Below are 144,179 nucleotides of genomic sequence, written 5' to 3' on the forward strand. Positions count from 1 at the left end.
ATGCCTTCACATCCATCCTAAAGTGTGGCACCCAAACTGGATGCAATACTCCAGCTGAGGATGAATAAGTGTCTTATATAAGTTCAACATAATCTCGTTGCTCTTGTACTCTTGCCCCCATTAGTAAAGCCTATGCACATATACGCACAAGTTTCACTGTTCTTGCCCCCCATTTGAGTTGCATTCTGTGTTTTACATTGTCTCCCCATGTTCTTCAACCAAAATGAATAACTTCACATCTCTGCATTGAACTTCATCTGCCATGTGTCCGCCCATTCTATCAACTTGTCTATGTCCTCTTGAAGTTCTACACTATCCTTCTCACAGTTCATAATGCTCCCAAATTTAGAATCATCCACAATTTTTAAAATTGCAGCCTTTACACCAAGGTCTCAGTCAGAAATATATATCAGGAAGAGCAAGGATCCCAGCACTGACCCTGGAAAACTCTACTACATACCTTTCCCAGCGTGAAAAATATCCATTAACCACGGCTCTGTTTCCTGTCATTGAGCCAATTTAGTATCCATGTTGCTGCCTTCCCTTTTATTCCATGAGCTATAACTTTACTCACAAGTTTGTTGTGCGGCACTATATCAAATGTCTTTTTCGAAGTCCATGTACACCACATCAACAGCATTACCCTCATCAACCCTCTCCATTACCTCATCAAAAAACTCAAGGAAGTTAGTTGGACACAATTTTCCCTCAACAAATCCATGCTGGCTTTCTTAATTAATCTGCATTTATTCATGTCAATTTAATTTAGTCCCAAATTATTGTTTTTGGAGATTCCCCACCACAGAAGTTAAACTGACTGGTCTGTAGTTGCTATGCATATTTTTATACCTTTTTTTGAACAAGGATGTAACATTTGTAATTCTGAAGTCTGATGAAACACCCAAGTCTAAGGAAGACTGAAAAATTCCCACCCTTACTTCCCTCAGTATCCTTGGAGCCTATTACTACTCTTTGCTGTTCTAGAAAATGTGAACAAATATTTTACAGGAGGTATGTAGAGGTCTAAAGGAGCTGGAATATAATGTCACATTTCTCTGGGCGATCTCACTTTTTAGCCTTCTACCATATGTAACACAAAAAGTTGATGTAAAGGTGTTTTGAGGCCAACTCTGTGCCTTTAGTACTTTATTTGAACATCCCACGCATTTCAAGTATAGCTTCTCACTAATGCCGGAATTGCTTCTGGGAATGCATATCAGGGGCTGAGACCTCGCAGAACAGAACTTTTCTCCAGTTTGCTCTGCCCGATGCTCTAGAATTTTTGTTTCCATATTGTTCAGTTGGAAATTCTATCACTTGGATTTGAAAGATTAATCAGTCCTAAACAACAATTTTTTGTCTATTGTTAAAGTTAAAGTTTATTTATTAGTCGCAAGTAAGGCTAATATTCACACTGCAATGAAGTTACTGTGAAATTCTCCTGCTATACATGTCATCAAATTTCAGAGTAGTATGAAATAAATTCTCTTTGACCCATCCTAATCTTGCTTATCTGTTTCCGCATATCCATCTTTCCATAAAGTTTTACACACCAAGGAAATTATAACTACAGGTTAGAATTTAGTTGATGTTTCTGTGCTTTGTTTCATTTTAGCAGTTGATGGATCAGAAATAGATATTAGAGTATACACTTTGTCCCATGTTAATGAGAAGGCACTGGTTTGGTTCAGCAGATTTTTATCATTTTATTTACTTGCTGATAAGGATATGATGGGGACTCAATTAGCTTCATTAGTTAGATGGCTAGTGTGCAGTACAGAATAACGTCAACAGTGTTGATTTGATTCCTGTTCTTACTGAGGTAGACTTGGGACCTGCCTCCTCACAATGCCCCTGAAAAGCAATGGCAAACCACTACCAACAAAAAACTGCCAAGGAAACAGCTCAGGATGAAACATCAGTAGATGACAAACCAAGGTTCTGCCTTTGGGCAGAGCTCACATAGAATGGAACAATGATAATACAACTTAATGCATAATACAGGAAGCAAGGAGAAAGCCTTTTAGGTAGATGAAATTTATCAGTTAGCACTCCAGGTCAGAAATGATGATATCATCTACTTTGATTTTGCTTTAACATGAAGCAATCAATGCTTTCACTACAGATTCCAGTGATAGTAGTAGAAATTATGGAGTGGAATTCATGGTTCAAACATATTGTAATACACAAATAAAAGGAAATAACAAAGAATATGTGTTTTTAAATCATTCAAAAAGGTAGCATTAAAATGATCATTACACAAATGCCTTAATATGATCAGAGAGTCCTGGATTCTTCGGGGGCAATTCTGCTGGTGAAAGAAGCAGAACCTTTAGCTCCCCACATGTTTGATCCTAAACTTGTCAGGTGCTGTGGAGCTGGGTCATTTACATGGACGCGGCAAACAAGGGCACTTCACTGGAGCCCATCCTATCCTCATTTTCTAAAGCAGAGCAGCAAATGCTGAATCTTCAGTGCCCCAGGGAGGAAAAGAAAAATTAATTTTGCAAGTCTAAATGGAGTCCTTTTGCCTCAGGCATGAGGTAATCAATCCTCTCTGGGTCATTAGTGGAGCTCCACAGAGATCTGTATTGAGGTTGCTCTTCTCTATCTTTATTAATGATCTGGACCAAGGCATTCACATGAACAATCCCCATCTTTTCTAGTGACACAAACATATGTGTGGGAGTTAGGAACGTTGATAAAAAAAATAGTTTGCAGGTGGATCAAGACACTATGGGTGAATGGGTCAGTGTCTAGCAGATGTCTTTTATTATAGATGAGTGCAGCACGATACATTTAGGCAAACACACTTCCAGTCATCTTGTGAACTCAAAGCTGCCGAGTGGGGAAGCACTTGTGATTATAATTCATGAATTATTGAAGGACTATGACCAATGGCACAAGGCAGTTTGCAATGGTGAATAGATTATTAGGATATGGGCAATTAAATATAAAATGAGTCCAACTCTTTCCTGGTGCAAGTCTTTGGCCAGCCAATCTCAAATACGATTCCCGTTTGGATCTTTCACATCTTGGGGGCTAGAGACTGCTGAAGGTTCAGAAGAGGGTAACTTACATTTAAGGACTTTTCATCATCAGGCTAAGGCTTTGTATTTTGGAAAAGTGTAGATTTCAAGGATATTTATTGAGGTCTAGAAAAGCATCATGGGATTAGTTTCTTTCCCTGAGAATTATCCATTTGAGCTGCATTGGCAGTGGAGAACCAGGGGCATTAACATCTCTGATCACAGAGACAGAATCACACAAGTTTGTGCAATGTACTCAGGCAGCTGTTTTGGTGCATCTATCTTGTAAACCGCAACAACCTGTCTAGTATTCAACTCTTCAACAATTCGACAGAGTGGCTGCTGGGAGATATGGGATATCCATACTTTGTGACCCATGACATCTCTGTGCAACAATCACAACTGAGTTATACACATATAATCCGTGCTATGGGAACACCCAGATGATTATTGAGTTGTCGAAGCAAAGACTGAGGAGTCTGGAACAACTTTCAGGAAGGGATGGTGGAGGGCTGGGGGGAAATGGCCTCCCTACAATATGCCCCATAAAGAGTCTCCTGCCTGTTCTCCACCCTACACAAGCTTGCCATGCAGAGCCACTTCTCTTTGGGAGGGGCAGAAAACTAGCAGTGATTCTCATTGGATGTGGAAGTTCATTAGGAGACAACAAAACACAGGTGAAGGGAGGTCACTCCAAAACCTGCAGCAAGATGTAAGAAGGATGACTTAATTTCTCAGCAGTTTCAATGCCCTGTTCATTCTTCTGTCCTGAAAAAATTCCACAAAGCCCCTCTGTGTTGTGTTTATGCTCCATTCTTTGCAATTCCCTTAATTCTGCATCAAAGACCACTGAAATCATTCTACCATATCAATGACATAGCGATTTTTATAGCAGACTCTGCTATAAAACAAATACAAGGATGTCTGAAAGCCAGACTTGAAGTTGATTGGGATTAGAGTTGACGCATGGGGAGAGCTCACTGCTGATCGGAGTACCTGGAGAAAAGCAGCCAGGAAGCAGAGGACAAAACTAATGATCTGATGTTAGAGAAGGAAAAATCATCAGTCGATCTTGGACCAGTGTTATTCTTCTGAGCTAGTTGCAGAAGGGGCTGCCACTCATCAGCTGGCCTCTCTATATTGGATCCACTCACTGATACAGGATCCCCTCACTGTTACAGGATCCCTATACTGATACTGGATTCCAATACTAATACAGGATCCCTATACTGATAGGGGATCTCTATATTGATACAGGATCTGTTTACTGATACATGATCCCTATGCTACTACAGGATCTCTATACCGAGACTTAATTTATATACTGATACTGTACCTCTATACAGATGCAGGATCTTGTTTCTGATACTGGATCCAAATACTAATACAGGTTCCCAAATCAGATGCAGGATCTCTATTGAGATCTCTTCTTTACATTGATACAGTGTCTGTATACTGCTACCAGATCCCTATAAGGATACTTGATCTCAATACTGATACAGGATTTCTATACTGATATAGGATCCCTATATTTATACTGGATCTCAATATTGATGCAGGATCCCTATACCAATAGCTATCATTCCTTAGTTTATGAAATGGTAAAAACTACATCTATAGAGCTAAATTGTAATATTGGTTTTTAGAGGTATTTGTAAAAAGATAGTTCAAAAGGCCAATAAAGTTGTTAAAAGATGGACAAAAAAGTTAGTTGAAATTAATAAAGCATTGATCAAACCCTAAACTTCAAAATATTCAATATTAATTACTGCTTCATTTTTAAAGCTTCTTCAAGTTTCATAATGTATCCCATTTAATTAGTCCAATAGATAGGAAATAAGGAAATCAGGAACAGATTTTTGAAGAAATTATTATAGTTTTAGTTCACAATCCGAGGGGTGAATTAATTTACCCACTCATTTATGTTTTCTAACTACATATTGAATATCAGTGTAACATCTCAAAGATAATGTACTATTTCTGAATTATTACTATCTGATTATAAAGACAGAAAACCTAGAACCTAGACACGTAGAAAACTCACAATGTATTTTGTTTGTAAAGTAGTGGATCACAACCAGTAAAGAACATATTATGGAATAGGGAAATTGTAAAAATAATTTCTCAGATTACTTCTCTCTTCAATATAAAATGAAGACAGTAATACTTGCAGACTTAGAAGAAACACGGCTTCAATTAAGACAGTATAATATGATGGAGATAAAGATAAAAACTGTGAATATTGGAAATCTGAAATTGACTTGTTGATCATCATGGTCCGACATTTATTGCTTTGTTATTTCTTCAGCTGCCAGGATCTCAGGTCTTCCTGTTCTCCTAAACTATTGTAAGTACTTCAGTTACAATCAATGTTATTTGAAGATAATATTCAACCATATTTGGTTCAATTGTTCTTACTCGAGTTGGGCATTTTGTAACTCACATGCAAATTTCTGCGATTTTTTAAAAAAGCCAAAATAATTGCTTGTATTCAAGATATATGCCTTCTGAATACAAATGGAGATAAACCTTCAGGCACCCCACACAATGTGTTGTACTAGATTTTCCAGAACGCGTTTGATAATGTTCCCCTGGAAAAGGTGCAGAGTAGATTCACCAGAGTGTTGATAGGACTGGAATATTTCAGCTATATAGAGAGGTTGGTTAAGCTGGGGTTATATTACTTTGAGCAGAGAAAGCTGAGGAGGGACCTGATTCATGTGTACACAATTATGTGGGACATTAAAAAGATAGATAGAAAGAAATTTGTTCCCCTTAGTAGACGGGTCAATAACCCAGAGGCAAAGATTTAAGGTAAAAAACAGGAGATTTAGAGGGAACTTAAGGTAAAATGTTTTCACCCAGAGGGTGGTGGGAATTTGGAACTCACTGCCTGAAAGAGTGGTAGAGGCTGGAAACCTCACAACATTTAAGAAGCATTTAGATGAGCACTTGAAATGCCATATCATACAAGGCTACAGACCAAGTGCTGGAAAATGGGATTAGAATAGATAGATGGTGATGGTCAGCGCAGACACAATGGCATTTTACCGGCACGCCCACTGAGGCTCGTAAGATTGCGCCCGAGGCCAACAAAGAATGCCATTCTGTGAGCTTCGCCTGCCCCGAAATCGGGGCAGGCGTGTCGGTAAAATCAGGGTCAATGGACCGAAGGACCTCTTGTTGTGCTGCAAAATTCTATGACTCTATAAAATAACTGGGTAATCTTGAAGTTACTAGGATTCAGGAATTGGCTGAATGGTAGAAAGCAACTGATGCCTGCGAGAGGAGTTGCTAGAGGTGGAAGGAAGTATTAAGTGGGACCTCTTAAATATTGTTGTTGGGACCAGTACTGTATCTAATTTGCATCAATAACTTAGATGCAGAAAATCAGAGTAAACTGTTCTTATTTTCAAATTATACCAAACTAGGAGGAGCAATAACTCAAAGGAACTGACTCTGAAATGATAGATGAGCTAGACAAAATATGAACTGGGTAGAATAATAGCTTGTTCTCAATGAATGGTATTGAAGTAGCTAAAGATCTTAAGAGTCTTAACAGACTGAACCCTCAAAATATAGACCCAAAGCAAAGCAGCAATCAATAAAGTTGATTGAATATTGAACAATATATTTGAAATATCAGAATACAAATCAGAGGATATTGTGTTCAAACAGTACTGTGTTATGGTCAGACAACACCTTGAACACTGTGCCCATTCCTAGTCACCGAGATGCAGAGAGATATTTAGTTGTTGAAAGCTGCATAAAGATAAGGAACGAGGACGATCCCGAGTCATAAGCCTCAGTTATGAGTAAAGATTGGAGAAACTCAGGAATCTGAGAGGTGATATCAGGGAGACATGTACAATGTAAATGGTATGGAAAAGATCCATCTGGAAAATGATTTAACATAAACAGAAGGAATAGAAAAAAGGTCACACACTCAATCTTGTAAAAGGGAAATTTAGCCAAGACATGACGAAGTTTTTACTCAAACAAAGAATAATTAACACTTGGAATGGAATCCCAGATCATGTAGCAGATATGGAAATCCTGGAATTAATAATAACCAGCTGTCTAGTTCAATGATGGGACTTTAGGTTTATTCTGGATAGACAAGGAGTTGAGGTGATCTGAACAACAACATGCATTTATTGATTATCTATAATTAACTTGCAATCATATGATGTAAGTCACTTGTGGGAATGGTTTATAGGTCCCTAACAGTAACTACAGAATTGGATGGGGAAGAAACAATTAATTAATAGGAGTTTTTGAAAACGATATGGTGATACGGGCGTCATGGTGGCACAGAGGTGAGCACTGCTGCCTCACAGTACCAGGGACCCATGTTCAATTCCAGCCTTGGGTGACTCTGGCCGGAATTTTACCGGAACGCCCGCCTTGATTCCGGGAGCGGGTGAGGCTCAGAGAACGGCATTTTCCGCTGGCCTTGGGCAGGATCATACGACCCTCCGGTGGACGTGCCAGTAAAATTCTGCCCTCTATGTGGAGATTGCACATTCTCCCCATGTCTGCATGGGTTTCCTCCCACAGTCCAAAGATGTGCCGATTAGATGGATTGGCCATGCTAAATTGCCCCTTAGTGGAGGAGGTGCTTGCTGCCTTGAGGCCAATCAGTGTGGTTAAATTCCCAGGAATTTAACGCAGACAAGTGTGAGATATTGCACTTTGGAAAGACAAACCAAAGTAGAACGTACAGGGTAAATGGTAGGACTCTGAAGAGTGCAGTTGAACAGAGGGATCTGGGAATACAGCTACAGAATTCCCTAAAAATGATGTCACAGGTGGATAGGGTCGTAAAGAGTGCCTTTGGTACATTGGCCTTTATAAATCGGAGTATCGAGTATAAAAGTTGGAGTATTATGGTAAGGTTATATAAGGCATTGGTGAGGCCGAATTTAGAGTATTGTGTACAGTTTTGGTCACCTAGTTACAGGAAGGATGTAAATAAGGTTGAAAGAGTGCAGAGAAGGTTCACAAGGATGTTGCTGGGACTTGGGAAGCTGAGATACAGAGAGAGATTGAATAGGTTGGGACTTTATTCCCTGGAGCGTAGAAGAATGAGGGGAGATTTGATAGAGGTGTATAAGATTTTGATGGGTATAGATAGAGTGAATGCAAGCAGGCTTTTTCCACTGAGGCGAGGGGAGAAAAAAACCAGAGGGCATGGGTTAAGGGTGAAAGGGGAAAAGTTTAAAGGGAATATTAGCAGGGGCTTCTTCACGCAGAGAGTGGTGGGAGTGTGGAATGAGCTGCTGGATAAAGTGGTAAACTTTTAACATTTAAGAAAAACTTGGACGGGTTCATGGATGAGAGGGGCGTGGAGGGATATGGTCCAAGTGCAGGTCAGTGGGACTAGGCAAAAAATGGTTCGGCACAGACAAGAAGGGCCAAAAGGCCTGTTTCTGAGCTGTAATTTTCTATGGTTCTATGGTAATTATAATTGATGAAACAGTGTCCCAAGATGTGTAGGTTAGGGGGATTAGCTGGATAAATATGTGGGGTTATGGGGGTAGGGCCTGGCAGAGTCAGTGCAGACTTGATGAGCCAAGTGGCCTCCTTCTGCATTGTAGGGATTCTATGATAGCCACAGATGATTTAAATCTATATATTGATTTGATGAATCAGATTGACAAAGGTAGTCTGGAAGATTACTTCATAGATCATTTTTACTGCAGTTTTTTTTAGAGGAGCATAATGTGGAGTCAACCAGAGAGCAGGCTATTCTAGACCTGGTAATGTGCAATGAGACATGATTAATTAATGATCTCATTGAAAAGAAGCCCCAGGTAGCAGTGATTATAACATGATTGTATTTCTCATTCAGTTTGAGGGAGAGAAGAGTGGGTCTAACACCATTGTCCTAAACTAAAACAAGGGTATTAGGACAGAGCTGGCTAAAGTGAACTGTGAAATTAGGCTAAAGATAAGGTCAGTAGAGATGCAATAGGAGGTGTCTATGGAGATATTTAATAGCATATTTAATTGCAGCAAGAAAGAAAGACTCTATGAAAAGAATGCATCATTCATGGCTAACTAAAGAAGTTAAAGATGGTATCAAGTTGAGATAAAAGGTATATAACTATGCAAAGATTAGTGGTAGGTCAGAAGACAGACAAAATATAAAAAATAGTAAAGATGACTAAAAAAATGAGGGAGAACTTAGAGCATGAGAGAAAGCTAACGTGAAATATAAAAACAGACAGTAAGAGTTTCTCCAGGTATTTGAAAAGGAAACGAGTAACCAGAGTGAGCATTTGTCATTTAGAGAGAGTCTGGGGAATGAATAATAGAAAATAAGAAAATGACAGATGCATTAAACAGATATTTTGTGTCTGTCTTCACTGTAGAAGCACACTGGATAGCTGGTAAGTGATACAGAGCAATGTCAATAGCGTGGGTTCAATTCCCATACCAACTGAGGCTATTCATGAAGGCCCATCTTCTCAATCTTGCCCCTTGCCTGAGGTGTGGTGATCCTCAGGTTAAATCACCACCAGTCAGCTCTCCCTCTCAAAAGGGGAGAACAACCTTTTGTCCTTTGGGACAATGGCGATCTTACCTTTACCTTAGAAGACATAAATAACATCTCAGAAATAATTGTAAATCAAGAGGTGAAAAGAAAGGATCAACTTAAAACATTTACTATCACCAAGAAAAGGGTACTGAGAAAATTATTAAAAATAAAGACTGACTAATTCCCAAATCCTGATGGACTTCAAGCTAGCATTTTAAAAGACGTGGCTGCTGAGATAGTAGATGCATTGGTTTTAATTTTCCAAAATTCCCCATGTCTGGAAAGGGTCCATCAGATTGGAAAATAGCAAATGTAATTCCTTCATTCAAGAAATAGAGACAAAGAACAAGGAACAGTACAACACAGGATCAGGCCTTCAGCCCACCAAGCCTGCGCCGATCATATTGTCCGACCTAGATCAACCGTCTGTATCCATCTATTCCCCACCAGTTCGTGTGTCTTTCCAGATAAGTCTTAAATGTTGCTAACAACCACCTCACTTGGCAGTGCATTTCAGGCACCCACCACCTTCTGTGTAAAAAACTTCCCCCGCACATCTCTACTGAACCTTTCCCCCCTTACCTTGAACTTATGCCCCCTTATAATTGTAATTTCTGCCCTGTGAAAAAGCTTCCAATTGTTCATCTTATCAATGCCCCTCATAATTTTATAAACTTCTATCAGGCCACCCTTCAGCCTCCATCTTTCCAGGGAGAACAATTCTAATTTATTCAATCTCTCCTCATTGCTAATAACCTCCATACCAGGCAACACCCTGGTAAACCTTTTCTGTACTCCCTTCAAAGCCTTCTGGTAGTGTGGCGACCAGAATTGGACACAGGTGGCCTAACCAACGTTTTATATAACTGTAACATAATTTGCCAACTTTTATACTCAATGCACCGGCCAATGAAGGCAAGCATGCCATATGCTTTCTTTATCATCTTTTCCACCTGTGCTGCCACTTTTAAGGATCTGTGGACCTGTACTCCCAGATCTCTGTGTGTCTATGCTCCTGATGGCTCGGCCATTTATTTTATAGCTCCCACCTGAATTGGATCTACCAAAATACATCACCTCGCATTCGTCTGGATTAAATTCCATCTGCCATTTCTCTGCCCAATTTTGCAGCCTATCTATATCCTGCTATATTCTCTGACAATGTTCATCACTATCCATAATTCCAGCAATCTTAGTATCATCCGCAAACTTGCTAATCAGACCATTTTCTTCCAAGTCATTTATATATATTACAAACAGCAGAGGTCCCAGCACTAATCCCTGTGCAATACCACTCGTAAGAAGTATCTGCTTTCTTGTATCTTTGTAGAAACTTGATGTCTGTGTTGATATGCACGATCTTCTTGGAGATCCTCTCCCCTTGGAGCCAGCAGTTTGCGGTATCGATGGTAGCCATGATGCGGATGATACCATGAGTTACAGACCTCCATTCAGAAAAACACCCTTCCATCGCTACCCTCTGTCTTCTTGGAGCTCTGCATGACAACGTTCCGATGAGACAGGGGGGTGTTGGTAGGGTACGGGAACCGTGGTGCACGAAGGTTGTGATGAACCTGGTAAATAAGAAAAGAGAGGCGTACAGAAGGTTCAGAGAGCTAGGAGGTGTTAAGGATTTAGAGGAGTATACGCGATGTAGGAAGGAGCTTAAGAAGGAAATTAGGAGAGCGAGAAGGGGTCATGAGAAGACCTTGGCGGGTAAGATTAAGGAGAATCCCAAGGCTTTCTACAAATATGTCAAGAGTAAAAGGATGAGATGTGAAGGCATAGGACCCTTAAAAGGTGAAGGGGGAAAAGTTTGTGCGGAACCGTTAGAAATGGCGGAGGTGCTTAATGAATACTTTACCTCGGTATTCACGGTGGAAAGGGATCTGGGTGGTTGTACTGCTGGATTGCGGAGGACAGAAAGGATCGAGCATGTGGACATAAAGAAAGAGGATGTGTTGGAACTATTGAATGGCATCAAGGTTGGTAAGTCGCCGGGACCGGATGGGATGTACCCCAGGTTACTGTGGGAGGCGAGGGAGGAGATTGCGGAGCCTTTGGCGATGATCTTTGCATCGTCGATGGAGACGGGAGAGGTTCCGGAGGATTGGAGGATTGCGGATGTGGTCCCTATATTCAAGAAAGGGAACAGGGACAGCCCGGGAAATTACCGACCGGTGAGTCTAACCTCAGTGGTTGGTAAGTTGATGGAGAGGATCCTGAGAGACAGGATTTATGATCATCTAGAGAAGTTTAGTATGATCAAAAGTAGTCAGCACGGCTTTGTCAGGGGCAGGTCGTGCCTTACGAGCCTGGTTGAGTTCTTTGAAAATGTGACCAAGCACATTGACGAAGGAAGAGCGGTGGATGTGGTCTATATGGACTTCAGCAAAGCGTTCGATAAGGTCCCCCATGCAAGACTTCTTGAGAAAGTGAGAGGGCATGGGATCCAAGGGGCTGTTGCCTTGTGGATCCAGAACTGGCTTGCCTGCAGAAGGCAGAGAGTGGCTGTGGAGGGGTCTTTCTCTGCATGGAGGTCAGTGACCAGTGGAGTGCCCCAGGGATCTGTTCTGGGACCCTTGCTGTTTGTCATTTTCATAAATGACCTGGATGAGGAAGTGGAGGGATGGGTTGGTAAGTTTGCTGACGACACCAAGGTAGGTGGTGTTGTGGATAGTTTGGAGGGATGTCAGAAGTTGCAGCGAGACATAGATAGAATGCAAGACTGGGCGGAGAAGTGGCAGATGGACTTCAACCCGGATAAGTGTGTAGTGATCCATTTTGGCAGATCCAATGGGATGGAGCAGCAGTATAAAATGAAGGGTACCATTCTTAGCAGTGTAGAGGATCAGAAGGACCTTGGGGTCCGGGTCCATAGGACTCTTAAATCGGCCTCGCAGGTGGAGGATGCGGTCAAGAAGGCGTATGGCGTACTAGCCTTCATTAATCGAGGGATTGAGTTTAGGAGTCGGGAGATAATGCTGCAGCTTTATAGGACCCTGGTTAGACCCCACTTGGAGTACTGCGCGCAGTTCTGGTCACCTCATTACAGGAAAGATGTTGAAGCCATTGAAAGGGTGCAGAGGAGATTTACAAGGATGTTGCCTGGATTGGGGGGCATGCCTTATGAGGATAGGTTGAGGGAGCTTGGTCTCTTCTCCCTGGAGAGACGAAGGATGAGAGGTGACCTGATAGAGGTTTACAAGATGTTGAGAGGTCTGGATAGGGTGGACTCTCAGAGGCTATTTCCAAGGGCTGAAATGGTTGCTACGAGAGGACACAGGTTTAAGGTGCTGGGGGGTAGGTACAGGGGGGATGTCAGGGGTAAGTTTTTCACTCAGAGGGTGGTGGGTGAGTGGAATCGGCTGACGTCGGTGGTGGTGGAGGCAAACTCGTTGGGGTCTTTTAAGAGACTTCTGGATGAGTACATGGGATTTAATGGGATTGAGGGCTATAGATAGGCCTAGAGGTGGGGATGTGATCGGCGCAACTTGTGGGCCGAAGGGCCTGTTTGTGCTGTGACTTTCTATGTTCTATGTTCTATGTTCTATGGCCAAGCCAGTTCTGAATCCATCTAGCTAGTTCACTCTTGATCCCGTATGATTTAACATTTTGCACCAGCCTGCTATGAGGGACATTGTTAAATGCTTTACTAAAAAGTCCACGTAGACAACATCCACAGCCCTTCTTTCGTCAAGCATTTTTGTCACCTCCTCAAAAAACTCAATCAAATTAGTAAGACATGACCTCCCTCACACAAAACCATGCTGTAGGGAAAAAGACATTGAAGTGGGGGATCAACCATGATCATATTGAATGGCAGTGCAGGCTCAGTGGGCGGAATGGTCACTTCATGCTCTTCTTTTCCGATGTTCTGATATTCCTATTAGCATGTACAAATCTGTTGATATGAAAAATTGTTTAGGGTTAAGATTGAATGAATTCAGAATCATAGAAGAATCATAGAATCCCTACAGTGCAGAAGGGGACCATTTGGCCCATCGAGTCTGCACCAACTACAATCCAACCCAGGCCCTATTCCTGTAACCCCACATATTTACCCTGTTAATCCTTTGACACTAGAGTCAATTTAGCATGGCCAATCAACCTAACCCACACATCTTTGGGAGGAAATTAGAGCACCCAGAGGAAACCCATGCAGACACGAGGAGAATGTGCAAACTCCACACAGACAGTGACCCGAGGCTGGAATTGAACCCGGGTCCCTGGCGCTGTGAGGCAGCAGTGCTAACTATTGTGCCACCAAGCTGCCCAATTTGATGAGAGGTTGTAATTTTTAGAAGAGGTAGGCCAAACCTGAATGTACATGATGATGAGAACTGCTCCAATTTATTCTCATTTAGACAAGTTTAATTAGAAACTAGGAAAGAGGTTTCTAAGAGAAGCATGAAGTTGAAATTAGGAAAAGTTCCAATCAAAGAGTCAGCATGTGAGGTGTTAAGAAATAAAGAAGGAAAGCTAATGAACAAAAATGGTAAGATCACAATAATATTAATAATATTAGGTGTCACATAAGGATCATAAAAAGGTACATATTATGGATTGGATAATGGGCACTTGGCTAAAGACTGAAAACTAATGTGTATTGTATTGGGCAGCATGGTAACACAGTAGTTAGCATTGCTGCCTCACACCACCAGTAACCTGGGTTCAATTCCCAGCTTTGGTCACTGACTGTGCAGAGTCTGCACGTTCTCCCCGTGTCTGCATGGGTTTCCTCCGGGTGCTCCAGTTTCTTCCCACAGTCCAAAAGACATGCTGGCTAGGTGCTAAATTCTTCCTCCATGTACCCGAAAAGACGCCAGAGTGTGGCAACTAGGGGATTTTCACAGTAACTTAAATGTAAGTCTACTTGTGATATGAATAAATAAACTTTATTGTTGACTTTTTAGAAGCAATTAGAGATTAGTAGCATTGGTCATGGTGATCTAGCATTAAACAAAATTGATTACTTAACTTAAAATTAAAATACAAATAAGTATTTTTGATGGCAAACCTGAGATCAAGATAAATAGTTAATATAGCGTACAACAAACAGAAGCATCATAAGAAAAGGTTGCTTGAGTAGAACTGAATGTGACATGTAGAGCATCTTTGAAGACACTATCTAATTCTCGGGCGGCACGGTAGCATACTGGTTAGCACTGCTGCTTCACAGCTCCAGGGACCTGGGTTCGATTCCCGGCTTGGGTCACTGTCTGTGTGGAGTTTGCACATTCTCCTCGTGTCTGCGTGGGTTTCCTCCGGGTGCCCCGGTTTCCTCCCACAGTCCAAAGATGTGCAGGTTAGGTTGATTGGCCATGCTAAAAATTGCCCTTAGGGTCCCGAGATGTGTAGGTTAGAGGGATTAGTGGGTAAATATGTAGGGATATGGGGGTAGGGCCTGGGTGGAATTGTGGTCGGTGCAGACTCGATGGGCCGAATGGCCTCTTTCTGTACTGTAGGGTTTCTATGGAATTAACCTCTCCTGGGCAGACTGCCAATTAAGGTTGGCAAACCCTACAAACTTTGACCAATTAGGAGCAGGGTTAAAAAGAAAATCTGATATTTCAATATCTTACAATTGAACTGTTTATTAAACATTTTAAAATATTTCTGAAATTTAATCCAATTTTACAGCTATAGTTTATTACAATACATCAGTTAAACACTACTGTCCAGACAGTGCAATATTAGTTGTAAAATACAAAAAATACCATTCTGATTAATAAGAATTCTGTATAGCAAAGAAGCCAAATATATGGGAGGTAAAATTATTAATGCAGAAACTGATTTGTAATTATTATTACAATGTAGCTCAATGGCAAAAATAAAACTAATAATCATTTAGCTGTTTTCATAAATACAGAAAGAAAAGTTTAAAGTTTATTTATTAGTGTCACAAGTAGGCACTGCAATGAAGTTACTGTGAAAATCTCCTAGTCGCCACACTCTAGCGCCTGTACAGATACACTGAGGGAGAATTTTAACATGGCCAATGCACCTACAATGAGTGTGGACAAATAATTTAAACCATCCTTTGTCCAAATTCATAACATACATCCACACCTAGATAAATGATTCCTTTTTGTCCAAAATCTTAAAAGAAACATTGACCTGAATTCTTGTGTTTAGAATGCAAATTGTTTCCTCTGGTGGGTTAGTCCAGAACAAGGGGGCATAACCTTAAATTAGAACTTCAGACAAAGAGTAGTGGAAACCTGAAACTGTCTGCTCCCAAAAGTAGTTGAGGTCTGTGAATTGAAAACTTCAAACTAAGATTGATAGATTTTAATTGAGCAAGCATATTAAGGGTCACAGAGCTTAGACACAAGAATGAAGTTAAGATACAGATCAGCCATGATCTAATTGAATGGTGGAACTGTTCAAGGGGCTGAATGGCCTACTTCTTTCCTGATTTTCCTAAACTGTAGGGTTCACCACTGGGAATCTTATCCGATTGGTTGTGCATATGAAGAGAATTAATTGCCAGAATCTTACTGGCATTCACACCGGTGGGAATTTCTGGTCCCGCTGCAGTGAACTGAGCTTTGGCTAGGCACCAAACTCTTCATCCTTGCTGCAGCGGGGCATGAATGGCTGGTACCATCTCACCCAATATCTACATTATTCCTTTGGACCAATCAATGTTCTGTGGAAGAATGATAGTCATCTTCCCACCTTTTTTGATTTTAAGTTTTGGGACTGATTGAATGGACTTGAATGGGTGGCACGATGGCACAGTGGTTAGCACTGCTGCTTCATAACGCCAGGGACCCGGGTTCGATTCCCAGCTTGGATCACTGTGTGTGTGGAGTTTGCACATTCTCCCTGTGTCTGTGTGGGTTTCCTCCGGGTGCTCCGATTTCCTCCCACAGTCCAAAGATGTGCGGGTTAGGTGGATTGGCCATGCTAAATTGCCCCTTAGTGTCAGGGGGACTAGCTAGAGTAGCTAGAGGGGACTAGCATGAGATTATGGGATAGGGCCTGGGTGGGATTGTGGTTGGTGCAGACTTGATGGGCCGAATGGCCTCCTTTTGCACTGTAGGGATTCTATGTCTATCTATGCAAAAGTGGAATAGACAAGTCAAGTTACCACATAAATATTAAAACCAAAAACCAAATCTCAAATAGCTGGAAAATAGAAACAGAGGGGAAAAAAACTGAAAATGCTGCAAACTTTCAGCTGGTCAGGCAGCATCTGTGAAGGGAAGACCAGTAAAGACTTTGAAGGGAAGACCAGTAAACACTTAGCTATCAAGCTGAAATGTTAACTTTGTACCTCTCTCTGCAGATGCTGGTTGGCCTGCTGAGAATTTCCAGTTTTATACCACATTAAATATATTAGGTTCCAGCATAATCTGAATAAATTTACAGTTACATTGGTGCTTTTACATAGAATCCCTACACTGCAGCCCATCCAGTCTTCACCGATTCTCTGACAGAGTATCTTACCCAGGCCCATCCCCCTCCCCCTGTCCCAAGGCTAATCCCCCAACCTACCTATCTTGGAACACTAAGGGACAATTTCGCATGGCCAATCCACCTAAACTGCACATCTTTAGTCTGTGGGAGTAAACCGGAGCACCTTGGAGGAAACCCATGCAGACATGGGGAGTAAGAAGTTTAACAACACCAGGTTAAAGTCCAACAGGTTTATTTGGTAGCAAAAGCCACACAAGCTTTCGGAGCTCTAAGCCCCTTCTTCAGGTGAGTGGGAATTCTGTTCACAAACAGAGCTTATAAAGACACAAACTCAATTTACATGAATAATGGTTGGAATGCGAATACTTACAACTAATCAAGTCTTTAAGAAACAAAACAATGTGAATGGAGAGAGCATCAAGACAGGCTAAAAAGATGTGTATTGTCTCCAGACAAGACAGCCAGTGAAACTCTGCAGGTCCACGCAACTGTGGGAGTTACAAATAGTGTGACATGAACCCAATATCCCGGTTGAGGCCGTCCTCGTGTGTGCGGAACTTGGCTATCAGTTTCTGCTCAGCGACTCTGCGCTGTCGTGTGTCGCGAAGGCCGCCTTGGAGAACGCTTACCCGAATATCAGAGGCCGAATGCCCGTGACCGCTGACGTGCTCCCCAACAGGAAGAGAACAGTCTTGCCTGGTGATTGTCGAGCGGTGTTCATTCATCTGTTGTCGCAGCGTCTGCATAGTTTCCCCAATGTACCATGCCTCGGGACATCCTTTCTTGCAGCGTATCAGGTAGACAACATTGGCCGAATTGCAAGAGTATGTACCGTGTACCTGGTGGATGGTGTTCTCACGTCAGATGATGGCATCTGTGTCGATGATCCGGCACGTCTTGCAGAGGTTGCTGTGGCAGGGTTGTGTGGTGTCATGGTCACTGTTTTATATGCTCTGTTTGTGAACAGAATTCCCACTCACCTGAAGAAGGGGCTTAGAGCTCCGAAAGCTTGTGTGGCTTTTGCTACCAAATAAACCTGTTGGACTTTAACCTGGTGTTGTTAAACTTCCTACTGTGTTTACCCCAGTCCAACGCCGGCATCTCCACATCATGACATGGGGAGAACATGCAAACTCCAGACAGTCACCCAAGGTCGGAATTGAATCAGGTTCCTGGCACTGTGAGACAGCAATGTTAACCACTGTGCCACTGTACCGCTGTATTAAAAGGATTCTCCTTTATGACTAGTTGAAGTTGTGCAGCCACTGGCAATGAGCAATAATGAGCAATGAAAAGCAAAATACTGCAGGTGCTGGAAATCTGAAATAAAAACAGACCTGGCAACATCTGTGGACAGAGAAATCGGGTTAACATCCTCAGTCTAATTACCTTTCCTCAATAATGACAATTACATCCCAGGCTGCATTTACTTCAATAGGGACAGCGCTGGAGTAAATTATCTTACTGCGTGCAAGGCTCTGGTTCTACCACTTCTCAAGCAGGTTTCATTTGCGTTCTGCAAGCTGCACAAACTCATTATCCATTATAAATTTTCAGACAGTTTGAGTGATTCCGCTGTTTTGTATTGTTTTGCCGTTACTGCTATCAAGTACTGATTTCATGAATCCCGCTTTACCCTTTTAACCAGCAGACACTCAGATTTAGGAAAAGGACCCCAAAAAAAGGTCTTCTTTGAAAATATAACCTTCAAAACCCGGGGGAAGGAGGGGTGGGGAGCGATAATTTGCATTGAAAGCACCACCCACAGTATTGCCGATTTGAATGGGATTACTCCGGCTTCCTTACTGTTGAATGATCAACTGTTCCCTGGATATCCCTGTTCAGTATTGCTATTTCACTAAAAAAGAAAATCCTTTGCACTGGGTAAAACATCCTTCCCCAAAATGGGACGGCTTCTCTTTACAGTGACCTTAACCAGAGTGCAGTGTTTGCTTCAATTGTTGCTCCTATCTGTTGCAATGAAAGCTTGTGAATTGGAACACCCCAGTAGTGCGAATGAAGCAGCTCTGTTGGTCGTATCGCACGCATGGAATACGGGTTAAACTGATTTAAATGCAATTGGAATCGAACGAAAAAAAACATGTACAATAACCTCGGTGAGGCAGCGGGCTCCGTTAACTGTCTCCGGAAAATTTGGCGTTTTTGCTCTGTTGGAAAACTTAAATAAATCCGCACAGGAACGCCTTCCCGCAGAAGGGGCGAGGCCAAGCCATATTTATTGAGAAAAAGACAAGTATATTAGACAGAGCCTTTCGCTGCCTTGTCGAGATTCTCTGCGGCAGCTCACGTCATATGATCTGCTCGGTGCTGCTGTTGGCTTCAGTCATATCGCCCTCAAGAGTGAGAACGACATCAGCGCTGGAACTGGGAGAAATCTCAGCGTTCGACTGCTTTACACCGCCCTCAGACACATCACACCTCCACCACGAGAGCCTGCAACTCTGGTCAATAACCTGCAGATATCACACAGCTCGGGAACAATGACTTGCGAAGCGCCGAGGATGTTTAACACAACATCGTGAAGCTGCCACGACTGGGAATCGCCAGCAGAAGGAAGATATTGGCCAGCAATCCGCAGTCATAATACTGGAGAGAGTTTTTGGATTGCAATAAGCACCGAGGGGGAAAAGTCTGAAGATATTTCATTTTGCCTTTTTTTCCGCTTAAAAGTCTAAAGGGAAATGGCACAAAACCAAATCTGAAAGATATATATATATATATAAATGAAAGGCCTATTTACTTTTTAAAATGTTCTTTCAGTTAGACTGCCGATCTAACATTTTCCCCCTGTGATTTAAGGATCTAGATGAACTGCAATCAGATAGCTAGGAAATTATTCCAGAAAGGCTTACCCACATTTTTTGAGGGGAAAACATTGGCGTTTGTTCAGATTGTTGAGAAGTGGATGGCTGTGAAGGTGTTAAATGTGACAGTTTTTGAGTGGAGTCGGCAGAGCAGATGTTGACGGGACCTGGTCTGGGGCTGTCCAAGGCGTTTCTTTTTAAAGAGGTGAGACCCCGGCACTCCGACTTCTATGAGGAGGCTTCCAAAACACTTGGCTGCAGGATGTTACTCACAGCTCGGGCCAGTGATTCCGGGGCCCTACATCAGATCTGTCGGCACGTTGTAGCACTATAGATCTGGGGAGGCTGCCTTCACTACTTTCCGCTGGCTGCATTTGCGTCGATAGCCAGAACTTAATTTTACGACCGAGGATATCCCGGAGATTCCCCCCACCCCACCCCACCCCCCCACAAAGTGAGCTTCGAGTCACTGCAGTAGCTGCTATTAGGAGTCATCACCCGCAGGTTACTATGCAATTTCGACTGCTTTCTGTGGTTCTAATTTTATTAAACTGTATGGAATACATTGGCAGCCAAAACGCCTCCAGAGGAAGGCGACACAGACGAAGTAAGTTTGATTTTTTTAAAAATTACGATTACACCTGTTTAAATTTCCAAAACACCGGTACTTTTTCCCTCCCTTGCATTTTAATATCCCTTTCACGTTTTGTCATCTAAATTCAGAACAGCGTCCTGGCAGAGACATTTGGTTGGGTATTTTGGGGGGTGGTTTGGTGGGTGGGCGAGTGGGCTTCAGATAACTTTCCTGCCAATGAGCACTTCAATCCGTTGATTGGAAGAGTGTTGAAGCAGTATTAATCTTTGCGGGATGCAGTGATCTACAAAATCAGTTAGTTCCCGGGTGTCGTTCTCTAATCTGCAATTCACTGGGTTAGTGGAAAGTTAGGATGATGAGAAACTTTGGCACGGAGGGAGGGCAGTCCAAAAAACGGCATCTATCCCTTTGGCAATGAGCAGCTTGACAATTCCAACTCCGTCTTCACGCTGGAGAGAGTCAGCGAACCAGTCAGTCGGGGTCGATGTGAAAACAGGGTCAGAATAAGTTATTTGCCGCTTTTAATGATTTAGATTGAAAAGATATTGCGCTCAGAATGGCAGAAATTCAGCCACTGAAGGGGGCGGTGTGCTGTGTGTTTTTTGTTTGTGAGGAGCGTTTTATTAAATAAAAATAACAGGATATATTATGGATCTCCTCCCCTCTGTGAGAGCTCTGTGGAGGGGTAGCGTTCCCGGTTGGATAGGGCAGTACACATTACCAGCAAGCGTTCAGCATTCAATCTCGCCCGTGAGTGTTTAGAAAAACTTGTAGGTCAAGGGTACGGGTAATCAGGTCACCGAAGCGGGGTCAATAAGTGCATATTCCTTCATCGGATAGAGCTCTGCGGCTGAGAGTGCTTTTGTACTTGACACTTAGCTTATCGCCCTGAGATCACGGAGCTAATGTGCTTCTTCTGTTTGACTGCAGAAGTATTTCAGTACTTCGCTTCTTTGGTCAACTACATGTAACATGAAACTTACTGGCAGCCACTACTCGCAGCTCCTTCTCCTTAGCGCTTTGTAGGGACTGAAATAGACTATCTCATATTTGTTGCTATAAAGTTCGGGTATTAGGAAGTGCTCGGTATGTTTATTTTCTTCGGATAAAATAACCCACACACGACCTTTTAACGTCAGTATTTCACTCCCGCACCATGCTGGCTGAATACAAGATAAATTTGTTTGTGGAGCGTCCCAAAGCAAAACGTAGTAAACTGACAGATTTTGGAGGTGAATTTCCTGGACTATTTTTGAAAAAGCTTCTACAATAGCAACTCTATAAATAACGGGTGTGTACGGTTTGTTTTTACGGGTCCTTGATCTCTGCACAATGTCCATGAAGCGTCCAAGTGTTAGGGTCTCAGTTAGGATCTTATCAAGGAAGCAAGGAAACCACTTCACGATTCAAGTCGTCAAAGCCTGTCTGAAATCTTCCCTATTCATATATTCTTGTGATCATCTGTGACTATACCTCCTCCCCCCACCCCCCAAACCCCACTTCCTCACTCACTTTGGGGGGAAAACCCTAAGCGACCTTCTCATGTTAAGTCTGAAGGAAAGACACTTGTAAAACGAGCGGAGCTCAAAGGATGCGGCTCCCTCATGAGTTTCAGCCCTCCCCCCATAGCTTACAGAAAGACAATCCGTCTGCTACATCCCCTATGATTGAATTCCATATGACGATTTTTTTGTTTGTTTCTTTACACATCTGTGCTTTGAATATCACAGAAACAATAAGCTGTGCCGCAAAGGAAACCAAATCTCAGCAACCAGGCGAATGTCTCTGTTCTTAGAGTAAGAAGTCTCACAACACCAGGTTAAAGTCCAACAGGTTTATTTGGTAGCAAAAGCCACTAGCTTTCGGAACGCTGTTCCTTCGTCAGGTGGGTGGGAGTTCTGATCACAAACAGGGCACAAAGACACAAACTTTGTCCCCTGTTTTGTGTCTTTGTCTTTGTTAAGTCTGAAGGAAAGCTAGTGGCTTTTGCTACCAAATAAACCTGTTGGATTTTAACCTGGTGTTGTGATACTTCTTACTGTGTTTACCCCAGTCCAACGCCGGCATCTCCACATCATGACTACCATCTGTTCTTAGAGACAGGCGCTCAAGTGGAATCTTTGCTTCTAAGTGATTCCCCGGACTTCTCTGTGTTTGAGGGGTTGACCCATTGTCACCTGGAGTTCTGATACAGAGAAACCAAACCGCCCCATTTGTACAGGAACCCGCGGAGAGGAGAGGGAGATGCAATTGGTGACACAGTTCCAACCTTGGAGTTTAAAAGCAGGAGGAAAAAAAGTCACTCTACAATTCTCGAGTCTGGGGGACAGGATTCGCGCGAAAACAGGAAAGGGCGAAGTCAACTTTGATCTGGACGGATGGGGTTGTGTAGGGGAAAGTGACAGTGCCTCACAGAGCGGTATTTGGAGCTCTGAAAGGCGAGAGAGAAAAAAGTTGTGACTAGAATGAGTTAAAAAGGATGAGATTGGACTCAGCGAACAACAAGACCTTTCTCCGGTTACTACAGATAGCAGCCTGGCCAAGAATGTTTCTAGCTTCCACGCGTCTGGGAATGTATCTAGCTTTTCTGTTTTTTGGACTTTTTTTCACATTTTATGAAAGCCCAAATGAAACTTTTAGTTGGGACCATGGAGAAAGGACACGTTTTGCTTCCTTTAGTCGGCTCTGAAATGTCATGCACGTGAAACGCTTAACTCTCCCCTATTGTGCAATCATTGTCACAACCATAGCTGCAACTGGTGGTACCGGGCCAGTCTCTCGTGTCCCATTTAACATTCATTACTGAGTTAGAGGTTTTTCCCGCCCACATGTGTTCCGATACTACTGCTTATAGTGGCGAGTCTCCGGGGAAATTCCGAGGGGAAGATCAGCCTCTCCAGTTACAGCGTGCCAGCCCCCTAGATTAGTTGCGCTAAAACACCGCTCAAAGACCTCCCCCTTTTGATCAAAGCCGATTCTCCTTTTTTCCCATATCCTTTCAAACGAACACCTACTGCGACATCTTGTGTCGTAAAATATTATTTCTAAACCTTTTGTCTGATGCATGTGCTTTTTTAACAACACTTTACTTCAGCCACAAAATAACTGGTTTATATCTAAACGTGTAAATGTTGTGAAAGTCGGTGTGACGAGTACCGGATTTTGCTTAAATCACTCTATAATCACTCGATATGAGTATAATCGTATCTCACACAGCATTACAATTCTCGAGACCGTTAACATACTGCAGATGCGAGAGAAAACAAATACCTATCTCTCACATAGTTAATATCGATCGTATTAAGTGTTTATCCGCAATGCCAACATTTTAAAGTAATTTTAACATGTAAAGGTAACTCGGTAACAAATCAGTGACCAATCTCATTCTGCTGCTTTCCCAATGTGACGCGTAGACAGATCACTTTAGAAATCGAATATAAATGTATGATTAAACTACAAGATTTGGGGGTCAGATGATGGATTCAATCCGATTGACCTATCCCTATCCCTTGTTTCCCTGTTGCTAGACTCGCTGGTTTTATACGCGGTGGTGTAATATAATGTAGTAAAACAAGTTAATATAAAGTTGTTTTTTCAAAGCCTGACTTCTTTATCTGTTCGGGTTAACATTACAGGAGAGGGCGCAGCCTACTTTAAATTGGGTTCGTTTTCTAAACCAAATCAAAACAGGATTTGAAAAGCGGCGGGTAATTATTTTACTGCAGTCAGCTCCAGGCATTTACCCCCCTTTGTTATACCTGCAGCCGGAGAGGGCGGGCGGGCGAGGACTACCCCCATTACAATCTGTGCCCCCAAATCTCTGAAGCTAATCATGTGTGTGTTTACCGTGGGAGACACCCAGAAACAGGTCTGCGCGCAGGATATGTTTCCGCTGGAGAGCCAGGGCGTTTGCAGGTTTCTTTGAGAAAACAATTAATTTTGAAATCAATCCCCAAAAATCTCCGCTAAACGGACCAGGACTGTGCTTCCAGTTTTGATGTTAACGTGGCTAATTAATGACTCGAGCACCATTGAATTGGACTGTCAGTCCTTAGCAATAAAAAGTAACAATGAATTTGATAGCTACGTTTTGGCCGAAGGTTTGATCATTGTGAATATAATGAAGGTGCGGGCGTTTGAATTACGGCACTTAACAGAAAGAGATTAGCTTGTGAGTTTTAAAAAAATCCCAAGTGACTGCAAATCTGGATGAGAGGAAATCGCCTCCAGTCCCTCTGGATTTGTCTGACACTGAGATGATGAGGAGACATTAACGCCACAGCTGAGATTCAATTGTCTGCAAAGCACTGGAGTTACAGTGGGATCTTACACCGTGAACGCTTGCTCCACTAGTAAAAGAAAAAAAAACTTGGTAAAAATCGGAGATTTGTCTAAACTACCAGATTAGTATACACAGATTTATAATGTGTGTGGACTGTCTGATCGTAAATGTTGAGGAAGTGAAATATGACATATCTTTTAACTGAAAAGTGAGAATGGAAGTCAGTCCGAGGGGGAATAAAACCTTTCAGTTTAATTTTGTGCACTTGAAACTAGAACATTGTCAGGATGTGTGGTACAGTCGGCGAGATGGATAGGTAAAGATGTCTGGGACGGAAATACTGGCGTTCTTTCGGTGAGTGTTGTGAGGAAGCGTGTGAGAGACTCAATTTAAGCAGCTCACATAGTCGCTAATGTAAACGCCCCATTGTATAAACTCAGGACGATAGAGATTTCTTTAAAAAATAAAAAAAAACATTTCTGCAGAGGGTGCGCTGGTTTCTGCGCCGACCGAACCCATCTCCACATTAACACCAGTGCTCTAGTGCCAGTGACGAACAGTTCAATGCTCGGGAATCAGTCCCAATATATAAAAAAATGCTCGTGGTATTGGCAGCGTCTTTGGCACAAGAAGCTTGGAAATGTGTAACAAAAATATATGGAATCATTGTTAGTTGATTCTGCAAGCTTCAATCCACAGTTATTCAACAATAATCAGCCCAAACCTAACAAGAGCTTTGTTTGACATCAGCATCCAATGAATTTGTGACTTCATAAACAAGTCGCATGCTGACAATGTCGAAAGCTCAGGTCGCTGTCCCACAGAAGTGCACTTCATAATTCGCGCACATCTGGTTTAGTTATTTTAGAGAAGCATTAGAATTTTAGAAGACAGTTTGACCTATTCATTTAAAGGCCTGCTGCTTTTATTTCCCAATGTCAGCACGCAGTGAAAATAGTTGATATTCGTGTCCTTCTTTAACCGTTTGAATGCTTTTATTAAAATTAAAATATTATTACAATCCGGATTGTTTTAGGTGGATTGAGGTAAAGATGCTGACACCCCCCGAAGATATTTCCGCGTGGGAAATATTGGCTTTTTCAAAATCCAACAGTTGTATCACATTGTGGTATTTCTTGTTTGTACAGCGTTCTGATCCGCTTATTGCTTCCACTGACAGTCTGAACGATAAAAGTGATTCATAGCGTTCCTCTTTGAGCCCCAGGAATGGCCGGCTCCAAACACAACAACAGTTCCTGTTACAAAAACAACATTGACTTTTTTTTCACACAAACAGGACAGCCAGTGTCGGTCCTCTTGTGGGCGACGAGTCTAGAGTTTACATTGACATGGAGGGTGAAATATCAAAACTCCCTTGATTAAAAATGGCTTTAACCTTCAGGAATCAATATTTGAATTTTGAGAGTGCGAGAGACGCATACAAGTTCCATTTTCGTACTTACGAGTTCGTTGTGACACCATTAATCTTGATGCTAGATAAATATTTGCATTCATTAATGATCCAATTATGGTTAGTGACTCCGGACGCTTCAGGATTCATACTTGATGGGTTTGGGTTGGAGCCTCAGACTGAACCCTGTTTAAAAAAAAACTGCAACTCGTTTCACCAACTGCACCGAGAAGTGGGATATGGGTATCAGACTGTCACAGATTTAAAAAGGGCGTCCTTACTGCACCAATCTCGACTCCTCACCACCCGCCCGCCCCCCCCCCCCGCCTTTTATATTGTTACCGGATTACTTGAATCGTGTTCATGCTTCTAGCCAAGGCGAAAGGTGAACCCCAGACATCTGCAGATATTCTCTTATAGCTCCGGTATGCGAAAGGCATTGCCTTCAATCCAGTGTCATTCTCCGATGGTACCACAGTGGAAAAGTCAAATGTTCAGAGTTTCCACCAGTCGTTTCGAGTTTATGGGTGGCTCGAAATTGCGGCTGTTTAAAAATGTGGCTTTTGTGCTGACGTTTGGTCCCGGTAATAAATACATGTGCTTTGTATGGTGTTAACAGTACTGCTGCTTTTTAAACGGATGGAACTCGGCGATATGTATTTCATGTATCCGGACAGCCACAACATTGTCTGATATCGCGACTCAATGAGATTTCCCGAACAGCCGGCACCATCTAAATCCCTGCACTGGGAATAATGCCGCCTCTGCGCTCTCACTCATACCAATGGAAAGGATGAACATGGCAGAACCACATTCTGCTATATATTGCAGGGCAATGTCTTGTGATGGGTACTGTCACCGTGCAGTCACAGTGTTATATCTGGAGTAATACAGATCCGAGGAGCAGAGACTGCTGTCTGCAGCAGGCAAGCTTATTTCCATTTGTTGGAAGTACATTCTGCATTATTAAACTCCACCAAAGGCAAAAACTCTCTGCTGCTCCCGAGACCTGTTTAAGTCCCAGGAAGAAACACCGAGCGTAATTCAGTACCTATCTTTCGCTATGTTCAGCTAAACTGTCGTCTAATTGTCATTTTTCACGCCGCAACAGAATGGCCTTTCGCAACTGAAGTCGGATTCAAAACTGATTCTGGAGCTCAGGGAAGCTAAGCAGCGTGAGACCTCTGCAGGAGGCCTGTGCATATTGCTGGAGTTCAGCACTGGCGGAGTCGAACTCCAATGTTGTGTAAACTTAGCTGGACCTAGTCAGTGGAAAGATTCGCACTCACATAGTTAAATGGCTTGAGTCTCTTTAATGCTCGAGGTAGCGGATATCTGTGATGTCTTCTTCACATTAAAAAGCAGCCCAGAGAGCAAAGTTTTGTGTGGTAGATAACTCCTGACAGGCATAGTGTAAGGCTTGATCTTCTTGCCAGTTTTATCTCTTTCACAGTCCGCAGCTATCTGCACTGCTCTTCAGAATACAGCACATTGGATATCCATTAACCTCTTCACAGTGGAATGTTATGCCCAGCCATTCCAACAAGATCTGAAGTGAATTTTCTTAATTTACCTTCCATTCCCACTGCTAGTTATCTTGCCCTCACTCCTTGTTGCCCCGTCACCACTTTACTGAGATTGACACAGGGAGGCTAAGGACTGGATTTTGCCGCATGTTTTGTTACCCCCCCCCCCCCCCCCCATTAGCTGAGACCGGCTTCGCAATCTCCTCTGAGTGGCTGCCTCCACGTTTGCTGGTCTACTCACAGAGCAGCAGCTCTGGAGCCTCGGCAGCCTCCAGGTGGGCACTGCTGAGTGACCCACAAAGAGAGCCTCATATTGGAGGGAGCCTCACATGACTACTGAACAATGCAACAATAAACAACATCCAAGGTGGCGTCTAGATAGAGGGGATGAATCCTCCAGCCCCGATGACCCAGTGCGGAACTGTTTATTCTTCTTAATCAGTTCCCCAGGGTGATCACTGACTGGAACACAGATCGGAAATCCCATTTGATTTGGCTTCCTCCTGTGGCCTAGATTTATAGGTTACTGAACTGGTAAACACAAAGCTGGAGCAATGTTATGTGGTTACAGGTTCGAATCTCAGCACGGTAGATGGTTAAATTTGAATTCTGAAATAAGCCTCCAGCTTGCCACAAGGGAGGGTGACCTACATTGAACACGCCGGGGAGGCCATAGTGTCTCTCCCATACTTATCTTGTACCCTGGCTTCCAAAGCCACCAACAATGGGGCCGCACCAGGTGAATTCAACCCTAAAATGTCAATCAGTGTACACTGGTGATGATCTGATTTACGGTGTATGCAGTCATGTGCTACAGTGATATTAAATATCCAATTACTGTGGTTTTTGTTCTAATTTGGTCGTTAAACTGTGGATTTCCATGATTTATGTTAAAATAGGAATATTGAATCATTTGCAAATCAAGTTGAGAATTAGTTGTACAATATTAGGAAGTTGATGTTCCTAAGGCACTGTCAAAAGAACCATCAAGCCATTGTGATACTCATTTGTTTATAAGTTTCTGGGGAGAAACATTTATTTTGGTTTTAACTTCCACGTCACCTTTGGGGCATCTCTATATTTTTTCGTTCAATTCAAAGTAAAATTCTAGACCGTTATCTTAAAAATATTTATTAAAACACTAAAGGCTACAAAATACAATATTTTGGCATCTTCAATAAACTAAATCAATTTTATCACCGTATAAAAGAGATGGAATATCTTACACGGCACCTACAACCACAAACTGGTCTGAAATATTTAGATAGTTAAAGATAGTTGATGGTGTTGCCACTGGGATTTCTATAAACCATCGTGGTTGATATCTCATATTTTCAAAATTTTTACTAAAAGCTTTTTCTTTTGGATTAGGATTGCTGTATTAAATGTGTTAGTTATCTAGAGGCCTAAATGGGGCAACATTTCTCAACACAGATAAATAATTTTCTTCAGGATATAAATATTTAATATTTAGCAAGTGACTTATGTCAATAGTGAACTAATCATCATTGTTATATTGATTTGGACAACTTGAATCTTTTCTCTGATGTGTAAACTTCTGATGCCTCCCCATCACCAAGAATGCCTACTTCCACCTCCGTAATACTGCCCATCTCTGCCCTGTCTCAGCTCTCATCTGTTACTCAACCCATCATCCATTTTGTTGTTACCCCGAGACTGGACTGTTCCAATACTCACCTGGCAAGCCCCTCACCTTGCACCCTCCATAAGAACATAAGATCTAGGAGCAGGAGTAGGCCATCTAGCCCCTCGAGCCTGCCCCACCATTCAATAAGATTATGGCTGATCTGAAGTGGATCAGTTCTACTTACCCGCCTGATCCCTATAACCCCTAATTCCCTTACCGATAAACTTGACTTCATCAAAAAATTTGCTGCCCAAATCCTACTCGCCTATCACCCTGGTGTTTGCTGATCTCAGTTCAGCAAAGCCTCAATCTTAAAATTCTTATTTCCAAATTACTCCATAGCCTCACTCCTCTATATCTCTGCAATCTCCTGCTACAACCCTCTGGGATCACTGCACTTCTCCAATTCTGGTCACTTGCATATCTTGGTGGTTATGTTTACTGGTTCCTATAACTTAAAAATAATCACACTTTAGATTCAAATTGCTGGAGCTGCATCGAGTATATTTCTTGCACCTCCCCATGTGGCTGATGCATTGTTATTTGGCACATGTCTGCAGAGCAGCATAAAATATGGCATCCTGGATGTACATTCTCATAACAATTAGTTCCTATTCTTTTCTGAGTACTATAACAGTGGCTGGGTTTTCAACTGCCACGGTGCTAAGGTCTAGAAATCCTTTCCTCCTCTTTAATGTCTCTCTCCTTCTTTAGGATGTCCTGCAAAACTTACTTTTTGACCAAATATTTGGTTACCTCTCCTAATATCTTATGTGGTGGGTGTCAATATTTGTTTGATAATGCTCTTTTTAGGCACTTTGGTGCATTTTACTACATTAAAGGTGCTATATGAATTCAACTTGCTGTTGCTGCTGATGTCACTGATTGGATGCTTGGAAATGATGATTTGTTACAAAAGCGAGACTGCATTTTGGAAGGAAAGTGTAGTACTTAATTAAAGGTGTTGAAATTGCAAAGGAAAAGTTTTGGAAGAGATCGGGAAATCTTAGACGCAGTGGTAAACAGGGCCAAACCCTAATGCCGAGCAGTAAGCAACAACACAACGGAATGTTGAACTTTGTAGCCAATTCAGCAGAATTAAAGCCAGGATCATATTGTACAGAGCTTAGGTCAGATTGTACTTTTTGAACAGAGCTTAGTGATCCCACAACCAATGCAATATGTTAAAGAACTGCCATCTTGCTACATCTAGTTGTGAATGGTAGTGGCAGTTAAACAACTAACAGGAAGAGCAGGCCCCGTGAACATCTTCATTCTTAATGATAGTAGAGTTCAGCATATGCTTGCAAAAGATAAGGGTAATCTGCTTGCAAACCATCTTCGGCCAGAATGCAAATTTGGATGCTCTATCGCAGCCTGTTCCTGGAATTTCCACTATCATAAATGGCATTCTTCTGCCAATTCAATTAGTTGCATGGAACATCTTGAAGTGGCAGAATGTATTGGCTGCAACAAAGGCTATGGGCCCTAACAACATCCCAGCAATAGTGCTAAAGATATGTCCTCCAGACCAGCTGCATCTTGAGCCAAGCTGTTCCACCACAACTACAACATTGGCATCAATCTGATAAAGTGGAGAATTGCCCAGGTATGTCCTGTTCACAAAGAGTCAATCTGGTGAAATACAGTCCCGTCAATACGCTGAATCTTGAATAAAGTCGACTGTGCTAACAAGTAGCACTTACCAATTTCTTAACAATGCTCAGTATGTGCTTTGCCAGGATCATCTTCCTCCAAACATGGACAAAAAAGCTGATTTCCAGAGGTAAGAGTAACTCCCCTTGACATCAGGCCAGCATTTAACCATTTGTGGCTTCAAGGAGGCCCCAGTGAAATTTAAATCATTGGGAATGAAGGAGTTTGGTAGGGGGCAGAGGGTGTATTTGAGGATGTGGTGTGTAGAAGGGAGGGGTGAAATTCTCCAATGGCTGAAGTCATACCTGGCACAAGAAAGCTGGTTGTGGTTGTTGGAGGCAATTTTTCACAGCCTTAAGATATCACTGCAGGAATTCCTCAGGGTAGTGTCCTCAGCCCAGTCATTTTCAGCTGATTCATCAACAACCTTCCCTCCATTGTAAGGTCAGAAATTGAACTGTTCATCGGAACAGTGTTGAGTTCTGATTGCAACTCCTCAGATAATGTAGCAGTCTGTGTCCACGTGCAACAAATCCCGGACAACCCAGCTTGGGCTGATAAGTGGCAAGTAACACACAAGTGTCACACAATGACCATCTCCGACAAGAGAGTGCCTAACCACCTTTTCTTGACATTCTATAGAATTGCCATCACTTAATCCTCCACTATGAACATGTGGGTGTCAGTGTGAACCAGAAACTTAACTGAGCATGCCATGTAAACCTTGTGGCTACAAGAGCAATCAAGATGCTGGAAATTCATTATTAAGTAACTCACTTCCTAACTCCCCTGTGTTTTTCCACCATCGACCAAGGTACAGATTAGGTGTTGATTGAATACTCTCCACTTGCTTGAATTGCAGATCCAACAACACTCAAGAAGTTTGACACCATATAGGATAAAGGAGCTCCGTTGATTGATGCCCCATCCACCTCTTAAACATTCATTCCTTTCACTATCATCACATCTTGACTGCAGTGTGTATAACCTATAAGAAGCACCGCAGCAGCTCAGCAAGGTTTTTTCAACAGAACTGTCCGCAAACTGCAACGTCTACCACCTAGCAGAAGAAGGACAGCAGACTCTGAGAATATTAGCATCTGGAAGCTCCCACCATGTCACACACCATCTTGGCTTGGAACTACATGGCCGTTTTTACAACATTGCTGTGTCAAAATCTTGGAACTCCTTTGCTAACAGCACTCAGGATATACCTACAACAGATAGACTTCAGAAGTTCAGGAAGGTGGTTCACCATTATCATCTCAAGGGCAATTAGAGATAGACAGTAAACACTGACCTTGCCAGCACTGCCCAAATCCCATGAATTAATTTTTAAATAAATCAATTCTGTTCAGAAAGACAAAGGAAAATGTTCAAGTACTGGAGGCAATGTAGAAAGAAGCAATGATGCTGATATCCAGTGTTAGATGTGTTATGAGGAAAAACTGAGTCATTTGGACTTTTCAGCAGGCAAAGAAGCATCAGAAGGGTTATTCGATAAAGCTTTTTAAAAAAGTTTTTTATTTATTAGTCATAGGTAGGCTTACATTAACACTGCAATGAAGTTACTGTGAAAATCCCTTTGTTGTCACACTCTGGCGCCTGTTCGGATACACTGAGGGAGAATTTAGCATGGCCAATGCACCTAACCAGCACATCTTTGGATTGTGGGAGGAAACCAGAGCACCCGGAGGAAACCCACACAGACACAGAGAAAACATGTAGACTCCGCACAGACAGTGACCCAAGCCAGGAATTGAACTCGGGTCCCTGGCACTGTGAGGCAGCAGTGCTAACCATTGTGCCACCATGCTGCCCGAATATGCAAGATTTTACGGACATGTTAGAGAGTGGATGAGAGGAAGGTCCTGAGAAAGGCAGTCAGTCCAGTTCAGTCCAATGTGTGGACCAACCACATTCTGAGAAAAATAGAGTGAGATGTCACAGGAAAACAAGTGGTTGGGCCCGATTTTACCAAAACTTCGCGCCCGATCGCGGTAAAGTTGGGCGTCGGGCCTATACCGCGACCTGCACGCGGTTCCGAGCCGATCGCGGTTTTACCGACACCTGATTCGGGCACGGGTCCAGCCTGCACCCGAATTGGGTGGCCCGACAATGTAAATGCATTTGCATGCATTTAAATCAACTTAATGAACCGCGCGCCCAACTCTACCGCCAAATCCCACTTTACCGTCTTCTGGTCCATTCCGCATCCGCGCTGGAAGCGACCTGCAAAATAAAAGTCTGAAGTTGTCGCTGCAGCTTCCGAAGGAGCGGGGTCAGAGCCTCCAACGGCTCCCTGACCCAGGTCATCCTCTGGCCGGGGGGGGGGGGGGGGGGGGTGGGGGGGGCGGTGGGAGTAGGAGGGGGGCGGGACCCAGATCATCCTCTGGTCGGGTGGGGGGGGGAGGGGTGTCTGCTGCCAGTCTGCGGCTGATCCCTCCTCCTGGGAGTGGACGTGCGGCCATGCCATCCCACAAAACCTTCAGGATGAAGCGATTCCTCACCAAGAAGATGAAGCAGAACCGGCTGATTCCACCGTGGATCCGCATGAAAAACCGGCTACAAGATCTGTACAAGTCCAAGAGGAGACACTGGAGAAGGACCAAGCTGGGCCTGTAAGGGATACACCATCACTGGGACACTACCAGCCACAGCCATCTCTCCCCGCTCTCTTGCCCCTGCAGGGAAGAGTAATCTGTGGCTGGTAGTGTACCAGTGATGGTGTATCCCTTTACACTGGGGAATCGGCTGGTTCTGCTTCATCTCCTTAGCAAGGAATCGCTTCATCCTGAAGGTTTTGTGGGATGGCATGGCCGCACGCCCACTCCGGGAGGAGGGATCAGCCGCAGACTGGCAGCGGACCCCTCCCCCCCCCCCCCCCCCCCCCGACCAGAGGGATGATCTGGGTCCCGCCCCCCCTCCTCCTCCCACCCCCCTCCTCCTCCCACCCCACCCCCTCCCCACCCCCGACCAGAGGATGACCTGGGTCCCGCCACCGCCCCCCCCCCCCCTCCACCCCACCCCCCCTCCCCCGACCAGAGGATGATCGTCAGAGAGCCGCTCTCTCCGCTTTCTGCTTTTTTTCTTCTTTCGCGCCCGGGCACGCTCTGTCAGATTTTTTTCGAACTGCGCATGCGCAGTTCAGAGCTCCGATTGGTCCGCCAGCGCTAAGCCCCGCCCACAGTGCGAATTGGACCGGAGCCGGCAAAACACGTATGGGTGCGCTGGAAAGAGGATTCCAGGCGCGGATCTATTTGACGCCCAGATTCGACACTTAGATTCAAAATGGTAAAATGGTAAAATCAGGCCCGTTGATTGATTCAGGGTTCTTGCGGCATGTATGGACAAAAGAAGGGATTTATCTCGGAGTCGGAGAGGCGCCAGACCTGCAAGGAACTAGTCCAGGGCAGGAGGCGATAAACTGAGCCAAGGCTGAAGCCCTATACTTACCTGGGAGTCAGAGAAGTAGACCGGTCAACTGCTTGGATCAACATGTACTGAGAGTAAAAAAAGAGTGACATAACAGCAAACTGTGGTCAGTGAGTATTTACTGTAGATGTCTCTGGCGAATAGCTGGGTTAATTCACTAATTTTAGGAAAGGTGTATAAATAGTTGGATTCTTGAAAAACATAAAATTTTTATATAACCCTTAGGTACATAACTTATAGGTAAGGAGAAGGAGCTGACTGGTGAGTAAGGGCGAGTAAGGGTGAGTAATTCTACTTTCTAGCCGGAGTTTATAGTAAATAGTCCAAAGGTAAGTTTAAGGAGTGGCAGGGCAGCTCAGCCATGTGGAATGTGCATGTGCCTCCAATGGCATATGAGGAGTTGTGGAAGCTTTATGTGGTCTAGACAAGCACATTTACTGGAAGTATCACCAGATGCAGAAACTTGAGCTCTAGGTTTCAGAACTCAAGCAACGGCTGAAGTCACTGTAATACATCTGCAGAGCTGAGAATTACATGGATAGCACATTTAAAGAGGTGACCATGTGGCAGGTTGGGGCCATGCAGATAGAGAGGGAGTGGGTGACCACCACAGTAGTCTAAAAGCATCAGGAAGGTAATGCAGGATATCCAGTGTTAGATGCTTGAGTTATGAGGAAAAACTGAGTCTATCTCATTTGCCAACCAATTTTCCACTTTGGATAAAGTAGCAAGAACCAAGTTCATGGCACCATCGGTACCTTAGCTGCACAGGTGGGGGAGGAAGAGGTGTGGAAGAACAATAGTAGTCAGAGATTCAATAATTAGGAGAACAGGTAGGAGTGACTCCACAACGGTGTGTTGCCTCCCTGTGCCAGGGTCAAGGATGTCACTGAGCGCCTGCATGATATTCTTCTATGGGAGAATGAACAACCAGAGTTTGTGGTTCACATTGGTAGGTACCAATGACAAAGGTGTAGAAACAGAGAAGAGGTCCTGAAAGTAAATTTTAGTGAGCTAGGAAAGCAATTGAAAAGCAGGATCTCTAAGGTAGTAGAAATCATAGAAACCCTACAGTGCAGAAAGAGGCCATTTGGCCCATCGAGTCTGCACCGACCACAATCCCACCCAGGCCCTACCCCCATATCCCTACATATTTACCCGCTAATCCCTCTAACCTACCTAGGACTCTAAGGGGCAATTTTAGCATGGCCGATCAACCTAACCCGCACATCTTTGGACTGTGGGAGGAAACTGGAGCACCCGGAGGAAACCCACGCAGACACGAGGAGAATGTGCAAACTCCACACAGACAGTGACCCAAGCCGGGAATCGAACCCAGGTACCTGGAGCTGTGAAGCAGCAGTGCTAACCATTGTGCTACCGTGTCGCCCACTGTGCTACCGTGTCACCCAGTAGTAATCTCAGGGTTGCTCTCAGTCTCACATCCTAGTGAATATAGAAATAATAGGATTGAACAAATTAACACGTGGCTGGAGAAATGGTACAGGCGGGAGAGCTTTTGATTTCTGGTGCATTGGGACTGGTTCTGGGGCTTGTGGGACCTGTACAAGGAGGGCGGGTTACACCTTATCAGGTGAGGTTGGGGAGGTTTTAAATTAGCTTGTCAGGTGGATAGGAACCTGAGAGGAAATTCAGACAGGAGAAAAATAAAGCAGGCAACGGGAATTAGAAAAGTACTCAACAAAAGTGGATGGCAAAAGAAACAAGTGCAATCATCAAATAAAGTGAAGTTATGGAACAATTTTAAAAAGGTAGAATTAAAGGCACTCTAATGCACACAGCATTCACAACAAAGTAGATGAATTGATGGCACAGTAGAAATAAGTATGATCGAATTGCCATTGCAGAGATTGGGCTGCGGGGTGACCAAGGCTGGGAACTGAATATTTAAGAATATTTGACATTTAGGAAGAGCAGGCAAAAAAGAAAATAATACAGTGATAATAAGGGATGAGATCAGTACATTAGTGAGAGAGGACATTAGATTGAAAAATACAAGATGTAGAATAAGTTTGGAAGGAGCTAAAGAACAGCAAAGAGCATGAGTTGTTTATAGGTCACTAAACAAAAGTGGTGATGTAGTTATGGCGTAAATCAGGAAATTGGGGTATACAACAAGGGTAATCATGTGTGACTTCTATCTACATAGAGCCTGGATAAATTTGAATACTAATGCAGTGGAGGATAAATTCCTGGAATGTGTACAAAATTAGTTTCTTGAGCAACATGTTGAGGAACCATCTAGGGAGTAGACTATTTTAGATCTTGTATTATGCAATGAGAAAGGGCTAATTAATAAAAGAACCTTTAGGAAAAGGTGACCATAATATGATGGAATTTTCCACTAAGTTTGACGTAATGTAGTTCAATCTGAAACTAGAGTCTTTAATCCAAACAAATGGAACTATACAATAGTTATTATAGATTGGGAAAATAAATTAAAAGGAATAACGCTAGACAGGCAGTGACTAATATTGAAGAAATTAATACATGGTTTACAACAAATATACATTCCTTTAAAGCAGAAAACCCCAACAGGAAAAACGTGTGAACTGTGGCTACTAAAGTAAGTTAAAGATTATATTAGATCAAATGAAGAGGCTTATAAAGTTGCCAAACAGATGTAGTAAACCTAAGGATTGGGAACACTTTAGAAACCAGCAAAGGAGGACCAAGAAACTGATGAAGAAAGGGAGAATAGTATATGAATGTAAACTAGTAAGAAACATAAAAACACACTGTAAAAGTTGCCAGAGGCATGTAAAACAGAAAGGCTGACCAGATACAAATGTGGGTCCATTACAGGAAGTGACAGGAGAATTTGTAATGGGAATAGGGAGATGGCAGAGAAGCTAAATAATTATTTTGTGCATGTGTCTTCATAGTGGAAGATAGAAAAAAAAACCCTTCCAAATTTAAAAGAGAACCAAGGGGCTAATGGGAATGAGAAACTGAAAGAAATTAGTACAGCAAAAAAGTAGCACTGGAGAAATGAATAGAACTGAAATTTGATACATTCCCAGAACCTGATGATCTGCATCACAGAGGGTTGAAAGAGGTGGCTATATAGATAGTGGATACATTGTGGTCATCTTTCAAAATTCTATAGATTCTGGGATCATAGTAGATGCAGAAAGAGGCCATCTGGTCCATGAAGTCTGCACCAAATCTCCAAAACAGCATCCCACCCAGGTCCTCCCCGCCACAGGGAGAATGTGCGAACACCACACAGACAAGGCCAAAATTGATCCCAGGTCCCTGAAGAAGGTCTGTGAAGCAGCAGTGCTGACCATTGCACCACCAAGCCGGAATGGTGCCTGCAGATTGGAACATTGCAAATGTAACCTCACCATTTAAGAAAGAAGGGAGAGAGAAAACAGAGAACTACAGATCTGTTAACTTGATGTCAGTATTAGGGAAAATACTAGAATCTATTATAAAGGATGTGATAACTGGAGACTTAGAAAATAATGATCTGATTGGGCACAGTCACCATGAATATATGAAGTGGAAATCACATTTGACAAACCTGTTGAAGCTTCTTGATGATATTACTAGCAGAATAGATAAGGGGGACCAGTGGATGCCATGTATTTGGATTTTTAGAAGGCTTTTGATAAGGTCCCAGATGGAAGATTAGTGAACAAAATTAGAGCATATGGGATAGGGCATAAGATGCTGGCATGAATTGAGGATTGTTTAACAGACAGAAAACAGACTAGGAATAAACAGTAATTCTCAGATTGGCAGGTTGTGAGGTACCTTAGGGTCAGTACTTGAGCCCTAACTGTTCACAATACACATCAATGATTTGAATGTGGAGACCAAATGTAATATTTCCAAGTCTGCAGATGACACAAAGCTAGGTGGGAATGTATGTTGTAAGGATAATGCAAAGAGGCTTCAAAGGGCATATTGGACAGGCTGAATGACTGGGCAAGAATAGGGGAATAGAATGTGGATCAGTGTGAGATTATCCACTTTGGTAGGAGGAATGGAGGTGGGAGCATTTTTTAAATGATGAGAGATTGGGAAGTCTACAGGGACCTGGGTGTCCTGTTCATAAGTCACTGAAAGCTAACATGAAGGTGCAGCAAACAATTAGGAAGGCAAATGGTATGTTGGGCTTTATCGCAAGGTGACTTGAATACAGGAGTAAAGATGCCTCGCTTCAAATTTGTAGAACCTTGGTTAGTCTGGACCTAGAGTATTGTGCACAGTTTGGTCCCATTACCTCCTTGCCATGGAGAGAGCGCAGTGGAGGTTCACCAGACTAATTCCTGGGATGACAGAATTGTCCTATGAGGAGAGATTGAAGACACAGGGTTTTTATTCTGTAGAGTTTCAATGAGAAGCAATCTCATTGAAACCCATAAAATTCTTAAGGGGAATTCTCTACCCCAGAGACTGTGGAAGCTCATTGAGTATGTTCAGGACAGGGATTGATATATTTCTAGATATAAGTGACATCAAGGGATATGAGGATAGCATGGAAAAATGTTGAAGTTGATGAGAAACCATGATCTAGATGAATGGCAAGGCAGGTTCGAGGGGCTGAATGGCCGACTCCTGCTCCTATGTTCCTATGTTAAATGTCATGAAGAATATTCAAACTAGTAAATTCTAAATTTCAGGCTGATATATGGCCGGAATTCTCCAGCCGTTCCCGTCGGCAGAATTCTCTGGTCCTGCCAGCAGCGTATCCCCGCCCACGGGTTTCCCGCTAGCGTGGGGATAACATCAGTGGGAATTCCCATTGACAGCTGCAGGACCAGAGAATCCCACCGCTAGCAAACAACGCGCTACCTCCCGCCAATGGAAAACACGTGGCTGGGAAACTAGAGAATCTCACCCTGTTTTTCAAACCTTTTCAAGGACAATTAAATGCTGGCATTGCCAGTGATGCCAAAATCCCATGTTTGAATAAAAACAAAGAATGTAGTGGACGTGATAGCCACAAAATAAATTAAGATATGAGTGGATGTTACACTGGGGGACAATAAAGTGCCTTCTGGTTGGCTGCATTAAAATGGCCCAAATGACCTCCTTCATCTATAGTTCTTTTGTGATTGTGTGACCTAACCAGAAGTCCTAATCAACAGATTTTAATACTGCTATCAAAGTAGCAGTATTAAATGTTTACCATAGCTGTCCATCACATTACCAAAATTATCCTGATATAATTGGTTTCAGATTAATTTTGATCATGAATATTGTGTTTTAAATTTTGTATATTGTTAATAGCCAATTAGATAATAACTATTGTTGTTTCCTACCAGCCAACACAAGTGTGAGCCAAAGTTGCCCAAAAGGGTGTGATCGATGTTCTGAGTATAATGGATGCCTGTCATGTAAACCCAGACTCTTTTTCTTTCTGGAGAGAAATGGGATGAGACAGACCGGTGTCTGTCTCTCCTCCTGTCCGAGTGGATATTATGGAGTCCGAACACCAGAAATGAACAAATGTACACGTAAGTGTCTAAAACATATGGGTGCCACCTGGAGGTTAATGTTGTGTTGGTTATCTTAACGGCTCATTTCCCAGAGGCAAAACCTTTTTAAAGGAAACAGGAAAACATGCTGGTCTTATACTTACGTTTGAACCTAAGGGAACTGCAGTAGGCTTATCTATCACTGAAGTTTATTAAATACTATGATTGAACAGGATTTTTAACATTATTTTAGTTTGGTTCCCATATGCATCCCTCAACACAAATACTTGAAAAAATTGTGGCAGAAGCATCTTAAGTTCATAGAAATCATAGAAACCCTACAGTACAGAAAGAGGCCATTCGGCCCATCGAGTCTGCACCGACCACAATCCCACCCAGGCCCTACCCCCATATCCCTACATATTTTACCCACTAATCCCTCTAACCTACGCATCTCAGGACACTAAGGGGCAATTTTAGCATGGCCAATCAACCTAACCCGCACATCTTTGGACTGTGGGAAGAAACTGGAGCACCCAGAGGAAACCCACGCAGACACGAGGAGAAGTTGAACATGCAGAAAGCTGAAAGGTTTTAGAACAAAATGACACTAAGCCACACTCCCTACATTATGAGCACCTGAAAAATTTCTAAATTGTCCAGGTCCAACACTGTCACTGCTCACGTTGATGAAAGCAAAAATACCTCCTTAAAGGAGATTACTTTAAAATCAAAGAGGTTTAAGTAGTCAGCATCACATTCAAATTTATTAATTTAAATAATTTTTAGTTTATTTTTCTTAATTTTCTCTCATCTTCTACTAAAAGTACTTGCAACAGGTACCAGCAGATTTCCATAACTCACCAAAATGACCTATTTTTGATAAGGCAACCAGCAAAATGAATACTGGTAGGCAACACTACACTGGACAAATCACAGGCATGCTCACTCATATTCTCATCCAAAGTTCATACATACATTTTCCAACAGAAACATTCGATAGTGATCAGGATTGAAAACTGCATTTCCCTACTTAGCATAAAGATGCTAATTTAACCTGGCTGAGATATTGGCAAACAAGCTAGGGATCCATCCAGGAAGTTTCTTGGTTGGTCCAGCTGATTTCAAGTAGCACATTTGCCAACCAACAGCCCAAAGTCTGCTGAAACTACTGGACATTTCTGACCATTGGTTTCATATTCATCATCAGCTCTCCTACACTTTGCGAAAGGACAACTTGTGTGACCCAAGACAGTGAACACTAGCAGTCTGACCTTGTCCTCAGTTGATACTCACACACTTGCACTCTTTCTCGCAGTGGTTAATAGACATCAATCTGAACAAAGAAACCTGCTTTAATTTTCCTCTCCCTAGCTCTGGAACATTATGACTAATTGATATACTCATTGCTACTCACTCTCACATTTGCTATATCACAATTTCAATCCTATTACACTGCATGGTGACATATTCTCATAATTGATTAAAAGTGTTGCTGTAGTGCTTTAAATTGAAGCTGGGGACCTACGTTTACCAGAATGTATGACATAGTACCATGTATTGAGCCATTGAAAGAACCATGACTTTACTTTCACAAAAGCTTTTGTTCCACAATGCAACGGTCCCGTATGTGATTTCACATTTTGCCCTTTACATTAATTAAATTCACAAATGTATTCTTTGATTAAAATGAACGTTGTCCATTTTAAAGTATTTTTGCCAGTTTTGAGATGTTAGGGTTCACGTTATAGGTGGTGCAAGATAACACAAAGAATATCTGACAACAGCTGCAACAGAGTAATCTGGAGTTGAGGTAGCAGGTTTAATAGTGAGAGAAAAGCCTAAATAATTTAAAATTAGATTGTGAACTCCAAAATTAAACTTTGGAATCAAATCTTGGTATTTTTTCAATAAAAAGATTAATATTATGTGACTACTTAATAACATTCATGCTTTTTCTTGTAAGCAGCAACTGTTAGGACATTAAATAAACATTATGGTTACACAGGAGGATTAATAAAATTAACAAGAAATAATGTGTAATTAATCATCAGGATTTTCTATAATCTGTACATATTATATTGTGCTGTTAAAACTGGAAATGTAAACAGTTTGTTTCAAACAAAACAAAGACTTATGTGGTCAGCTCCACACAAATAGGAAAAATGCTCATCACTGAACACAAATAATTCCAAATACTAACTTTACCCTATTTCAATTGTTTAGTTGAAGTATTGAATTCTGCTTCCTGTCTTCAGTTTCTGCCCCAATGTGTCTCAAGACTTGAAACTTCTGCGAGTGACGCAGATGTTATTTCATGAATTTATTATCTAATTCCAGAAAATATAGTTCCAATTTTCTTTCTGTGAAATTCTATAAGCATATATTAGTCATCAAATTGTCCTAGCTGAACACAAGACATGTGGTTATATAACACCATTCGTGATCTCAGGATACCCCTAAGCACTTTACAACCAACTAGGTACTTTTTTCTAAAGTCTAGCCACAATTATACTATAATTTTATGCACAAAAACAATAACTTGCATTTATAGTTGACCTTTGACATAGTAAAAACATCCAAAGCACCTCACAGAAGTATTATCAGACAAAATTTGACACGAAGTGCTAAGTGATATTCAGACAGATGACCAAAAGCTTGGTCAAGGAGATAGATTTTAAGCAGTAACTTAAAGGAGGAGAAAATTAGAAAGGCAAAGAGATTTGGGGAGGGAATTCCGAAACTTAGGGCCTAGGCAGCTGAAGGCCCTGCCATCAATGACAATGCAAGGAAAATTAGGGGTGTGCACAATGGCAGAATTGGAGGAGCTAGAGATTCTGGAGAGATACAAAATGGAGGGCTGTAGGAGGGTACATGTGTCAGGAGGGGCAAAGTCATAGAGGGAGAGATCGGAACAGAAAGACAAAAATTTTAAATTGAGCCATAATGCAGATCCACTTCTATGAAAAGCACATCACTGTTATCATAAAAAATAAACTACAGAGCTTATGTGACCTGAGTGTGCTGCTCATCACCTCTGTATTCCATTAATTTATATTTGAAGTCCAGACTCATCTATTTCAAGATGTTGATGGCAAGGCATCACTTACATACAACAGCACATTTCAAAAAATGGAAACTTGCTGGTTGTCCATTTAAAACCTTAATTCACCACTTAAAACTGTGTACTTTGTGGTCATTTTGTATATTTATAAAGTTTTATGTTTAAAGTGCATTGCCAGTTGTACTATTTATTATCTGCAGGCTTTGTGAAACGCTGGAACAAAATGATCTTTTAAAATGTGCTGCCAGTAAATATGCTTCCCACAGTAAAGAAAACAAAGACCACACATTACAACTGCAAGCTCTGTCACAGTGGTCACGATAAAATCCCATCTTTACACATTTACATGCTATTAAATTCCTTCAGGTCATGCACTGGTTTCACTCTAACCATCATTAAAGCAACTTGCCAGATTCAGTTTATATCTAATTCGATGGATTTTCCCCTTACCTGTCCTGTTTATTAAGTTTAGATTGTGCATTGCTGTTTAATTTTGCACCAAATGAATTTCTCAGAGAGGAAAGCCACCTCTCAAGTTTGAACTGTTACTCTTTAATCTGTTTCAGGATGCAGAGCTGACAACTGTGATACCTGCTTCGACAAAAATTTCTGTACAAAATGCAAACCAGGATTCCACTTGCATAAAGGAAGATGTTTTGATACCTGCCCTGAAGAATTTATCCCAAATAACCAGACAATGGAGTGTACCACTGCTGGTAAGAAAACACCTTCAACTTAAACACAAAGGCCTATATCTTTTGGTCTCGTTTGCCATGGGAATCATTGTGCGTGGGCCAGTAAATATGATGGAAAAACCAAAGGTCTGTTGAACTCGTGTGGGAACTTCTGGTTCCTGGGCTGGTGGGAGGGACCAGAAAATCCAACCAAAAGAAAACGACTGATCTTCATATCGTGATTCTCATACCCCCAAGAGGTCTTCAAATGTCTTACAGCCAATTAAATACTTCTAAGTGCAATCACCATTGTAATATAGGAAATGCAGCAGCCAATTTGCATACAGCATTGTTCCACAGACAGCAGTGCAATAATTACCTGATAATTTGTTTTAGTACAGGTGATATAGAATAAATATTGGCCAGAACATTGACTAACTTCCCTGCTCTTCCCCAAAATTGTGCTATGGTATCTCTTACATCCATCTGAAATGGCAGATGGGGCCTCAATTTAATACTTAATCTGAAAGACAGCACCTCAAGTTGTGCCACACTCACCATAGAATACAGAATTATTGATTAAAGATTGATGGGAATATTCAGATTTTAAAATATCCCAAGAACAAGCAGTCTCATCAGAAACTGATGGCTGTTGGGCTGATGATTCCCAGTCAAATAAGCGAGATGTTGTACAGTTTCCTTCAACATTGAGCATTGCAAATTGTGGCATATCTTTTAGTCTATTAGTGAATGAAAAAGAGAAAATAAATGAGTAAAGGGTAGCAAAGCAAAATAACAATGAAATAGTAAAGTTCATTATGCATAAGGAACAAGAAAGGATAAATATATCCAGAATGAGGAAGGGAATGAGAAAGTCACAGAAATATAAGGTTAAAAAATCAACTAGAAAATGGACCAGGAACAAAGATCAGAGTAAGGGGTGATGGAACATATGAACTGCGAGATGACAATAGGCCAACGTCCATTGAGTTAAGCTTCTCGTATCTCGGAATTGGATAATGCAATGAAAATTGGAGTTGCTTGGTAATCATAGTCCAAAGATGTGTGGGTTAGGTTGATTGGCCATGTTAAAATTGCCCCTTAGTGTCTTGGGATGCGTAGATTAGAGGGATTAGCGGGTAGAATATGTAGGGATATGGGGGTAGGGCCTGGGTGGGATTGTGGTCGGTGCAGACTCGATGGGCCGAATGGCCTCTTTCTATACTGTAGGGTTTCTATGATTTCTATGATAGCAATCAATCTCTATCAGGTTAGTCTACAATACACCCAGAAACGACACAATCCCAAAATCCTAGTGGTGGAAAGCTTTGGGAACCAGAGGTCCAAAGTCACCTTTGTCCTCCCAAGCATGCTACACCCACCACAGGTTACGTGTTGCATAACACCAGAGGCTGGTGCCATTAGGATAAAAAGACTGTGGCCTCGTCCACCATGGAATTGGCGCAGGCGAGGGTCCGACAACAGAAATCTCCGTTGACTTCGGGCGGGAATTTCCGGTCTCGCCCGAGCGAGGCCATAAAATCCCGCCCATATTCTATTAAATTACTTGTGTGCCAAAACACATACTTTTAAAAATAGGAACCACTTTTCTTCCTGGACTATTTGGACCTTTGTAAGTTTTTAATGCTGAATATTCTAAAGTATTATTTTTTTCAGTTGAAATATTTTCTACTTAATCTTTGGAAGAGGAATATAGTCACACATTTTAATCTTGGTACACAAATACAGCAGCTGTGCAAAAAGATTCATGAAGGAAAATAGTTACATAATTGAAAGACCACACATGGGGTTTGGGGGCGGGGGGGGGGGGTGATTCTCCAAAAAGTGCTAAATTGGTGGGAAAACTGTTCTAGATCACAACTGTTTTTTCAGTGCAGCTTCTCACTCAAATCTCCACACTACGTGCACTGCAGAGATCCCAATCGGGAATCTCAGTAAAAATCCAGGGGGGGCGGGGCCTATTCGCACTGGAATCTGACAGTTCCGGAACTCTGCGCATGCGCAGTGGCCCCAATCTGTCAGTCTCCTCGTTTCCCAGTCAGCTCGATTGCTGGCCAGCCCGGGACCCCCTCAGTGCTGCCCCTTCAGCCCCCCCCCCAACGACCCGATCGCAGCCCCCACGACAATTCCTGAACCAGTCCTGACCCCCCCCCCCACCCCGGAGCGCCCCGATGTCCAGCCCACCCCCCTCAGCAGTGGCGATATCCCCCCACCCCCCTCACCCCAGCAAACCCCCCCCAGCTGACAACCCCAGGGTCGGACCCCCCCTCGAGGCCCCCCAACAGACCATCACCCCTCCCACTCGCCCTGATCGCTGGCCTCCCTCCAGCCCAGACCGATCCCCATGCAGAGTGGCAGCGGGACTGCCCACTCCCACAATAAGCCCCGGCCCCTTGGCACTGCCCGTTGCCCGATGGGCAGTACCAAGGTGCCTCCTGGGCATGGGGGCTTTGCCCATTGGGCAGTGCTAGGGGGCACAGGCTGGCACTGCCAGAGTGCCCATGCCCAGGGGGCACCACCCCCCCCCCACCACCTGACCCCCTTGGGGCCCTGATTGCCCCCCTTCATTCCAGTGGGGTCTCCTGCTCATTCCCCGAACGTGGGGAGCTACTCTAAACCCCGCCGGAATGAAGTATTTCTGATGGGGTGGGAGATTCAATCGGGCCCGGCAAGTTCCTGATAATGACATGCAAAACATATTTTAAAAAGATTCAAATCGCTTACCTGTCTTCCCACCGGTTTCCAGCATGGTCTGGACTCCGACTGTTCTCCGGCTCTGGGAGATGCGCATGCATTCCTGGCGCACGTGCAAATCCTGGAAAAAGGCCGACGACGTGCATCTCCCAGCCCGACCCGCCAGAAAAGTTACGGGTCGCGATGGGAGAATCGCCCCCAGTGTTTCAATTATAAAATATTGTAGGACTAAATGTTTTATAACTAAAATACTACTTCTTACCATAAAAAGAGTTTATAATTCTGAACAAATGCATTAACTTTGGTCTTTATCCCTTAGAATTTTCTAAAATTTCTTAAATCATTTACATCAATGTAATATGGAGGATAACACTTATTTTTATCCCACAAGATGGAGGTTGACAGTAGAATTGATCTGTTTTTGTCCATGGTGAAATTGGTAGTCCACTCATGGCAAGGCAGAGCAAGAGCATTACATACATTGCAACTATCACTGGAATTCCAAACTGCCTTTCATTGCCTGTAGCACACAGTTTCAGACTTAGCCGGAATTTTTCCACCCCACCTGCCGCAGGAATCGGAGCGGATGAGGGGCGGACAATGAGAAGGCCCATTGACCTCGGGCAGGATTTTACGGTTTCGGGACGAGCAAGGCCGTAAAGTCCTGTGAATCCTAATCTATACTCCTAACTCTGCTGTCCTGAGTTTACCTATATATAAAGCCCCGCAAAATCAATCACCAAATCAGTATCTGCTGGAGAGGAGGGAGTTGGAAAGTTAATTGAGAAATGTGAAACAAAAAAAATCTTCAACAATTTTGCTTGTTCGTTTACAGTACACTGTGAAGTAAGTGAGTGGAATGCATGGAGTCCCTGCACAAAGCGAGGAAAGACATGCGGATTCCGGAGAGGCAGCGAGTCCAGGAAGCGAGACATTGTGCAGTTTCCTTCAGCACATGGAAACCCCTGTCCAAAAACCACTGAGACAAGAAAATGTACTGTGCAGAAAAAACGATGCCCAGCAGGAGAAAAAGGTAAGAAGATTTCTACAAGGGTCAGCCTGCCTCTGAAGGAGGGATAGAGTGCCACCTAAATAAAATAACTCCATAATCTTAGAATATTACAACAATAAATGCCTCAAATAATATGAGTCAACCATGCATCATGTCAATGCCGTAACCAATTATTTTTGTCAGGACTGTTCGTTGCATTTAGTAATACTCAATTAGGAAAGTAACTGTCTGATTTTCATTTGAATAACTGGTTAATTATTACACTTCTAATATTTAATTGCAATGTTTTCTGTACTTTTGCTGATGAAATACCATACAATCTCAGGTTAATGGCTAACACATGAGTAATGTTACATAAGGTAGGAATCCTGTTGAAGTGTCCTGAACAAGATCTGAAGTGACTAAAAAGCTGCAGTAATCAATAAATTATTAGCTATTAGCAGTCAGTAACACATGTTATATGTATGTACTGGCAGCAAGTTGTTTCGTCAAAGTAGTCTAATCGCATCATTTTTTTTGAATGACCAGAATGTACTTTGTTAGCTTTATTTAGATAACCAGGGGATCAATGACAAAGGTACTATCAATCAGGTGCTGGATAGATCGAGAGAGGGGGCGGGAGGGGAGGGGTGGCTGTTGGTAGAAATAGAATAAATTTGAATCCTCAAACTAGGGTAGGAAAGTGTGGGGGTTACCTCCATCAGAAGCCGCCTTCTCTCTTCAAGGACCAATCTGATTGGTCAGCACTCTACAAGGTGGGACTTCTGTCCAAGTGAGGACCACCTGCTGCCAATCAACACTCATTGGAGTGTAAAATGACAGCGGGCCTGTCGGAGTCAGCAGGGATGTGTTTCCTGCTGCATCTTCAGATGATGGAGGTTGAGATTCCACCATTCTAAATATTCATCCCCATATTTTATAGTACTGCAATATATAAATCAGTCAGTAAATCCTATTTTTCTAACTCATAATCAGAATGGAATTGATTTAAAACAGTTCAATCATACCTTTTTTTACACAGTGCTAAATACATATAACAGGTGTAGCATTGGCAATGTTTGAGGAGATGAAATATTCTGCACAATTGATTGCTTGTATAACACCAGAACTATTTTTTATGGGGCTGTTCTCCTCTGAGAAGATTGAGGGGAAGCTTGACAATATTCGAAATCATGAGGGGTCTGCATAGAATAGAGGAGTCTGGAGAAATTGTTCCTATTGGTGGAAGGACCAGGAACCAGAGGGTACCAATTTACGTCAATGAGCATAAGAAACAATGGCAATGTGAAGAAAAACATTGTTATACAATGGGGGGAATTTTACCATTTTGAGTCTAAGTGTCTGATCTGGGCGTCAAATAGATCCACGCCTGGAATCCTCTTTGTAGCGCGGCCATACGCGTTTTGCCGGCTCTGGCCCGATCCGCGCTGTGGGCGGGGCTTAGCGCTGGCGGACCGATCGGAGCTCTGAACTGCGCATGCACAATTTTAAAAAAATCTGACAACGCGCCCGGGCGCAAAAAAAAAGCACAAAGTGGAGAGAGCGGCTCTCTGACGTTCATCCTCTGGTTTTGGGGGGGTGGGGGGGGGGGGGGGGGGGGGGTAGGGGTGGGAGAGGGTGTGACCGCTCATCCCCTGGGTGGGGGTGGGAGGGGGGGTGTGACGTATCATCCTCTGGTCAGGGGGGTTCCGCTGCCTGTCTGCAGCCGATCCCTCCTGGCACCATCACTGGGACACTACCAGCCACAGATTACTCTACCCTGCAGGTGTGAGAGAGCGGGAGAGATGGCTGCGGCTGGTAGTGTACCAGTGATGGTGCCAGGAGGGATCGGCCGCAGACAGGCAGCAAAACCCCCCCGACCAGAGGATGAGACGTCACACCCCCTCTCCACCATCCCCTCCCCAGGGGATGATACGTCACACCCCCTCTCCTCCGTCCCCAGGGGATGAGACATCACACCCCCTCTCCTCCCCCCCTCAGGGGATGATACGTCACACCCCCTCTCCTCCTCCCACCCCCCTGCCACCCCGACCAGAGGATGACCTGGGTCAGAGAGCCATTGCAGTCTCTGACCCCGTTCTTCAGAGGCTGCAGCGGCGACTTCAGACTTTTATTTTGCATGTCGGTAACAGCGCGGACGCGGATCGGGCCAGAAGACGGTAAAGTGGGATTTGGCGGTAGGGTTGGGCGCGTGGTTCATTAAGTCGATTTAAATGCATGCAAATGCATTTAAATCGTCGGGCTGCCCGATTCAGGCGCGCGCTGGACCCACACCCGAATCGGGTGTCGGTAAAGCCGCGATCTGCTCGGATTCGGGTGCAGATCGCGTTAAAGACCTGCGCCCAACTTTACCACAGAGTGGCTATAAGTGAATTGCTACTGCAAAGAGCTGGCACAAACATGACTGGCTGAATGGCCTCCTTCTGTGCTGTAACCATTCAATTATTCTCTGATTTGGTGATGACTTTAATTCTTCTGCTCAGATTATTGTAGAAAACTACAATGCCTGCCTGTGTGAATTCTACTTGTAAAGGAAAGTCCTTTGAATATCTCTTGTGTTTTCCTGAAAATATCAGGATACTATTAAAATTATTGTTTTTCCCTTATTACTGCAAAGTGAATGACGGATAACCATAGGGTTTGAAATTGATCAGGTGGTGATCCTGATGGGTATAATAATGGTGACTTCCACTGTTGGCACTGCTGAATTTGTAGTATCACTGGGAGGTTTTGTGATATGAGCTGCATGCACCTTTAGGGAGGCATATCTTAAGGCTTCTGTCAACTGTTACTACCTCAACAGGATGTGATATATTAGTCCCATGACTTATAGGCAGTCTGCAAGCAGCAGGGTAGAGATTAAATAGACTATACTTAGCTCTCAGTGAACATTATCCGTATGCAGTCTTATCTTCAAATAAAGAACCCACATTATTATTTCACCAAACCTTGAGTATGATTGGTACATTTACATTGAAGAAAAGAAGAATGTAAAATGGTGGCAGTTAGTGGCAGCATGGTTTTGAAAATTTGACTGCAAAATGCACAATCTTTCACCCTAAGCATTGATCAGGGAAAAAGTATGAAAGTGAAACGACTATTAAGACTCACTGAGGACGATCTTACCAAAATAATTCTAAGTGCTGAACAAGGAATCGCACCCATTTTTTGGATGAGCTCCCAGATGCAATCGTATGGCACTTAGAAAAAAAAGAGGCAAAGTGTGATTTGCACCAGTAGGAGGAGTGGACAGAGCCCCTTCACTCTAGGAAGGCGGCCTCTGAGCTGTGGAGGCATTATTGCGCATGCAGCCCAATCTCCCAAGTGTACACACTACACTGGGAGATCTCTCACTCACCCACTCCCCCGCATATTGTATCGACCCCCCGGATCACCTCGGACATCGACCTCTGGACATCGCCCCCACCCCACCCCAATCGCTGGCCCCAATCTCCACCCCCCCCCCCAAACACCGCACCTCCACCTGATTGCTGACTCCGTTTGTAAGCCCCGATTACCGTCGCCTCCGCCCAATCACCGCACCTTTGCTCTGATCGCTGGCTCCGATCCCTCCCCCTCTCCTCCACGGCTGATCACTCAAAGGGCACTGTCCAGCCTTTCCCTGGACCACTCAGGGATGGGGGGGGGGGGGGGGTGGGCTTCAATGGCCTCTGGCCCCACCAGCAAGGCCAGCATGTCAGATCCCCATTGCTACAGACCATACGTGATCCTTGCCGGTGAGGACTTCCATCGGCAAGGTCGTTAAGGCAACTGAGTCTGGATAATTGTGTCCCAGGCTCACTAATAATATTAAAGTGAAGTAATATTTCCTATGAATATTTAAATCAGCCTCACACCCTACACCGGCAGAATATGGCCGCTAACATCACGAGAGGCAAGAAACCAGCACGATGCTGGTTTTTCACCTTTCGCCCGATCTTACTGGCTCGCCACGCTGACCAACATGCATGATGAGCCAATAAGATCACCCCCACTGTTTATAAAGTTTCTACAGCTTTGTAGGTATTCTAACACGCCATACCTTTGTTCTGGGATTGCATCTTGCTCCAGGTAGCAGGCACCAGTCTCGGTATGATTGTTCAAATCTGGAAGAGCTTAATTAGTAAAAGCCTAATTGTTGTAAAGTTTAAACAGGAACAGAAATTATACAGCCGACTGCAGGTGACCTCATTTTGAGTAGAGCTCCACAGACATTTATTAGTGCTGAAGCTAAATATTGGAGACTGGGCTGGGAAGAATAATCAATACACATCTCTTTAACCTGTACTTAATGCTCCCTCCACTCACATTGTCTGTACCTTTAAGACTTGATTAGCTGTAAAGGCTCACATTCCAATCATTATTCATGTAAATTGAGTTTGTGCCTTTGTGCCCTGTTTGTAATCAGAACTCCCACCCACCTGATGAAGGAACAGCCTGTTCCGAAAGCTCGTGGCTTTTGCTACCAAATAAACCTGTTGGACTTTAACCTGGTGTAGACTTCTTACTGTGTTTACCCCAGTCCAACGCCGGCATCTCCACATCAAGAATAATCTATCCAGTAACAGCTCTTAACAGCTCGAAGAAGCCAGTAAAACATACATTTTTACAGTTTGCTTTCATTTCTGGGATCCTGCAGCCATTTTCTTACCCAAATTATTGCTTTGTGGGTCGAACTTAAAGTTAAACCAGTATTATGGACCCCAGAAGAAGAGGAATAATTGCCTATTTAAAACAAAAATTAAGTTTGGGCCTTCTTGGACCACAGTTCCCAGTAGACACCAGTGGTTTCTATGTGTGCGCCTACCCTGGAATAATCACATATGCACAGATCGTTCTTTTTTCTGATATTCAGTGGTTCTGTGCATGTTCTGGCTGGAACCTGGCTGCACATGCATAGTTGTTCATGATCCTCATTTAAAGAGGTTAAATGGCCCTACGCACATGTGTAGATTGTTCTTCATTTTTTTCAGTTTAAAGGGAGCTCTGCACTTGCGCAGCCAAGAACCCTAAAACGTAAAGTGAAACAGTGTAAAAAGAAGGATCAGATGAGCTAGAAGAAAGTGCCATTATACCAAGGGGCGCTGAAGAAGCCAAACAGAGGAGAGGGAGCTGCAGGGAGGAGATTTCGCAAAAGGAAAAGTATCTTAAAATGCCAAGAATTGGGACAGAAGAAGGTTGTAGAAAAGAAGACTCCAAATTAAAGAAACAAGAGTCGGAGAAGAGAAGACTCCAAATTAAAAAGACAAAGCTGCAGGAAGTAAATGTAAAACAAAAATAGGCTTACAAGATGCCAAAAGACCTAAGGAAACAGCCAAAGACCGGTGACTCCTTACTATGAGCCTATGAGGCAGTGGTGTTCTGTTGGCACAACTGATATCTGAGAAAGTGTATGGAAGGCAAAGCTTGAATGCACATGACAATTCAGGGGAAAGGAACATCAGCAGGAGAGATCGAAACTCTGGAGGTGGATCGTTTTTGAATATGTCCAAGAGAAAGCATTATTTGGGAGAAAATTTCAAAGTGAGTTCTTTGAGAGTGGAAACTCTCATGTTAAAGACACGAGTTTTTATGAAACCAGTTAGCATAGTGTGACGAGTGCCTGAGGGCAGTTGATGAGAGAGCCGCAGAAGTTGCTTTGGTGGCATCTGACACTTGGTTTCAGAGTGTGGTGTGACTGACCACAGTTTGCCTAATAGTACCTGAACTTAACATTTACTGTGAACATTAGCACATAAGGTAGAATTTATAACCTGCATTATCCTTACGAATCTGTATATCTGTAAAGCTATAATTGTGGGTGAAGGAGCACTGTAAAATTTTATCTTAGTTTAGTAAATGATTTATTCTTCTGTTAAGAGTTCATTAGCAGACTTGTGAGTTAGGATCAATCAAGCCAGGTTCCACCCTGGGATCTGACTTGTCCAAAAGATCGCCACTAAATTTCCAATGCTCAGTTGGAAAGCAACAGATCTCCCATCTTCATTTACAATGTTTGAACAACAAATCAAGCTGTGTTTTCTGAACATCAATATTTTCAAACCAGATAAGCTATTAAAATTAAAATTATTATCAGAAATAAAAGCTTCCAGAAGCTGTCCAATGAGCAGCTGTAAAATTCAGATAATATGGTCAACACTCAAAAGATCAATTATGACTGAAGCTCCACTTCAGAATACACCATCTAGAATTCTTGCCTTTAGACAACAACCAATAAAACCATTGACTAATGTATAAGTAGATATAGAGGTAAGGCATAATTGTGACTTTATTGCAGTCGAGCTGTTATCACCGTTTGCTTTTATGTAAATAGTTTGATTCTTTAAGGGTGAATCTTCAGTTAGGAAAAAATGGGATGTTATGATATGAGGTGCATGCACATTTAAAGAGTTTGAATCTTAAACTATTGTCAATCATTATTACCTCAACAATCCGTGGTATGTTAGTCCCATTATTTGTAGGAAGTCCGCAAGCAGTAGGATAGAGATTAGATGTACTATACTTAGCGTCCCCCACAGTGAACATTTTCTGTATATATTCTTTGATAAGTTAGAACAAGGTCTGCAGTTTTAAAAAAAGACATCATTAGTTCTGCAGCCATGTTTACATCAAGTCTTTTGATTATAGATCATTCTAAATTTGGATATAGCTGTATATAGCTTTGTCTTCAAATAAATAACCCACATTATTATTTCACAAATTCTTGTGCATGATTGGTATGTGGGTGCCCAGTCCATAATATCCTCAGACCACTGGAACTATTGAGGAACTTTGGGGCCAACGGTTCTTGTCATTCATATACTCTAGGGCTTCAGTGCAGTGCTGAAGGAGTGCTGCATTGCTGAAAAAATGTATTTGGTATGAAACGTTAAACCAAGACCAAGACGTTAAATCTGGTCTCTCAGGCGGATGGAAAATATCCCAAGACACTATTTCAAAGAAGAAATTGAGAGTTATTTCTTCTAACCTGCCCAATTTTTATCTTTGAATCAACTGTATAAAAAGAAAGAGAAAGTCTGGTCCTTATGCTGTGAGGGCTTGATGTGTGCATGTTGGCTGCTGTGTTTCTTACATTACAACAGTCATTACACTTCAAAAGTACTTCATTGGAAGTAAATCACTTTGAGAGGTCATGAGGTTTTGAAAGGTTGGGGGGAATTTTCCCATCCCACCTGCCACAGGAATCATAGCGGGAGAGGGGCGGACCATGCAAAGGTCTGTTGACCTTGGGTGGGATTTTTCGGTTTTGGGCTGAGTGAGGCCGGAAAATCCCGCCTAGAGTGTCTAAAATGCTAGGCTTTCTTCTTTTCTCTTCTACTGTACGCAGCGAGGGATGTACTTCTAGTTTCATAGATCCTATTGATATCTGGAATGAAATCCAATTAAGATCTGGGTGTAAAGATCTTCTGTTCTACCATACCATTCCATTCAACCACTTGTCTATGTATGATACATCTGCAAATAAGTTTTTAATTACTGGGAAGGATTAGTGCTAGATGGATGCTAGCACTGTTTTATGTGGGAACATGCAGGCAACAAAGCCACAATGAGACCTGAATTTTCTAAGTGTAATGGTACAATCATGTAAACCAACTTTATTTCTTAAATTCCCATTCATTTTATGCAAGCACAATCCACAGTAATGACTGCTGTCATTTAAGAGATACTGCTTGAGAAACTAGTAAACATGATAATGAATTGAGAATCTTTGCAGAAGTAAACTGTCTGAATCCCAGCCTAAGCAAGTGAATCCATTTGGCAGTAGTTTAGGATATAAATCTTAAAGATCTTTATTTTAAAAAAACATTAATTGTATCTCCCCCTTTGGAGCCTGAATGCTTTTAAAATGCTATGTATAAGATGAGCTGACATAGGAAGCTGTAGTCATTTTATTTCCTGGAATTCTAATGTTGCTAATCTGCAGTAAATCTAGTTCCGTGCAATCTCAGCATAATTTATGTGGTTCATTTGAGACCTTCACTGAGATTTTGAACCAAAACCAGTTGAAATGGTTTCAAGTCTAGTACATGGAGAGACACTCTGGTAACCCCCAGTGTGTACACACTCATAAAGCTGCCAGCTCACAGTCTTATTGGAAGAGAGAAGTTTTGACAGGAATCATTTTAACAATTTTTTAAAAAGTGAAGGTGCGTGCATTAAATCTACTTCATGTCAAGCACTTTTAATTGTGGTGGGTTCCAAATTTAGAATGATCTATAATCAAAAGACTTGATGTAAACATGGCTGCAGAACTAATGATGCCTTTTTTTAAAACTGCAGACCTTGTTCTAACTTATCAAAGAAACTAAAGGAACAAGGACTTGCCTGGTCAGAGCCAAGTTGCTGCTTAGTAATCCAATACTTTCTGATAAAGATTGTAGATTACTTGTTGCCACAATAAGATTTGACAAATGGGTCCCTGGCTTATATTCCTAGTACAGTGTCAAATAGTGCTGGAAAAGGCAGGGAAGGCAGCCAAGAGCTCTCAAACCTCAAAAGTCAAACATTAAAATAGATCTTATTCAATCAAAGAAGTGTGCAATATACAACATAGCAGTCTATAAAATCAAAATGGTAAGAAGTTACAATTTCATTGTGCAGGTTTGAAGTATTATGAATCAAATAAAAACAGTCACTGGCAGAGTTCAGTTGAGTTATTTCCCAAAGGTGCAAATGAAAGTTAATAAATCTTGCAGCTGCAATGCCCAGTGTTTAACTTTATATGGCATAATTGGCAATGAATTGTAAAAATACTAAAGGGTGTTTTATGTCTGTAATTTAACCTTTCTGTGGTGCAGTTCTTGTCTTAAATTTCCCTTCAGTATAAAAGAAAAACATCTGAATTCCCAGGCGAGACCCTCGTCCAGTCAAATTATGACTAGGTCAGAGTGCTTGCAGGCTGGAGCTGGGGTATGTTGGTAACGCTGTGCAGTATCGCAGCTGCAAGTATAGGTAATGGACACCAATGTAGTTAATGACCTTTCTCTCATGATTATCCAGCAGGCTGCAGCCTTTTAAAATTAACTCAAAACTAATTACTGTATCCTTTGAGCTGTAGTGTTTATATTTCACATACGCTGAGGGGTCAAAGCCTGAACTCACCAAAAGTGAACTGCATACAATTTCAACTCAGCATGTCCTCGGGGTTCTGCTGTTTACCTCTTATTATTTTTGTCAGGAATATGCTTTATTAATTTTGGTCTGGAACATTTTGTTTTAAGTATTGAATTTAATTATCTGAATAGTCATAGGCCGGAACAGATCTTAGTGGAGTACTTCTTCTTTTTATGGTGGGGTTTGGGTGGGGGGGATGGGAAGGGGCCAGTGTACTAATTCTGTTTCCTTCACATTATATATTCCAAACCATAATCATGCAGGGTGCCTCTTAATCCTTTGCTGTTGAACACTTCCAAGATCCCTAAAGTTATCCATTTCATGATGAGTTTTGGTGTTCTCTGTCTTGGCAAACCAGGCAAAAAGGAAATTGAGACCTAACACTTGTAAAACATTTCTTTCATACTGGTAAGATTGCAAGGGCCGAGGTCACAAACATGGCAGGATGTTTAACTTTTTTTTTTCTTGAGAAGGGTGGTGCAAAGCCAACAAAAACATTCTGCATTGGAAAAATCACTTTTTTATACCTATTTAAACCATACTATCAGCACTCAGAACATTTGTACCCCCGAACTCTCTGGATAACAAGGTCATGTACAGAACTAGGAACCAAAACTTTTGCCTTCATTAAATGTAGTGAAAAATGAGAGATGGGTACAAGGTGATAGAATTTTCAAAGAGAGCATTTTGACCATGTTCGGAGTTTGTCTATGAATTCCCTACTGAAGAAAACGTCAGTAAAAAGGAGCAAAAAAAAACATGTTGTTCTTATTAAGGTCAATGATGCTTAATTACACTGCATTGCAGGTTTTTGACAAGTGCATATTTAACATAGTCTTTGAGACAACTGAAGATTACCATTTCATTCACACTGCCGTACAGAAGAACTTTCTGTCCTACCACATTGGTACAGTATGCAGCAGCAATTGATGGATTTTTCTTAATGAAGGAATAGGCATGGTTAGGGCATAGGCAATAAAAACTTAATCAGCATTGACTGACCTCTTACAATCAGTCAGAAGGTAATGAGTTCAAGTATAATCTACAACAATAATTCAATACAGTACTATGAAAATGTTGGAGGGTAGGTGGGGAGGAACAAAGGGTGGGTGATGAGGCATCTTAGGGGTTAGGGGTGTCTCCAATGCATACAAGGCACTTATCAATTGATGAGCCCAACCACTTCCTTCCTGCCTTTTCAAAGAAGCCATTTCAAAAGTAGTCTTTGCACTCGCGTTAACCTGCCTGGCACAGCCCAGAGTTTTATGTTAATGGAGTGAGTGTTTTAAGTTAGTGGAGTGAGTGGAGGCCCTTAGTTGCATTAATTGGGCAGTTATGGGAGTTAATGTGCCTAAGGTTGGGCAACCTAGTGGGGTACATCCTCTGTATTGTGGGAACAGATCCAGGGTGAGTGGGAAGGAGGTGGGCTGGGCACCCAAATATTTTATGTGCTCCATCCGGTAAAAACACGCCTGGCTGGGGGCCATGAAATCCTGTAAGTTAAGTTAGCTAAGGTAATGGAAAACATGCTATAACTTTTTTGAGGAGAGAGAAGTTTGCCTATTAGCGATATATGTAATGTACTGCAATATGGTTGATAATGCATCTGCACATCTTCCATACTCCACTATAGATACAATGCACATAGATAGTCAAGCCCTTCACTGACTAGGCATTTAGGCTGCTCAGATACTACTTCAGATGTTTGGACTGACCTCAGACAAGAGACTTAAAATATGATTACAGCAGATCAGCAAACTTATAGTAGCGTATGTTGAAGACTTCTCGCCATTCATATTGACAGAAGAGACAGTGACACAGTGGCAATGTCACTGGACTAGTAATACCCAGACTAATGCTCTGAGGACACGGGTTCAAATCTCATCATGGCAGATGGAATATAAAACTATTCTAACAGTGACCGTGAACCTATTATTGATTGTTATAAAGGCCCATCTGGTCCACTAATGTCCTTTAGGGAAGGAAATCTGCTATTCTTACTTAGTCTGGCCTATATGTGACTCCAGACCAATAGCAATGTTCAGTTCAAGGGCAGTTGGGGATGGGAAACAAATGTTGGCATTCCATAAACTTTTGGCTGGGTCACGAACTCCCACAGCGGACCCTGCCATGAGGGGCTGAAAAATCTAAGCCATTATTGCAGCTGTGTTGTTCAATAACAGACATCACTGTGACAAAAGAAATAGAGGTGAGAAGGTCTATTTGGTCAATTCTTCCAATTAGCTACGAAATTGTCACCATTACATTCTATTACATATAATCACAGGATTATATTTAATTTTTAACAAAAGGAAGTTAGCTTGCAAATCATAAAGAGTGAATTATTTTATTCTATTTTCTTGGATGGACTGTATGCGCTTAATATGATCTGTGCATGAACTTAGCCCTTGTGCATGTGAACCTTTGCAAGCTGGTTTTTGTTGGTTCTGCTACTAGATACTTCCCTACTTGAGGAAGTAGAGTGGGTGACTGAGTCTATAGCTGACTAGTGAGTCAAAAAGAAGCACATAACAAATCCTATTGGACCTAAGGTTGGTCTTTGCTGGAATTTGTGAAACTGAAGGCTTTCTGCAGGCACTTGCTGTCATTTGTAAATGGCACAGAACACTAACTAACATGGGTGCATGCCAACTGTTGCTTTGTAACTTTACATATCCTGCTGCCAGGCAGCTTCACTTCAAGTTTCTCATTGATCTTGTTGAATATATAACATAGTGTATTCGGAGATTGTAGCCATTCTCTAAAAGAGTTAAACTGGCTGTGCCTGTTTATTTGAGTTTAATTTCCTTTGGGAATGTATTGCTTAACACACGGTATTCCTTTGTGCAGTATGTCTTGTTGATTTGAACCCATTTACTTTAAGTGTGTTTACAACTGTTCAAATAGTTCACAAAGAAATGTTATGCAAATACATTGGGTAACATATTATTGGAAGACATTTAGCTCTTGGAAGAACTTAGCATCAATGAGAACAACAACTTGCCTTTACATAGTGCCTTTAGTGTCATAAAATATCCGAAGGCACTTTACAGAGACGTTACAAAACAAAATAAGACACTGAGCTGCATGAGAAACTATTAGATTAGATGACCAAAAGCTTATTTTAAGTGGTAGGTTTTGCGGAATGGCTTAAAAGAAAGATAGAGGTAGAGAAGCAGAGAGCCTTATGGAGGGAATTTCAGAGCTTAGGGCCATGGCTTCTGAAGGAATGGTTACCAATGGTGAAGCAATTAAAATCAGGGATGTTCACAAGGCTAGAATTAAAGGAGTGCAGATTTCTCAAAGGGTTGTAGAACTGGATGAGATTATAGAGATACAGGGGTGAGACCATGGAGGGATTTGAAAACAAGGATGAGAATTTAAAATCACACTGTTACTTAACCAGGAGACAATGTAGGTCAGTGAACACAAGGATGATAGGGGAGTGCGACTTCCTGCAAGTTAAGTTACAGACAGCAGACGTTTGGACGATCAAGTTTGCGGAGTGAAAAATGTGGGAGACCAGTCAGGATTACTTCAGAATAATCAAGTTTAAAGATAAATGCATGAATAGAGTTTCAGTAGCAGATGAGCTGAGACAGAGGGGGTCTTACTAATGGCAAGGATGTGTAAAAGCTCAACTTGGGATCAAATATGACTCGGAGGTTGTGAACATTCTGGTTCAGCTCTAGACAGTTGCCGAGGAGAGGAGTGGAGTCCGGGGTATGGCAGCAGAGTTTGTGATGAGGACCAAAATGAGTAGCTTCAGTCTTCTCGATATTTAATTGGAAGAAATTCTGCTGATCAGACAAAGCCTGATAAATCAAACACAGTGAATGTGTTGAGAGAGGTGCTGTGAGATAAAGCCGGGTGTTGTTGACATGCACGTGAAATGACCTGCTTTCCAATAATGTTACTGAGGGCAGCATGTAAATGATAAATAGGACAAAATAGGGATAAACCCTTGACGCTATAAATAACTATATGGGAATGGGAAAAGATAGCAATTCTCTGGCAATGATTAAATAAATAAGGATGGAACAGATAAATGCAGTTCCATTCAGTTGGATGACATTGGAGAGTGTTGGAGGACAGTGTGTTCAACTATGTCAGAAGCTGCAGATAGATCAAGAAAAATGAGAAGGAATAGTTTACCATTATCCCAGTCTTATAGGATGCCATTTGTGACTTTGATAAAAGCTGTTTTGTTCTGTGGTAGAGGAGGAAACCTGATTGGAGGGATTCAAATTTGAAGTTCAGGGAAAGGTGGGCTGATGATGGCTGTAATAACTCAGGAAGCCCGACCGGAAAGGAACATAATTTATTACAGAATGCAAAGTTCTGTACACACACTAGTCCTGGGCTTGCCTTAGAAAAGGCTCAGATAATGAGTGCTAGCTGGGCAGGTCATTGCCTGTAGCCAGGGGAACTCAGATTCAATGGTCCTCATAGAGAGATCAATCAATGATTCTTGATGGACCCCATGGGGTTATCCCAATGGCAGATGTGAAGGAGGTAGAGAGACAGAACCTGAGAAAAAAAGAACTTTTAACACTGTCTAAGTTAAAATGGTAGCTCAGGAGAGAAGTTGGTAGTTCACTAGTTTAGTTGATTTGGATTGAGAGAGCAGGAGTGTTAACAGCAAGTGTGAAAATGACATGAGGGAAGATAGAAGAGGACAAATTTAGTGGTAGGGCAGGAGGGAGGCCTTCCACGAAGTTCAGTCCAGAGGGTGCGGGGAAGCAAAGAAAATAGGAGCAGCTGCTGATTGGATGGCCTCAATCTTTTGGCAAATAAAGCTCCTCCTTATTGTTGAAGGTGAATGTGGAGGAGACAGGAGAAAGGGGATTTAAGAAGATGCTTGCCATAGAGAAATGAAATGAGTGTTACTTTTGCATTCCAGGATCCTGGAATAATGAGCAGTTTTAGAAGAGGAGGCCCAATAGTGCTTTATGTGCTCCAGTTTTAGTAGTGAATTGTTAAACCAGTTTTCCATCATATTTCTTCAAGTCCGCATACTGTTGACTTAGGGGAGCATGATTAGGATAACAGAGAGTAATGGTTCCATTAGGTGACTCAGGCCTCACAGGTGGAAGTGAGGCTGCAACTGAGCAAAGAAATAGCTGCAGACATGCTGTGGTGAATGAAGGGTCAAAGTTGGGATTTTGAGAGTACAGTTGTAAGTGAATCGGTAGGGAGTTTTTTCCTCCCTGGTAACAGGAAAAATAGGATTTGGAGGCAGAAATAGTATGTGGGTAGTGAGTCTGCCTTTGGAGCAAGACCACATGAGATGACAAGAAACAATACTTGTGGGTGACACGGTGGCACAGTGGTTAGTACTGCTGCCTCACAGCACCAGGGACTGGCTTCGATTCCCAGCTCGGGTCACTGTCTGTGCAGAGTTTGCATGTTCTCCCCATGTCTGCATGGGCTTCCTCCGGGTGCTCCGGTTTCCTACTACAGTCTGAAAGACATGCTAGTTAGGTGGATTGGCCATGCTAAATTCTCCCTGAGTGTACCCGAACAGGCGCCGGAGTGTGGCGACTAGGAAATTTTCACCGTAACTTCATTGCAGTGTTAATGTGAGCCTACTTGTGACACTAATAAATAAACTTATAAACTTAAACTGTATCCCAATACATGTGATAATAAATCAAATCCAAAAAGGTCAAGGGGTTGGCTGTGCATATGAGTTGGAAAGTTTACATGGGGATGAGATTAAGGGAGGATAATGTGGCAGTGGACTCAAGAGGAGAGAGAACATGATAAATTGAGACAGAGTTGAAAGCACTTCAGTTGAGAAGCCATTCAGTGCTGAGGATGAGGGAGGAAAATAGTGAAGATAACTGAGGTAACTTAGGTAACTAAGAAAATTGCCATGGATGGACATTCATGAGAGGTACTCCTATCTTGCCTCTTTGAATAAAATATTGAACCTGTCAGGTTTTTGCACTTACTTTAAAGAAAGGCAAGGGAATTCTCCTTGTGTCATTGCCAATATTTATCTATCAACATCATTTAACCAGATTATCTGATTATTGTCACATTTTGTAACTTCTCTGTGAGTGTCAATTGACTGTCACATTTCCTACATTAGAACATTACAACAGTAATTATACTTCCAAACTACTGCATTTGCTGTAAAGTGTTTTAGAGCATCTTGAATTTGTGAAAGGTGCTATGTAAATGCTAGTCTTTTTAACTCAGTATGTTAAACCAGTCAAAAGACTTAGGGCACGATCATACCGGCATTCACACCACGCTCCTGCTGCACCGAGGTCGGAGAAGTTGGCGCCCAACCAAATCTCTGCTCACTACAACAGGATGGGAAAATCCCACCGGCATGAACGGTGGTAAAATTCTGGCTTTATGAGTACATCATCCCAGGTATATTCTTACTTGCCCATTCTACCAAAGTATCTAATCCACAGCTACCATAACAAAGTTTGGGAGATTTGTAACTAATCAAATTGTTACTTGGCGATTTTCCTGAAATTTCTAAATGCTCATTTTTGTTGATGTGTCATGATTGCCTGATAATATCACAAAAGATATATTTTTAATTTGTTTATTCATTCAAGGGATGTGGGCTTTGTTGGCAAGGCCCGAATTTATTGCCCATTTGTAATTAACTTTGAAGGTGGTGGTGAGCTGCCTTTTTGAACTACTGCAGTCCATATGGTGTAGGTACACCTACAGTGCTGTTCGGGAGCCAGTTCCTGGATTTTGACCCAGTGACAGTGAAGGATATTTTCAAGTCAAGATGGTGAGTGTCTTGGAGGAGAACTTCCAGATGGTGGTGTTCCCATGTGTCTGCTATCCTTGCCCTCGATAATAGCAGTTGTGGGTTTGGAAGGTGCTGTTTAAGGAGCACTGGTGAGTTCCCGCAGTGTATCTTGTAAATGGTACACAGTGCTGCCACTGTGCATCAGTGGTGGAGGAAGTGAATGTTTGTGGATGGGGTCACAATCAAGCAGGCTGCTTTGCCCCGGTGGTGTCAAGCTTTTTGAGTGTTGTTGGAGCTGCACTCATTCAAGCAATGAGAGAGTATTCCATCATATTCCTCACCTCACCTGTGCCTTGTAGATGGTGGACAGGCTACGGAGGGTCAGGAGGTGAGTTACTCACCGCAGTGTTCCTAGCCTCTGACTTGCTCTTGTAGTTACGGTATTTATATAGCTGGCTATAACTGACTAGTCCAGTTCAGTTTCTGGTCAATGGTAACACCCAATATGTTGATAGTGGGGGATTCAACTATGGTAATGCCATTGAATGTCAAAGGCTGATGGTTAGATCCTCTCTTGTTGGAGATGGTCATTGCCTGGCACTTGTGAAATGTGACTTGTCACTTGTCAGCCAAGCCAGGATATTGTCCATGTCTTATTGCATTTGCTTCAGCATCTGAGGAGTTGTGAATAGTGCTGAATATTGTGCAATCATCAACAAACATCCCTAACCCCATTTCTGCCCTTACGATAGAAGGAAGGTCATTTGTGAAGTGGCTGATGGTGGTTGGATCTAGGACACTACCTTGGGAACTCCTGCAGTGATGTCCTGGAGCTGAGATGATTGACCTCCAATCACCACAACCATCTTCCTTTATGCAAGGTATGACTCCAACCAGTGGAGAGTTTCCTCCCCTGATTTCCATTTTCTCCAGTTATGCTAGGACTCCTTGATGCCACACTCAATCAAATACGGTTTTGATGTTAAGGATAGTCACTTCCACATCACCTCTGGTGTCCAGCTATTTTGTGCATGTCTGAATCAAGCCTGGAATGAATTCAGGAGATGGTTTAGCCCAAACTGAGCTTCAGTAAGTAGGTTAAGTTCTGGAACACAAGTCTTCAGTACTACTGTTGGAATATAATCAGGTCCCATAGCCTCTGTCTTTTCCTGTGTCTTCAGCCCTTTCTTGACATCATTGCGAGTGAATCAAATTGGCGGAAGACTGGCATCTGTGATGTCACGGATCTTGGGAGGAGGCCAAGATGGATCATCCACTTGGCATTTCAGGCTGAAGATCATTGCAAATGCTTCAACCTTATCTTTTGATGTACTTGATCTCCCCCATCATTGAGAATGGGAATATTCGTGGAGCCTCCTACTACAGCAAGTTGCTTAACTGTCCATCACCATTGACGGCTGGGTGTGGCAGGACTGCAGAGCTTAGATATGATCTGTTGGTTGTGGAATCACTTAGCTTTGTCGCAACACTTGCTCTTGTGCTGTTTGGCATGCAAGTAGTTCTGTGTTGTAGTGTCACCAGGCTGATACCTCATTTTAGGTATGCCTGGTGCTGCATTGTAAGTTTCAAAAACGTTTGCTCCCAAGGTTTCTTCATAGTTTATAATGGATCAGAAAAGTAAGTCTCTTTTGCATGATATAATAAATGAGTAATTTCCAGTCCTTCATGATGAACCAATTTTCCTCTATATATTAAATAACATTTTTAGTCTATTTGAACTAAGCCTGTTCAATGCCAGGCTATAAACTGTGTGGAACATATGGGCCCACATTTTGTGGTGATAATGATAGCAACACCTTGAGTATTCAACATCACTCCTCCATCAAAATCTACAACTACTTTGGGAGCTAGCAAATGCGCAGAGTAACTCCCAAATTCCAGAAGTTTCCTTCACTGAGTCTACACTTGTCTATGAGGTGTGCTTAGAAGTTCCTACAGACTATAATCTACTTTGCAATAATCAGTTGACAGGAACTTCCACTAGTTAATCTTATTGTAAAAACCCTGGAAAAAGTTGTTTCTTGTTGAATGAAATATAACTGGGTGTTTAGTAATTTTCCAGCTTCACTGGTCCCGAACAGCTCATTTTATATTTGTGCACTGTGAAATGGTTATTGTAAACATATCATGCTGTAATGACACCCTCAAGCCAGCGGAAGTGCTGCGTTGTCTCTACTAGCAGGAGGGTATTATTTAAAGTATGCCAAGTTTACATAAGCCATTTTCATTATTAATGTGGATGTGGGACATTATAAAAGAAACATAAAAGTAAGGAGAGAATGTATTACTTTAAGATGGGAACCGTCTTATCTTTGTGTGTCCTAGTTCAATTATCCCCTGCTGCCTAACAGGAAGTCAACACGTGGGTCTGGATTTTAGTCTGTAAGTCAAGTGTGCAGCCAGGGGAATTTCCGGCTGTGAACTTGACATTTAAAAAATGGCTGCCCAGATTTCTGGCCTGGGATGTGGTGGTGGGATGGGCTATATTAGTATTTGGGGGCAGACAATCTTGAACTGGTGAGGAGGATGCCGGATGCGTAGGCGGGCTGGTGGAAAGCCTGAGTTGGGGCGCCAGTACTGTGTCCACAACTTATGAAAAAAAGAATAAATCATCCCTCCAGCCCTCACCCCTCACACTTCCTCGCTCCCCACATTCTCTGCACACACCATCCATACCGACCCATGTCATCTTATGTCCTTTACCCACCTTTCATAACAATGTATACCCTCCATGGCAAGGTATGCCCCTTGTACTAATCCACCATAGCTCTCATATCCTCCATGTCAACCTGTGCTCCTGCACCCACCACATGGTCCTTTATAACCCTTATGTCAGTTTAGTGCTAACTCATGCTAACCCTTGCCCCCCACCTACCATCCTTTGCCCTATTACACCTACTGTGCAAAACTCATCCAGAATCTACCATAGCTAGACCTCAAGATCCATGCAGAGATAAGATAAAATAAAGTTCTGTATACAAAAGCTCTAAGTGGCTATTGCAGACTCCATATTGAAAAGAACACCCTCATTCATACAATAAAATACTACACTTACATCCCTTCAATTACATAAAGCCTTACAGCAACAAACATTTAATTCAAGTGTGTAAACCTGGTAACAACAAGCAACACAATCATGTCATGGTATTGTCACTAGATTAGTAATTCAAAGCCCAAGGACAATGCTCTGGAGACCTACGTTTGAATCCCATCACGGCAGATGATGAAATTCAGATTCAATTAAACAAATACAGAATTAAAAGTCTAATGGTGACCAATAAACCATGGTCCATTGTTGTAAAAATGCATTAGATTCACTAATGTCCTTTAGGGACGGAAATCTGCCATCTTCCTCTGAAAGGGCCTAGCAAGCCACTCAGTCCAAGGATAATTAGGAATGGGCAATAAATGCTGGCCCAGCTTGCAATGCCCACATCCTATGAATGAACATAAGCATCTTTTACATCTTTTGCATGCCTTGACAGATTGACAGCTCCATGTGCTTTGACAGTTTTTCTTGATACTTTTGACGGGTCCTCTTGATATGTTCCTTTGACAGGTCCTCTGAGCGTTTTGAATGGACCTATTGACAGGTGCATTTGACATTACCCTCTTGACATTTTTGAGAGACTCTTTTGACAGGATTTCTTAACACTTTTTGCCAGGTCCTCTTGATTGTTTTGACAGTTGATATTGATAGGTCTGTTGACAGCTCCCATGAGTTCATACATCCTTAGCACACATTTATGCCTACTTTTAATAATTACAAAGGCCACCTGACCTCCTCCAAAGAACACCTTACTTTTCCGCAAAGATGTTCCAGGACCGGATCTAAAGGGTATCTTGGCGATCCAAAGAAATACACAAAATGAAGTCCTGCTCTTACCAAGTCTACTCTCCACACATTTGTGTTGCATGCTCCTTGGATACAAAGATCTGACTTCAGTGGAGGCAGCCAATGATTTAAATAGCCAGCTGCCTCCATGAGCAATGTATGCATGAGATGCAAAGACCCCCTATTCTCGCTCCACAAAAATGGGAAGTGCCATGTTTGGGAGGCCACACTTTTTTCAGGCACTTACATCATTATGGAGAGGCTCTCCATCATGGTGAAAATCTGGCCCCTGCTCCTTGTACAGTGTCTTTAGTGATTTACTAGCCTTATAAGCTATTCTTAATGAGAATGAGCATTTGTTGATCTATTCTTTGGAATTTTACTCTGTTAAAGACCAATATAGGACACCAGAAAATGAGAATTATGCACTGTCAATGTGTGCATGTGTTAAGGGTGCAATTACCCAGACTTCTCATTACCTTCATTTGATGCAAACATTAGAACCAAAATATCTTTTTGCTAGACTATAATTAATATGACATGAAGCATTTGCTGCAGTGTATCATCAAAACCTAACCGAGAATGCAATTGGGATTAAAAGGCAAGGCTCTGGGACCTGGAGGTCATGATTGAAAGTGTGGCAGGATCTCTGTGAAAAACGAACAGGATGTTTCAACAGAAACACTTCTAATTGTACACACTGTGATTCTGCAGATATTGAAGGAACTTAACTTCAAATTGCTCTACTGTGTGTGTTGATGACTCTGGACTCTATACATATCTTAACATGGTACTTAAGTTACAAAGAAGCAGGATAAACAGCAAAGTCATTCTGCTCTATTGATACCTTGTTCTAATTTCCAAAGATTCTAAAGATTTTGCATTATTCTTACAAATTGTGTTTGTGAGCTGATTTGTTCAATCTTGTGTCCACAGTGGGGCCTAGATTTTCCAATTGGCAGTAGAGCATTTATTTAAACTGATTAACACTGGCATTAAAATAACACCAATTTGAAAATCTAGATTATGGGCAGAATTCCCTATTGTGGAGACTAGTCGGACATGATAGTTGGTATGATTTCCATTAAATGGCAGGGCAGGTGAACATGGGCAGTCTTCCACTTTTGAACTGGTTAATTTGTGAGCTGCCCAGTGAATTTTGTGGTGGGTGGGAATTCGTGCGCAAACCCCCGCCATTAGGCCATGCAGTCAAATGTCTTGGCACCATATTTAAACAGTAAGCAGACGCTATTCAGTTAATGTAGACCAAGTGCACCATACTAGAATCCTCTGTGGCCGCAGCTTGTACTGGAGAAACCACATCCTGGGACATATAAGGATGCCTCCGGCTTCGCCTTTCACTCATCTCTAGAAAAAAGCACCACCAGCGATACACCATGGTCAAGCCAATGTTCACCATTCCAGTGGTCCATGTTCACTAGCCTCTTGACTTCTGCCTCTTGCTTTTCAACCCATGCTCCTCATGGCTTTGTGCCAACCAGCAATGGACCCTCCTTCTTCTCATCTAGATGAGGGCCATTATCAAAACAGGATTGTCCGCAACCTCCATCATCAATGCTCCAGTAATCTCCTCCTAAGTTTCCCTCCATCTCAAAGCCAGCAAGTCAGTGCTAAGCCTTTTGCCTGGCCATCATCTAGGCATGGCATTCCCACTTCACCCCTTCCAGGTAAAGGACATCCTGGAAGACCAGACTTGGGTGTTCCTCCGATTCATACATGAATGCATATGAAGACATTGCTCCTTGACCAGAGTGAGAGCCATGTGCAAGAAGATTCAAGTGGACCCTTTTCCATTTATTTCCACTACCTTTGAGACTCTCTAAGAGAGGCCATTACTGCTGCAACATGGAAAGACTAATCACATGAACCCTTGTCAGCCATGACCATTCACCCAGGAGGATGGAGGTTTGTCATCAAATGTTGGCTCCATCAGTTGACTCTTGAGAGGAATCCACCTCCTGTTCTCCATTCATCCATGCCTCTGATCGCAGCAGATGCCAAATGATACAGAATAAATGGCAGGTCCACACCTTGCTGGGTTCTCGCTATCATGAGACCAATGAGTCGAGAACAAACCTGTTCCAAGATGGGGTTCATCAGAAAGAGGAGAACACAAGTGAGCATCTTTGACATCTAGTTACCTCATAATTATTGGGGTGTCCCTTTCATCAGCCACTTGTTGTAATCTAAAACTCCACCCACCCAGAAACACCCTCTTCCACCTCAAGGGATTTCACTGACTAATAGTGTCATCTAGTCAGTTTGGAAAAATAGTGCATGTCACATTTCAAACTCACTCCACTACCTTCTACCATCCCCTTGTCACCCACCAACTTCCCCCAACACCAAATATCCACACAATTTCACCACTTGATTCTCCTCTGTCAACCTTGGGTCCCTCCTCATTACCCTGGACTCTAAAACAATCCATCTCCACATGCCTTCTCTCCCTTCAGACTTGTTACCATACCCATATCAACCCTGACCCTACCCCTTCCCTTCTCATTATCTAAGCCATCTGTCTTGGGCCCCTCTGTGACCCCCCCCTCCCCCCCCCCCCTCTCCCCCCCGCCCCACCCCCCAATGATGAGACTTTCATTGCACCCTGGGCCTGCAACCCTACCACATCCCACTCCCTTCTCTGACTCTGTTCCCTCTTAGTACCAGTACCTTGAATTTTCTCTCCAGGACCCCACAGATGATACCAGCTTGCTCTCTAAGACATACTCGCCCCTTCCCTGGACCCACTCCAACCCTCTTTCCCTGGAACCCCTCTACTTCTCTGGATACTCACCAGTCCCTTCCCCGGTAAGCCTGCCTCCCTAGTCCAGCTTTCACTCCACCCTTTTGCCCTAACCTCTGCCCCTTTCAGTCTTTGCCTGCATCCCCTGTCTAGCCTTAATTCCAGTGAGCTGGCTTTTTAGTTTAGCATGCATTAGATGCAAATGAATGCAAATGGTCTTCCTGATGCAGTTCATCAGGGAACTCAACCTGCTTTGAAAGCCCCTCGAAAGTCAAGAGAACAGAATTCAGACGATTTCTCCTACTGTCCAGAAACAGGTCTTTTTCCTCCCACCAAATTCAATGCACCCACTTGCCATGATTCCCGCCACTGGCAGGAGTGGTAAATTCCAGCTTCATTTTCCGATTGACTGATTGATTGACTGATTTATTATTGTCACATTATTGTCACAGTGAAAAGTATTGTTTCTTGTGAGCTGTTACAGACAAAACATACCATTCATAGAGTACATGGGAGAGAAGGGAAAGATAGGGTGCAGAATATAGGGTTGCAGTTACTGATACGGTGAACAGAAAGCTCAGCTTAATGTGAGATAGGACCATCCAAAAGTCTGACGGCGCAGGGAAGAAGCTATTCTTGAGTTGGTTGGTATTTGATCGAAAAAGATACAAAGTTCTGAGGATATGTGCCAACAGACTCAAGAACAGCTTCTTCCCTGCTGCCACCAGACTTTTGAATGAACGTATCTTGCATTAAGTTGACCTTTCTCTATACCCTAGCTATAACTGTAACACTACATTCTGCACTCTCTCGTTTCCTTCTCCATGAACGATATGCTCTGTCTGCTTGGCGCGCAAGAAACAATACTTTTCACTGTATGTTAATACATGTGACAATAATAAATCAAATCAAATCAAAAGGAAGAGAGTATGTCCAGGGTACATGGGGTCCTTGATTATGCTGGCTGCTTTCCCAAGGCAGCAGGAAATGTAGACAGAGTCAATGGATGGGAGGCTGGTTTGCATGATGGACTGGGCTAGGTTCACAATCCTTTGTAGTTTCTTGCGGTCTTAGAGCAGGAGACACACCAAGCCATGATGCAACTGCAAAGGATGTGTTTTGTTGCGCATCTGTAGAAATTAGTGAGAGTTGTACTAGACATGCCAAATTTCCTTAGCCTCCTGAGAAAGTAGAGGCATTGGTGGGCTTTCTTAACTATAACATTGGCGTGGAGGGGCCAGGACCGACTATTGGTGATCTGAAGACCTAGAAACTTGAAACTCTCAACCATCTCCACTTCTTCACCTTTGATGTAGACGGGGACATGCCCTCCACTATGCTTTCTGAAGTCGATGTGTTTAACTAGTTTTGAGTAGCATCGGGTAAGTTGTGAAAAAGATTAAAAGCTCTACACTGGGGAATTTTTCAACTTTATAGAACTTTGGACTAATAGTTCTTCCTCTTCTCGAACATTATACAAATAGTTCTCCCTCATCTCGCAAAGCTACCAGCAGCCCATTGCTAATTTACTCTCATGGTCATTCTTCATGTGTGAAGAGTAAATGCCATAATACGGCATTAACCAGCCAGGAGGTCACAGCTAAACTAACCTTTACCTGAGAAGTTAATCTTCTTCTGAAATCCAAACACAAATACTTTGTCGTGGAATTCCCTTGATAGTGGTCAGAAGTAGAATTTATTTCTCTCATCAGACCAGAAACATTGGAGACAACTGGAGGCAGATGACTAACCCAGCATTGATCAGAATCTAACCTAAAATCCTCTCAATTCAAATTCCTCAGTGCTACATCATGCAATGATTACCCATTGAGTCATTGGGTGAGCCAGTTCACATTGCTTTGTTGCACTACTTTAGGTTGGAATAGACCTCAAGCTCAACTCCGCAAGCAAAAACTATGGGAAATTTAGAGGGAGCTGGAATATCATTTCATGCTACAGATGTATGTAAAAGGAGTCAGCTTTTTATATATTAATATTTATTTTTATTGTGGCAATGAGCATTCCCATTTTTCATAATTTAAACTATGACAATAGTTCCTCAGGCTTCCACGTCAATGTTATTTTTAAAGTATGTACCTGATTCCCCAATTAAATTTGGGACGTTTTTTGCAATTGTCCAACAATATTGAAGGGAGCATTTTGGTAAAAGGCAGCAAAAAAGTGCACAACACAACTCTAACTTGCAAGCAAAAATACTTTAGGAGGATAGGGCCCTTTGTGCATAACAGGATGTTTGTATTTTGATAAAGTGTCATCTGGATTATTATCTAATTCATCAGGAAAGCAGTTTCCTCAACAGAATCTTATTGTGTTGACAAGTTAAAGAAACACAGGCTGTAAACTGGTTTAAGCTCACCTCTACATTGGACAGCAGGGCAGTTATTGCTGCAATGCCTTACATATAATTGAGCAGATGGATGTTGTTGACAAGCTCCTTATTCTTAATGCAGCAATTTCCAAATCTCTTGTCTGTCCAAGGCTGAGCATTGAATAAATACTGAGAAAAAAACTGAAGGTTTGACACACTCCTTATGTCCAAAATGCTCTCTTTCTGCTCTGAATAAACTTGCACAATTTCCACATGTGCATGATGTAACTACAATTAAGATTGATTCGAATTTAGCTGGATGGAAATTAGAAAGAACTTGACTAAGATTCAGAAAAGGTTGACAAACAATGTTTTCTACTGAACCACATACATTATCCTCTGTAAGTTTCAAAATAAAATATTTGAAGCTATAGGGAGAAGAATTACTGATGAGGTTTACAAAAGTATACGGTCCCACATAGCCTATAGGCAATAATTTGCTTGAGTGCAAAAATATTAGCCAGTTCATTTTATATATAAAACATAGGATTGCTAGTGTTCTTGAACATCCTTAAGAATTGGGATTACATTCCATATAGTTGCAATATTAGTTTTTGTGACATATGTGCTTTCACCCATAGAAGAAATAGGTGCAACAGCAGGCAATTTGGCCCTTCAAGGCTGCTCCGCTATTCAATAAGATCACAGATGATCTACCTCAACTCATCCATACCACAGTATCCCTCAATCCCTTAACCTTTGGATACAAAGGGATTTATTGATCTCTGCCTTGAATGAACTCAATGATTGAGCATCCGCAGCACTTTGGGATAGAGACCTCCAAAGATTCACAACCCGTGGGCTGAAGAAATTTCTCCTCATTTCAGTCCTAAATAGCTGACTCTTTGGGGGTGATCTTACCTTTGTGCCCCGCCGGGTGATGGGCAGGGTGAGCCAGTAATATCGTGCGAGAGTCGGGAAATCAGGTTCGTGCCCGATTTCTCACCTTTCACGATCTTACCGGCACCGAATATCCGGCGAGGTCAGTCTCGCGCCCATTTCCGGCACGAGGTTGAATAGAATATTTAAATTGAATTATAATATAATTTGAATATAATTAGCGAGCCCAAGACGTTATCGTTGCCCATCCCTCATTCCCCTTAAGAAGTTATATGTGAGTTGCCTTCTTGAACTGCTGCAGTCCATGTGGTGCAGCTATGCAATCATCATGAATGCCAAAAGGTTCATTACTCTCTCTGTAAATTGGTCAATTTGAGAGAAATTGGCTCAATCTTATTGGAGGAAGCTCCATTTTACACACCACACTCTAGCCACCTAGATAAGTTCAGTTCTGGAGAACAATTTTTGGTGGAGAGATGTAACTTTCAAATTATCAATCTGGCGACAAGCGTGGGAGAGTCAAAAGCCCAAAGTGTCTCGCAGAATAAATAAACAAACCACCAATACTTATCAAAGACTTGTAAATTCATTGCTCTCTGTTAAAGTATATTCAGATGCGATCTTATTTTCTTTTGCTTTCATATCAATAGTTTGATTCTTTAAGGATAAACCTTCAGTGAAAAGAAAAGGGGATGTTATGATATGATGACAAGTCCCTTTCAGGACTGTATCTTAAACTGCTGTCAGTCATTACCTCCTGGACTGAATGTGATGCATTCATCCCCTGGTACCCAGGTAGCCCCAGCAGCTCCAGAGCACAGTAATGGCCACTGCCAATCCGATTGGCTGGCAGCTCTCAAGGGTGGGGCTTCCTGCCTGTGAGGGCCTAACTGAAAGGCTTTCTAGGCTGCATCAGAAAACAGATAAAGGTCAACCACATTTCTGAGGGTCTGGTCTGAACATACATGGGAGCTGATTTCCTTCTTTTGAAGTACGTTGAAAAACCAGATGTATTTTTATGATAATCCTGATGCCATATTATTACAAAGAACAAAGAACAGTACAGCTAAGGAAACAGGCCCTTCGGCCCTCCAAGCCTGTGCCGCTCCTTGGTCCAACTAGACCAATCGTTTGTATCCCTCCATTCCCAGGCTGCTCATGTGACTATCCAGGTAAGTCTTAAATGATGTCAGCGTGTCTGCCTCCACCACCCTACTTGGCAGCGCATTCCAGGCCCCCACCACCCTCTGTGTAAAAAACATCCCTCTAATATCTGAGTTATACTTCGCCCCTCTCACCTTGAGCCCGTGACCCCTCGTGATCGTCACTTCTGATCTGGGAAAAAGCTTCCCACCGTTTACCCTATCTATCCCCTTCATAATCTTGTACACCTCTATTAGATCTCCCGTCATTCTCCGTCTTTCCAGGGAGAACAACCCCAGTTTACCCAATCTCTCCTCATAGCTAAGACCCTCCATACCAGGCAACATCCTGGTAAACCTTCTCTGTACTCTCTCTAACGCCTCCACGTCCTTCTGATAGTGCGGCGACCAGAACTGGACGCAGTACTCCAAATGTGGCCTAACCAGCGTTCTATACAGCTGCATCATCAGACTCCAGCTTTTATACTCTATACCCTGTCCTATAAAGACAAGCATACCATATGCCTTTTTCACCACCTTCTCCACCTGTGTTGCCACCTTCAAGGATTTGTGGACTTGCACACCTCGGTCCCTCTGTTTCTATATTCTTGATGACTCTGCCATTTATTGTATAACTCCTCCCTACATTATTTCTTCCAAAATGCATCACTTCGCATTTATCTGGATTAAATTCCATCTGTCACCTCTCCGCCCATTTTCCAGCCTATCTATATCCTGCTGTATTGCCCGACAATGCTCATCGCTATCCGCAAGTCCAGCCATCTTCGTGTCATCCGCAAACTTGCTGATAACACCAGTTACACCTTCTTCCAAATCATTTATATATATCATAAATAGCAGAGGTCCCAGTACAGAGCCCTGCAGAACACCACTGGTCACAGACCTCCAGCCGGAAAAAGACCCTTCGACCGCTACCCTCTGTCTCCTATGGCCAAGCCAGTTCTCCACCCATCTAGCCACTTCTCCTTGTATCCCATGAGCCTTAACCTTCTTAACCAACCTGCCATGTGGGACTTTGTCAAATGCCTTACTGAAATCCATATAGACAACATCCACGGCCCATCCTTCGTCAACTGTTTTTGTCACTTCCTCAAAAAACTCCACCAAATTTGTAAGGCACGACCTCCCTCTTACAAAACCATGCTGTCTGTCACTAATGAGATTGTTCTGTTCTAAATGCACATACATCCTGTCTCTAAGAATCCTCTCCAACAACTTCCCTACCACGGACGTCAAGCTCACTGGCGTATAATTTCCCGGGTTATCCCTGCTACCCTTCTTAAACAACGGGACCACATTCGCTATCCTCCAATCCTCAGGGACCTCACCCGTGTCCAAAGAAGCGACAAAGATTTCCGTCAGAGGCCCAGCAATTTCATCCCTCGTCTCCCTGAGCAGTCTAGGATAGATGCCATCAGGCCCTGGGGCTTTGTCAGTTTTAATGTTCCCTAAAAAACCTAACACTTACTCCCTTGTAATGGAGATTTTCTCTAACGGGTCAACACCTCCCTCCGAGACACTCCCGGTTAACATGTCCCTCTCCTTCGTGAATACCGATGCAAAGTATTCATTTAGGATCTCCCCTATTCCCTTGGGTTCTAAGCATAATTCCCCTCCTTTGTCCCTGAGAGGTCCGATTTTCTCCCTGACAACTCTTTTGTTCCTAACGTATGAATAGAATGCCCTAGGATTCTCCTTAATCCTGCCTGCCAAGAACATCTCGTGACCTCTTTTTGCCCTTCTAACTCCCTGTTTGAGTTCTTTCCTACTCTGTATTCCTCCAGAGCTCCATCTGTTTTCTGTTGCCTGGACTTAACGTACGCCTCTCTTTTCATTTTAATCAGATCCTCAATTTCCCTGGTTATCCACGGCTCTCGAATCCTACCTTTCCTATCGTTCCTTTTTACAGGCACATGCCTATCCTGCAGCCTTATCAACTGTTCCTTAAAAGACTCCCACATGCCAGACGCAGACTTACCCTCGAACATCCTCTCCCAATCAACGTCCACCAATTCCTGCCTAATTACTCACACTTCCTACCCAAGTACTCACACTAGTTTTTAATTCCAGATTTATTTAATTAACTGAACTTAAATTCCCCACCTACTACCATGGGATTTGAACTCTTGTCTTCAGCTCATTACAACAGGCCTTTGGATTACTCGTCCAACAACATAACCACTTTACTATTAGTCCCAGCAAATGAAAACAGATGCTGCTCCCAAAGGCAATGAACTTAAATCAACTATAGAAAAGGATAGCTCTATTATTACATATTTGGTTAGTCACAGATGCAGGTCATAGGTTGTCTGCATTTTCTACACTTCGCCAGAGTGGAGTGGAGGGCATGCCAGGGGCAACGCCAGGCATACCCAAAATTAGATGTCAACTGGTGAAGCTACAACACAGGACTGCCTGTGTGCCAATCAGCATAAGCAGCAAGTAATAGACAGAGCTAAGCGATTCCACAACCAATAGATCAGATCTAACCTCTGCAATTCTGCCACATTCAACCTTGAATGGTGGTGGACAATTAAACAACTCACTGGAGGAGGAGGCTCCACAAGCATCCCCATTCTCAATAATGGAAGAGCCCAGCACATCAATGCAAAAAATAAAGCTGAAGCATTTGTAACAACCTTCAGTCAGTAGTGCTGAGTGGATGATCCATGTCGGCCTCCTCCAGTGGTCCACAGTACAACAGATGTCAGTCTTCAGCCAATTTGATTCATTCCACGAGATACCAAGAAACAGCTGAAGGCACCGGATAATTCAAAAGACAATGGGCCCTGACAATATTGCGGCAATGGTGCTGAAGACTTGTGCTCCAGAACTTGCTGCGTTCCTAGCCAAGCTGTTCCAGTAGGGTTACAACACTGTCATCCACCCGACAATATGGAAAATTGTCCAGGTATGTCATATACACGAGAGTGCAGTCCTTTGATTACAAGTGAATAAATTGCTTAAAAACTGTACAGTGCTCTTAAAAATATATAAACAGTTTAAATTCTGAAACATCATAGCTGCCTGTTTAGAAATTATTATTCATAAACTTTATTTGAATTCTGCTTTTTATGTCATGAAACAGCTGTGCAAAGCCCAATTGACATTTAATTCAAATAAATAATGACAGGCATCAGGCTTTTGATATAATGCCATCTCCAGTGTAAGACATGATGATCCTTTATTTATAATAGTACAAAATACTTGCCAAGGACAGCAATCCTCAGGAATTCAAGGTGGTAAAACAATAAACAATGAAGTTTTTACTGAAGAGAATCTAAACTAATTTGAAATGCCTTGTAAAGGGTCACAGAGATGCTGTGCGGTTACTTTTTAATGATGCTTTGGACTGGGAATGATTTACATTGATGAATCCACAGAATCCGTACAGTGCAGAAAGAGGCCATTCGGCCCACTGGGTCTGTACCAACTCTCTGAAAGAGCATCACTGCTCTAAACCCACAGCTCTGTGCATCTACCATGGCTAATCCACCTAAGCTACACACCTCTGGACACTAAAGGGCAAGTTAGAATTGCCAGTCCACCTTACCTGCACATTTTTGGACTGAGGGGAAACCACGGTACCCAGAGGGAACCCACACAGACATGGGGAGAACATGCAAACTCCACACAGACAGTCACCCAAGGCTGGAATTGAACCCGGGACCCTGGTGCTGTGAGGTAGTAGTGCTAACCACTGTGCTACCCAGTGTAAAGTAAAACTTATTTCTTTCTTAAAGCTTAAGTAAAGCTTAATGCATCCCTTTCTTAATGAACAATTCTCGAACTGAAACCCTAAAGAACGATTTTCAGGATTGTTGATGACTGAAATGGTTTATGATGTGGCTTCTGACAAGTAGGACTTTGGGGCTTTGCTTTGGTCCTTTGATTCTCCAACTGTTGGGTGCACTGTAAAATTTAGGGCCTTCATTTATTTTGTTTCCACTGTTGGGTACGAGTATAGTTCTGTGCACAAGCTGCACTCCTGCATAAACCTGAGCATTTTTGCAATCTGAGGCATAGTATGGCCGGAATTCTCCAGCCATTCACGCCAGCAGGATTCTCGGGTCATGCTGGTGGCACATCCCTTGTCTCATGTTTCCCGGTGGCGAAGGATGGCTTCAATGGGAATTCCTATTGATAGTGGGAGGAACAGAAGATCCCACCACCAGTAAACAGCGCATCGCCTCCCGCCAGCGAGGAAAATGCTGAGAGGAGGCCAGAGAGTCTCTGATCTTGGGGTAAAGCAGAAAATTGTAAAGCACGACAACACTTGCCTATCAGCCAGATCCAGCTCCCAGGACTTTCATTGCACTGGTGATAGTGATCAGTCATAGAAAAGAGACGATAGTAATAAGTCAGTAGGCCTTAAGGGCTAAATGTTAGAGGGATAAAAATACTTAGAGGGTAAATATTGGTGTAGCTCAAGTAAATGTATGATATATATAGATAATATATAATACATATAGATAATATACCCTATGCAAATACTATAAATGGGTTTGGGAAAATTAAATGCTGTTGAATGAATTGTGGAGGTGGGAAATGGAGTCTTCAGACAGGTGAAGAGGCAGCACAAAATCTGAATTCTGATGAGTGAAATGAAGGCCTGCTTCCTGAGTTGAGAATGCAAGTTGCTCTATTTTGTATTTCACAGCAATTTTCAAGTATACTTGCCCTAAAGTAAGTTTCGTGAACTTGTATGTTTGTTGCTAAGTCATGCTAAACCCTGACACAAGTTTACCATTCTTTTGTTGCTTACATGTATCCAATTCCATTTCAAATGATGTTACAGTTTCAGTAAACACTTGTGGTAAAATTTTCCATGCTCAAATCATATGAAAAAGCTTTCTCTAGTAAAATTCCTGAGTCTCTGCCCCATTGCCATAAATTGTGAAAGTGTACAATTAATAATTTGCCAGGATATATTGGTGCCTTACAACACATTCTAGTAATATAAAGATTGAAATTGTTCTCCCTGGTATTTGTGATAAGACAAATTAACAAATGCATTGAAGTAGTCCATAGAGAAATTTCATATGAATTGCAGATGTATTTGTTACAACTAAAATAAATATTTGGCACATCATTGTATTCAAATTTATAACAGTGATTTAGGGTCGACTCTCCAACCTCATCTGCAGCCGGGATTCTCCCCTCCCGCTGAGATTTGGCTGAGTGCCAAATTGTCCATTCTTGCTGGCAGTAGAGGCGGGGCGTGAATGGCTGGAAAATTCTGGCCTTAATGCTTTCATTTTCTTTTATGTGATGTGAGCATTGCCGGCACTTACTGATCATCCCAATATTCCTTGTGTGAACAGCCTTCTTGAAATTCTGCAATCATACATTGTTATTAGGAAGGGAGTTCCAAGATTACAAGGTAGTTCTAAGTCAGGATGGCATGTGACTTGGGGGGGGGGAATTTGCAGGTGATGGTGCTCATGTGGTGGTCACCCTATTGTAGAAAGGATATTAAACTAGAAAGAGTGCAGAAAAGATTTACTAGGGTGCTATCGGGACTTGATGGTTTGAGTTATAAGGAAAAGCTGGATAGACTGGGACTTTTTTCCCCTAGAGCATAGGAGGCTGAGTGGTGATCTTATAGAGATCTATAAAATAACGAGGGGCACAGATCATCTAGATAGTCAATATCTTTTCCCAAAGGTAGCAGAGTCTAAAACTAGAGGGCATAGGTTTAAGGTGAGAGGGGAGAGATACAAAAGTGTCCAGAGGGGCAGTTTTTTCACACAGAGGGTGGTAAGTGTCTGGAACAAGCTGCCAGAGGTAGTAGTAGAGGCAGGTACAATTTTGTCTTTTAAAAAGCATATGGACAGTTACATGGGTACGATGAGTATAGAGGGATATGGGCCAAACGCAGGCAATTGGGACTAGCTTAGTGGTTAAAAAAAGGGGCGACATGGACAAGTTGGGCCAAAGGGCCTGTTTCCATGCTGTAAACCTGAATGACTCTGTTTGTGTTAGCTGCCCTTGTCCTTTTAGAGGCGGTGGAGGTCACAGGTTTGGAAGGTGCTGTTGAAGGAGGCATGCCAAGTTGCTGCAGTGCATCTTGTGAACGGTACACACTGTTGCTGCTGTGCACCAGTGGTGGAGGAAATTAATGTTTAAAGCAGTGATTGGGTTCATGATCAAATGGGCTACATTTTCCTGGATAATATTGACCTTCTTCAATGTTGCTGGAGATTAATTCATTTAGAAATTCCATCCCACTCCTGACTTGCACCTTGTAGATGGTGGACTGGCTTTGTGAGGGTCAACATTAGTTACTTGCCACAGAATTTTCCAACCTTTGACTTGCTCTTATAGCCACAGTGTTTATAATATAGAATCATTGAATGGTTACAGCATAGAAGAAAGCTATTCAGCCCACCATGTTTGTGGCAGCTCTCTGTAAGAGCAACTCAGCTAGTTCCATTCCCATACCTTTTTCCAAGTGCTGCAAATGTTTTCTCTTCAGACAACTATTCAGTTCTCTTCTGAAAGCTCCAATTTTCTTTTGAAAGGTCCATTGGATTCTCTGCTCAGGCAGTACACTTGCTGCATAAAAAATGTTTTCCTCATGTCACCTCTGGGTTTTTTTTTTGCCAATTACTTTGAATTAATGTCCTCTGATTCTCAACCCTTCTACCAATGTGAACAATTTCTCCCAATCTACTCTGTCCAGAACACCTCTATCAAATCTCTCAACCTTCTCTTTTCTAAAGAGGCAGCCCAGCTTCAGCAATTTACCAAATCTCATTCCTGGATCCCATTCTTGTAAATCTTTTCTGCATCCTCTTCAATGCCTTCACATCCTTCCTGAAGTGTGGGATTGAGAATTGGACAAAATGGACTGGATTTTGTGCAGGCTGCAAATGTCTTGTTGCCGGAGCCAAAATGGGAGCCTTCAGGCAGGCAACGGGATGCAGGGGGAGGCAGCTTCAGGGTGGTGGCCAATTAAAGGGCTAACTGTGGGACTGCTATCCCTATTAAAGATGGTGACCCGCCATCAAGAACTATATCCCCTATCAGAATTGTATCCTTTATTTTATATTGCATTTCATTATTCTTCCCACCAAAATGTAACTCTTCCCATTTTCTCTGAATTAAATTTCATTGGCCACTCGTTTGCCCATTCCAGCAGCCTGTCTATGGCATCTTGAAAACTATCATTATTCTCCTCACAGTTGACAATACTTAAATTTTTGTGTCAACATCCCCACTTCTGACCTTATGAAAGAGTGAAGGTTATTGATGCAGCAGCTGAAGATGGTTGAGCCTAGGATACCATCCTGAGTAACTCCTTAGCGATGTCCTGGTATTCCAGGGGTTTTTCCGAGATTGAATATTAACAAAACTCAGCTAATACAAAGACTCATGAAGTCAGTATCCTGGCTAAAGACGTATCTGTATTTGACTAACGATCGCTGGGAGAGATTTTGATTTGATTTATTATTGTCACATGTACTAGTATACAGTGAAAAGTATTGTTTCTTGCACGCTATACAGACAAAGCATATCATTCATAGAGAAGGAAACGAGAGAGTGCAGAATGTAGTATTACAGTCATAGCTAGCGTGTAGAGAAAGATCAACTTAATGCAAGGTAGGTCCATTCAAAAGTCTGATGGCAGCAGGGAAGAAGCTGTTCTCGAGTTGGTTGGTACATGACCTCAGACTTTTGTATCTTTTTCCCGACGGGAGAAGGTGGAAGAGAGAATGTCCGGGGTGCGTGGGGTCCTTAATTATGCTGGCTGCTTTGCCGAGGCATTGGGAAGTGTAGACAGTCAATGGATGGGAGGCTGGTTTGCATGATGGATTGGGCATTGGGCAGTCCAACACCTCTTTGAAGAGAAGGCCCTGAGCATTCCAATACCACTCTGAAGTTACAGTATGTCAGAAAGGACAATTATACATTTTCAAGTTCACTTTTCCAGCCTTCCCGTTAGTTATGAACCAGTCATCATTAGTACAAATCAATCATTGTTAACAGTTGTCATACACCTTAGCCAATGACATTTTAACCTTTGACATCATGGGATTTCATTGGTCCATAGAATCAGGATGCTTCTTCCCCGTGTCGCTTAGCAACCCCTGATGCTTAGCTGTAGAGTTCAATGGTACTGGTATCACCAACTCTCAATTATGTCAATAGTTGAGTCAGACTGTTGATATTCCCAAATCTGAGAAGCACTGTCTTATCAGTATAAATTGAACTACTCTATTGGGAACCCATATTGTCCGTAACTTATGCTGATAAGAATATACACATTCTGTGGTTCCATTGTTCCAAAGAATGTGGTTCGTCTCACTCAGACTTCATCCCATCATGCTCTGGAGCAGCTTGCCTTTGGCTAAAGTGTACAGATTACTTAAAAAATATATTTTAAAATCCAAAATACATGATTCAGAAATACTTGTGCAACCCTCTTACTTGTTTAAATTTCTTACTGTGATTATATGTGTCTTTGTGCAGACAGTACCCAGACAGTACCCCGTTTGTCTGTAAGTCTGATCTGGAGTCATTTCACTCGGTGCTAGTAATTTTATCAGTGTCTTAAATCCCTGATTATTTGAAATTTCTCTAACATCTGGGACTGAGATGATTGACTTCGGCAACAATCATCTTCCTTGTGCTAGGCATGACTCCAACCAGTGGAGAGTTTTCCCCTTGATCCCACTGATTCCAGTTTTGCTAGAGTACCTTGATGTCACACAGTCAAATGCAGCCTTGATGTCAAGGCAATCACTCTCGCCTCACTTCTTGAATGAAGTGCCACTTGATAGCACTGCTGATGACACCTTCCATGACTTTGCTGATGATTGAAAGGAGATGGAATCGGCTGGATTGGATTTGTCCTGCTTTTTTGCGGACGGGCATACCTGGGGAACTCTTCACATTGCAGGTTAGATGCCAGTGTTGTATTGGAACAATTTATTAGGGAAGAAGCTGGTTTTAAAGGACAAATGTTGAGTACCACAGCCAGGATTTTGTCAGGGCCCATAGTATTTGCTGTATCAAATTAGCTGAAGACTGGAATTTGTGATGGCCTCAGGATAAGACCATTATGGATCATCTACTCGGCACTTCTGGCTGAAGATGGCTGCAAATGCTTCGGTCCTGTGTCTTGTATTCACACACATGTTGGCCTCCCCCATTAATGAGTTTTTTTTTATTCATGGGACAGCATTTATTGCCCATCCGTAGTTGCCCTTGAGAAGGTGGTGGTGAGCTGTCTTCTTGAATCGCTGCAGTCCACGTGCTGTGGGTTGACCCACAATGTAATGAAATTCCAGGATTTTGACCCAGCTAGTACGAAGAAACAGCAATACATTTCCAAATCAGGATGGTGAGTGGCTTGGAGGGAAACTTGCAGGTAATGGTGTCCCCATGTACCTGCTGCCCATGTCCCTCTAGATGGAAGTGGTTGTAGGTTTGGAAGGTGCTGTCTAAGGTTCTTTGGTGAATTTTCTGCAGCGAATATTGTAGATAGTACACACTGTTGCTATTGAGCATCGGTGGTGAAGGGAGTGGATGTTTGTGGAGTCTCCTCCAATGAGTTGTTTAATTGTCCACCCCCTCCGTTCACAACTGAAAGTAACATGGCTAAAGAGCTTTGATCTGATCTGCTGGTGTGGGATCACTTTGCTCTGTCTATTGCATGCTGCATCTGCTGTTTAGCATATGTGTCGACCTCTTTTGTAGTTTTCTCAGGTTGGTTCCTTATTTTTAGGTGTATTTGGTGCTTTTCCTGGCATGCTGTCCACCAGAGTTGATTCCTTGGCATGAAAGTGATTGTAGAGTGAGGGATATCCAGGACTATGAGGTTACAGATTTTAGTTGAATACAATTGGCTGTTGCTGGTAGTCGTGGCTCACAATGCCTTATGGGCATTGTGTTGCTAGAACCGTCCTTAATCTACACCATTTGGCATGGTGGTAGTGCCATACAATATGATGGAGGGTATGCTCAGTGTGTTGACGGGATTTTGTCCCCACAAAGAATATGCGGTGGCCACTCAAACTCCGACTATCATCAATAAAAGCATCTCAGGCAGATAGATAAATAAGTAGGTTTTTCCCTCGTGTTGGTTTTCTCATCACCCTTTAGGTCTCAGCAAGTTTGGTCAGTAGTGGTGCTACCAAGCCACTTTTGTTGATGAACATTGGAGTTCCCAAACCACAGTACATTCTGTATCCTTGCTACTCCCAGTGCTTTTTGCAAGTTGCGTTCAAAATGGAGGAGTACTGCTTCATCACCTGAAGGTGAGCAATTGGTATTAATCAGCAGGAGGCTTCCTTGTCCATGTTTGACCTGATGTCATGAGACTTCATGTGATCCAGAGTCAATGTTGAGGACTTGAAGGGCAACTCCTTCTTGACTGTAATCTATTGTGCCGCCAGCTCTGGTGGATCTGTCCTCCCAGTGGATAAAATATACCCTGGAATTGTGATGGAGGAGTTTGGAATATTTATTGTCTGTAAGGTATGATTTGGAGAGTAAAATCACGTCAGGTTGTTGTTTGACCAGTCTGTTAAGCAAGCTCTCCCAATTTTGGCACAAGCCCCAAATGTTAGTGAGGGGGGCTTTGCAAAGTTGACTGGGCAAAGTATGCTTTCTGCTTTTGGTGTCGAGGTTGATATTTGTTGGGCCATCTGTTTTATTCTTTTTTGAGTTTCCTGTAGCTGTTTGATTTGACTGAGAAACTTGCTGGACTATTTAAGAGTCAATCACAATAATGTGCATTAGAAGTCATACGTAGACCAAACCAGGTAAAAATTTCCAATTTTCCTCCCTAAAGGACATGAGTGAACCGGGTGGGGTTTTAAGACAATCCGGTAGTTTCATTAGTGACAATAGCTTGACTTCTTTATCTCTGGACTCCTGTTATGAAAATATCAATGTCATATTGTAAAGGCTGAGGCTGTGGGAAGTATTGCATCGACTAAGCTTAACTTCCAATACCGTTTCCAGAACATGCAATTACTACTGTGGTTAATCAAAATGTAAAACACTGTAATAATGCGCAGAGCTACTTCTGAATAATAATTTCAAAGTGTTTCAATTCAGCAGTGATCTGCATAAATGGGTGAAGTCTTCAGCTGTAGCTACAGGATGATTAAGTGTTTTGAGACAACAAATGTCGCTTGAGTGTTACCAGACAATGATAGTCGAAGAACTGAGTTGGCAGCCATCCATTCATCATACGTAAAAAGAGACTGAGGCAATGATTTGGTATTTTCCTCCAGTGGGATCTTTCAGACACACTGAAGTCAATGGTCATTTGCATTGCCTGATATTCAATTGCATTTCCATCGCTGAATGACTCCACTATCAACATCCTGGGGGTTACCATATAAATACTGTGGCTACAAGAGCAGGTCAGAGGCTAGGAAATCTGTGAAGAATTACTCACTTCCTGACACCCCAAAGCTTGTCTACCAAATACAAGGCACAGGTCAGGAGTGTGATGGAATACTCCCTACTTGCCTGTCTGAGTGCAACTCCAGCAACACTTCAAGAAGCTTGACAGCATCCAGAACAAAGTAATGCACTTGGTTGCACCCCTTCTACTACATTAAACATTCATTCCCTCTACCACTGACACACAGTGACAGCAGTGTGTACCATCTACAACATGCATTGTGGCTACTAATGAAGGCTCCTTCAACAGCACCTTCCACACCTGCAATCTCCACCATTTAGAAGGACAAAGGCATTGGATGTGTGGGAACACCAAAACCTGCAAGTTCCCCTTCAAATCACACAGCATCCTGACCTGGGATTATATCACCATTCCTTCACTGTCACTGGTCAAAATCATGGACCTCCCTTCCCTACAGCACTGTGGGTCTTCCTACAACACATGGACTGCAGCAGTGCAAAAAGTGGCTCAGCAGCATCTTCTCAAGAGCAACTAGGGACAGTTAAATAAATGCTGGCCCCGTCAGCAACAGCCACATCCCATTAATGAATAAAACAAAATATGTAAAGACCTGGTGTCTGTCTAGACAGTTAAGTGTTCGGAGTTTGATCTTATTCTGGCTGTGGATCTGGACAATGTCTCTTGTGTTGCAAGTGCGCTATCTAGTGGAGCACTCAGAAACTGGGGTAATAATTTAATTTAGTGTTACTATTGCTATCTAGGAACGAAAGGGCTGGATTTTCTGCCAGTTGCCAAGACCCAATGTCAAGCCTATATGGAAGGGAGTGGGGTTCTCATGTCCATCCACATCATCTACATGCACTCTGGGGTTAGGGGGAAGGGCTGTCTTGGAGGGCTGTAATTGGAGGGACCCTTGGTTGCCGGCATTAGAGTAATTAAATAATAACCTAAATGAGCTTTGGGCTTTGAGGGGAAACCCTTCCACAGCAGTGACAAACAAGGCTACAATCTTTAATCACCTCAACTTCACATTTAGTAGTGGTAGAGAGGTGGGGCGGGGGGGGGGGGGGGGGAATTGGGGGGGGGGGGCATAACACGTCCAACCTCAGCTCCAAGAGGCTGGGAAAAATCAACACAAAATATCTGAACAGAACCCAAATAATTTCTGATTGCTATAGTTAATTTTGGAGAAAGGGTGTATAAATAACTGCATAGACTTAGATCTTGCAGCAAAGTTGAAGTGACTTGGTGGCTGCTGCAGGCAAAAAGAGTCAAAGGATGAGAGTTTCTGGCCGCACTCGCCCCAAGGTAAGAAGATTCCACCCAAGGTCAACGGATCTTTGCATGGTCCCTGTCCTGCCCACTACAATTCCCATGGCGGGCAGGACGGTAAAATTCTGGTCAAAATCTCAGTAGCAGTACAGAGGTTATTTGGAGCTTGCTGGGTGAGTTCAGTTGGCAATGGGGATGGGCTGATGCTTCTCTGCCACTTTGCTGGGTAGAATTGGCAGGTGGAGTGGGAGTGAAAGGTATAGTGAGGGATACAAAAAAATGGGTAACTATAGACCAGTTAGTTTAACATCTGGCATTGGGAAAATGTTAGAGTCCACTATAAAAGATGGAATAATAACAGAGCATTTAGAAATACAGAACACAATCAAGCAGAGTCAACATGGCTTCATGAAGGGGAAATCATGCCTGACAAATTATTAGAATTCTTTGAGGTGGTACCAAGCAATATAAATAAAGGGGAATCCCCCAGTAGATGTAATATACTTTGATTTCCAAAAAGCATCCGATAAGGTACTGCACAAAAGGTTACATAATGAGGTCAGAGCCCATAGTGTTGGCTAACTGATAGAACACAAGAGTTGTGATGAGAGGGGCATTTTCAGGTTGGCAACCTGTAACTAATGGAGTACCATAATGCTCAGTGCCGGGGCCACAATTATTTACAAAATATATTAATAACTTGGACAAGGGAAGTGAATGTACAAAATATATTAATAACTTGGACAAGGGAAGTGTATGTACAAAAATAGGTAAAAAGACAAGTGGTGTGGATGACACAAAGGTTGGAATTCCCTTGGCTGGGATTCTCCTGTCCCGCTGCAGTGAATTGGCTGAGCAATAAATTCTCCACTGTAGGAACTTCATAATGCTTTGTAATGTTTTTATCCTTCATATGAGCCTCTGCATTTGCGATGCATCATGGTATGTATTGTAACTAATATGTATAATTTCAAATTCAGTTATGTAGATCTCATAGAATACATACAGTACAGAAGGAGGCCAATCGGCCCATCAAGTCTGCACCGACCACAATCCCACCCAGGCCCTATCCCTGTAACCCCGCACATTTACCCTACAAATCCCCCTGACACTAAGGGTCAATTTCACATGGCCAATCAACCTAACCCGCACATCTTTGGACCACTTGGAGGAAACCCATGCAGACACAGGGAGAGTATACAAACTCCACACAGACAGTGACCCAAGGCTGGAATTGAACCCGGGTCCCTGGCGCTGTGGGGCAGCAGTGCTAACCACTGTGCCATCGTGCCACCCCTTAGTATAAGTGAGAATATGATAGCAAAGTCCCAACTGAATCCTTTCCACAAGATTTTATTGGCATATCGGGGACTCAATATCCAGCATGCTCATTATTTGAAAGATGGAGCAGCATCCTTCCCTCGCCAATTTCAAATAATGCTCATTTGTTAATGTTCAAACACAAACTTTATGATAAGCTTAGCCCAGACCTTATTGGAAGGTTCAAAAGAATACAGTAGGAATGTGGAACTGATTTCCCAACCACTTCCATCCTGTTAACATCTTAAATCAGGGTGGAGGAAAATCAGCCCCAGTGTGTCCTGATTTTGAGAATGATTTTAAGATCTTGTAACTGCGGTATACTGATCACAAATGCTGAAAATCCATGAAGAGCATTGGCAGCTCCAAATTGCAAAATGGATGCAAGTGAACCATTAAACTAGAGTCACTCATGGCTGAAGCAATGAGGAATACAGCCAAGTTATTTGGTGTGGATATCTTAACGTGCTGAAACTAGTGTGTTCTTCAAAACCTGGCAGAAATATTAACATGCATGAATGCATGGTTAGAAGTGCAGACACAAAAATGAGAAAGGAGTTCTAAACATGATGCAATTACCTAAAGTCAGGGAGAAACTGGGATAAACTGATTGCAGCTTGGTGCAAACAGTCCAAAAGTTTATTTGTCAGCAGGTTTGTGTGCAGCTGAGCTCAAATGTCCAAATATGAAGTAATCAGTAAGACTACTTCACCCTTTCTTCCAACATTAGTATGCCTCAAGTTACAAGGAAGGTCAGAGGCATTTGAATCTTCATAATGTCAATGAACGTGCATCATAGAAGATTACTTATTTTTCACTTTCTAATCCGCACAGGATTCAAACTTTATGCAGTCAATAACTGTTCCATGTATTTCTTTTATCGAGACTTCTTGGGGCAAATTTCCAACCACCTGAGCATAATAATAATCTGTATTAAGAAATACAGGCCATTGCAGGAGGTACAGTCAGGTGGTATATTCCAAAGAAACTATGGAGGAAGTTCATGTGCAGGGCTATCCTGGAGCAAAATGGCAGCATTCATGTGCTCTGCCCGCCAGATGATTAGGTGGGGCTCACTTGGGCATCAGGCAGCTGGCGTGCATTTGAATGTTCTCTGATTTTGTTCTAAAATAGCATCACTTTTTGGTGTTTTCTGGTGTCTACCATCTGACTGCACCTGAAATGTAAACTAATGTAAATGAATGTCAGAGGCCTCTGCACATACAATAGCACCAACTGCAATTCAATGACAAAAACCTGGCATGACCGATTCTAGATACACTGTTTTAGTGCTATTTGTCTTAAAGGATGGGTCAATATTGCCAAGACAGGACTTTAGAACCATTGAACCCTACAGTGCAGAAGGAGGCCATTTTGCCCATCGAGTCTGCACCGACCACAATCCTACCCAGACTCTATCCCCATAACCCTATGTATTTACCCTAGCTAGTCCCCCTGACACTAAGGGGCAATTTAGCATGGCCAATCAACCTAACTCACACATCTTCTGACTATGGGAGGAAACCGGAGCACCTGGAGGAAACCCACGTAGACACGGGGAGAATGTACAAACTCCACACGGACAGTGACCCGAGGCCGGAATCGAACCCGAGTCCCCGATGCTGTGAGGCAGCCGTGCTAACCATTGTGCCACCATGCCACTTTAATTTTGATATTTTGAACAAAATACAGTTTTGGTGCTTCTGCCTTTTTGCAGAATGCTGTTTGTCTTTTGCACTCAATGACGTTCAGTACTATGCCGTTCCCCAAACTCTCAGCCTTTTGTGACAATTGCTAATTTGTAGACAGATGATGGTAAACAACCAGAATCCCTTTTTACAGCTTTTTGCAGTACTTCCCCTCAACTTTTTCTGAGCTATAAATATCTGTTTCTCTGTTGCATAGTTGAGATCCTTCTTGCTCCATGTCGGTTGGAATAAAAAGTGAAACCTTAAAGTCAATATGGTGCCACCTTCCTAATCCAGCAACATCTGTCTTCATACCCAAATGTTCTCCCTGTTTCTCCATTAGCCATGATCTGATTGAAAGGTGAGCAGGCTCGAAGGACTCAATTTGTCTGCTTCTGCTCCAGTTTCCTATGTCCCTATGTTAGTACCACAGTGCCAGCTCCCTCCAAGGAAGATTATGGTGCACCTGAACTGCTGATTAGCAAATGACACAAGCTTTAAGAAAAGTTGAAGCCAACCAGCAGGCAATTCATAGCTTCGCAAACACATACATTTTTTATTAAATCACCATTCTTCAGCAGAAAGTGTACGTTACCCAATTATCTGCAACATCTTGGGTGGGATTTTAGGGCCTCGCTTGTCCTGAAACTGTAAAATCCCACCTGAGATCAACGGACCTTTCCATTGTCCGCCCCTTGCCCTCTCCAATTCCCGTGGTGGGCGGGACAGTAAAATTCCAGCCATTATGTTTTTCTAAGGAGTTTTCATTTTGCCTATCCCATTGATTCTTCTGGGGCTTTAAAGCCCAGATTATGTCCCGACATTCCATCGCATTCCTGACTGGTGTTATATATATATGGTGGAGAAGCATTGTGAAGTCAGGAAATGAGCCATGCACCACTAACCTGCTCCAGTGACTGTGGCAAACATATGGATGATCCAGTTGAATTTCTGATAAATGGCAATCCCGCCCCCCCCCCCCCCCCCACCCACCCCCCCCCCCACCCGCCCCCCCCCCCCCCCCCCCCGCCCCCCCCCCCCCCCCCCCCCCCCCCCGCCCCCGCCCCCACACACACACACACACAGGATGTAGATGCTGGATACTACATAATGCTATTGAAAGTGAAGGAGAGTTGATTAAACTCTCTCTTGTTGGAGATCATTATTATGTGGCATGAATATTATTGCTTTCCAACTGGATGTTATTCAAGTCTTGATATATTCGGGTATGAGCTGCTTCATTATCTGAAAGGTTATTAATGGAACTAAAAACTCCATTAATCATTGAACAGCCCTGCTTCTTCTGACTTTATGGTAGAGAGAAAACCATTGGGGATAGTTGGACCTTGAACATGGTTGTGAGAAATTCCTGCAGCAGTGTCCCAGGGCTGGTACCACAACCATCATTTGTATTAGGTATGACTGCAAGAAATTGAGAATTTTCCCCTAATCCCAATTGCCCTCAGGTTTACTAGGGTTCCTTGGTTCCACATTCAGTTGTATTCTGCTTTGTTGTCAAGAGCAAGGAAGGACAGGGATTTGCAAATGGCATAAGGGAGATGAAGACTGGCATTGCAGAACAAGTAAGAGAGATCAGGATAGGGAACCGAAAGGGAGAAGGAGGAAATTAAGAAAAGAATTGAAGACAGGATGAGGAAGATTGAAGTGCTAGAAGATACAAGGACTGTGGGACAAGAGATGAAAGAAATGAGAGTAGGGATTACAGAAGGAATAATAGAGATGATGAAAAGAACACTGAAGGAGGTAAACATCATGGTTCATAGTTAGTTTTTCTTCTCAGGGTGGTTACTTTTGTAAACCATGCAGCACTTCAGGGACGAAGAGACAGAAGAGAGCACAGAACATCAGCAGTCTGTGTTATTATGTTCCTATGTTCAGTATAACATTGTTTTTTATTCTTTGCCTGCTGCTTGGTAATGTGTGCTGACAGTACTTTTCTGGGCCTATATTGCAGAGAAATGTTATTAGTTCATGTCTGCTGCAGTCATTGCTTCAGAACAGGTAATTGCATTTTGATGTCCCATCTCAGAAACATTGGAAAAGTCTGAGGATGATGTGAATTGACAGGTGATGAGTGTTTCATGCTCCCAAGGGGGTTGAGTGTCTGTTTTCATCCCACTTGGCTTGAATGTAAAATTGTGTGTATTGTATTAGTCTGGGCCGTTTTGCTATGGCCTGTAGAGAGTGTCTAGTTGTTTTAAAATCCAGCCAGAAAAATAAAAACTGTATCTTTGAAAAACACATCCTTATAACTAGTATTAGGGAATTGTGAAATCTAGATTCAGTACTATGCTCATTATTCAGACATAGTGGGATCAGGTAGCAAAAAGCAGTGATCATTAATGGTGAAATATGATGGCTCAGCAGCTCTGGTGTTTCTGGTCACAATTGAGTGTCTCAAAACTATTCTATGAAGAGAAATGGACTGATATCTCCACTAAGGTTATATCAATAAGGCAACATAATTTAGCCAGGTGGGGAAGGAGAATTGGGCATGGTGTTATTTCATTGAACTTTGGCTGATTTGTTTCTCCTACTGTCTAGTCTACAGGCATTGAGGTCAATTCCAATGCCCTAATACCTATCTCAGCACAGAATACGGAAGGGGAGATTTGGAACCGCCTCTTCCAAACAATGATTGCAGCTAGGTCATTTGAAAAGTTCAAAACTTGAAGACTAATATGTTTTCATTAGGGGGGAATGTTAAGGGTTATGGAATAGGGCATGTAAATTGACACATCAGCCATGATCTAATAAAATGACAGATACGGCTTGAAGGGTTGAGTGGTCTGCTCTGTTGCTATGTTTCAGACCAAGGATTGAATCTAAGACTGTCACAGACTGTATGCTTCCATACCATGCTATTGTAGTTTCAAATTTCTCATGTGAGGAAGTAGTCATACATTGGTATTGGCCCCTTGTGTGAGGTACAGAGAGCAAGAATAGAGAGGCAAAATTTGGGTCGGGGGTGCATAGAACCCTGACTTCTAAAAGAATATTTAGATGTAACATGCGCTGAAATTATGCTTTTACTGTCAATGTCTTGTGTCAATTGTGCTTGCGCTGCTCTTTCGCAAAGCACTGTTTACAGCTGCCATGAATTTTGAGCCTTATGTGAAAGAAATGAAATGGAAGCAGCACAGGAGTTCAAAGCTGTTTCACAATGACTGTAATAGAGATAGAGTTAGTTTGAGTAGTCAGAATGGAAATGGAAAAGAAGAAAGATGAAGGAAGCAAGCATTCCCTGGCTGATAAGATTCCGATGGAGGACAAAGACATATCGGTTATGACAAAAACCCTCCTCCTTTATCTCGACTGCTCGAAATAGTTTGCAACGTACTAAAAGTCAGAAGTGCAATGATCTCAGGGTCCTTTTATCATCAATGACTAAGAAATGCTGAAATGCACCCGGGGGCCTCAGGATGTGCCATTCATTGTGTTGACATTTTTTTTTTCCCTTTTCTGTAGTGCAGCTGTGAAATGTAATATCATCATTATAAGAAAATGTCAAACAATAACTCAGTGGCTATGTCTAAGTTTCAGGTTTTGTGTTGATTACTGATCAAGGTATTTGGGTTCTCTTTCCAATGGATGTGGGTCTTTTTTCAACTTCTCTTTCAAAATGATCTGACAGCTGTTCACCAAAGTTATTCTGCACTGCATGATTCGAGGTTTATTTACAAACAATTGTTTCAAGCTACAAGTAATATTAACTGCCATTTTTGTGCCTTCATTTTACTCAGCACAGGAATGAGGCATTTTACTCATATTCTCTGCCCTTGCGCATTTCCCAGCTAGAAGGGGCATGAGGGAGAGGCAATCTAGCCCAAAACCACTTCTGGTATAGCTCTTAATCCAGCCAGCAGAAGACATGTATGTTATAAATAGTGACAACTGCCGTTAGAGCTACTATTATAAGTTACCAACTAGGGGATGCCAGGAATAATGTTATACTGCTCATATGTTAAGTTAATTATTATGCTGCCATCAAAATAGTTCTGAAATTTAATGACCTGAAATGTTGGGTGAAATCTCCTGGTTCTGCCAGCAGCGGGAAACTTGGCAGGAGGAGCAACTTAATTTGGAATGAGGCCAAAAATTCAGTTTCCCGACGTCAGAATGAACTTTAGGAACTTTGTTTCCGGGACTTTAAAGGCGGGTTAAAAGCAGGTCAAGCTTCCCGAAGAACAATGTCGGGCAGCCCTTTAGCATCCATTAGCAAATTATTAAAAGATCACCTCGCCGGAATGCAGTTCCCCCGCCAGATTAAGTTCCCTAATCAGAGATTAGAAATTTTACCATTCTGTATAATGGCATGCAGCTGGAGCGCTTCACTTCTTTCATGACTTTGAGGTCAGTAAACATTGCATTCACCTTCTTCGGGATACACCCGTAACTTGACTCATATTTGGGCACCGCAAGCAAAGGTTGCATGAAGGCTGGAAATGGAAGGCAATTGAAGGGAGTCAGGGTGGAGCGGAGGTTGGATGGGGCACAGGTAATGGTTGGAGGTTTTGGGGGGGGTGGGGGCGTGAAGAGTGTCTGAGGAAAGTGGGTGGAGACTGTCTGGGGAGGTTGAGGGGGGTGGAGACTTTGAGACTGTCCATGGAAGTGAGGGAGAGGTGTGGTGAGAGAGTGTCCAGGGAAGTGGTGAGAGTCTCTGGGGAAGGAGTGGAGAGAGACGGAAAGAGTGTCCAAGGTGGGGGGTGGATGCAGCAAGGTGTGAGGGTGCAGTGACATTAGATGGAAGAAAGAACCTTTCTTCTTGGGTCTGGGGGTTCTGGGGAAAGAGGATTTAATGGGCAAGGATGGTCGGGGTGAGTGCGCCCTAGAGGGTGAATTTGGTGCTGTAGACAATGGGATCCTGAGGACTGAACTCAGGTACTGAACAGAGGAGGGAACAGTCACAGTCAGAGTGGGGAGTGGGATGCAGTAAGTTGGCAGGTTCATGGTGATAGTCTGCTAGGTGAAGGTTCATCACAGGAGTGTCAAGATAATGGGAGGGGGCGGAGCCAGGGTTACAGAGGGCATGGTGATGATAATGGGTGTTGGCTCTGAGGGGAGGGAAGGTATCTGAAAATGGCGAGTAATAGGATCCAGGAAAATAGGGGCAGGTTTAAGGGTGACAGAGGGGAGAGGAATGGTGGTATTGGGAGGGTCAAGGGTGATGGGGAGAAGTTGGTGGGTAACAGGGGGAGTGTAGAAGGTGGTGGAGTGAGTTTGAAAGCAAATATGCACAATGTTTTTATTCTGACCTGGAGAACACAGTTAGTCAGTGAGCACGATCCCTCAAAGAGGGAGGAAGGTCTTTTTGGGTGGGGGGAGTTCAAGGTCAGCACAATTGATTGACGGAAGAGAATAATCTTGAGGCAACATTTTGCTCTCTTCATGGTGAAACCCACATGGCAGCAGGATTGTTCCTAACTCATGGGTCTCATAATATCGAGATCCCACCAAGCTACAGAGCTGCCTTTCATTCTGTGTGATTTGTTATTTGTTGCTGTCAAAGGCAAGGATGAAGGAAGGAAGTTGAGTGCCTCAAAGTGGAACGGCTGATGAAGCCAAGCCAACACATGACTCTAATCTCCATCCTCATGGCTGTGTGGTCATGCTTGACAAGTGCTCATGTGGTTAGTTTATCTCTATAGGATCTCAAGGGTAGTGAAAGAAAGTGGGAATGTCTCAGAGGGAGGCTTCTCGAACATGGCTCCCATGACTCTAGTCAAAGAACAATTTTTCTATGCACAATCATGTATGAACAGGAGGAACACTCATCTCTGGTCCTCCAGCATGTCCATCACCTGGAAGGAGTGGGGTGGGGATGCCATGTCTTGATGGAGACCAGGCACCCAACTTAGCACTGGCTTGCTGACTTTGAGGTGGAGGAAAACCAGTAAAGGAAATGGTCACTGAATGCATTGAAGTAATAAGTTTACAGATCCACTGACATGTCGAAGGCAATGGATACTGCTCCAGCAATACTACGGAAAACTTATGCTCCAGAACAATCCGCACCCCTAACCAAGCTGTTCCAGTACAGTTACAATACTGGCATCTACCCGGCAATGTGAAAAATTGCCCAGGTATGTCCTGTACACAAAAAGCAAGAAAAGTCTAACCCAGCCAATTACTACTCCATCAGGCTATTCTCAATCTTAGTAGAGTGAAGAAAGAGGTCATTAACAATGCTAATATGTAGCACTTGCTTAGCAAATAACTTGCTCAGTTTGGGTTCTGCCACGGCTACTCAACTTCTGACTTCATTAAGACTTAGTTCAAACATTGTCAAAAGAACTGAACTCCAGAGGTAAGGTGAGAGTGACTGCACTTGACATTAATGTGGCATTTGACTGATTGTGGCATGAAGGAGCCCTAGTAAAACTAAAGTCAATGAAAATCAGGGGAAAATTCTCCACTGGTTGGACTCACTTAGTTGTACCTAGCACAAAGAAAGATGGTTGTGGTGGATGGAGGTCAATAATCTCAGCTCCGTGACATCATTGTAGGAGTCCCTGGGGGTAGTGTCCTAGGCCCACCATTTTCAGCTGCTTCATCAATGACCTTCCTTCCATCATAAGGTCAAAAGGGGGGATGTTCGCTGATGATTGCACAATGTTTAGCACAATTCATGACTCCTCAGATGCTGAAGTAGTTAATGTCCGAATGCAGTAAGACCGTGTTCACAATGAGATTTGACGTGCTCCGCACAGATGCATAATTAATGAGCTGATAAGTGCAGGGAATCGCTCCCATTTCATGCCCGCCACTGAACCTAGAATGGACGATTCTGTCCATTTTTTTTGTTCCTCTCTCCACAGATGCTGTCAGATATGCTGAGTATTTGCAGGATTTTATTTCAGTTCTGGTGGAAGTTCATTGACCTGAAAAATTAACTTGTTTCTCTCCACAGATACTGCCTGCTCAGTTGAGTATTTCCAGCATTTTCTACTTATTTTATTTCAGATTTCCAGCATCAGCAGTATGAGGATGTGTGGTGTAGGATTTAATAGTTGCTCGGCATTCTGAAGTTTTACTTGATTTGCATTTATTTACATACTTATTTACTTTCCTCAGGTTAGAAAAATATGTTGTGCAGCGTTCCCATTAGAGCAGATTCTTCATCGACAAATAATATTTTTTCATTATGTTTTTTGTGTCTTCAACATTTAATTGTTTTATTGATAATTAATCTGTGCACTTTCATTTTAGGCAATAAGGGCAAAGATAAGAATAAGAAATCAAGAAAAGAAGGCAACAAAGAAGCAAAGCAAGGCAGACAAGCTAAAAATAACAACAGGGGCAAAGAAAATAAAAACAGAGAAGGAGTAAGGAAAGAAAAGCCTGAAAACAAGAAACGAAGAGGGCAAAATAAGAAACTGATACCCACAACAGTGAGCACTGTTCACTAAAAGCCTCACTTGGTTGCTGAGATTTCTGATGCTGCTATATATTAACAAGCTAACCTATAGAGGTGCACTGTATAATGGATCCAGTGCTGGGTTCTTACATCTAATCCTTATTCCTGATCTTCATGGACACTGCTAATCATTTCAAGGACTGCAGTTGAAGCGGAAAGTGTAGATATACCTAAGTTTATACAACATTAGGCACAATTAACCCCTGCCCCACCGAATAAATTAGAATGCCAGATGGTTAGCCCGAGTATTGTGGCTAGCCCCTTTAAGGGTTCAAAAAGAACCAACTGTGCTGAGAAAAACTCTTCCATTTTAAGGGAAGTCTTTAGCTCCGATGCTGGAGATTCCTCATCAAATGTGATCATTTGTGCATGTTCTGGTTTCTGTAAAAATGACAATAGGACCTTTTTTTCCCCTTTATTTCTTTTTAATTATTAACAGATTGCTGCCTTGTAATATACAGGAATGTAATAAATGTCATTCGAAGCCTGGAGAACCAACTGTTACCTTTCTCTTAAAGTATTGTTTTTAAGTTTCTGTTTATGACCTCTGTAAGAAACAGTGCACACACCCAAGCTAGTGTCATTGTTGTCAACAGATGCCACTAAACTGCTTAAAAGCACCTGTATTTCAAATAAATAAATATATTTCCTTTACTAAGTTCTCACGAGTATATGTTTATGACATGACTATCCTTTGATATGTATCATTACAGTATATAGTTTGGAGAATTATTATTACTTATGTAGTAGTTTATTGCATGTTCATTAGGAAATATTTTGATTGACTGGAATGGTAAAAAAGCCTAATACACAATCTGACCCTTTCATTTGTCACACATTCCTGACAAGAACTCAGTGATGTCCAAATAGAACAGGTGTACTTGTCAGTGACATAATACTGGTAGGTTTGTTTCATTTTTCTCTTGATTTACGATCAGTTTTTAATGGAACAATTAATTAGAAAAAATAAACACTACAAATATCAAGGTGACAGAGGAAAAACTGAAACACTGAAGAAAAATATTTGTCATTATTTATTTTTGAGTTGAAATCACATTGTGTGATATAACCAAAAAATGAAATTCTTTTGTAAGCTGCTTTAAGTGAAGGTGTTTTAAATGCCGACAGAAACATTATTTATGAACCTATGAATACATTTATCACTAATATCACACAGTACAATTTCATGCTTATCATATAAATAATTCTCATTTTCTACTGGTGTACTGGAGAGGCAATGAAAAGATTGCATCTTACCATGTGCAGTCAAAAATGTTTTGTGAGTGTTATAAAAGGCAAGATTCTGGGAAATCAGCAAGGTGAACAGGTTAAGAAACAAACACTATAAAAAAAAAACCCAAGAATGTTTTTAAAATCTTGGAGTTCGCCTTTATACTTGCTAAAAATGAGAACAAAGACTTAAATGGTAGTGGAGTCATGCAAATGAGTGAAGTGAAAGAAACACTGGAAGAATTAACATTGCTGAGATGAGGGGAGCCATAGATTTCTATGTTAGGCAGAACTAAATGGGCCAGTTCTGTATTTACCATTGTGACTCGGTGAAGAGATCAAAGCTGTAAGAAATGACTCCAAATCCTGGGGCTATTCCTGAGGCATAGTGCTCAGCGATGAATTTCTTCACTAATAAAAGCTAGCTTATTGTGTTTTCTTCTTGTTTTTGTGATTTTTTAAATTCAATTCTCTAATCCTCTTGTGGCACTGACTTGGTTGTAATGGCAAAAACCTTTCTGTAAATCTCTCGTATCCTTCCATATCGAAGGCTGAGCAGTGAGTGACAGCAAGTTATGCAATTCTACAAGAACTAACAGACAATGCTCATCATTATGCTATATAATATGTAACATGTAACATAATATATATATTTCTAAAATATATAAATGTTTCTATAAATATATATATAAATATATATTTTTAAAATATATATATATTAAATATATATATATATATATATATCTCCCAGCAAAGGTCACCAAATTGCAACTTTGAGTTCCTGGCTAATTTTCCTCTTCCCTGAGGTTTTTGAGGTAAAAATAACACCCATGTAGCTACTCAGCTAGTTTAAAGTTTATTTATTAGTGTCACAAATTGGGCTTACATTAACTCTGCAATGAAGTTAGTGAAAATCTCCTAGTTGCCACACTCCGGCAACTGTTTGGGTACACAGAGGGAGAATTTAGCATGGCCAATGCACCTAACCAGCACATCTTTCGGACTGTGGGAGGAAACCAGAGCACCTGGAGGGAACCCACGTGACACGGGCAGAACGTGCAGACTCTGCACAGGCAGTCACTCAAACTAGGAATCAAACCCAGGTCCCTGATGCTCTGTAGCAGCAGCGCTAACTATTGTGCCACCATGCTGCCCTTAGATCAGATTATATTTGAGATCTTCCCAAGGCTCAGTTCCGCACTGAGCATTTCATTTATCAGGTATCAAGGTTGCTTGATTAACGGCATGATTAATATGCCATCACATCTTTCCACACAATGGCTAGCAATATTGTTACATATTATAATGTTAATAGGTTTAAGCTTATATTTCATTTACATTTTTATTTTCCTGTTTTGTTTCCTTAAATCTATGAATAAATATTTGTGCCTTTTCATTACAGTATTTGAAACTTACTTCTTTTAACTATTTAAGTTTAGTTTTTGACAGTAGCCTTCCAACTTCTATTTGGGACTTTTTTGTACAATTCTCATATGTTTAAAGTGCCATGATTTTCATTAAACATTTTGGAATAGGACAAGAGTCAGGAAAAATGTATATTATTTTCATCATTCTAAAGTCAAATGAAATGATCCAACTGTGTTTTGATATGGTTTGTGTTACTTATTGCAACATTTGCTCATAAATAATGGAAAGGCTCCCAAACATTTTTGTCAAGACATCTCTTTAAAAGCATTTGATTTTCAAGGAAGTTTTATCTTTTCTCCACTGCTAATTTCCTTAATCTGTTCTCAAATTGATATTAGTGTAATTTCTCATGTTCTTCAAGTTCCCAGTGATTTGTACCTACTTTAATATTCAATACAATGATTGACATTAATTCTGATTATGTATAAGTCTACTTTGAAAACTTATCAACCTACCAAATTCAATTAGGGTCTCTTTCTTAACCCCCCTATGTTTAGTCCTACAATAATTCCACAAATGTACTTGCCCCTTTGAAAAAAACAACTTGTAATTAAATAGTACCTTTCATGTAATTAAAAAGTCCCAAGGTGCTTCACAGGTACATTATAAGCAAAATATAACATTTGGCCACATGTTAAGGGCAGCACGGTGGCACAGTGGTTAGCACTGCTGCCTCACAATGCCTAGGATCCGGGTTTGATTCCCGGCTTGTGTCACTGTCCGTGTGGAGTCTGCACGTTCTCCCTGTGTCTGCATGGGTTTCCTCCAAGTGGTCCGGTTTCCTCCCACACTCCAAAGATGTGCGGGTTAGGTTGATTGGCCATGGTAAATTGCCCCTTAGTGTCAGGGGGATTAGCAGGGTAAATATGTGGGGTTACGGGGATAGGGCCTGGGTGGGATTATGGTCGGTGCAGACTTGATGGGCTGAATGGCCTCCTTCTGCACTGTACGATTCTATAATTCTGTGTGGAGACATCAGAGCAAATGACCTTTTAAACCTTGGTAAAGAGGGAGATTTTATGAAGCTTATTAAAAGGAAGATAAAGAGGAGAGAGATTTTGGGAGGGAATTCTGGAACTTAGTGCCTTGGCGGCTGAAGGTCCAGCCACCAATGGTGAATCCAATGGTGAAGCAATTAAAACTGGGATGCTCAAGAGGCCAGGATTAAAAGGGCACAGATATCTCAGTGGGCTGTTTGACTGGACATTGCACTTCCTGTTTTATTGTAAAGTTTAGTAATTAATTCATTGAGGCATATAAATTACAAGACAAAATGGAACCTATGTTTCTTTCACATTTCACTGAGTCAAGTTTCATTTGAATTGCTTTGATTACTTTGGATTCATTTTCTAATTTATGCCTATTAATCACAGCAGTCCAGCAGAGGTTTTTTGTATTAGCTTTTACTGACAGCTGTTAATTATTTTTAATTTTTAAGAGCAGGGTATTTAAACAACTTCAGATCATGATGGTTACACAGACCATATCTGCTCTTCAAGAGCACTTACATTTACCCCATCAATTTGTGACTCTTACACCATAGTTCAAGGCTCTTGTAACAGCCAAAACTGGATCTGCTTGAATTCAGCACTGAGTTTAATTAGCTCTGCTGAGTTCAAATTTCCCTCCCATGTGAATCATGCCCATCCCCCACCTCCAAAAATTGAATCTGTTGGAAATGTGGGTAGGACTTCTACAAACAGGTCCAGCCACCATTTTAAAGCTGTCTGATCTTCTCCCAACTCTGCAAAAATCAGCCCATAGTGACACCCTGTATTAAGTCTAAGCATATTTGAAAAAATCAATAAAAAGGCATGAAATTTTCCTTTTCTGGATTCTACACAGATCACAGATGGTATTTACCACCATTTCTTATAGTGATTCTATCCTGAACACACAGCTGATGCATTTTTTTGTTCAACCACTCTCTGGATACAGTCAACAGTCAAATTTATATGGATAAAAGCAAATTACTGCAGATGCTGAAATCCGAAACCAAAAGAAAAAGTGCTGGAAAATCTCAGCAGCTCTGGCAGCATCTGTGAGGAGAGAAAAGAGCTGACGTTTCGAGTCCAGATGACCCTTTGTCAAAGCTTTGACCAAGTACATTTGTGGATTGGCCAGGCTAAATTGACCCTTAGGTCAGGGGGATTAGCAGGATAAATATGTGAGGTTACGGGGAAACAGTGGGATTGCTGTCCAGGCTTGATGGGCCAAAAGGCCTTCTCCTGTACTGTAAGGATTCTATGAACACAAATTTATTGAATAGTTATTAAGAAATATGGTAAGATTACAAAATATATAAACCTAATTGTGAAATGCATAGAAAAGTAGGGAAAGCAATGTATAATAAATATGAAAAGAGACCCTAAAAAGTTAATGAATCCTAGATGGCATACAAAATAAAAGCTAAATTAAAACAAAAAAAAGGAAGCTTGTGACAAATGTCAGGGAGCAATTGAGTTCACTGCAGATAAAGATGATGCGATGCGCTTTGGAAAGGTTAGCATCTATAAAAGGCACAGTTTTGGAAAGTGTAGGTGAGCAGAGATATCTTGGTGTCCATATAGGCAAAGGTGGCAAAGTTGATAAAGTGCTTGAAAAAAAGCAAATGGGTACTTGGGTTTATAAATAGAAGATTAAAATATAAATACAAAGAAATGATTCTGATGCATTAGAAATCATGGTTAACATTAGGTGATGTATTTTAGACAATTCTGGGCATCAGACTTCAGGAAAAGTAAAAAGACCTTAGAAATGATATTGAGGAAGTTTATGTTGATGTTACCTGGAACTTCAATTATGAGGAGTGCTAGAATAAGGACTACCTTCTTGAAACAGAGAAAATTAAGAAGTGATCTAATATGGATTTTCTACATGATGAAAGGTTTTTGATAAACTAGCTTATTTCCTCTGATGTGTGGATTCAAAATTATTGTCCAAATATTTAGAGGACAGATGAGGAGAAATGTTTTGACTCAAAAGTTTTTGAGATCTGGAATGTGATTCCTGGAAAACTGGTAGAAGGTTATTCGATAGTAATTTTAAAAGGTACCTGATGGTGAGGAATTTACAAGATTATGGACAAAAATCAGGGATGTGGGACTAAGCACCACTGCTCTTTCAAAGAGCCAGCATCAGCACAATGGATCAAATGGTCTCTGGTGTTGTAATGTTTCTCTGATTCAATGAAAATAAATGGGTTATGGATGGGATTTACTGTGAGCGACAGAGGTCATTTCCTTGGGAAGCCTGATGGCAATACAAACCAATCCGGCACTTACCCGAGTTGAATCGGGCCTCCCATCTGTTGAAGACTCCACCAGGATGAACATCCTACCCCTGAGAGATACTGGCCAGAGAGGTCTTCACCAAGGATCTCCGCCAATGGGTCCCTGGAGAAAGGTGAGTGTGAGTAGTTAGGAGCCATAGGGAAGGGACCACCGGAGAGTACGTGAGTGGAGGAGGAGGGAGAGTGGTCAGATGAAAGGGCAGACAAGTAGCTTCCTGTAGCTCTCTTCCTCCTTCCCTCTGCCTGATACCAGGTCCCTCAATTGGGCACAGTCAGCACATGAAAGACAGAAACACACCATTAGCCACTAGCAAACTCAACAGTTTGCTGAGTGGGCTGCCTGGATGATGAATTCCCCCACTTGCCACTGGTTGAACACTACTGATGGCTGGATATGGCCTTTAGGTGGCCACATAATGGTCTCAATTAATGTCTGGAAAGACTAGACATGAAGACTGCTTGGAAACTTTTCTGCTCCATGCATGATCGGAGGGAGGGACAGCAGGGTCTCCACACCCTCCCAGCTGATCACACAACCCCTGGCCTCCAAACATATCCAACATAGTAATTAAGTTCTGCCCACTGGTTTATTTCATATAGTGACAGATGAATATTTTTTAAGCGTTGATCATTCCGATATTTATTTCATAGAATAGTTTTATCTGAAATATATTCTCAATTTTAAACTTATTCAAATTGTTTCAACTCTTTATATTTGACATTACAGTTATAAAGAAATTTCTGATATTGGAGGAACTTTATTATATTGTTTGTTCAGCATTGTAAGCTGAGCCAGGTAGATAATGAACTCCAGACAAACTAGGGAATTCAGGTGTGAAGTATTTAAATGTTGCACAATCCTTGCTCACTGGTGTTTTACTGTAGTTATTGAGGAGACATGACCCATGCCAGCAGTACAAAACAAATTATTTTTTTAAATTAGAAGTTATTTAATGTTGTAACACTGCCAAATAAAAACAAACATTCTTTAATTTTGTGTACATAATGAAGCAGTCCGTGCCCATATGGAGCTAGACCTGGACAACATTCAGGTTTGGGCTGATAAGTGGCAAGGACTATTCACACAAGTGACAGGCAATGACCATCTCCAACAAGAGAATCCAATCACCTACCCTTTACATTCAATGGCATTACTATCACTGAATCCCCTACTATTAACATCCTGGGGATTACCATTAACCATAAACTGAATTGCACCTGCCATATAAATACTCTGGCTCCAACAACAGGTCAGAGGTTGGAAATTCTGCCGAGAGAAACTCACCTCCTGACTCCCCAAAGCCTGTCCACCATCTACAAGGCACAAGTCAGGAGTTTGATGGAATAGAAATCATAGAAATCATAGAAACCCTACAGTACAGAAAGAGGCCATTCGGCCCATCGAGTCTGCACCGACCACAATCCCACCCAGGCCTCCATATCCCTACATATTTTACCTGCTAATCCCTCTAATCTACGCATCCCAGGACACTAAGGGGCAATTTTAGCATAGCCAATCGTCCTAACCCGCACATCTTTGGACTGTGGGAGGAAACCGGAGCACTCGGAGGAAACCCACGCAGACACGAGGAGAATGTGCAAACTCCACACAGACAGTGACCCAAGCCGAATATTCCCCAGTTTCTTAGACGAGTGCAGTTCCATCAACATTCAAGAGGCTTGATACCAACCAGGGCCAAGCAGCTTGCTTGATTGGCACCCCGACCACCACCTCTAACATCCACTCCCTCCACCACCTATGCAAAGTGGCAGCAGTGTGTACCATCTGCAAGATTCTTCAACAGCACCTTCCAAACACATGACCACTACCATCTAGAAGAACAAGGGCAGAAGGTGCATGGGAACACCAACACCTGTTTTGAAGTTCCCCTCCAAGCCACTCACTATCCTGACTTGGAACTACGTTGTTGTTCCTTCACTGATGCTGAGTCAAAATCCTGCAACATCCTCCCGAACAGCACTGTGGGTGTACCTACACCCTGTGGACTGCAGCAGTTCAGCACTAGCCAGTGATGCCAATGTGTCATGAGAGAATTTTTTAAAAAATTCTAAGTTAGTGTCAGACACTGACAAAACTAAGAAATTCATTTCCTTAGTGAGCCATTGAACACATGATTACAAGGCTGGATCAACAATTGAAAAAAAAGCAATCTAGGCCACAGGCATCAATAACACATTTCAGTAAGAAATAAATATGATTTGTTTTAACCTGACATGCCTTCCAGGAACCACCTTCCATTGAGAAGAGATGCCTATATTAACTAAGGACTGTGAGCGGCCAAATGAGATGTTTTGTTTTGTTGTTTGTTTAGTGAAATGGCTTTAGTCCAGGATTTATAAACTGATTGCACAGAAGCCAAGCCTTCATGCATACAATACAGGGGTAAGTTCCTGATATTACCCTGTTGTTGGAGCTTGTGCATATTTTTAAATTTCTTTCACAGGATGTGGACGGCACTGGCTAGGCCAGCATTTATTGCCTATCCCTAATAGCCCTTCAGAAGGTGCTGATGAGTTGCCTTCTTGAACCCCTGATTCCCATTGACGCCAGTTTTGCTGTCAAATGTTGCCTTGATGTAAAGGGCAGTCGCTCTCACCTCACCCCTGGACTCCAGACCTTTTGTCCATGTTTGGAATAAGGCTGTAATGAGGTTAGGAGCTGAATGGCCCTGGCAGAACCCAAACTGAGCATCAGTTAGCAGGTTATTGTTAAATAAGTGCTACTTGATGGCACTGTTAATGACCTGTTCCAACACTTTACTGATGAGTTGGATTTGTCTTTTTTGTATACAGGACATACCTGGGTGGATTTCCACATTGCTGGATAGATGTCAGCATTGTAGCTGTACTGGAACAGCTTGGCTAGGTGCACAGAAAGTTCTGGGACACAAGCTTTCAGTACTATTGCCGGAGAATTTTCAGGGCCCAAAGCTTTTGCAGTATCCAGTGCCTTCAGCCATTTCTTGATATCACCTTGATTGAATTGAATGAAGAGTGGCACTTGTGATGCTGGAGGAGGCCAAGGTGAATCACCCACTCAACACTTCTGGCTGAAGATGGTTCCACATGTTACAGCCTTGTCTTTTGCACCGATGTGCTGAGTTCCCTCACCATTGAGGATGGGGATATTTGTGAAGCTTCCTTCTTCAGTTAGTTGTCTAACTGTCCACCAACATTCATAACTGGATGTGGCAGGACTACAGAGCTTTGATCTCATCCATTTGTCTTGGGATTGCTTAGCTCTGTTTGTCACCTGCTGCTTCTGCTGTTTGGCACGCAGGTAGTCCTGGGTTGCAGTTTTACTTTATTTTTAGGTTTGTGTGATGCTGCTCCTGGTATTCTCTCTGCACTTTGCTCCTCATTGAACCAGGGTTGATCCTTTGGCTTATTGATAATGGTAAATTGAGGAATAGGTCGAGCCATGGGATTACAGATTGTGGTGGAGAACAATTCTGCTGCTGCTCATGACCCACAGCGTCCCACAGATGCCCAGTTTTCAGTTGCCAAGTCTTTTTTCTAAATCTATCCCATTTAGCATGGTGGCAGTGCCACACTGCACAATGGAAGGCACCCTCAATGTGGAGGTGGGACTTTGTCACCACAAGGACTGTGTGGTGCTCACTCTTACCCATACCATTATGGACAGATGCATCTGTGACAAGTAGATTGGTGAGGATACAGTCAAGTAGGTTTCTCCTTCTTGTTGGTTCCCTCACCACCTGCCGCAGACCCATTCTAGCTAGCAGTTATGCCCTTTTGGACTCCGCCAGCTCAGTCTGTACTGGTGCTACCAAGCCATTCTTGGTGACGAACATTGAAGTCCCCAACCCAGAGTACATTCTGTCCCCCTGTCATCCTCGGTGCTTGATTGCTCTTCAATATGAAGAGGTACTGATTCATCAGCTAATGAGGAGGGTGGACTGCGGGTGGTGGTAGGAGGCAAGCAGCAGAGGTCTCCTTGCCCATGAGACTTCTTGGGATCCAGAGTTAATGTTGAGGATTCCCTGGGCAACCCCTCCTGACTCTCTATCACTTTACCACTGGTGCGGTAAGACATACCTTGGGATGGTGATGCCTGGGGAATTATCTGTAAGATATGATTCTGAGTCTAACTATGCCAGACCGTTGCTTGATTAGTTTTTGGGATTGCTCTCCCAATTTTGATATCAGCCCCCAGATTTTAGTAAGGAGGACTTTGCAGAGGTGGCAGGGCTGGATGTGCCATTGACATTTTCAGTGCCTAGGTTGTCCATCCAGATTCCTTCTTTTTAGTGTTCTGTAGTGATTGGTGCAACTGAGTGCTTTGCTAGGCCATTTAAGGGCAACCCACATTGCTGTGGATCTGAAGCCTGTCCAAATAAGGGTGGCACATTTCTTCCATTGGTGGATCAAATGGGTTTTTCCAAAAAATGAATGATTGTTTCATGGAAACCAGTACTGTTTTTTTTTAAATCCAGATTTATTAAATGAATTTAAATTCCACCATGGTGGGATTTGAACAGATGTCCCTGGAATATTAGTCTGGGTCTCTGGATTACTGGTCTAGTGACATCATTTCTATGCCACCATCTCTGCACAGATCTTAAATTAATGCCAGCTGAAGTGGCCCTGTTCAAGCTGGGTCATGTTGTGGCCTTGTCGCTGATACCTTCCATTTTGATGCTGGGATTTCTGACTGTCATATTTTCTGTCATTCTGGGGGAGTGTGGGGAGAGTCAGGCTGGATGGACCAGATGCAGCTTCTACTTATTCTGGCTATATTCTAATGCTAAGCATACATTCAGCATGTCTGCTGATCTAAATAAGGGAATAATAATGGCAGAAAAAGACAGGCCTGAATTTTTCAGATGGCGACCATCTGGACAGTTGGTGGGGAATGCTTCCCCATTGACTCTGAAAAGCACAGTGCCATTTTGAACCTTGATTGGTAGTAGGTGGGACTTCTGTCTTCACTTGGAAAGAAGTCCTGCCTTGGAGATCTACCAGCCAATCAGTTAGGCAACAACTCTCCAGTCCATCCAGCCACAGCGCTGCAGCACTTTGTCCCCCACCCTCCTGACATCAAGGATGGTAATTTTTTCTGGTTGACACCCTGAGCTATCCAATGCCTGCCAGCCTAGAAGTTGAGACTGGGTGGAAAAATGCCCTCAAGTGATCACTTAAGAGCCTTAATTGAGGCAAGCGCTGAGGCTCTGCTAGCTCTACCGTAAAATCACACCCGTATCGGGGCTGGCAGGATCTCAGAGGGAATCCCACCCATATAACTTCATGCTCCTCCAACCTCAAAACAAGCCAGAGGGATTGTAAAATTCAGGCCCCGGTGCATTTCTCTATCTGATCCCTCCAGCATGTTGAATCTAGCCAAGCCAATCGGTTGTAAGCTGTTGCCAGAGCTCACTTTGACAGCAGTCTGCACATTCACAACAGATGCCTTTACCTGGGTTTAGTTTCTCTGTCACTGGGGAGATGGCTTTGGAATTGCCATATTTACCACACTGGACTTCAATCTGGTATGTTTTTGAAGACAATTACTTGCAGCTAGGATTTGAACCAAAGCTCCTCTTCAATTCCTATGGGCGAATCCCTAAAGCTAGTCATAGTCCCATTGCTACTACAGACTGCTCATATGCAAGAAGAATACGCACCACCACCCTTTCCAGGGAAATTAAGGATTGGCAATAACTGCTGGCCTTGTCATTAGATTTCTGCCGGTTCACAATGCATCTTTAGCTAAAGTTGATCAGCGTGAGGGAAAATCATTTTAATGGAATTTGTCCATCTACTTAGAATACTGAAATGCTGCTGGCCTTATTTAGGAAGATTAGTTCAAACCATTAACCTTCTTCCTCATCTGCTTCCTGGCAAATCTCTTTGAGAATCCCACTGGTGCCAGTAATTATGCATTGCAGAAAAAGGGATTAGACTCAAGTGGTACTGCTCTGTACCTGGCTCCATATTGACCAAAACCCTTTGTAAACATAGCTATTGACAGGTAGATGTATCAGGTCCTTCACTTACTGCTGACAATGTTTCACCCAGTCCAGGAATTCGGATAATGTTGATTGACGATCACCCTGGCATTTGTTTTTTTCAGGCAATGCCCCTTAAAACATGAGATTCCAATTATGCAGGTATTCACGCATCATTGTGGTTGAGTTTCCATTGGGATTAGCAGTCTCCAGCAGCACAAATTGTCTGCTAAAGTCAGGTAGTTTGATCTCTGTCTGCAGAGCTGGGTGAATGGGTACAGAGCAGCTGTTATATCTGGCAGCCCTACAGTTTCTCTTTTTCTTCTAATTACCTCTTCTAAGAACATTCCCATTGGAAACCCATTCGTGCCAGAAATGGTAATGCAGCAATGACAACAACAATAAAATAAAACTGGCAGAAAGGTTCATAAGAGTACAAATACTTAGGAAAACACAGGGCCAGCAGAATTTTTTTTTAAAACACAAAGGCGGCAAAAATGCCAAAACAAATGGACTAAAGACTCGTTTTGGTCCTTTAAAATTTAAAATAGAGGCCAGAAAAGCAGAAGATGAAGAAGAGAGCTGCCAGCCAATCAGATTTTCATACAGACAAGTATTTAATACCTCCTCCTTAGCAATTTTAAACCCTTTTAGTGTCAAAGTTACCCCCTGTTTCACCAGACCCTGGGTAGCATCTTCTTCCTTAGTAAAGGCAGATTATTACTTAACACTTCAGCAATGCCCTCTGCCTCCATGTGTAACTCCCCTTTTTGGTTCCTGATCTATCCTACTCCACCATTTATCACACTTATGCTATTTATATGCCTACAGAAGACTCTTTTATGTTAGTTGCCAGTCTTTTTTTGTTTCTTTTATTTGTTTTTCCACCTCCCCTCTGAACATTTTAAAGTGAGCCTGGTTTTCAACTGTATTTTTTACCTTACACCTGATTTATGAACATGTTCTTTACATTAATTTCTATTAGTTTTTCTATTAGGTAGCTCTGAATTTGTTTGCCCTACCTTTCCCTTTCAAGGGAATAAAACTTGATAATGCCCAATCTATCTCTTCTTTGAAGGTATCCCATTGTTTAACTATTATTTATCCTGCTGACCTTTTTTGTTTGACAGGAAACATGCTGCTATAGAAATTTTTCCTGAATACAATCTAGTAACCCTTATTGCTTACTGGCCAATCTATTGTTAAATAATTAAAGTCCCTCATTATAACTGCCCTATAACCTCTGCAATTTCTTGTAATTTTCTTGCAAATTTGTCTCTCTATACCCTTCTCACTAGTCGATGCCTATAGACAACACCAAACACGATAGCGACACCTTTTCTTGTTCCTGTGCTCCAGTCAAATAGATTTTGTCATTGACCACGACAGGACATCCTCTTTCTCCAGCACTGCAATGCACCCCTTAATCAATATTACCACCCATCCTCCTTTACTTGCTCTCCTATTTTTCCTGAATATCTTGTACCCAGGAATATTTAACACCCAATTCTGCCATTCTTTGAGCAAGGTTTTTGTGATAGCCAGAACATTGCATTTTAACATGGCAATCTGCACCTGTAAGTCACTAATCTTATTTAATAAGTTAAATCTTGAATAAAAAGATATGGTTGGCTGATTTTCAATTTGTGAAAATGAATGGAAATTAACTATTGGAAAAGGGAGACTGGAATCTTGCAATATTTTTTACAGAATCTCATTAAAGGCTCAGGCTTAAATGATAATGAATGCTTAGTGCATGTTGAGAAACACTCTGTACCAGAAATTGGCCTTGTTACAAAATGAAAGACTACTTAATCAAAATTACAGCTTTCATGTCAGTCTGGCAGACTACACAGCTCATCAGTAATTTATTATTTTTTTGATAGATCCAGACAAACTGGATAAAAATAAGTTTCTTTTAAATTCATATTATGTGGTTTGGAAACTGAAACTGGATGAAGGTTAATGGTAACCAGACCACTAATCTGAGATCGACATGATGCTTAGAAAATTTGTCATTACATACAATTATATCACAAACATTAATCACAAAGGACATAGAAAACAAATAGCAGTAAAATTGTAACACACTGCAAAAAGCATTTCAGGTGGACAGGTACTGTCTTGCCTCAAGTAGCATCATTGTTGATAATGGGATGTAGATCGACCTGGTTTTTGCCTGTTCTGATGCTAATTAATACCAGAGTTTGGGTGGACCTGGTATGCATGGGTGATTCATTGGAAAGGAAGTCACACTCTAATAGGCAGAGTCACTTTTGGGATTCTCCACCAAGAATGACAAAGACTGTTGAACAGCCATCTAAATACAGGTTAGCAGCTTCCAGCCATGCGCCAAGGTCTATCTACCTTATATTTCTGTCATTATCACTGTCATTAGCAATTATGGGATACAAACAACATTAGTATGCTCTAAGTTTTAAATTGAGTAAAATCATTGCAATCCACAACCCTACAATTTTAATCCAGATTTTAAAACAATTTGCAACTCCACTCTCCCATTGGAGGGTACTCCAAATTCTGTTCCATTGGAGGCAGAGGCAGTGTACAGCTTTATAGAGTGGCTGGAGAAGTTCATATTTAGAATGGGTGCCATAATGTTTCAGGCATTTGCACTGATGTTCACCTTCATGGAAAGAGTGGCCACTTACATTGAGAATCACACATGGCACGCCAAGTGCATGCAGGCCTTGACTTGCACACTCAAGGCTGAATTTGGAAACCCAGGAGCAATTCCACAACCAAAGGACCAAACCAAAGCTATGCAGTCCTGCATTAATCTGCAGTGAATGATTTTGGACGATAACGAATGGGACGACAAAGTTCCACAAACATCTCCAACCTCAAAAGATAGTGATCTGTCTGATCCATCCACATGAAACCCATCTGTCTTCACCCCACAATGCCAGATTTTTAATTGATCTGGAATAGACTTCTGCAGACAAATGAAACATCAGCAAGGTATCATGGGAACTTTAAGCTTGCAGTACGATAACTTATCATCTGCTATGGACTGCAACTGATGTTGGGGGCGGTTTTGAGCCCACGCTCTCCATCTGTGGAAAAGGCAGCACGTGCTCAAAATCTGGAGTGTGCAATTGACGCTGGTGCGTTCTGATCTTACTGGCCCCTTGCAATGGAGTGGCGTGAAACACACTGTGGGGCCACAGAAAGCTAATTTTAATGCCTTAGCATGTTATTAGCAAGCATACACTCCAGGAACACCCCTCCCCCTCCCCCCCGGATATTCAGCAGGCACTAGCGTGCAGTCACATTGGTGCCATTTATAACAGGTTCGCTTAGACTTGAACCTGACATGGGGTCACCCCGGGGTCGCAAAGGTAAGTATAGCCTTTGGAAGAGAGAGACATGACCAGGCAGTGACCTGGCAATGCCCCCGGCACAGGTTGTCACCATACCAACCTGGCAGTGCCAACCTGTATCAAGGGGTGGGATCCTCATGGGTGGGGGATTCATTTAGGTGTAGCAGTGGTCAGGAGTGGACGAAGTAGCAGGGGATGCCATTATTGGGGGGGTGGGGGTTGTAATGAAAGTGGGTGCCGGCTCAGACTGTGGTGTTTTACTCAGGTTATGATGGCGCCCCGATCTCTGTGCAGCCGAGTTCTGCCAGCATGTTGAGGCTCCCTTGCGGTATGATGGCATGAAACATGCCCCATTGATTTTTTTTGGCAGAGTGTCGAGAGAAAACCGACCAGTTTCTCAGGAAAGAAACACGCCAGTTTTCTCTCGGGAAAACAGCACTGCCATATTTTGGTAAGATTCCTCTCAAAGGATTTCAATGAAGAGTCAGTCACTTCTGGAGGGACCAATTTCGATAAAGTCTAAAAATGCAGCCATTAATTGGCCCATTTGTTTATAGTCCTGCTTCCTATTTGAATGTTGACTGTCCCAAAGGTGACTGGCTCCCAGACCAGCCTATGGCCATGTCTATCAACTACTGATCATAGTTTTTTATTCCAGATTTAATCAGTTAAATTTAAATGTCCCAGTTGTCTTGTGGAATTTGAACTCCTGTCTTTGGATCTTAAACACAATTCTACCACCATTTGTAGGCTTTGCCTGTAGTCAGCATTGTAATTTCCTAAATGAACAACTAAAATCGATTATAAAATTTTTAAAAATGAAAATGCTTGAAACAGTCAATCCAGCAGCATCTGTGGACAGAAAATAGAATTACAGTTTCACTAAATCACCTTTTATTAGTATTGAAAGAAGTTTAAGATTTAACAGTTCAGGAGTAAATGTAGAGCCATGGAAACGGATGACAGGTTTGAGAAGTGGGAGCTGAGGTGCAGAATAGAACAAATGGAAAGGTCTGTGAGAAGATGGAAGGCAGAAGTAATTAAGCAACAAAAATGAATCATGATGTAGAGCAAATGCTGATGGTAATGGGACAATAAAACAAAAGATGGATTCTGAGGAAGGCAACAGTAGAATCATTACAAGGATTTGCTGTTTCCTGCTGCCTTCTCACCAACCCCTCCACTTGTAGCCCCTCTCACTCCCTCCCTCTTGCCATTAGCAGCTAGGGCTTGGCAGAGGGAAGCTGCAAGCAAGAGAGTCAGTGAGGGAAGCAATGAGTGAGAAGGTTGGCACACAGGACAAGCAGCAAGTGGGAGGGTTAGTGGGGAGTAGGTAAGTAAATACTTAGTGAGACACAAGAATGCCAAATTTCAAAAGGAGTGACAATTTATACTGCATGAAAAAAAGTGCGGATTGGTTGGCAAGTCAACTGATTTCCATGGCAACACCTCAGCCAGAGCCAACTTCCAAACCAATCAGCACCCACTTTTGTCATAGTTTAAATTGAAACTTGGCATTCTTACATCTGTCCTGATAAGTGCAACATGAAAACCTTCAGCAGCATCTCTTTTTCAGCAATAATTAATAAGCTAGTAGACACATTAGTTATATGCATGGCATAGTGTAGTTACTACTCATTTTATCTTTTATAACTGTCACAGAGTTTGTGTTTTATTGTTGTCTGCGATCATGGTGTTCAAATGTGTAAGGTTATTGCTTCCTTATCGCAAGTGGTTTGTCCCAATTTAGATTATCTCAGCAGCAAGTCCTCTGTGAATTTAAATGGGTTATTGTAATGACAATATATTATCATACACTTGCTCCAGAGGTTCAACATGACATCTCACATTCACTATCACTCACATAAAGATACGGATGAAGAAAAAGTAATATAATTACAATAGTTATTTCGGTCTCCTTCATTGTAGGTGTGCAGTTTCTCAGATGAATTAATACTTTGGCTGGAGCAGGGGTCTTGCAGAGGATTCTCATTAAGCTGTGAAGTTGAACTGCCAGGAGAACTTGAAGTTAGAACAGTTGGACAAGAATTCTTCTCCTTTCATAGTATGGTTGTCTTATCGTGATGGTATGGCAGTGTTGTAGCTGGTTCAACAGCTTTTCAGATGGTATCTGTCATGGTCTCTGATCGGGAAAGTTCCTGCTGTTATCTTTAATAAGAACTAACATGGCTGTCTGGCCTATGAGTTCAAAGTCCTTCTTCCAAAAAAGATAATGGGTTGGGTTGATACACAACATGTGTTGTAGCCATTCATACTTTGAGAGATTTGAGACAGCCAGGGTTTATGTAACTGAATGAACCATTCCATTTATGCTCCCGAATGTCTTTCAAGAAACACTGAGTTTGGGTAACTCCATGACCCAGGGTAAAGGAGATATGTGATCATCTTGTTCTGTTGACCGCTCATCCCCAAAAGGACTTGTGAATTTCACAAGTGGCTGTGATTGTCCATAATTTAATTAACAATTTGTTTTTTTCAGGTCTGTCTGGAGTGGATATTATCTAAATCACAGGATGTGTCGCCTGCCCACTTAAAAGGTGTTGCATCCATCTTAAAATACTGTTTAAAAACTGTAATGTCTTCACACCTGTACTATATAACAATTTATGTTTTACATACCAAGATACCTTTTTGAAGAAATAAATTGCAATGAATCTACAAGTATTTTCTAAATTCAACTTGCAGTCCAATTAAAAATTTCCATTAGGTTCTCACTATTTTTCTAAGAAATACCAATGGTCTAAACAAAAAAAAACAAGGTGCTGAACCTCAAAGTTATATCGAGTTTCATGAGGACATGAGGACAGAGGGAATAAAAATCCATTTTTCTTTCTATATTTTTACTTTGTAATAATGCTATTAACAAAATCTTCTAAAGAATTTGCAATATGTTATTACAACATATTTTAGGTTTTCTAAAACGTAGAGCCAACTTGCACTAATGTTTTAATTTCCTCTACAATTATTCTTCAAATCTGATTGTGCCTTCCAAAGATCAAAAGACATAGGAGCAGAGGTAGGCTAGCCGGCCCATCGAGTCTATTCTGCTATTCACTGATATCATGACTGATCTGATAATCCTTAATGCCACTTTCCTGCCTTATCTCCTTAACCTTTGATTCCCTTACTGATTAAAGAGGACTTTTAGTATTTTAATTCTTCCCCATGGAGGGAAGTTATAAACCTATGAGTTAGGAGTTGGACAATAGTGTATGGCACCGGGTTAAATTAAAATTTCAATGTGGAAAGGCACACGTGGACATTGTTGGCTGGTTGCAAGATTGGGCCTGGCTGTGCTGTTCCCATGGGGATGTACCTTGTTGGTACACACTGTTTAAATTCACATGTGAAAAATGGCCACAAATGAGTAAAGTATCAAAGAGTTGTCAGCTTCCTGGATTCCCTCCCCTGCCAGAGACTCCAGCTTAAAAACAAGAAAACAAAGGTGAAACCATTTTCAACTGGTAGGTGCTGAGCACTGTGACTCACTAATAACATTGAGATAACTCAGTCCTTTTGCTGCAAACTCAGAATCGCATGCATCACTCTGGTTTTAAAGTATTAATTCTATATTGCTTCAGTATTTTCTTGAATAGCACTTAGGCCAATGACCACTTATTGTTGATTGGAAAGAACCAAAAAAATCTCGATCTATGTTAGTGTGTAAAATAGCAAAACCCTAAATATTTATTTACCATAATTGCTTTTTCGAGTTAAAATTCCACAGTCCCAGCACATTGAATAGTTGCTGATATATAATCATGTGGGCTTTGCCAGTAATTAAATATATTTCCATCAACTCCTGAAAATAACACATTGTCAACAGTTTTATCTAATGCAAGTTCATTGTTATTGCTATTTTTATACATATTGCGTAAAGTGCCATTATGAACATATCTAGCATTCAGAAAAATGTAATTTAAACATAATACTACAGTTATTCAGTGCTGCCATTATTTTGCAAACCTACTATTAAGCTATCATTTTAATAATAGGACACCGTCAACTATCTGACCCTAAGTGAGCTGATTTCATGGAAACTGAAACTAATTTATTCCCAGAAAACTAGCGATTATATAGTTACTGTATTCCTGGCTTATCAGATCTTTGCTGACTACTTTCATATGAAATGTGGAGCAATTTATTTTAAAAGATATATTAAGTTGTATTATGAAAAGTATGAATTCTATGTTGCTTTTGTGTTTTCTTGGTGAAGGCAGAAGGAATGTTACAAATTACTCTTAACCACCAAGTAATATAATTTAATCACATACAAGAATATAGTTCATATGAAACCTACTATCTTAGCCCAAGATGAAATGACAGGAACAATATAGTGCTTTCATTATGTTGTGATAAAGGAGGAATGTCCCCTTTCTTAAAAAAAACACCGTTGATTTAAATAATAGGACGATTAGTGTCATCTGTTCCAGTTTGATCACTTGCTGCCTGTATTTATTTTTAAAGATCCAGATGTTAAAATAATTTGAAACAGTTGAACCAAAAATTAATAAACCTCAGATGTCTTATTCAAAGAATATTGGAATTACATAGATTTATTGTTTATTTCTTTATTTCTCACTCTTTTCTCTAACAATTTTCTTCATTCCTCTTTGCTGAAAGTGTTGACTCTTTGCTGAGATCGGTTCCACAGGTTGAAATGCAATCTTATTTCCCTTAAATTCCAATCAGGCCCTTGACCGAACTGGAATAAATCAACCAGGGTGCACCAAAAACCTAGTCAAAATCCAGTTCCCTTGGTATTGTGCTCAGCGTTTTAAGTTAAGATCCATGAATGGATCTTCTTGCGATGAAGGAGTTCTTAGCCTTCATCAGGAATCCTGCCCTTGAGCTTTTCTTGTCCCTCAACAGAGATCAGAGTTGATATATGAATGCTGTTATGGCCTCTAAACAGATGCAAAGCTAAACCTTGTCCAGGGAATGATGATCACACCTGGAGAGGACGTATTTCTATCCAATCTGATCAGACTTCTTCTTCACTATCAGACCGGCATGATGCCAGTCTGACATTTCATCAACTATTCAAAATGTCCACCATTGATGTCTCCCTGCAAGTGTGAGAAACCCACTCTGAACATTATAGAGGCCTTGTCGCTGAGGTCTAGGAGGGGTCTGTAGCCAAGGGGTAGGGTCAGTGGAAAGTTCCCACATCACAGCATGAAAACAATCAGCTCCATAGTTTCTGCCTTCAGTCTCAGCTCAGGGTGTACTCTCATCTCTGCGGATAGGTTCTGTGTTTAACTAAGAAAGATGCTACAGTGCAGTACTAAGGGAGAGCTGCACTGTCGGAGGTGTCATCTTCTCGATGTACATTAAATGAATATAGGCAAATGTAAAAAGATCCCATAGGACTTTTCATCCTTTATTTATTCTTTAACCAACCACCAACCTCAGCAAAATAGATACAGTGGTCATCTATCTCATTCTTGTTTATGAGAGCTTGTGCAAATTGGCTGCTATGTTTTCATAAATCACTAAAGGTAGCTAAGCAAGTTAATCAGAACAGAAAAAAAAACAAGCACTCGGGTTCATTTCTGGAAAGATCAAATTGAAAAGTAGACAGGTTATGCTAAAATTATAATCAAACTGTGTACTGATCACCCTCACAGTACTGCATGCAGTTCTTTCATTATTCATCCATGGCTTGCATACTAGGCTGGCCAGGTGAATATTTGCTTGCGAGCTTCTTGCATCTCTACAGTCTATGTGGTGTTGATATTCCCAAAGTTCTATAATGCAGGGAGCTCCAGAATTCTAAGCCAGCAACCTGTCGACCCAGCAAGATATAGTAAAACAAGATTAGGTTTGAGAGATCAAACATGACATGCTGGAAACAAGGAGAAGCACAGTGGAAAGAAAAGCAACAAATATTGACTTTCATAAAAATGTTTGTGTGAAAGTTGTTGTGCATGCAGATCCTGGTCCAGATAGTCTGCTTCTTTGCCCCCTACACCGCGATTTTCCACCCTTGCATTTTGATAGGCTAAACAATGCAAACTGGAGTACTGAAGTGGAAAAGCTTCCAAAATTTGAAATTGACTTTGATGAGACGTGATTGGGAGCTGAGTTATGTGCATAGTCATATGCCTGCAGATTATGATATTTATATGACAAAGAGAAAAAGCGTACGCAGACTATTCATGTAGATGTGGTGCCAAAAATCATCGCTCAGATTGGCAAGTCTCTTGCAGCTGGCAACTTGGGATCTTCCATACCCACTTCAATCTATTATTCTGAATGAGGCTGAACACAGTGGACTAACAGCCGTATTTGATCTATTATAGAATAAAAGTCAATGAAGATGGTTAAGCTGAAGATGCTTCTGAGGAATTCCTGAAGCAATGGCCTCTCTCAACCTTTCCACACTTGACGGCGCATAGGTCAGACTTGTCTGCTTCTGGAGCTAATTATTCCTGGAACAGGTCACTAGTCTGTCACCAGGGACTTGCAGCTTGAGGGGCACCACATCAAACATAGCCTCACTCACACACAATGTCCTGGGATTGCATTAATAAACTTCTAACATCAGCAATCACTTTAATGTCTTCAGCCACTGGAGGACTTTCTTGAGCATCCAATAGCAACCAAATGGAAACTTCACCACAATCTTGTAATTGCTACTTGATGATATGATGCAACTGTTTTGATTGGGTTATCTGAAACAGACATCTTCAAAATGCCAACTGAGGTCAAACAAGGCTGCATGATAGTCCCCATATTATTTGCAATCCACTGGATAGCGGTTATTCACCTCAGAGATCAACTGCCCTCTGGTGTCCATATTAAACACCACCTAGATAGAAAACCGACTTCAATTAACTCTGTGTCAAAACTAAACAGATCACAATAGACATACATCATCTACAGTTTGCAGATGACTGTTGTATATTTATTTACTCTGCACCAGGTTTGCAAGCCACTCAATCTCTTTGGGTGAAATTAAGTGCTGTGGCGGCTGGATTCTGGGGCTTGTTTCCCACTGAGCAGCGTGGAGGAAAATCACGCCCATTTTTGTGCTCAGAAGCTCATCAAGTTTCACACCTAATCACTGGTGGGTTGGGAACTGATTTGTCCACCTTGCTGTTACCTATTGGGCCCGAAAGTCCGAGTGCCATACTTAAATACCAAACTCACTCTCTCCAGCTCAGCTTTCATATTAAAATGGCTGCGTCAAAGAAGGGAGCCGCTCTAAAGTTTAACAGTGACTCCTCGGAGGTGCTCATCAATGACGTGTGGCAACACCAGGATATACTTTACCCCAGGGTTGGCTTGAGGAAATGCACCACGCTAACCTCACTGGTCAGGAAGGCCAATGTGAGGGCAGTCAGCTGCCCTCCAATGTAGGAATGATCTCATCTGCTCCAGCAGGATAAGTCAATCTTCAACTCACTCCAATCTCACTTTTTCATAATAGCATCATGCACTCAAGGGTTACACTGCTCAGGGATCTCACACAATATTAGCAAGGGGCACATCATCACTGATTGTATCAACAGCACTTTATCACCAGCATCACATCTCTCATGCTGCACAAACTCCATCCCAGCCCTTATTGGGGAGGGCTCAGCACACACAGGAGGCATGTATGCTTCTCAATCTCCCCTCCATCCCTTCTCATCACATTCCATCCACTTGTCTTCATTCAGGCCAAGCTTGCCCACAACAGGGTGGAGTGATCCCAGACTGCAAGAGGAAGGCTGACATTGTGAAGCTAACCAGATTTGAGGAGGATGCCACTGAGTTGATAGGGGAGGGCAGGGACCGCTCCTGTGGGGAAGATGAGATTGGTCTCTCTCAGGAAGCCAGTGCAGATAAGCTCGCCATGTTCAACACATTCTGATATTTTCAGTGAGTGCACGCAATGTTGTATTCAATCTGTTCCTGAACTAAATCTATCTGTTCTTTCTTACAGGCACCAGCAGGTTCAAACACACCTATAGACCTAACATAAGGCCCAAACCCCAGGTCATTTCATTTCCATTACAAGCCCAATCAATGCATTCACTTGCACCCTCCATCGTCAGTCCCTTGAAATTGAGGATGATGGACATCACTGTCAATGTGTCTTCATAAGTTCATGACATATGGCCTAATTCTGCCCCTTCGGCCCTTCGAGTCTGCTCCGCCATTCAATCATGGCTGATATGCTCCTCATTCCCATTTTCCTGCCTTCTCCCTATAACCAATTAAAAATCTGTCTAACTCCTCAAATTTACTTACTGTCCCAGCATCCACCGCACTTTGGGGTAGGTGAATTCCACAGATTCACAACCCTTTGGGGGAAGTAGTTTCTCCTCAATTCGGTTTTAAATTTGCTACCCCTTACCCCTTTAAGACTATGGCCTCTCGTCCTAGAATGCCCCACAAGAGGAAGCATCCACTCCACGTCTACTTTATCCTTTTATCATCTTCTATACCTCAATTTGATCTCCCCTCATTCTTCCAAATTCCAGAGAATATAGGCCTAAACTGTTCAATCTCTCTTCATACAGCTAATCCCTCATCTCGGGAATCAATCTCGTGAACCTCCTCTGAACTGCCTCCAATGCCACTACATCTTTCCTCAAATAAGGGGACCAAAACTGTGCACAATACTCCAGATGTGGCCTCGCCAATGCCTTGCATAGTTGCAACAATACTTCCTTACCTTTATATTCTATTCGTTTAGCTATGAATGCCAACATTCCATTCTCTTTCTTTATTATCTGCTGTACCTGCATGCTAGTTTTCTGTGACTCATGAACAAGAAAAAATGACTCAGGAGTCCAATTCTGGAGATACAAGTTCTTCTGTAGTGGGGTATGTTATTGCATGAGAGAGTGGAATTTGGAGCCCTGGGTTGGCGTCCCTCTCCTTTGCCACTGTTCTGCCTCACTGTCAAGTCACTGAGCCTCGAAGCAGCTTGCGCCTGGATGACCAGGTGGAGCCATAGTCTGCAGCCTTCTCCTCCCAGTCAGTGATGTTAATACCTCCATGCTTTGGGGCAGCCTTAACTGTATCCTTTTCTTTTGGCTGTCCTTAAATGTTGGCTAAGAGCTGGGAGAAGAGAACTTGTCCAGGGAGGTGGTTTCCTGGCATCTGAATGTAATGGCTCATCCATCGCAGTGGATTCCACAGGAGCAGGGCTTCGATGCTGGTAGATGCAACTTCATGGAGGGAGCTTGCATTGGTCCAGCTGTCCTCCCATTTGATCCCCAGGATTTGATGCAAGTACTGCTGATGGAAGCTCTCAAGGTTCTTAATGTGACATTGATAGACTATCCAAGTTTTGCTAGAGTAGAGGAGGGTAAACATAATGGCCTTATAAAGCAGGACTGTTGACTTCCAAACATCCTTGTTGGCAAAGACATATTGGCGCAACTTGAAAGCAGCAGCGCTGGCACAGCTGCCTCAGTACTGAACTTTCTCATCGATTATAGTCCCTTGGGAAGTGCTGCACAAACTTCAGAGCCACCGTATCTACATGGGCGGTGTGGAGATGTTCATCAGAACTTGAGAAGGTTGGTAAAGGACCTTCATCTTGGTGATGTTTAAAGGTAGGCCAAGCCTGAAGAGGTTGAGCGTCCTTTGCACGTCCTTTACAGAGCAAACCATCTCAAAGCAGTCATCCACAAACTGAACATCATGAATGTCCGTGGTGGTCAATTTTGTTTTTCCTCCAGAAGTGACCAATGATAACTGGATGGGAAATCATCTTGGATGAGGTGAACGATGACAGTCAGGTAAACGGTGAACAAGGTAGGGATGATCACACAGCCTTGCTTAACCCAAGTCTGGATATGAAAGCTGTCAGTTTCAGATCCTCCACTCAAGATGGTGGTGGTCATACACAAGTCTCAGGATAGTGACAAACTTCAAAGTGTTGGACAACGATCCAAAAGGCTTCACAATTTAAAGAATCAAAATGCCTTGGTCAGGTCAATGAAGGAGAGAGGAACAATTCTTGGTTTTGATCCTGGCATTTTTCCTGGATCTGCGTAGCCACAAAGAGCTAGCTTCCTCAGCACCCTAAGGTGGTTGGAAGCCACACTGGGTTTCCGGGAGGATCTGCTCAGCAACAGGATGAAGGAGTTCAGTAGGATGCGGGCCAGGATCTTATTTGGAATGGATAGGAGAGATCCACGTGCAGTTTTCACAATTAGATTTATCCCTCTTCTTGTGAATAATAATAGTCACGTTCTTGAGATTTGAGGGGAAGTCCTCTTTGTCCTGGAGGTGGAGAATGAACTGGTGGAGTCGTGAGGTGAGCTGATAGCCACCAGTAGGGTAAACATAGAAATTAGGAGGAGGCCATTCAGCCCTCCAAGCCTGCTCCACCATTAATATGACCATGGCTGATCCTCTATCTCAATACCATATTCCTGCTTTCTCCCCATACCCCTAGATGCCATTAAAATCAATCTCGGACTTGGTTTCCACAGCTTTTTGTAGAGTTCCAAATTCACTATTCTGAGTGAAGAAATTTTTCTTCAGTCCCCGTCTCCTGAGACTGTTTCCTGTCCCCGCTTCTAGATTCCTTAACCAGGGAAACATCCTCCTTGCATTTAGTCTATCCAACCTTGTTAAAATGTTGTATATTTCAATCAGAACTCCTTGCATCATTCTAAACTCTAGTGAATACAGGCCCAGTCAAAAAAATCTGTCCTCATAGAACAGTCCCGCCAACCCTGGTATCAGCCTAGTGAACCTCCGCTGCACTCCCGCTATGGCACATATATCCTTTCTTAGGTAGGGAGACCAAACCTGCACACAATACTCCAGGTGTAGTCTCACCAAGGCCCTGTATAACTGCAGTAAGATATCTCTACTTCTGAATTTAAATCCTCTTTCAATGAAAGCCAACATACTATTTGCATTCCTAATTGCTTGCTGCACCTGTCTTGCTACTTTCATTAACTGGTATACAAGGACACTCAGATCCCTTTGTATATCCACACTTGCTAATATATCCCCATTTAGATAACACTCTACCTTTCTCTTTTTCCACACCAAAGTGGATAACTTTGCAGTAGACCTCTGTGGTTACAATGTCCAGCCCAGCAACCTTTGTTGGATGACCTGCTTAAGCTCATCGAGGGTTGCTGGATCGTCAAGGGAATCCTCCACAGAGTGTTGTTGGATGGCTTGGATAGTCTCCTCCAAGATGGTGGACTCTGGTTGAGAAGTAATTTGAAGTGCTCCTTCCGCTGTTGACAGATGGTATTGTTGTTCTGGAGAAGCCAGGCTTCCCTGTGATCAGAGAGCATTTTGTCCAGTCAAGCAGGGACTGTAGATTGACTTAGTAGCCTGGAAGAAGTTGCGCTTGTCACACTGGCCGGTGTGGGCCTGAATCTCATGCGCTTTTTCTACCCATTAATTGTTCTTCATCTTGCAAATGCAACGCTGGACTTGAGCCTTCAGTTGGTGGTACACTGCTGTCTTTTGCCGAATACATGGATGAGTTTGCCTGGCAATGAAGTCTGCTCGCTTCCAGTCGAGGAAATAATGGATCGCAGTGTCACTAGCTTCAAAACAATCCTGGTTTCGTTGTAGCACAAACCCGATAGTCTATGCATAGGTGTCCAGGACAGCAGACTGGAGTTGCTCCCAGTGCACCTGGATGGAGGACATCAGTGCTGGGCACTTACTCCAATGCACAGTGCAACTTGGCCTGGACCTCTTTTCACTATCCCAGGTCCTTCAGTGCCACTAAGTTCAGCTTTCTCCAGGCAGCTTTTTAGGTCTTCCAGTGTCTTGGCACCTAGTAGATGTTCATCACCGAGTGTACATATCGATGGTCCATCAAGCAATATTCGGAACCATTCATGGCCCTTATGACGAGCATATCCCTCAGGTCTATGCCTCGGACAATGATGTAGTCCAGAAGGTGCCCCGGCCTCAGGTGCCACCAGGGTTGCTTCCTCTGGCTGAAAACGTTGTCACATTCAGGCCATGTTAAGGGAGATATGGCCTAGTGGGTTTACCGTTAAGACTATTAATCCATGAAACCATTGTCAATTATCGGAAAAACTGATCTGATTCGCTAATGTCCTTTTGGGAAGGAAATATGCCATCCTTACCTGGTCTGGCCTATATGCCACAACACTTGGTTGACTCTCAACTACTCTCTGAAATGGCCTGGCAAACGACTCAATTGTCAGCACCACCTTCTCAAGGGCAACTAGGGATGGGCAATAAATGCTGGCTAGCAAGCGACGTCCATGCCCCACAAATAAAAAATGCGTGCACCTGGTCAGGAATAGAATGCCACTGGTATTTGCTTTCTGCACACTATTCTCACCATTAGTTCCACTCCAGATTTTGTGGTCATGTCCAATCTGGGCACTAAAAAGTCACCTTGGAGGATACTTGTCAGTCCTGGGAATGGAAGCAAAGACGCCATTGAGATCAGAGTAGAACCTCTCCTTGACTTCATGATCAGAATCTAAAGGCACTGATGACAATGCGCATTGGTTACGGCTGAGCTGTAGGGTAGAGTCATCAACCTCTCACTGACATACAAGGGGAGTTCAGAGAGTGCGGCAGCCATCCTGTTCTTGATGGCAAAACTAACTCTGTGGATCCAGGGATCATGGTGTGACTACCCTCTACTAGCCTCCCTCAGCTGCCCATCCCCAGTGAGCTGGGTTTCGCTAAGAGCAGCAATATCAATGTTGTACCTTGCTGGCTCCCAGGTCACAATGGCAGTTCATCTCTCAGGGTGATGATCACTCTGTGTTGTCAATGAGCATTCTCACATTCCAGGTTCCAAAGTTAAGCTTCTTGATTTGACTGCAAGGATGGTGATCCTGCTGGATGCAGTTTCCTCCTCCCTGTTTGGGATGAGCAGCGGGGCATCCTGATGAGGGCTGCTCCTGGGCCACGATGGCAGGTATTAATCAAAGCTGGCACCGGAGCGCAGCGACTTCTTGTGAGCCGCCCCCAGCATACCCTCTAATTTCAGTTTTTAACTCCCTATCTGTGCTTTTAAAACTGAACTCTAACTCTTCTAAACTTTCTAATAATGCTTTTTGAAGTCTCTTACAGATTTGGCAATTCTCCGGACTCTGATAACTCGTGACCTGGAAGTGATGCGGAACAGCCGACCACGTGGGCCCGATGGCTGGCGCAGCAGTGGAACCAGGGCCTTCATCTCACTGGACTCCCACACGTCCGATCCAGAGCGTTATGACTTCCTCCACTCCCACCTTTTACAATTGCCCCAAACTCCTAAAACCCAATTCCCACTCTTTAACAATCACCATTATCGCTCTTTAAATCTACTTGCAAGCCTAGAGACCTCTGGCAGCGAGCTGGAACGCCCAAACAGGTTGATCTGGATATCGGCTCATTCGTGACATCAGAGACCTCATTCACTTACCGGCCTCTGACCCATTCACATCAGAGTGTGGTCTGGACACCCTCTGACCTCAGAAGACGAGCACAGCCCAAAAGCAACCTGGAAAGCCCGACTGCGCAGACCCGGCTGCCAACGAAAGAACCACAACCACGGCAACAAATGCTTTACCCACACATTGACCAAAGTAAAGAGCCCCACCTGACGCATCTACGCCGTTGATACTGTAGATTACTCACACCGATTCACAGGCCCAATCACAAGCAGCCACACATCCAGGAAACGTGCGAGATTGAAATAATAGTGGTACCAAGGACCCCCCCCCCCCCAGTTTTACCCCTGGCAAATATGTCAATTTCTTGAAAACAAGCTGGACGAACTTAAAGCCAGTCTTATTTTTTCAAAGGGAACCGAGAGACTGCTGCGTGCTCTATTTTACAGAGAAATCACTCACTCATGCTTCACCCATTCGGTGCCATTCAGCCCTTCGAGCCTGCTCCACAAGTCAATGAGGTCATGGTGAATCTTCTACTTCAACACCATTTTCCTGCACTATCCCTCTACCTTTTGATATTTTCAATATGTAGAAATCTATTGATCTCGGTCTTAAATTTACTCAGCAACTGAACCTCCAGAGTGTCTGCAGCAGACAAAGAGTCACCATCCTCTGAGTGAAGAACTTCCCCCTCACCTCAGTCCTAAATTGTCTGCCTCTTATTCTGAGATGGTGTCATAGAACATAGAACATAGAACATTACAGCGCAGAACAGGCCCTTCGGCCCACGATGTTGCACCGACCAGTTAAAAAAAAAAACTGTGACCCTCCAACCTAAACCAATTTCTTTTCGTCCATGAACCTATCTACGGATCTCTTAAACGCCCCCAAACTAGGCGCATTTACTACTGATGCTGGCAGGGCATTCCAATCCCTCACCACCCTCTGGGTAAAGAACCTACCCCTGACATCGGTTCTATAACTACCCCCCCTCAATTTAAAGCCATGCCCCCTCGTGCTGGATTTCTCCATCAGAGGAAAAAGGCTATCACTATCCACCCTATCTAAACCTCTAATCATCTTATATGTTTCAATAAGATCCCCTCTTAGCCGCCGCCTTTCCAGCGAAAACAATCCCAAATCCCTCAGCCTCTCCTCATAGGATCTCCCCTCCATACCAGGCAACATCCTGGTAAACCTCCTCTGCACCCTCTCCAAAGCCTCCACATCCTTCCTGTAATGTGGGGACCAGAACTGCACACAGTACTCCAAGTGCGGCCGCACCAGAGTTGTGTACAGTTGCAACATAACGCTACGACTCCTAAATTCAATCCCCCTACCAATAAACGCCAAGACACCATATGCCTTCTTAACAACCTTATCTACTTGATTCCCAACTTTCAGGGATCTATGCACACATACACCTAGATCCCTCTGCTCCTCCACACTATTCAAAGTCCTCCCGTTAGCCCTATACTCAACACATCTGTTATTCCTACCAAAATGAATTACCTCACACTTCTCCGCATTAAACTCCATCCGCCACCTCTCGGCCCAACTTTGCAACCTGTCTAAGTCTTCCTGCAAACTACGACACCCTTCCTCACTGTCTACCACACCACCGACTTTGGTGTCATCAGCAAATTTGCTAATCCACCCAACTATACCCTCATCCAGATCATTAATAAATATTACAAACAGCAGTGGCCCCAAAACAGATCCCTGAGGTACACCACTTGTAACCGCACTCCATGATGAATATTTACTATCAACCACCACCCTCTGTTTCCTATCCGCTAGCCAATTCCTGATCCAATTTCCTAGATCACCCCCAATCCCATACATCTGCATTTTCTGCAGAAGCCTACCATGGTGAACCTTATCAAACGCCTTACTAAAATCCATATATACCACGTCCACTGCCTTGCCCCCATCCACCTCCTTGGTCACTTTCTCAAAAAACTCAATAAGGTTAGTAAGGCACGACCTACCTGCCACAAAACCATGCTGACTATCACCTATCAATTCATTACTCTCCAAATAACTATAAATCCTATCCCTTATAATTTTTTCCAACAGATGCTGGCGTTGGACTGGGGTAAGCACAGTAAGAAGTCTCACAACACCAGGTTAAAGAGACGATGCAGACGCTACGACAACAGATGAATGAACACCACTCGACAATCACCAGGCAAGAGTGTTCTCTTCCTGTTGGGGAACACTTCAGCGGTCACGGGCATTCAGCCTCTGATCTTTGGGTAAGCGTTCTCCAAGGCGGCCTTCACGATACATGACAACACAGAGTCGCTGAACAGAGACTGATAGCCAAGTTCCGCACACGAGGACGGCCTCAACCGGGATCTTGGGTTCATGTCACACTATCTGTAACCTCCACGACTTGCCTGGGCTTGCAAAATCTCACTAACTGGAGACAATACACATCTCTTTAACCTGTGCTTAATCCTCTCTCCACTCACATTGTCTGTACCTTTAAGACTTGATTACCTGTAAAGACTCGCATTCCAACGATCATTTTGTAAATTGAGTTTGTGTCTTCATATGGCCTGTTTGTGAACAGAACTCCCACTCACCTGATGAAGGAGCAGCACTCCGAAAGCTTGTGGCTCGTGCTACCAAATAAACCTGTTGGACTTTAGCCTGGTGTTGTGAGACTTCTTAGTCCTCTGAAGTTCTACATTATCATTCTCACAGTTCACAATACTTCCAAGTTTTGTGTTGTTCACAAATTTCCAAACTGTGTCCTGCACACCAAGACCAATAACATAGATCAGGAAGTGCAAGGGTCCCAACACCAACATCTGGAGAATTTCACCTACAGACGATTCTCCTGTCACTCAACCATTTCACGCCCACGTTACCGCTGTCCTTTTTATTGCATGAGCTTCAACTTTGCTCACAAGTCTGTTGTTGTACTCATTATCAAGTGTCTTTTGGAAGCGCATCTACACCAGGTCAAGAGTGTGGCCCTCATCAAATCTCTGTCACTTCTGGAGTGGGGGAGGGGGAACTCAAGCAAGTTAGTAAAACGGTGTAATCCCTTAACAATCTGTACCTCTCCTGCCATTCACACATTCTGATCACTTAATGGACACTTTTAGCACCTTTCCTAGCCTCCATCATCATCATTTACATTCCCTTTGTCCTATTACAGCACCCCCGCTTCCCAATCATCCTCAGAGTATATAACACTGGTCTGATTTTCTTTGCTCTGAGGAAGGGTCATCCAGACTCGAAATGTTGGCCCTACTCTCTCTTCACAGATGATGTCAGACCCGCTGAGATTTTCCAGCGTTTTCTGTTTTTGTTTCAGATTCCAGCACCCGCCTTATAGTAAAACGGCGATCTGCCCCTTTTAAGAAGAAACATGGAAAATAGGAGCAGGGGTCGGCCGTTCGGCCCTTCCAGCCTCTACCACCACCACCATTCAATATGATCATGGGCATGACAGTGGCATGGTTCTGACCAGAACCCAGCAGTGCGGCCATTGCCAACACAATAACGGCGCCCATGCCGCCTCAGAGGCCGGAATTGTGTTGTCTGAGGACAGAGGAGGCAGGGGGCGGGCAGGACTTGGCGTCAGGACGCTGCGCCGAACTGACGTGCGGAGCTTGCGCCGGTGGCAGGGTGCGCGGCGGCGGCGCTGAGCTCTGAGGGAGAGGAGGAGGAGGGACGGAGAGGCCGTGTTTGTTTTCGATGATGTCCGCTCTGTTTTGATCGGTGGGAGGGGGGGGGTTATTATTTTTTTTGGGGGGGGAGGAGGGTGAGTGAGTGAGTGAAGGCGGCGAGAGACGCATGTGTGCGCGCGGGTAAGTGGCGAACCTGGAGCCATTGTTTAGCTCGTAAAGGAACAATCGGCCTCCTCCGGCCGCCTTCCAGTGGAACAGTCGGACACGCTGTGCAGCGGGCGGCCGGGCAGCCGCCCCAGGAGCCCTGGTTGCAGAGAGAGAGAGAGACAGCCTCCTCCCTCCCTTACACACACACTCACCTCTCTCCGCAGTCTGGCCGACCTCCCCCCCCCGCCCGCCCCCCGGTCACATTCCAGCCAGGACTGACCTGCTCCTTTCGCCGCCGCAACCGATCATCTTCAATCAAAAAATAATGCGTCCCGGCTTTCTAAAGCTGCGAGGAGGCCCCTTTAATGGCTTGTCAAGTGTTCCGCCACCGTATTTTGTTGTACCCGGCAGGTTGATTTGTCAAACGTTTAGATTTGTTTTTCTCTCTCTCCGGGCTTTGGTGGTGTTGTAAACCTTCCTTGCCTTTGATTTATACTTTGGTGTTTTATTTAATATTGTGGACAACTCCACATGAATCCAATAACCGCCCTGCTCCTCGTCCCCCTCCAGTTCAGTAAATTCGCAGGCTTTTAAAACTCTACAACTCAACTGCCTGCCCACCACTATATTTAGCTCCCCTTCACTCGCACTTCCTCAAGTTTCGATTTTGTTACTATTCACAGGCCCTGCCAGAAAAAAAATAACTTGTCTTTTATGTTGTATTTTACATGTATTCCACAAAATCAATCCAGCAATAAACTTTTTGAATGAAGGATTTGGGGGTAAATCTAGATCCTGCTTGCTTTCCCCCATCCATTTCCTCAGTAGGTTTAAATAAAAACTGGAAAACAGTGGACAGTGATTAGAAATGGATTATGTTACAAAATATAATCCATTAAAGATTAAAACCAGGGTTATAATGTAGAAACATGAAATGCTTTGAGATTAAGTCAAACTCAAAATACTTGATTGAAATTGGTCACTCTTAATCCTTTTGCGTGGAACTAAATATAGCTTCTTGCAAACTACTGATATTTAAACTACTGCAATTTTCACTCCTTCCCAACCGCTCCTATCACTTCTAGTTAAGGAATTTTGAGGCCAACATGAGATGACTCAGCATTATCATTGGGCATCTGCCATTCAGGTGACACAAAACCCCATTGCTTTCCCAACCCAAGATGTCCCGAATTTAGCTGTATTTCTGGCCCCAATGACGTTTATGTGTGGGGAGTCCGAGGATCAGGATGGAAATTGGTAGCGGTAAGCCACAGAAGCCCATTGCAGTGTTGGGAACTGATTTTAATGCTGTTTTTAGAAATAGTTTCCCTTGTTCATGTTTGGAGAACCATAGTACGAGACCTCATCGGAGGAAACACTTCCTTCTTCTCTCTGTGGACCTTTGGATGCTGAACAAGTCTTTTTTTCCAGAGTTGAGTCAGGCGAAATGATGGGAAATAGTATTGAAAGCCATGTTGCCTTTGTGTTTTGATCTGCATATACCTGCCCATGCATGAGCTGTTGCACTTGAGGTCACCTGGCCAGCCCCCTGGAATATGTGAAAGGACTAAGCAGAAAGACAGCAGACACATCTCCAAGCATATATCTTGCCCAGATCAGCTGGAGAACCAGAAGACGGTTTAGGAATGTCTAAATTGGAGATTCTTTTTACTGAAGTTATTTAGGACAGTTTGCATCCTTGGTCTGGGGAGATAGGTGTGTAGATCATTTTCCCCCTTTGAATTTATTTTCATAATCTGAGTGGGAGTACTGCAATAGATTTGTTTTTATTTTTTGATATTGGAACTAACATTGAAAATTTGCAACTTTTGAATGGCAACCCGGGCGATTGCAAACGGGTATATTGGAGGACCACAGTGTCTTCCAGGGTCTTGGTCATCTTCCTCTTGCTGTTTGTGTCTTGCTCTTGCTTTTATCTCTGTTCTTTTGTGCTGGATACAAGGTATTGTTGGGGACAAGCTGCTCAGATATGTATTTTTTTGTGATGTATACAGGGAACAATGAGGCTTGAATTGGAGCAATGGAGTGTCCAGGAATGCTCCTTATAGGGAGTTTTGTGCACACCAATGATGGGAGTGCCAATATTGGTTATTTTCCCTCTCTCTATCTTAACATTCTTACCTACTCCCGTAAGAGGTCACACAAAATGATGAAAGCAAAATAGTTGATTTTTTGTTTCTTCTGAAAGTTCTTTTTAGAGGAGAATGATATTCCCTTGGGAATGGCACGCCTTGAGAATATAGGAGCAGGAGGGAATTAATGAAGCTAACAAGATTTTGGTTGCAATGTTGTATCTAATGGATTTACGTTTGTTAATGGAAGATTCTTTTTAGGTAATAAAGTTTTTTTGATTTGGCAGCAGAGACATTTGTTTGCTCGTGTTGAAATGTTAGGGCTATTGTTTCTGAGATACATCATTGTACAGTCTCTGCGTGCTGATTTTGTGTTCTGCATGCTGATTTTTGTATAAGATGACTAAATCCATCCTATCTATTATAAAAACAGTATGGTTCTTTCTTTTAATTGTTAAACACTGCATTCAATGTCCTGTGAACCACAGATCACTTCCATTATGAATCAGATTGGTCGGTGTATATTACAGCTCATTCATATGGTAGATCTAAGGATCTGTCCTGTTGCATGAATTTGTAGCGTTGCTTGGGTTTATTCAGTTGAGGTGATTTCAATACCTGCTTTCTGGGAGAGATTTCTGTTGGCTTTGTATTGGAGGTAATATGCTAATTGTCTAAGTTTGACTTTGAAGCACAGAGGCTTTTGTTTCCATTTCTTTACAAGTTTATAAATCATCTCTCGGCCCTCATTAGGTTCAAAGAGGTCTTCAAGCACTTTGGGTTTGTGACATGTTTATACTTGAAGTTGTTACTGTGAAAAAAATAGCTAATTTCTCATCCAAATATCCTAATTCCTGCCTCAACCTCCACACCAAGTAATGTTTAACCTCCAGCTTCAGTCACTTTGCTCTGATTCTTGAGGTTATCAGCTTCCTAGACCTCTCCCTCCATATAAACTTTGCTACCAATATTAATAGCCATCTGGCTATCTCACTGTTTCTATTCCCATCTTTTCTGTCGCAGACAAGGCCATCTCTGATAGCTTCCTGGTATTCCTCTACAGTTAGTTACATCCCCCTTTACAATCCCTCTTGGTCTCTGTCTGCCTCCTCTGGGGTGGGTGGGGGGAGGGGGGGGGAAAGAAGAGAAACCTCCTATTACTTACAAAGATCCAATTGTACAGCTAGCCTTTGATTTTTCATTTGCCAGGATAGTGCTTCAGGTATTGGCCTGCTGAATCACACCCCAGAGCTCCACCGTTGCCCCATCACCAGTAAAAACCTTGCTGTGCCTTTCGCCCTGTTTGAGTTCCTGGTAAAGCTTCCATCTTCAGTGGAGAAATCCAGCCCTGGGAACAATCATAGAAGCTTACAACAGATCATTCAACCCATCATGTTTGGGATGGGTCCCCGCCAGACCAATCAAAACCAATTTCCAAGCTCTGCTATCTCTCTATAGCTCCCTTTGTTCCTATTATTTATCGATTGTTGTAATAGATGTAATGGTCTCTGCCTCAATCTTTTCATGTGTCAAATTATTCCATGCTCCAGCAATCACACTCTTGGTTACAATTTTAAACTGATGGCCTGTTATCAACCATTCCACATTCAGAGGAAATAGTCAATCTATCAAAAATGATTTTTTTATAACTTTTCTTAAGCGCTTTAATGCTCTTTTTATATTAGGGTGTCTAAAACTGCAACTGAGACTTATAAATTCATAATTCTATGTTCTGTTTCTGTTTATAAATTCCAACATGCATTTGGCCTCCTTTATGGCTGTTTTGTAGTTTCCAGAAAATTTATTTTTTATACTAATTCAAAGGATGTCTGTGTGACTGGCAGTCCAGCATTTATTGTCCATTCCTAATTTTCTTTTGCTGCAGCTGCACATCTGGTGTAGGTACATAATGTTACTCAAGTCCCATATTTTTGTGAAGGAATATTTGTGAAGGAATGGCAATATAGTTCCAAATCAGGGTGTGTGACTTGGAGGGAAATTTGCAAGTGCTGATGTTCCCATGTGCCTTTGTCCTTGATGGTGGAGATTGTGGGTTTGGAAGGTTCTGTCAAAACAGCTTCGATAAATTGCTGTGGTGCATCTTGTAGATGGTACACATTGTTGTCCCACTGCACTGAAAGTGGAGGGAGTGAATGTTTAAAGAGTGGATGGGGTATTGATCAAGCAGGCAGAGCTGTCCTGGAGGGTGTTGAGCTTTGTTAGAGCTACACTCTTCCAGGCAAGTGGAGAGAATGCCATCTTGTGCCTTGGAGTTGGTGGACAGGTGTTGAAGAGTCGCTGCAGAGTTCCCAGCCTCTGACTTACTCTGACAGTATTTATATGGCTGGTCCAGTTAAGTTTCCGGTCAGCAATAATCTGTTAAATTTGAACTCCTTGGTCATGAACATCTTTCAGTTTTTTCATTCATTCCTTGTTTCTGCCCCTAAAATACAGTGCTTCACGTTTATCCAAATTAAACTGTAGCCGCCGTCTGTCTTCCGATCTTCTCTTTTTCCAACCTCCGCAAATTTTGGGAATAAAGCACCCATGCTCTAGTCTAAGTACTCTATAAATACGATGGACAAAATTAGACCCATCATTCACTCCTGGAACACAAGACACTGAAATAATTTTCTCATCTGAGCTACATCTGTTTACCTTTGTTTTGTTCTTTATCTGTCAGTGAACTTTCTATCTACACAAACATTTCTATCTTTTACCCTATGCCTAAATTTCTACCCAACCTCTTGTGAGAAACTTTATCTGAAAATCCCAGTTGCACTAATCTTATCTCACACTCCCATATCCAAAGAGGCATTTCTTTGAAAAACCTAAACATGGTTAAAAAGTGTGCTAATCTTCATTTATTTCTGTTACTAATTATATTGATCTATAATATTGCTGATACTTCAGTGATAACAAAGATTAATTGTTTACCCTATCGTCTACCATCTCAGATATTTTGTGCGGACGGCCAATTTCTGGTTTATAAGAAGTCTGGGGAAGCTATTAAGAAGTGGCACTAACTGTGAGTATAGCTGTTCTTTATACTGCAAATCCAAATAGAATACTGAACTATGTTGCCAAAATAGTAGCTTACAAGGCAGAGGAAGTTGTGCTTGAATTGTCTAGTGCTCTACACTTTGAAATACTGTGTCCAATTCTGATCATCCGAGGCACAATGCGAGAGAGTTTAGAGAGGAGGCACAAGGCTGATTCCTGGTATTAGACGACAGAGTGAGTTGTGAGTAAAGGCTAGAGAAACTTTGGCTCTCCAGCTTTGGGAAGAATCAATTTAATATGATCTTTAATGGAAGTATATATGATAGCAAACTGATCTAATTCTGTAGAGTTCCTTTAAACTAAATTGAAAGAGCAGAATGAGGAGATACACACTCAGTCTATTAATAGGCAAATTTGTGGCTGATTTCAGAAAGTTTTACAGACTGATCGACACATTTGTTGGGTTTCCAGGTAGTTTTTCAAAATCAGACCCCAACATTACTCATGGGAACTATTGGAAGCTATGGTGTTAGGAGAGTGCAGTGGAGTAGGGTGATGGGATGGGAGGGGGGATGATGGTGTGAGTGGGGGAAGAGGGTGTGGGTGAAAGAAGAGATGTACAGCATCTTCCTGGATGAATTAGATAATTTTGGGCAAGTAGCTTTCCTCTTTCATATTTATCTTGTGATCTTGCAATACTGTATTTTACAGGATAATTTACAGCCTTAATCCCAAGGTTACAGTTAATTTTACATGTTAAATTGGTCACCAACATTATTTTAACAGTTGTTATGTCATTTTGGACCCAAAATCTTCTCAAGGGCAATAAGCAATGGGCAACAAATGCTGGCCTTTCCATCGTTGCTTGCATCTCATGAGTGGATAATTTTAAAAGAATCAGTTGAATGCCTACTATTGATCAACATTTAATTTAACAGAGGTGATTCTAAAGTGGAAGCACTAGTGATTTTTAAAAAATGGGATTTATGTACAAGACTTGCTTTCACCTTGTCCCTCAAAAAAAATCAAGGGAGAATTGTATCTTATAACAGACCTTGTAAAAAATATTGAGATACCGGCATGACTCTCATAGAGATACACTGGGTGAAAATTCAGGGCCAACACTAGCTAAGGGTAATTTGTTGAATGATAATTAACTCATATCTTATTTAATGGTTACAGTAACCTGAAATCACTCGATTGCCTCCATATGAGAATGCCATACCTGATTTCAGTTTTGCTGCTTATCTACCTGCTTCAAACAACATGCTGCATTTATGCAAATAAAATGCTTCACAGCCATGAAGAAAGGCCAGATGCTAAACTAAAGAAGCTGAAGGCACAGTCAAAGAGATTATGCAAAGAGAAAAAAGAAGTAGATGGGTTGAGAGAGGAAATTCCAGAGTGGGACCTGAGCAGCTAAAGGCATAGGTGGATGACAAAGGTCAATGCATAAAAAGTGGAAAGAAGGGATTGATAGTGGGAGAGGATATGGTTGTAGTGCTGAAGGAAGTTAGAGATAGGGAGGGTTTGGACTAAGGGATTTAGCCACATGGATTAGAATTGGAAGCATTGGGGTCTTGTTTCTTTCGGTTTCTGAATTCTCTCGAGTAACTTACTCGCAAGTGGTGTAACTGCCAGGTCATTGGGTTCAGCCTGATTTTCAGATGTTGGAAATGACTGATGATTAGTGAGGACAGGGTAATAAATGATTGAGGATGTAGCTAAAACTGGAACTATTAACCATACACAACACTTGGCTTCTTTCTTGTAGGGAGCTTTATCCTTTGCCATTATGTTCTTGAGTTGACTATGCAATCAATTCTCATGCAGCTAGCTGTTCCAGGCGTATGATAATGAAAAGTAGTAAAACAAGTACTTTTCTGACACATTTGTAGGAAAAAATCCTAAATGATGGAATATCTAATTTTCTTGCCTCCCTTTTTTCAAATTTAGAGGGTCCGTGGAATCAGGAATTTGGGGAAGCTTGACACAATTTTTGGCACCAGCGATAACTGCAGGAACTTGCAGCAAGAATCAGTAACGGGATCCATAGTTCTGTTAGTATTCTTTAATATTTTTGGATGAGGATTTCTATTGACTTTGGTATTACAAATTCACATTTGATTCAGGGTGATAAATGTTCTTATCCCTCGTTCCAGGAATGAGGAACTTCAGTTACGTAGAAAGATTGGAGAAGTTGGGACTGTTCTTCTTGGAGAAGAGAAAGTTGAGCGGAGATTTGATAAAGGTATTTAAAATCATGACGAGTCTGGGCAGATGAGATGAGGAGAAAATGTTTTCCCATTGGTGGAAGGATTGAGAACCAGAGGGGATAGATTTAAGATAACTGACAAAAGAAGCAACAAGGAGGATGAGGAAAATCTTTTTCATACAGTGAGTGGTTAGGATCTGGAATTAACTTCTTGAGAGTGTGGTGGGGGCAGAGTCAGTTGAGGCTTTCAAAAGTGAGTTGGATCATTATCTGAAATGAGGAAAAAATGCAGGGCTACAGCACAAATGTTGGGAAGTAGCACTAGGTGAGTTGCTCCTTCAGAGGATCAGCACAGACCCGATGGGTCGAATGGTGTCTTGTGCTGTAACCATTCTATGATTAGGTGCAAGAATCTACAAGATTGAAATGTGGGCTACAGCACTCCATCAAAAACGTGCTATATTCTACCTCGCATGACTCCCAGTTGCTTCTCTTTACAAAAAGAAAACAACTTGCTCTTGAATTTCCACATTCCTTCTGTGTATATCAAATTAATTAATTTGTCTATAATCTTCCCAATCAATTTGTTGTGGCAATAGTCTCCACTTAAGGTTGTCACAAAATTGTCTTGAATGCAGAAATTGTGGAAAAGAGATTTAAATTGTTGTATTCCCCAAGAAACATTAGAATGAATATATTTAGATGTTATTTTATAAATGTCTTATTCAGTAAAATAAATTCTAGCCCCAGAACCATTAAAGGAATGCCAAATGCATTCAACCTAAAATTTCACTTTGGTTACTTTGGTGATAATTAACTTGTTCAACTGAAATAGCAGAGAATAGTTTCTGATGACCTAGCTCAAAATTTGTACCCTCCAATCCCAAGCCATAATTTTGAGATTATAATGTATGCTGCAAATGCAACAGATGTTGCATTTATTTTGGGCATTTTCTTTTTTAGAAATGATTTTTGTCTATATTTAATCAAAGCTTCAAGCAATGCTGTCAGTTAAATATCCTCTGAGCATTGCCTCACTCCTAGAAGCAAACCTCATGGACCTGGAGCACTTACGAGAATGAGCATAGATCTCTCTCCCATGTACCTGAATTCTCAGCATATCCTAAAATCACTTCTCTCTCCAGAAACATCCCCAACAGAATGCATTCATATCCTACATTTAATTGGCCTTCCATGTTTTCAAAGGAAGTGTTAGGATGCCAGATCAGAAACCCCAGGGTATATTATGCAGCCAGACTAGACCCTAACTTTCTTTTTGGCCTAAATGTGAGGAAAGGATGCTTTACTCCAAGTGTAATTCCATAACTTCCCTGAATAACTTTGATGTAAAATTGAATCATTGATCTGATTGAATTTCTGTGGGCAGTCCATATCTAGTAAAATATTTAAGTAACTCCCCTACAATCCTTTTAGCTGCAATATTACTTAATGAAATGGCTTCTGGAAATCTAGTAGACACATCCATATGGTCAACAAATATTGATTCCCACTTTCTGTTTTGGGAGGGGTCCAACTCAATCAATTAGGGCCCTCATAAAAGGTTCCTCAATTGCCGGTATGGGCATTAAGGATGCTGGTTTGATTACAGCTCGAGGTTTTCCTATTACCCGACTCTGAAATGTATGGCAAAATTCAACTCCATCTTTATGCAATCAAGGCCAACAAGTGTTTTTGTATTTGTTTGAGTTTTCCTCACCCCTAGATGATCTCCTACTGGAACCTTATGTGCTACCTGCAAAACCTCCTTTCTATAACCCACTGTTAATACAACTTAATGAACCATTTTTCATCCTCCTGAATATATAAAAGTCTACACTCCTCATTTAAGACATTATTTCTAATGCAATACCACTCCATTATACACACAGATTCTTCTTCCATTTCTGCATCTTTCTGTTATTCTGTCAGCTTTCCTGAACTAAAGATATCTGCTTTATTCTGTTTTTGTTCTTTATAAACCATCTGGTCAATGATTGTTTCTGATAACTGAACCTCAGCCTCCTTACCTTTACTCTTGATTTCTCCTCCTCCTGTCTTTGTGATCTTGTTACCACATGTTCGGAAAACATCCCAAGATATGCTTTCTGATTTTCCACTGGCTTTTCAAGCACAGTAGGCACCACTCCTACCTGTGATCCAGCTATATCGTTACCCAGGATAAACTGTGCCCCTGAAAAAGGTAATTTCTCTATTATTCCTACCACCGCTTCACCACTTTTTACCAGACTCTACAACTTTACCCTACATAATATAATAGTATTTTCACCACTAATTTCACATATTACCATCTTTTCTGGCAATACTCCTTCCAAACTATATTTCTCTTCATCTCTCACCATTAAAGATTGATGTTTTTGTATATCTCTTAAGATCTTAACTTCCTTACCTACTCCTCCTTGTAAACTTGAGTAAACCCGTAGCCACACAAGTAAATTCTTGAAAGAGATCTGGCACTTGCTTATCAGCCAACCCCTGAACTGGCTGTACATTCTTTTGCACCTCTTTAGCTTCAACCATGGTTTCCTTTGCCACTTTAACAAACTCCACTGGCTCATCCTGTTTTACCATGTCTGTCTTCCCAATACTTTTCTTAAATACCAGCATTGCGACTTTGTACCCAACTTCATTACGATGAAAACATTTAAGGTTTCTTATTTCTCTTTCACCCTCATATGTTTCCTTTATAACCTGAGGTAAACTAGCCTTACTATCTCCAACAAGACCTCCTTTGCCTTGACTGCATCCGGATTTCTCTTTTTCCCAGTTTCTATCCCTCAAATTTGAAATTTGATGTAGAAAACCAAACCTTGATTTATGAACTAACTCTGCCATTTCTGCTGCCAAGCTCACAGTTTTAACCCTTTGCTTTTCAACATGAGTTCTCGCTACTTTGGGAAGTGAAATTTTAAATACCTCCAAAATAATCGTTTCCCTACATCTGGTCCATTTTCAATGCCCTTTTCCACCTGTCAAAGTTACTTTGTTTGATTCTTTTCAAATTCTATATACATCTGACCTGGTTCCTTCCTTAGATTTAAAGTAAAGTTTATTTATTAGTCACAAGTAGGCTTACATTCACTCTGCAATGAAGTTACTGTGAAAATCCCCTAGTCGCCACACTCCGGCACCTGTTCGGGTACACCGAGGGAGAATTTAGCATGGCCAATTCACCTAATCAGCATATCTTTGGACTGTGGGAGGAAACCGGAGCACCCGGAGGAAACCCACACAGACAGTGACCCAAGCCAGGAATTGAACCTGGGTCCCTGGTGCTGTGAGGCAGCAGTGCTGACCACTGTGCCACCGTGCTGCCCCTGAACTTTCTAAACTTTGGCCTGTAGGCTTCTGGCACTAGTTCATATGCTGTTAAGATGGCTTTTCTCACCTCGCCATAATCCCTTGATACCTCCTCTGATAGTGATGTAAACACCTCACTGCTTTACCTACCAACTTTGTTTGAACCAGCAATAACCACATGATCTGTGGCCATTCTAAATGTTTAGGTACCTTCTCAAATGAAACGGAGAAAGGCTTTTACATCCTTCTCGTTAAACCTTGGCAGCGCTTTAATATATTTAAACATATCCCCACTGGACATTGACTCAGGTCAATTGTTCCTCACTTTGCTCAACTTTTGATTTTGCCACTGCCATTGTAAGTTGATGTTCTCTTTACAGTTCCAGTTTCCAAAGTTCAAAAGCTCCCTCTTTCCCTTTCCTCCCTCTCTCTCTCTCCTTTACTTTTGTTCTGCCATTGCCTCTTTCTTTTGCCATTCTCTCTCTTAATTTTGCTTCTAATTCAAGCTGTCTCATTTCCTTTTCTTGTTGCAACTGTTTCATTCGTAATTGAATTTTAGCCAGTTCCAATTATTCAGATTGTGGTTCTGGCAATTTAAAATGCTGAGTTATTATGGAAACTATCTTGTCCTTCCTTATGCTTTCAGGAAAAGTCAAATTCAGCTGATTTGTCAAATTCAAAAGCTTTGTTTTAACCACCTTTTGTAAACCACTCCAGGTGACCTCTTTCACACCCAGGAAATCTTTAGCCACTGAAAAAGCCATTTTTCCACAAGGCGCTCCCTATTTAAACTAACTGAATGCCCCACCTGAAAGAAAGCACCAATACCTCAACACCCAGTGTCTTTGAGTTCAATAATTCTCAGCCAAACAAGAAATTATAGTTTTTAATCCTGGACCTCTCTCAATTTTTGTTCGGGTGCCAGATCAGAAACACCAAGGTATTTTATGAAGTTGGACTGGACCCCCAACAATTCTTTTATTTTGGCATAAATGTGAGGAAAGGATGTTTCGCCGCAGGAGTGATTCCACTGATAAGTTAGGGATTTCTTTTGTGGAAACAAGCTTTATTCATAACACAGTTTAAGTATAACTAACAAAATGAAATAGTTTAACTCTTAACCATTGAAAAATCTTTAAACATGAAAAGAAACAATAATTAACTTCTAACGTATTACTATTCAGTCTCAATTAAGCAATATTTCTCTTATAGACTTAAATCCCACTTTAAAGATAGTTAGCAAATCCAGGCGTACTTGCTTTAACCTTTGTTAACGGCTTTGGAGCTTCCGGCGAGATTCTGTAGAGAGAGAACTTCTTGAAACAGCCCCCTCCAGCAACTGAACTCAGAAAGCTCTTTTTCTCAGTTACAAACCTAGCTCCTGCCACTTCTAGTATCACATGATTATATGAATACCTAACCTAATTCACCTTTCCGTTACTTCAGTCAACACCCCAAGAATCCTTTCCTTTGGTAAATAAAATAAGCCTTCTGCAAAATAAACACATCCATGGCTAAAAGGAGTAATCCTGCTTTCCAGCATCTGTTGTATTCCTTTCAGACAACCTGACTGCTTGTAACAAAGCACTGAATTTTAAAGCAGTTTCCCCCCCCCCCCCCCCAAACATCAGATCTATTAATGGCACAATATCATCACAGAAGCATCTGGGCTTGACTTTCCCTTTGTACTTCTACCATCCTAATTTATAACTTGCCTATCCTTGTATTTGAAGCCACCTTCATAGTGACCAATTGTCTGGTTCAGCTGTCTATTCCTGCTCTTTGAACCTTTTTTATATTTCTATCAAATCATCTCAAAAGTTTTTTTTCCCCCAAAGGTTTCCCATTGTATCTTCACAGCTGCCATTCACTGTGACCATTTTAGAGGAAAAGGGCAAAACGTCCAGAGTTCTATCTAAGATTTTGTTTTACGTAGCTGGCTAAGGAAGTCTTTTGTGTTTGTTTCTTATCAACATCGAGTTGCTGATTCAAAATATGTGTTCTGTTTCTTAGAATGGCTGGCTGTGGGGATGTCGATCATGCATCAAACATGATCCCAGGAGGAAGGAAGCTAAATGACTCTTGCTCAAATACAGCACCTACTCTGACTGTACCAGAATGTGCTATCTGTCTTCAGACTTGTGTTCATCCTGTTAAATTGCCATGCAAGCATATCTTCTGTTTCCTGTGTGTGAAAGGTGCATCTTGGCAAAGCAGGCGTTGCGCACTTTGTCGTCAGGAGATTCCTGAAGAGTTTCTGGACAAGCCAGCTTTGCTGTCCCCTGAAGAGCTCAAAGCAGCGAGCCGAGGAAATGGGGAGTATGCTTGGTACTATGAAGGCACAAATGGCTGGTGGCAATACGATGAACGTACAAGTATAGAACTAGAGGATGCTCACTTGAAGGGCAAAAAAACAATTGAAATGCTCATAGCTGGATACTTGTATGTTGCGGACCTGGAGAACATGATTCAGTTCAGACGTAATGAACATGGCCGCCGCAGAAAGATGAAGCGAGACATTGCAGATATTCCCAAGAAGGGAGTGGCAGGTCTTCGGTTAGATTGCGATTCCAGTGGATTGACTACAGAACGAGAGAATTCTGCAGATGGAGCAGATAGCGTAGCTGGTGCTGGATCCGCATCTGTATCAATACAGTCTTCTGTTTCCATAATGAGACCCACAGTTAGACCAGCAACGTCCTTGGTTGACCAGCCAATAAGCCCACTAACTCCTTCGCCAGATGCAAACATATTGCTTGTGAACTCCCTTGCTCAGTTGCAGCTAAGTGGCCAAAACTTGACCAGGAGTCATAGAGGAGAAGGTGAAGAGCAATATGTAGCCTCTGTAAATAGAGTTTCAGCTGCGCAGAGTGCAGCCAGAATGTCTTATGATAACACGGAGTCTGCCACCAGCTCTGATTCCGAGGATGAGAACACCAGTCAGCTTCCTGAATCTGCAACCATCACCAGCAGCAGGCAAAGACTTGTTTCTCTAAATAATGAGATACCAGGAGGTGAACCATCTCCAGAGGAAGGGCCTAGCAGCAGCATCAGAGCCAGGGAGCAGCAACCTGATGGACAATGCACTGTAACCGAGGTCTAGATCTTACAGTTGTCACTTCTAAAAAGAACAAATTTTAACACTTATGAGAATAAGGGCAACTGAGGAATGTAGAATTTCTCAGCCAGAATTGCACTCAAATAAAACTAGAACTAACCTTTAATTGCTTTCCTTCATTTTGGCACGACTGCCTCTTTTTTTTTGTCTATTTTTCAATTTGTAAGTTTCTTTAATGTAGGAATTGCATGATATTTATTGTGGGTAACATTAAACTTATTTTCAGTGCTTTAAAATATTTTAGTGTTGAATTTCAAAACTACTCACCCTTTGTGCATGTGTTATAAAATGTGAATTCTGAACTCGTTGCAAGTGCCAATGGTGCTGAAGGCTTCTCGTTCTCCTTGGTAATGTATAGATGCCTCTTGTGAATTTTTAAAAATACTTTCATGTAGCGTTAACTGGCTCTATCAGGCAAGTGTTTGAAAAGACCTTTCTCTTTGCATAGTCAAACTAAGAATCATTGTTTATCTTTTTCCCTCCTATTTTGTTTTATTAATTTAGTGAGAAAGTACATTACTGCAATACCTTATTGTATCATTGTAATTGAGGCTGGTAATAGCTGTACAAGTAACATTGCCTACATGGTTGACATTCAGTGAAGTGTTAGACTGGTAGAAACAATTAGTTGAGTTCTAATTTACATTATCCTGACTAGAGTAATGGTCAAAAATAAAGCTTAAAATTTTGTTAACCATTGCTTTCACACTGATTTTTTTTTGCATTACAA

General features: G+C 42.3%; 2 protein-coding genes across 10 annotated transcripts; both read left to right on the forward strand.

Moving 5' to 3' along the window:
• Positions 1-19,262: 19,262 nt before the first annotated feature.
• Positions 19,263-98,914, forward strand: rspo3 (R-spondin 3). The gene is made up of 5 exons (XM_078213715.1): positions 19,263-20,433; positions 39,680-39,871; positions 43,463-43,612; positions 47,121-47,318; positions 97,047-98,914. Exons 1-5 carry the CDS (start codon positions 20,337-20,339, stop codon positions 97,244-97,246), a joined length of 837 nt encoding a protein of 278 aa, XP_078069841.1. The 5' UTR covers positions 19,263-20,336; the 3' UTR covers positions 97,247-98,914.
• A 30,428-nt stretch (positions 98,915-129,342) lies between these two features.
• rnf146 (ring finger protein 146) lies at positions 129,343-144,143 on the forward strand. Of its 9 annotated transcripts, none has more exons than XM_078212827.1 (6): positions 129,521-129,646; positions 134,753-134,823; positions 136,755-136,858; positions 136,961-137,049; positions 139,110-139,213; positions 142,345-144,143. In XM_078212827.1, the coding sequence occupies exon 6, from the start codon at positions 142,346-142,348 to the stop codon at positions 143,432-143,434; it is 1,089 nt and encodes a 362-aa protein (XP_078068953.1). In that variant the 5' UTR covers positions 129,521-129,646; positions 134,753-134,823; positions 136,755-136,858; positions 136,961-137,049; positions 139,110-139,213; position 142,345; the 3' UTR covers positions 143,435-144,143. The 9 variants fall into 9 exon arrangements, with proteins under 9 accessions (XP_078068952.1, XP_078068953.1, XP_078068954.1 ...); XM_078212825.1 differs by having other exon boundaries at positions 129,556-129,735; XM_078212826.1 differs by lacking the exon at positions 139,110-139,213 and having other exon boundaries at positions 129,343-129,646.
• The last annotated feature ends 36 nt before the right edge of the window (positions 144,144-144,179 follow it).

The sequence above is a fragment of the Mustelus asterias genome, chromosome 5, assembly GCF_964213995.1.
Source record: "Mustelus asterias chromosome 5, sMusAst1.hap1.1, whole genome shotgun sequence".
In the NCBI taxonomy this organism is placed as follows: Eukaryota; Metazoa; Chordata; class Chondrichthyes; order Carcharhiniformes; family Triakidae; genus Mustelus; species Mustelus asterias.

Bases quoted from the DNA above. Each gene is read 5' to 3' on its own strand.
- rspo3 (XM_078213715.1), top strand. From the start codon at position 20,337: ATGCAATTTCGACTGCTTTCTGTGGTTCTAATTTTATTAAACTGTATG. The intron at 20,434-39,679 runs GTAAGTTTGATT...GTTTCCTACCAG, and splicing joins AGGAAGGCGACACAGACGAA to CCAACACAAGTGTGAGCCAA. The intron at 39,872-43,462 runs GTAAGTGTCTAA...AATCTGTTTCAG, and splicing joins AGAAATGAACAAATGTACAC to GATGCAGAGCTGACAACTGT.